The 143,162-nt window shown below is 46.2% G+C and overlaps 3 protein-coding genes and 1 long non-coding RNA gene across 10 annotated transcripts in view; 2 read left to right on the top strand and 2 right to left on the bottom strand.

The window, feature by feature from the left end:
* Positions 1–39,344: 39,344 nt before the first annotated feature.
* On the bottom strand, positions 39,345–63,368 carry LOC132529600 (uncharacterized). The gene is made up of 3 exons (XR_009543512.1): positions 63,079–63,368; positions 43,798–43,955; positions 39,345–40,068 (listed from the first exon to the last, which is right to left on the bottom strand). It is a non-coding gene; the product is annotated as an uncharacterized LOC132529600 (long non-coding RNA).
* A 1,577-nt stretch (positions 63,369–64,945) lies between these two features.
* VASH1 (vasohibin 1) lies at positions 64,946–86,034 on the top strand. 4 transcript variants are annotated; one of them, XM_060131900.1, is made up of 7 exons: positions 64,946–65,719; positions 66,142–66,528; positions 72,987–73,231; positions 75,910–75,984; positions 78,680–79,061; positions 80,832–80,944; positions 81,870–86,034. In XM_060131900.1, exons 2-7 carry the CDS (start codon positions 66,226–66,228, stop codon positions 81,940–81,942), a joined length of 1,191 nt encoding a protein of 396 aa, XP_059987883.1. In that variant the 5' UTR covers positions 64,946–65,719; positions 66,142–66,225; the 3' UTR covers positions 81,943–86,034. The 4 variants fall into 4 exon arrangements, with proteins under 4 accessions (XP_059987883.1, XP_059987939.1, XP_059987805.1 ...); XM_060131956.1 differs by adding an exon at positions 74,291–74,347 and having other exon boundaries at positions 64,946–66,528; positions 72,987–73,075; XM_060131822.1 differs by having other exon boundaries at positions 64,946–66,528.
* A 2,633-nt stretch (positions 86,035–88,667) lies between these two features.
* ANGEL1 (angel homolog 1) lies at positions 88,668–113,409 on the bottom strand. 4 transcript variants are annotated; one of them, XM_060131418.1, is made up of 10 exons: positions 113,270–113,409; positions 109,891–110,466; positions 108,748–108,974; positions 108,221–108,290; positions 107,185–107,618; positions 104,757–104,883; positions 104,338–104,448; positions 93,217–93,286; positions 92,528–92,691; positions 88,668–89,054 (listed from the first exon to the last, which is right to left on the bottom strand). In XM_060131418.1, the coding sequence occupies exons 1-10, from the start codon at positions 113,331–113,333 to the stop codon at positions 89,035–89,037; spliced, it is 1,863 nt and encodes a 620-aa protein (XP_059987401.1). In that variant the 5' UTR covers positions 113,334–113,409; the 3' UTR covers positions 88,668–89,034. The 4 variants fall into 4 exon arrangements, with proteins under 4 accessions (XP_059987401.1, XP_059987237.1, XP_059987482.1 ...); XM_060131254.1 differs by lacking the exon at positions 88,668–89,054 and adding an exon at positions 89,526–91,571; XM_060131499.1 differs by lacking the exon at positions 88,668–89,054 and adding an exon at positions 89,526–91,571 and having other exon boundaries at positions 110,411–110,466.
* A 15,754-nt stretch (positions 113,410–129,163) lies between these two features.
* LRRC74A (leucine rich repeat containing 74A) overlaps positions 129,164–143,162 on the top strand; it is a 44,239-nt gene continuing 30,240 nt past the window's right edge. Inside the window, exons 1-7 of the mRNA XM_060163680.1 lie at positions 129,164–129,200; positions 130,950–131,078; positions 133,853–134,025; positions 136,257–136,364; positions 137,378–137,474; positions 142,014–142,063; positions 142,414–142,495. Of these exons, the coding sequence (XP_060019663.1) occupies positions 129,164–129,200; positions 130,950–131,078; positions 133,853–134,025; positions 136,257–136,364; positions 137,378–137,474; positions 142,014–142,063; positions 142,414–142,495 (676 nt within the window). The remainder of the gene's footprint in view (positions 129,201–130,949; positions 131,079–133,852; positions 134,026–136,256; positions 136,365–137,377; positions 137,475–142,013; positions 142,064–142,413; positions 142,496–143,162) is intronic.

Here is a 143,162-nt window from a genome sequence, read left to right as displayed (position 1 = left end):
TTGATCATCCTGTCCCATACAGCGTCCCTTCACATTTTTCAGATCAGTTTCTAGAAACACAAAACCAGACCCCTCTTTCTGGATGTCTTTTCTGATAGCTTCAAATGTACTAAACATATCACAAATTCTGAAATGCCCATTGGGAAAGAAACACTTGAAACCTAAAAATCTTCTTTTTTCTGCCCCTCACTTTATGAGGGATCCTTTAAAAAGTTAGACTATGTTTTCTTTGCTTTAGTTTCCCCTCACTACTCACTAGAGACACAGAACCCTAGATTAGAACTACATCACAAGTTAGCTGTCACACAAGGCCAGTGGCCCAGGTGACTGAGCTCAGGGTTTGGAGATGACTCTGGAGGCTATTCACTTGAGCCCAGCCTGGTTCTGAGGACACAGAAGCCCTTATGGTTTCTCTGAGAATACCCAGGATGGGCAGATGGCTATTCTGCCTGCCTTTCCATAGGCTGAGGGTTCCAATTTCATGAGACACTCCAGGACCAGAGGGAGACCCAGATCTCAGCTCTAATCTTCACAGTTTGGAGAGTCTGAACCTTATGAAGGGTCATGGACCTCTTTGACAATTTGATTAAATCTTAGAATGCTCTCCCTAGAAAAAAATCTCACAGGTGTGTACATAGCTGCTGGCATGCTGTAAAGCCCGTCCATAGTCACCAGGCTATCCATAGTCACCAGTCACCGTGGTGTAGAGAGTGAACCTTCTGATTGGACTTGCTCCAGGAATAAATCAGACTTAAGGGTTAAGGAAAAAGTCACAGCTACACAGAAGTCACTTTATTTTTGAATCATCTCATGTGATTCGAAAGCTGATATCTTTGTTTGAAGGGAAGGGGTCTGAGAGAGAGTGAAGGGTGACATTTAAAAGACACCTGCATACAGTTCTCAACCAGCTACTTTATTTTCTTTACATCTGTCTCATGATATGGAGAATCTAACAGTATTTCCATTTCCTTGGTAATTTGGAAGTTCATTCTGAAACATAGATTCTCCAAACAATATTGGTCTTCAAACAGCAAGAAATGTCCCCTCTCTCCAATTATGGTCTTCCTTGCCTTTCAGCAAGCCCTGGGTTGCCCCTCCCATATATCTGGCAACCACATTTTCTGATCCACGTACACTGAGATAAACTATCCGAAATCAGAGGCAGCCAGAGGTGTTGGAAGTCCATGGGCAGGGTAGGCAGGGTATCCCACCCAGCACTGCAGTGCCAAGTTTTGGATATCACAGATTGAACTCTGGGAAATTTTACATTTTTCTATTGGATTGGTGGATCTTCCTCCTTTGGTGCTTCTGAAAATCTGATAAAGCTACACACCCCCTCATAACAAATATACAGTGTACACAGAAACAAACATTTGTAACCATTTTCAAGGGATGCACAACTTCCCTAAAGCTTATCCATGTATGCTCTAGAGCTGCACCATCCAAGATGGTAGCCACAAGCCCCATGTGGCTACTGAGCCCTTGAAGTGTGGCTAGTTGGAATTGAGATACACCAGAGTATAAAACGCATACTGATATTCAAAGACTTAGAATGAAAAAAAGAATGTAACTTATCTCATTAATAATTTTATATGATTGCAAATTGAAATGATGTTTTGATATATTAAGTTAAATAAAGTACATTATTAAAGTTAATTTCACCTGTTTCACAGCCTTAGGAGATTCTGGATTCCCAAATTACAGATATTTGCTTTAGCTTCTGCCCCACCATATTCCCTACTGCCCCGTTTCCTGATGTCGTCAAGGTGGCTGTGCTAGGCAGGGCTCCCTAGGCCATACCTCTACCCTTTCCCTTCCTCATCAACCTCGCCCAGGGCTGAAAGGAGGCTTGAGAACAGGTAGGGACCTTCCTAAGGGAGAAGGCCCCTGATCAGGCACTAGGAAGATGTCACAGCCTCTTGGCAGACACAGAGCACTGAGCCTCCAGATGTGGCCAGGGACCTTTCAGCATGAGAAATGTGCCAGGGCCAAAGTTTTGCGCTTCCTGCCAGTCCACCAGCCTCAGATGAAAATCCTGAAGCCTAGGTTCTAGAGGCCACAGCTCCTAAAGACCTGGGCCCAGCTGGCCATATAAATAATGATGTTCCCCAGTATACATGAAGACCATGCAGTGGTTTCCACCACAGCCTTTGGACGTATTCTAGTTCCGGGCAATGTCAGCTACTAAGACCCAGAAATGCCATCTAGTCCAACGCCTCATCTTACAGATGGAGAAACTAAGACTCAGATGGGTTGAGTGACTTGCCTAGCCACACCACTGCTCAGTAATATCTGCAGGGTCTAGCACAGAGCCTGGCTCAGTAAATACATGTACCATGAATGAGGAAAGAATTGCTCTGGGGAAGGAAACAGACGTTTTGCTACACAGGTCAGTGCACATTTTGTTACCCCACTGACATCCTACCCTCACCCCTCTTTGGAAAATAGAGAATTTGTTTACCCTGTTGGTGACCACAGGGGAAGTATGCAGGAGAAAAACATAAGAAGCTAAACAGGATTTGAAAGGAGAGATTTGACCTGTGAGCGATCGTTAGCTCCAATCATCCTTCCCTCCTCCACAGGGATTTTAGGGTCTCTGTAAACCCTAGGTACTCTCACCTCCAGACACCCCATCCCACTGCTTACCAAACATATTCAAATGCTCCCATAGCCTACTCAAAATTTATACCTGACTATCTGAGTTGATATGCAATTAGTTATTGACATATGTTATGATTTATAGACATTTAATTAAAACATTATTAACTTTGATATTTGGGTGTGTTGTCATTGTTGTTATTGTTAAGTCTCAAACATTTTCATAGGACTTCGCGAAACTCAGACCCCAAAGGCAGGGCAGCTATTCACCTGGTGACTCCAGTACAGCTGTACTGTTGTTTACCTCTGGTACACTTCTAATTGGCCAGTTCCCATACCTGCCAGATGTTAAGTCTTTGAGCATTACCTGTGCTCAAGGATAAAATAACCCTGTGTTCCATGAGCTTACTTTGTCACTGGATAAGCAATAAACTTAATCAACAGTCTCAGTTTGTTCTTTCGCAGAAGGAAAGAACAAGTCATACGGTCTTAAAGAGTAACAACCGATTCCCAAAATCAGAGGTCCACGTGGGCCCCACCCTCACTGAGGATGACTCGTCTGCCAGAAGCAGGATCCCACACATTGACCACACTAATGCTGACACTGCTCACTAAGAATGATAATCAACGAACACATACACAGCACTTCAGAGGTTGTAATTTCACATACATATTTTTGCTAATAGGGTGGTGGAGAACATGATGGTGCACATGCTCTCCCACCACTCAGAAACTGGAGTCCTAGTGCATCTGGGCCCCTCCTCAGCTGCCAGGAAGACCACATAATCCCACATCTGGTTCATCTGAGGCATGGGGCTGTGGAGGGGAGGCGTGCCCTGAGGCCATGTAGACCCCATTCCCAGCAGCATGGACATCTTCTGAAAGATCATTAGAAATGCAAAATCCCAGGCCCCACCCCAAATCTACTGAATCAGAATCTGAAGCCCAGGTGATTCATTCATACTTTAAAAATTTGAGAAACACCGCTCTGATAGATATAGTGGTGGGGTTGAGGTCTGGAGAGCTGGGTTTGCATCCCAGCTCAGCCACTTACTAGCTGCATCCCCTTGGAAAATTTACTTATATCTGAGCTTCAGCATCCTCAGCTAAACAACTAAAAACAATGATAATGCCCTTCTCCAGTCTCTTATGAGGAGTATTGGAGCATGTACGTAGAAGCGTTTTGTAATGTATTAGGTGCCAGATAAATGTAACATTCCATTTCTTTCCACGGTATGCATTTTTTCAAGTAACTCCAATGCTCTATGGGCCAAGAGGACAGCACCCTATTTCCCTTTTGACGTGAGGCTAGAGCACAGTCACGTTGAAATGATAGCAGCTGCACCCATAGCTGCTCCTCCTTGGACACAGTCCTTGTCACTGTTTTCCATGGTCCCACGTGGACTTACTAAGACTAGGCAGCCTCAATGTGAGGGGAAGCCAAGCTGTTCATACAATTCCTGGGAGATCTGCCAGATTAACATTTATTAAGCCATAAAGAGGGAATATTGCAAAGAATACGGGCTTCCGAGACTCACAGATATGGCTTTAAATCCTGATTCTGCCAGTTCCTAGCTGTGACCTTGAACAAGCCAGCTCAATTTCTGAGCCTCAATTTCTTCATTTGTACAATGAAAATAATAACACAGACTTTTTTTTTTGGGATAATGTACGTAAGGCATCTAATATAGCACCTGGCACATAGGTGCTCAATAAATGGTGCTGGTAGCAATAGTTACTGGTATAACCAATAAGAATTATTATAATGCTCGTTATAGAGGTCTGGTTTCCCAATGACCATGAGGAGCTTGTCCTAGGCAATCTTTTGGGCCTAGAATAGCTTAGGAGAAATATTCAGTAACTGACTCATTATTCAAGCACTTATTAAGCTCCAGCTGTATGCAAGGAAGATTTGTGTGGCAACAAGAGCATAGACTCTGCTGTCAGAAGAGCCGGGTTTGCATCTCCAAGGCTCCTTCCTGCTCTAGCATTCCAGAATGTGTCAACTTGTAGTGTAAGGAAGGAGAGAAGGGTACCCTAGAGCAGGAACAATTCTGAGTGTCATAAACCAGGTAGGATTGCTCCTTTGCTGAGGGGAAAAGATATGACGGGGGGCAACAGGGATGAAAGAGGAGGGCATAGCAGAGAGCCCCACTTCACAGGGAGTCAGAGATAATCCGACCTCCAGAACAGAGCCCATAGCGTAGTCCCCCAACCTAAACCAGAGTAATGTTTGATTTTTTATTCTTTGAGCAGCTTGGAACATACTGGAAGTTAATGCTGTAGAGCAGCAATTCTCAAACTTACATGTGCCTCAGTGTCACCCAGAGAGCTTGTTAAATATATAGACTAGTGGGCTATAGCCCCAGAAAATCTGATTCAGTAGGGCTTGGCATCCACACATTTAACAGATGTTTCTGATGCAGGTGAAAGAAATTCTGCCTTAGGGACTGAAACACACTTCTTCTGACTCTAAATTCTGTTCTTTTTCTATCATCCTAAGCTCCCCTGGAAGGATGGATAGACACATGGATGGATGGATGGACAGATGGACAAAGTGAATGACAGTTTCCCCCACATAGGTCCACAAGGCTGTGGGTGCATAACAGAAACTGGGGCCCTAAACTTGTTTGTCATTACTGTCTCCTTAGCATGGTTCTGGGAAGAACCACTGAGCTCTGGAGTGCTGGCCAGAGGATTCTGGGACACTGATCAAAGCCAACTTGTGTGATAGAAAGAGTGTGAGCTATGGAGTTAGAATACGTGTCCAAGTAAGTCTAAGCCCTTGTACTCCCTGGGTGTATGATCACATGGAATTCACACCTTTACTGAACCTTGATTTTCTCATTTATAAAAAGATGATAAAAGTGCCCAACCCACAAGAGTGTTAACTACTAAAGTATAATAAATGCTAGCTAATTTATCCAGCTAAGGACACAACTGCCAGTCTTCACTTCTTTTTCCTACCTGATCTGAAATCCTTAAGGGGGATCTAATTACCACTCACGTTTATGTACACACCACTTTCAGGTCCTATTTGAGTCCCGCAACAGCGTGTGGCTCTTGTGAGGTGGTTGGCGGTTATAATTCCCAACTGAGAGATTGTTGAGGCAATCAGAATGCAGAGAAGTCAAGCCACTTATCCAAGGTCACCCTGGCAACAGTTGGAGAACTACAGATCTCAAGCGCATCTTTGGGTTCGAAGTCCAGTGGCCTTTTAACTACTCCCCAGTGCCTCCTCCAGAAGAGGGTGCTCTCACATGAAACCTGAAAATCGCCTTTGACATGGCTTGGGAGTATGGCGGGGTCACAGCTAAAATTAAGTTGGTCCCTTACATTTATTACTAAATTATAATTGGAAGTATTTGAATATTCAACTCCTGTGTGTCTACATCTTGCTGTCTAAGACTGGTTGGGCTGGGAGAGTTCCTGGGAACTCTCTTGAAATCCTCTCTTCAAGTCTGTTTCGTGGACTCTTTGCCCCTCTGGCCTTCAGAAGGCATTTGCATCCTGGTTTCTGAGAGAGGAGGCTCTGTGAGGGGACAGAGTCTATTTATTCTAACTTGCTCTGTCGCCTCTAATGTACTGTCACACAAGTGACTTGCTGTGCAATGCTAGAAACAATAAAATGCACGATTAAGAGTGTGGCTAATGCCTCCCAGGGAGTCGGACTCTCTGGAGGTCACATTTCCCCGTGAATTCATCGTCCATGGACAGTTTCCCCACGGCCTTCAGAGGGGCTCTGCTGTGGGGTGCCTATCTTGCCCTTTTTTTCTCTTTTCCATATGGAGTTGGGGGTTAGGTGGAAAGTGGAGAGGGGAGAATAGAGAAGGTAAAGGGACCCACTCCACCCAGTGACCCTCTAGGTGAGAATGGACCTGTCTCACCCTTTCCGTGGGGTTGTCTCTCCTCATCCTGAGTTCAACCCTTGCTTCAAAGAGGCGAGCTCTGGCTTTTATGACTCAAATGACCTAGAACAAATAGATCCCACTGTGCTATGATTGCTCTGATCTTTTTAGTAAGTCCAAGTCTTCCTGGTTCTTTCCTTTTTTGGAGAGACTAAAGGATTCAGGTCTTCTTGGATTCTTTTAACAAACATAATTGACTTAACAAGAATGTCACTTCCCTCCAACTACACAGTCCCAGATATTAGGGCAATATTACCCCCCTATTGTCAACAGATGGGGGTGGCAGGGACCCAGGAGAAAACTACAGGAAGGGAACCAGCATGCATTGCATGTAATCACGTGCTGGGCATTTATATGGCTATCTCCAACCTCATCCAGCCAGATGGGTGGTGGAGCCCCGGTCCGGCTGACTCTAAAGCAGTTTTCTTTCCACTGTACCTGCCCTTGGATGACTCTAAGTGGCCTTCTCTGAGGAGACCCATCAGGTAAGAGAAAGTCCAACAGCACCACTGGCAATAGGAGCGTGGGACACAGCCCTGCTGGGGACTGTAATTGGGAAACTAGATCTTGCTCAAGAAGCTGCATCTAAGTACCTGCCCAGGTGCCCCTGACCTGACTCCTGGAGGAGCCCCTACACAGAATCCCAAGTCAAGGGCACATAAGGAAAAATCAGGTACTGGGTAAACTGTGAAGAGAAGGTTGGTTTTTAGTTCTTTTGTTCTCTCGAGGCTGGTTGTCTCATGCTCCCTCCTGCCTCACGTGTACCCTGTTGACACACCTGTCCTGATCCTCAGGACACCAGGTACTACATAGTCCATCTGATAAACTTACCTGAGGTCTCCTGGGGGTCAGCAGGAGAGCCAGGAAAGCAGCGTTAACTGAGGCCTTCTGGAGCTGAGGTCAGCGTCTGGCATGCACCCTCACTGACCCCTACTTGGGAACTTCAAGACAAGGGGAAACCAGCCCACAGGGAGAAGGGGCTCTTTGGCACCCTTCACATCACATCCTGGCAGCTCAGGGAATGCCACTTCCGGCTCCTGTGACTCCTACCTGTCGGCTTATGCCCTAAGGGATTCCCTTACTGTCTCTCGGCCTCTGACGCAGGCTCCTCTGAGGTTTGAACAGAGTGCTGGGGTCTCTATCTCCACCGACAGCCATGATTTTGAGCAAAGCCAAGCCCAGCCCACTTGCAGGATGAAAGAGGCTTGGATCTGGGCATAAAAAGAATTCCAGCCGAGCAGCTGCTCAGCCCTGGGCTGGAGAAGCGGTCAGAAGGAGGGGGCGGGGCTTCAGAACGGAGGCACAGTCCCCCTGGACGTTGCAGCTATCCCGTGCTTTCAGAGAGATCAATTAGGGGCTGTCTTACTCATAATAAAAAGAAACTGCACTTGATAAAAGAAAAAAAAGGAAAGAGTGACCACAGGGTTCTCTGAGGAGCGACTACCCGCACTCTTTCCAGACCCGCCTCCAGTGAAAGCAAACTCAAGTTTGGGGTCAGTTCTCTCGGCCTTGTTTCCAGGCCCACGCCTATGGCATTGGGGCACCCACACTGCTGGGGCTCCCAGGAATCCGAAGACACCCAGAAGGTTTCAGGGCAAACCAGGCTGGGTGGATTTCAAGACACGAGCTCTACGAAACAAACCCAGAAGGCGCTTTCCGGAGGTGACAGCAGAAATGCCACAATGCAAATTGTGAAAAATCAGACTAGCGAGTGTAAGACAAGGCACAGCGTATTATTCTCCCCTTTATGTGCTTAATTTTGGGGCATCTCAGTCAGCGCTGGGTGGGCTGGAGCGGAGCAGGGTTACGGGGAGATGGACTCATGGCTCAGAGCAGAAGGTAGAAAGGCCAGAGAAAGAAGCAGAAGAAACAGCCAGGGGGAAACACAAAAGCAGGGGGGACTCCGTGGGGCTTGCCGCTGCAGAGCCAAACTTGCAGCTCCTGCAAAGCTGACTTTAAGCCGACCTTCAGCAGCGCTTCTTAGCAATGTACACCCGGCAATCGCTGGTAAATCTTTATTAATTTTAATTGGCGGTACCCATTTATAAGAACCATTAAAAAGGATAAATTGAGCCCATCCGGCGTAATGTCTTTTGTTAATTAGTTTGTCAGCACTGTTTTAATAGCCCCTAATGACTTCATATTTCAGACCTGACATTAAAGGAGACGCTGTGAGAAAGGAAATGGTCTTATCACCGTGTACTGTAACGTTTTTCTTTTTTGAACAAAAAGTGTCCTTCCAAATGCTGACCAAGGTTAGATGTCATGTAATTCTCAAAGGTAGGTGCCCAAGGACTTCTGAGGCCCCCAAGTCCTGCCACCCAATCATTTCTCAACTTGCCTCTTTCCTCCAACCATCTCCCATAGGCATTCCCCAAACACCCATTCATTTCTTCCTTCCTCTCTTCATTTATTCAACAAACAGTTATTGAGCCCCTCAGAATCAAGGAAGTATTTGGGGATGAAGTCAAGTGAGACACAGATACTTTCTAGGAAAAAAGACTTAAACGCTTTGCATTCTCCATCCCACTGAAGGGCTTTACTCTCAAGTTCAAGTCCATCATTTTGGGGGGGCAAGAAACAAAATACGGGAGGGAAGAGAAAGAAAGACACATACTTCAGATGGGCCTTGACTCCTGGTTCCAAACAGTTTTGCTCTAAAATCAAAACTCACACACAGGTAATCTCCCAAGGAAGGAGCACGGGGAGAGAGAGAGAGAGAGAGAACTACGTTTGGGTCTTAGCACCTTTTGCCGTGGGGTTCAAAGGAGAGGGTATAGGATGAAGCACTGAAATGTTGGAAGCTTTTAGAATTATTTACACATTTCTAAAATCTAAACCAAAAAATAGGAAATTAAGCTTTGCTAATGTGTAGTGAAAGTTTCACACCTTCACTCTGCCTTGGTCTGCGTGTCCAAGGGCCCCTGTGACTCAGAGTAAGGGGTGAGGGAGGAAAGTCAGCAGCCGTGTCCACTCGGCTTTCTGCGTGTTGTCCGCTCAGTTTACCTTTGCCTCGTTCAGTGAAGTTACGGGAATATAATCCAGGTTTACCTGAATTACTCTCACAAAAACCACAATGAGAAACTGTAGCTTAAACTGCAAGTTGACATGAAAAATGACAGAGCTGAAACTTCTCCAGGTCCCGGTACAAGCTCTTTGTCAACCATATTATGAGGTAAAAATAATGTTGCCCTAATCACATTTGACAAGCAATTGGCCAAAAAAAAATGTGTGAAAAATTATCAGGAAGACTATTTGAAGTGTGGATTTACCTCCACTATTATTCACAGTAAACTTTGCCCTGGGCATATTCTGTGCCTTGAGATATTAACTAATTAGTCCCATAAATGGGACTAATTTATGCTTTATGGATAAATAAATAGACATCAGTGGAGGTGCATGCAAGTTCAAAAACATTCTTATTGGTAGGGTATGCAACCATAAAAGTCTGGAGACCACCCAAGTGTGGGACTCTCGGCAAGTACTTAACCTCCTGGATCCTCAGTTTTCTCATCTGTTTTCTCACCTTGTAGGTTGTTCTAATGACTAGAGATAAAGCATTTAAACTGCCCATCCCAGAGCCTGGCACTGGGTGGAGATTTCATCCTCATCCTCTTCATCACATCAACCAGCAATAAGTTACGATCCCTTCCAACAGAGTCTACAGCAATTATGGAATCACCGAAGATTAGAAACAAACAAACAAAACCAAAGTCTCCTTAAAAGAGACAATAAGAGTTTCTTGCAGGGCTTAAAGCTCTCTGGATGCACTTTCTCAGAACTTTCTCCTCTCTCCTACATTGTATGGATGCTGTAGGGCCAGGCCTCAGCGGCTCCAGCAGACAGGTCATGCACAGGGATGAAGAGGGCCTCAGGTGGACCACCTGTCTAGAGGAGTGGCTACTTCTCAGCGCCCTGCAGTAGTAGCCTTGTAGGCAGGTGGGAAGATCAGAAAGGCAGCTACCCTTAGGTGAAATCTTTCCATGTTTTAATCTTGTATCTGTCTGTTATAGTGCCTAAAATAGCACTTTGGAGGTGCATTTTTGGGGTTCTTGCAGGGTTTTCAACTTAAGGTGTCCCCTATTGAAAAACAAATATTCATGAGTGCATTTGGTCTCAACTAACATCTAAAAAGAGATTTACAAGTCAGTCTTTTGAGAGTGAAATCAAAGCCAAGAGGGGGAGTGGGGAGCAGGGATAGAGTGGGAGAGGAAGAGGAAAAAGGGCTAAAAGACAAAGTGGGGGACCCTGAGAGTGTTTAACATTACCCACACCCCCGCTTTGCTGAGGCTGACCCTTAGTCTTGGAGAGGGGATTATTTGCTTTTGCATATCTACACCTCCTTTTCCCCCCTATATCTTCTCACTTCCCAACCGTGTCCAATCTCCTCTCCTCCAAACACACACACACACACACACACACACACACACACACACACACACACCTCAAAGCTTCTAGACCTCCAAATTAAAAAAAGCAAAAAGCAAAAAAGAAAAGGTTATGATGTAATAAGCAAGATTTGAAAAACCACTAGATTCGAATACAGGACAAATTTGAAAGGAAAAACATTGTGTGTACATGTATGCATGTGATGTGTACTGTTTACAACTTTCAGCAACAACTAATCCTCTCATTCTCCAAAAACAAACCTCTATTAGCTCACACTATGAACTAGACCTCATGCTAAGTGCCAAAGGTACTATGACAAATAAATAATAATCCTTGTCCTCAAGGAGCTCACCATTTAGGTAGCAACGTCAACAAGCACATCATGACAGAAAAATCGTCACACATTTTAACAGAGGTAAATCTATAGGAACATAGATAAGAAGGGTCCCCACCTATTCCACTGGGGAAGTTGGTTTGGGGAAGGCCTCATAAGAGTGTCCCATAAAATTGATCATTCCTAAAACTTTTTTTTTACTGTGTGACGCATCATAGAGAAATGAATATAAATGATGCACATGTTCCTTTTAAAAATAATAAATGAACATCTGTGAACCCATGACCCAGCCTAAGAAATAGAACAGCTTCCATACCTTTGAAGTCCCTCTGCATGCCCCTTTCTGATATAATACTTATGTTTTATTAATCAGTCCTTTGTTTTTACTTATAATTTTACCACATATATATCTCACTAAACTATATACTTTTTTGGTTTGCTTGGTTTTGAATTTTATATAAATGAAGTGATGCAGTATTATGAGTTTTTTTATTCAACCTTTTGTGTGTTTTTTGAGAATTATCTACATTCATATATGTAGCTACAGTTAATTAGTTTTTATTGATGTATAGTAGTCTGCTGTATGAACAATACCCTAATTTATTGATCCATTTCACCATTAGTAACTGTTGATATTTGGTTGTTTCCAGTTTTTTGCTATTATAAACAAGGACACTATGAACATTCTTCTATAAGTCCCCGGTACATATGTCCTCTGCAAGAGGAACTATTACGTTGTCACTGGTATGTACGAATGCAGTTGGCTTAAACTTTGATTTTATATCCAATAACTTTGCTAGATGTTCTCATTAATTAGAGAATTTTACCTGTAAATTGTTTGGTATTTTTTTATAGACAACTAGATCATCTGAAAATGATGTTTGTTTCTTTCTTTCAAATCCTTATATATATTCTTTCTTATTTTACTACAATTGTTAAGACTTCTAATATGAACTTGTATGGAAGTGATGATAGCTGACATCTATGTCTAGCTCCTGATCTTAAAGAGAATGCTTTCAACATTTTACAATTAATTATGCTATTGTAGGTTTTAAAAAATACATTATTAAGATTCCTTTATTAGGTTAAAGAATATTTCTTCTATTCATAATTTGCTAAGAGGTTTTTTTTTTATCATGATTGAATTTTTAATTTGCCAAAAGTTCCTCTGCTTAAAAAAAAAGTTGTATGATTTTTTCACCTTGAATCCGTTAATTCCTTAAGGTGAATTACCTTATTCAGTTGTCTAACATTAAACCAACCTTGCATTCATAGGAAAAACCCAATAGTTATTATCTATGTTAATGTATGTAGCTACAATTAATCAGTTTTTATTAATGTAGAGTATAGTGAACTTAGTGCCTTTTAGTCCTAGCTGGCAGTGCTTTTGCCAATAAAACCCTCATAAAGATTTTGTGGGTTTCCAGTTTATTTGATTCTGGTTTGCTTCATGCCATAGAGCTACATTCACAATTCTTTTTTAGATAGGGCTCTCCCTATTTTTGGAAAATTAAAACCTTTTTGTCTAGCTGAGCAGGTCTAATAAAATCATCATAAACTTCAGAAGTCTTATCTAAGGGCCCTATAGCCACACTCTTGACTCAATCTTTACCCTGAGGCCATTACTTTGAAAATAATTTACTGGCTTCAGGGACTGGAATTAAGATGTAGTTTTGGTTCCCAGCCCATTAAGTCCTGGCTTCTCTATAGTCACTCTAAACTCTTCTTGCAAACTGAATAATTCTTTCTTCAGCTTATCTCCCTCTTCTCATACCTTATCATAGGCAACCAAAAGAAACTAATCAAGACTGTCCACATTCTGCCTGGAAATCATCTTATCAAAGTCCACTTTCTCTGCATCCTCACCAGCATTTGATATTGTCACTAATTTGTATTTCAGCTGTTCTGATACATGTGCAAAAGTTTCTCATTGTGGTTTTAATTTACAGTTTCTTGTGGTTAGTGCTATTGAATATCTTTTCATGTACTTATTTTCCATCTGTATATAATTATCAGTGGAACGTCTCTTTGTGTCTTTAGCCCATTTTCTAATTGAATTGTTGGCTTTTCTACTGTTGAGTTTTGAGCTATATATATATATATATATATTTTATCCTCATGAAGTCTAGCTTATTGACTATTTCTTTTATGGGTTATGCTTTTGGTGTCATATGTAAGAACCCTGACCAAGCCCTAGGTCCCAAAGATTTTCTCCCATGTTATCTTCTAAAAGTTTTGTGACTTTACATTAAAATATATGATCCATTTTGAATTAATTATGTAAGTTATGAAACAAGGTGAGCTTCATTTTTTGGCCTATGGATGTCCAATTGCTCCAGCATCATTTTTTTTTTAATGTTAAGAGACTCTGAATCTCGCACACTATTATATACAGAATGGATAAACAACAAGCTTCTACTGTATAGCACAGGGAACTATATTCAATATCCTGTAATAAGTCATAATGGAAAAGATATCAAAAAATATATACATGTACAACTGAATCACTTTGCTGTGCACCAGAAACTAACACTAACTAAACTAACATTAATATTGTAAATCAACTATACTTCAATAAAATAAATTTAAAGAGAAAAGAGAGTCTCTAAATCGTATTTAACTCCTCTGTTTTTGAAGACAGTGCTCCAGTGGGGAAAAAGGGGTACTACCTCAATACTGCCAGGTGTGAGTGGAAGTTTGGATTTCTCACTCTGCTTCCATTGACATCTGGGGGACCCTGGGAAACATAGCAGGAATCAGCCCCCAGTGTAAAGAGCAGAGTAATAGATCACAGAGCTTGCGGGCCCAAGATCAGTTCAAGAAAATACTTAGAAATATTAATACCTTGTACAAATGTTAGCTATGATGCAGGGATATGTGGTGTGAGGTGCATATTCACTACCCCTTAAGAGATCATCCATTCTAAAATCCCTGTTTTACAGATGAGCCCACTGAGGCTCAGAGAGAGACTCAAATGAATGCCAGATATACTCATAAAACCTCAAAAAAATTTAAAGTATGCAGTTATGACTAGAATTATTGCAGGGAGGAACAAGGTGTAATGGTAACTGAGCCAATCACCGGTGAACAGTGTGATTCTGAAACTGGGGTCTTAAAAGACATTGGGATTCCCTTCTTGTTTTCTCTCTCAGTTCACTCACTCTGAGAGAAACCAGCTACCATGTTGTGAAGATACATCAGGTGGCCGTGAGGAGAGGCCCACATGGCCAGGAACTGAAGTGTCCTACCAACAGCCAGCAAGGAACAGAGACTTCCAGTCAATGGCCCTGAGTGAACCATCTTGGAAGCAGCTCCTCCCTCCCCGTTCAGGCCTTCAGACAATACAGCCCCACTTGACATCTTGACCACAGCCTCATGAGACACCATAAGCCAAAACCACCCAGCTAAGTGGATGGTTCCTCCCCCACAGAATCTAAGGTAATAAATATTTGCTGTCTTCAATCACTAAGTTTTGGATACAATTTGTTATGCATCACTAGATAATAGCACAGTGAATTATTATCATAAGGCCTTTTAAAACCTGTTCCCATTTCCATTTCTTGCCACCCCAGCGATCATGGCTGCCCCAGTCCATCCCAACCCGTGTCAAAATCTCAAAGTAAAGAGGGCTGAGTCTTGATCCCTTCCTTTCCAACTTTGCCACGTCTCAGGCAGCAACTGCTAAGCTCCACCCACCAATGCATATATGGGAGTGGCAATAGGGTCCCACACCTGCACAGCTGGACCTCAGGAACTGACAGCTACCTTCCAGTAACAGAAGACTGCCTGCAAATTTTAGAGATCAGCTCTCCGATTTCAAAAACTAAAAAATTTTTTGGAAGAAGTGTTTCTATTAGGTCACACTTGTGAAAATGTTTCCATTGAACTACCCCCTCAGTAACAGAGCAGAAAGTTTTAACTGGCCCTTCTGAGAGATGACCAGTTTACACATCCACTGCTCCCCGACCCAACACACAGACACACAGAGGTAACAGGTAATGCACCACTCGCCACTGAATAATGGGGCGTCTGCCATGGGTATCTGATAGTTATTCTTGGGGGAAGCCAGGCTCACCTCCCACCATGGAAGCTGGAATGAGGACGTGCGACCTAATCTCTGGCCCGTGAGGATACAGAGAAGTCAGAACCATGGAGATCCTGCCTTGGTGGCAACATCCAGTTTCCAGGGCCAGCAGACGGCCGTGCCCACAGCCCCACACCCGTGTCTGGCAGTGAGGCCAGGCAAACGGGGCGCCCAGTGTTTAACAGTGGTGGTGACAGCTCTGTCATCACTGGGCTTGTCCATGGTGCTATCTCTGCACTTCTGGGTGCCTGGTCTCCATATATGCCCAAAATGACTGCCCAGCCTTCCCAGACAGCCAGCGGTTTCCCAACATCCCTTCCAAAAGAGCCACTTTCTGTAGCTTGCAACTAAAACCTCAGATGAGAATACATTTCTTCCCTAAATCAGACCAAGAAAACTTCGATGTAAATTCAGGGCTGAGTAAGTGAATTCATGAAAACCAAAAAACCTAAATTAACTGTCATCATCACCAATTAATAGTTGTTTTCCATGAACTGCGTATTGTTTTAGGCAATGCATTACCCTAGAAATGACTTTTTTTTTTAAGTGTAACCTTCTTTTTCAGAAGAAAAAAAAGGTACATGGGTGACGACTTGGGAAGACAAAATCCAGAAAACCAAAGCAAAAAATGACACATGATTTATGAACTTGAGTACATAAAAGGCACAGAAAAACAGTCTTCAAAGATAGTGCAAGAAAGAGGAGAATAAAGGAAAATGTTGCTTCTTTATTAGATGGGGACAGAGAGGAATGAGTAGCAGATGATAGGAAAAAAATATGAAATAATATTTTGATCTGGTATGAGCTTGATCCATATCAAAAAAAATGATAAGGTGCAGAAAAGCAGAGTTAACACAGGGACTTGGAGAAAGGAAGGACAAAGTTGCAGTCTTGAAGCTAGGTCAGAAGCTAAGAAAATTCATTTGAATGAGCTGAGACATGAATCTTAGGAAACTAAGTGAAGTCGTTGCCGGCAACTGCAAACTCAACAAGCATGTATGGATTACTACTATTATGTTTGCCGTGCTGGCAACTGCAGACATATTCCACTCACAACAATGTTTTCCAGTAAAAATTCTTATCCCTTAATCTGCAGGTAAAGAAACTGGGTCCAAAAGTCATGTGATAGGAGTGGTATGGTCCTAGTGCATCTTTCCCACAGCTGCCTTCCTAGGTGGGGAGATGAGGAAAGGGACAAAGACCCCAGAAGAACCAGCCTAGACCCTGGGCCAGGTTCAGGGTAGCAGGTATTGGAGGTAGGTAGTGTGCTAACTGTTGGCAGAGACAGAGAAACCAAAAGTGCCCTGGAAATCAGCTCTAGAGCCTGCCTACTAGCTGTGTGACCTCGGGAAAGTTAATCTCCTGTTCTGGGCCTCAGTTTCCTAGTGAAATGAGGAGAGGGGTCCGAGGGATCTTTGCCGTTGCTTCATATTCAAAGTCTATGATCCTGGCTAGGATTCGAAAATTCATAGAGGGATTCTAAGAAAGCTCGTGAAGCCTAAGAAAGACTATAGTTTTCCATTTACAGAGCACATATATATTTCTCTGGATTTCTGCTGCGTTACCAACACCGCTTGTGTCCTGAGTTTAGCACCCTGCTCCTACCCCCCTGTCTTTCCTTTGATGCGTTATTGTTCCCACATTCCATGGAATTCTGATGGGGCTGCCAATCACAGTACTGACCCTACCCCTGGCCTAAGTGATTGGCCCAAAGGTTGGGCACATGACTCAAGAAAACCAATCAGAATCTTTCCCTGAATGTTTATGGGTGGATACAGGGGGAAGAAATGAACTGACTCCTGGGGTTGTAGGACTGATAAATATATACTGGAAATATTCTCTCATCACCCTCATCCCTACTACCACCACCCTTCCATATAGATATTTCCTCAATTTTCCACCTCACTGAGGAGGTTTATCTAGGGTAGAAGAGAAGCAGAGGCAGGAGGTAATGGGAGGAAGGGAGAACAGGCACTGTGGGACCACATTGCATGAGGACCTTAAAGTCAGCTCCACTCAAGGCTTCTTAGCATGGGAATCCCCAAAGTCTACATATTTGGTGGTATCAGCTTCCTATGGCTGCTATAACAAATTACCACAAACTTAATGGTTTAAAACAACTGAAATTTATTCTCTCATAATTCAGTAGTCCCAAAGTTTGAAATCAGTATCACTGGACCAAAATCAGGCTGTCAACAGGGCAGTGCTCCCACCAGAGGCTCCAGGGGAGAGTCTGTTCCTTGCTGCTTCTAGCTTCTGATGGCTGCTGGCATTCCTTGGCTGGTGGTAACATCACTCCAATCTCAGCCTCTGTGCTCACATTGCCCCCTCTTCAGCCTGCATCAAATCTCCCCCTGCCTTCCTCTTAGAAGGCCACTTGTGATAACAATTAGAACCCACCTGGATAATCCAGGATAATCTCCCCATCACAAGATCCTTAATTCACTAGCACCTGCAAAGGCCCTTTTCCCAAATAAGTAATGTTTACAGGTTCTAGGGATCAGGACCTGATATCTTTGGGTGGCCATTATTCAGCCCATTATGGGGTGTTGTTAACCAGCTGGAATTCCATTTCTACTATTTGCTGCAGAAAGAGTTGTAACATAATGTTGATTGCGTAAAATTAGGGAAATAACAGATATAAAGAAGAAAATTAAATCCCACCCCATTTAATCATTCAACTATTAACGAATGCCTAATATAGAACAAGGTGCTGGTTAACAGGAACAAAAGTGGCCTGATTTCTAACCACTGGGGCCTCATAGTCTGATGAAAGAAAAAGAAACAAGTAAACAAGCAAATATAAACTGCTCTGATGGAAACTATGACAATGCTTTATTGCCTTCCATTATTTTCCTATGCACAATTTTCGCTATTGTTATATGCAGTTTTATTATCTCACTTTCTTCACTTGATTTTATATATGTAATTAGCATTGCCCATGTAATTAGGCATTCTCCTAAAGCAAAATTCTTATATTGAAATATTCCTTTAACTGAACATGCTGTGGTATGTTTAGTCATTCTCTAATATTGTTTTAAATTCTTTTTACTCTCACAAACAATATGATGAACATCTTCACTGGAATGACTAATTGCTTCCTTAGAAAACATTCTGAGAAATGGAGAGAGTTACTAGGCCGGAAACCATTTTTTAAATAGCTCTGGATGAATACTGCCAGGAGTCTCTCCAGAAAGAACAGCAGTTCACACTCCTACAAAATTGTTTCACAGCGTCTTTCTCTACATTTCATCTTTTATTTTTAAAAATTTATTTAGTTTATTTATTACTTTTGGCTGCGTTGGGACTTCGTTGCTGCGCGCGGGCTTTCTTTAGTTGTGGCAAGCGGGGCTACTCTTTGTTGCAGTGCGCAGGCTCCTCATTGTGATGGCTTCTCTTGTTGCAGAGCACGGGCTCTAGGCACTTGGGCTTCAGTAGTTGTGGCACGCAGGCTCAGTAGTTGTGGCTCACGGGCTCTAGAGCACAGGCTCAGTAGTTGTGGTGCATGGGCTTAGTTGCTCCGTGGCATGTGGGATCTTCCTGGACCAGGGCTCAAACCCGTGTCCCCTGAATTGGCAGGTGGATTCTTAACCACTGTGCTACCCAGGAAGCCTGTCTACACTGTATTTTAAATTTCTGTCAAGTTGATGGATAAAAATTGTCTTTTTTAAATATGTATTTTTCTGATTATTAGAGTGAATCTTTTTTTAATCTCAGCAATCAACTTTATTCCTTCTATGAATTTTTTTCATGTCCTTTGCCATTTTTGCCCTTAGGTTATTAGTTTTTTTTTTCATGAATTGGTAACCAAATTGTCATGTCTGTGGCAAATAGTTTTTTTCTGGTTTGCCATCTACCTTTTTATTCTGCTTGTGATACTGATTTCAGACTTGTGGCATCCAGAATTATGAGAGGCCACCAAGTTTGTGGTAATTTGTTACAAGGGTCACAGAAATGAATACCCCCCAAAGGGGGCCCCAAATGTGAACTTTTTAGCTGAAAGAGTTCTGGCTTTGCCTCTGGAGTTACCTGCATGCCTGACAGTGGGCTTACTGTGAGGAGAGGGTCAGCACTCCAGAGGTCTCGATTCAGCCTCACAAAACACAGAACTGAAACGTGACAATGTTCTTTTGGAGACAAAAATGCAAATTGCTCTTTGGACTGGCCTTCACCTTCATTTTACGATTTATCTGTTTTTGGTACACATATGGTTCATTCTCAAGATCTACAAGGTCTAAAAACCAGTTTTGTAAAAAAATTCCCATAAGTACAGTAAGTTCTCCTCTAAGTTGACACACTTCTGACAAACCTACCCCACATGGTGAGAAAGATCTTGCCAGTTGGAGTGCAAGGCCCAGCTGGGAGCATGCATAGATATAGGACAGTATGTCGCTACTCTCCATCCCCCCCCCGGAAGAGCATGAGGGTTTTGTCATCACTATTGCTGTTCATCTGCCTTTCTGTGTGTTTTGGAAATCATTTAATATGACACGTGCCTGAGTGTACAAAGACAGTCAAAGGGTACCCAACGGCACCCAAGCTGAGAGCCGGAGTTCAATTGCTCAGGATAAGAAAAAAGATTTGAGAGGCCATAAAAGCATCAAGAGAGAAAGAGAGGAAACAGGTGCCTGGCACCTGGAAGGAAACTGAAGAAGGAATGGAGATGTTTAAAAGGAGATTTCATGAGTTTTATCACGAGGAATGTGATGCAAGCCTTCTTCCTTCAGGGAAATATACACACCCCACAGGTGCACTTGGAATGGAGCCATCGGGTGAGAAGTGAAATGGTGAGAACAGCCTTGAACTGGATGCTGGTTGAGCACCAAGATGGAGGGAGAGGGCCAGCCAAGCCCGGATCACAGAGGCCCGGGGCACTCGCTGGCAGAGGGACGGTCACTCTCCGTGATGTGGTCCAGGGGAAGGCAGCACTCTGGCTCATCAGCTCACACTGGGCTGGTTGGCAGGATGACACTCTTTGTGCCTCTTTTGGCTACACTGACCAGAGTAAGCTCGTGCCTCCATCCCTTCCCACCCGGAAATTCCCAGCAGCCTCTCACCTGTCCCGCCCCCAGCCACCAGTGTGATCTCTCTAAGTCACAGGTCTGATGCATTTCTCCTGGATTATAACCTTTGATGACTCCCACTTGCCAGCCCTCTCCTGTGCACGCAAAGGCTGGAGACATCGTCCCGTCCAAGTTTCCATCCTCGTCCCCTCTTCCCTGTGCACAGAGCCTCTGTTTCACCATGCACGCACGCTCCAACCTCCACACTCTGACACGTGCCCGTCCCCACCTGAATGCCATCCGGACTCCTAGGTTGCTCTGACAGATTTATGCACCCCCTTCTCTGGGCTCTCAAAGCACATCAAACCTACATGGATTCTTGTAAAAAACAAGTTAATCCTCCGAGTACCTATTACACACCAGAACTTCTGCTAGTACTTTACTGTATTAGCTCACTGACCCTACAACCTTGTGAGCTCAGTCCTACGGTTAACTCATCTGAGGAAACTGAGGCCCAGAGAGGTTACATGCCTTGACCAAGGGTATATAGCTAGTGAGTAGCAGTTCTGACGTTTAAGCCCTGGCCTCTTAACCATCACTTTATATGGCTCGAAGCACTTCCCATATTGTATTTTAATTGTGTGTCTACAACAGGAACTCCCAACCCTGGCTAGCCTCAGGATAACTTACTCTTAGCCTAATGAATTGGAATGTCTTGGGGTAGGGCCCAGGAGTCTGTCATTTTTTAAAACCTGTCCAGGTGGAACAGGTGCTCAGCCAGGCTTAGGAGGAGAGTGACCAACCATCCTGATTTGTCTGGCACTAAGAAGCTTCCCAGGATGTGGGAAAGTCCTGGGCAAACTGGGACGAGTTGACCACCCACTCGGAAGGTAAGCTGTGCCCTTCAGTCTCCTCTCAAGGACTGTGGGCTCCCTGTGGCTGAGAACCACGTGTTACTCACCCTGTGTCACTTTGGCACCCAGCAGTGTCTGGCTCAGAGTAGGAGCTTGATAAATGGAGAGACATGTGTCGTGTGTCTAGAACTTATCAACAAGCCAGAACAATTAGCTTCAGGTTCAGCTGGAAAATCATCTTCAGGGGCCCTGAGCAGGGTGGGAGGTCAAGTCAGAGACGGTCACCTGGGTACAGCCCTCGTCTTGTTCATGCCACACTGCCCCACTTTACCTTCCCATGAGAAGCCACTCTGGCTTGGGGATAACCAGGTGGCAGGGGTCAAGTGGAAGACTAACCCCAGGAGACCTCAAAGGGATTCCTGCTTTTCCAAGCCATGTGTGAGCAACATGGGGCTCCCAGGAAGACTCAGAGAGTGAAGGCAGAGGCCTTGGTGAACACTGGCCCAACCCCCTGCGTCACAGATGAGGAAACTGAGTCCCATCCTAGTGGATTTGTGTGTGCTCTTTGTGAAAGAAGGAAACTAGCTCTTTGCCCACGATATATTTGCAAGTGTATTTCCTCAGTTTGCTCCTGGTCTTTGAGATATGTTTATGGTATTTTTTTCCCATAGTGATGTTTTTTAATTTTTATGTAATCATGTACTATTAATGTCTTTCCTTTATGGCTTTGGGGTTTTATGCCCTACTGAGAATGGCTCCCCTACTTCTTACTTTCTTCTAGAAGTTTTATAAAATATTTTGAGTGTGAAGACTGTTAGGGATACAGCATTTCCCCCCCAAATTAAACCCAGACAGGAGAAATAACTCTTTCAAAGTCACAAAGTGGGTCTGAGGTCTGCTGATTAGGGTGTCCCATTCTGAGCTCACCACACTGTCATTATCCCCAAATTGCATAGAGATCTTGTCTTTATCCCCAAATTGCATAGAGATCTTGTCTTTAACCACTCTTTCTGTGGTTAAAGAGAAGCCCAAAGAGAATAACTTTTCACAACTTGTTTTCATTGTATTCTGTCTTGAATTATAGTCATTTGTGAGTTTGGATTTCCTCATACTCATTTTGTAACTATATTCTGTTCATCTGTGGCTCCCACCAACCCTCAATACCTTGCCCAGTGCTTCGCATAAATAATTGGGAATTAAACTGAGTTGTATGCTGCAACTGGCTGTGTGAAGTGAAGGGCCCTTGGATCTCCTCAATGCAGAAACAAGGGAGTTGGTTGGGTCACTGACCTGTAGACCCTTCTATTCCTAAGGCTCCATGACCTTGGCAGGGGTTGCCAAAGAAAGAGATGCACCCAAGTGTGACCTCTGTCTTCCCTTCCCATTTGTCATGATTGGGAGCCTGCCTGCCAGAGGGCTCTGGAGAAGTTGCTGGGTTCACAGGATAAAGGGGCTTGATCTATGGGGAAACACAAAGAAGGGATTAGACAGGAAGAGAAACTGCAGCTCCTCTGCCTGATCTTGGGTCTTCTCTTGTCAGCCCACCTCTCAGAATGGCAGAAATTGAAGAAAAGTGAGAACTGAATAGGCAAGAGGGTGCTCTCTGTTTCTCGAGCCTTCAGAAGCTAGAATCTGCCCAGTGTCCTTTGTGGTCAGCATATCCCACAATTCAAGGCCAATAAAAGCATGTCCCAATTCTTTAGAATGCTCAAGGAATGCAGTGTCCTGACATGTTGCAGACCCTTATACGTAGCATGGCCACCATTACTGAAGGTGCCTTGTTCACTTACCCACTCAACAGTTACAGGATGCCTGCTGTGTGCCTGACTCCATGCGCTGTTCTAGGTGCTGGGAGACAGCAGTGAAAGAGAGAGAGAGTTGCCTGTTCTCATGGAACTTACTTTTCAGTAGAAGGAGACAGAGAGCAAACAAGTAGACCCAAAATGCACAAGAAAATATCAGATACTGATAAATGTTACTGGGAAATGCTATGCCAGGCAGTGTGTTAGTGGGGAGTCAGGAAAGGAGGGGTCATGTCACCTGAGGCCTGAGTGATGAGAAGGACCCACCCACCTTGTAAAGACAGAGAGGAAGAGTATTTCAGGCAAAGGCACAAGTGGAGATCCTGAGGCAGGACCTAGTGAACTGGAAGAAGGCCAGCTGGAGCATGGTGAGTGGGGAGGAGACGGGACAAAATCGAGAGTACTAGATAACAATAAAGTACACTTCGCGTGCACTGACAATGGCTGAACTTGTCAACAGTGATTCCGAAAGATCTTTATCATCTATGCCTAGAGGGACTTCCCATGTCACAGGTGACAGGGTCTTCAGCCAGCCTCTGGTCCAGTGTGTCTCAAACTCAGGAACTCTCTCTGACAAAGGAGAATAACAGCATATCCCCAGAGTTTCTAGAAGTTTTGCTTTTTGAAGATGTGTGTTCTAGCTTTGAAACAAAAGCAGATTTTGCATTCAATTCCCCGAGATATCCATATTTGCTTTCATGCTTAAAATGACGTTCCGAATAATCACATAAAATGAATGCTCCAAAAGGTTGGCCATTATGTGCTCTGTGGCCTTACGGATCCCCTGGCATGCCATCAGGTACCCCAGTTTGAGAAACACCAATCACCTGGCAGATGAGAGAACAAAAGCCCAGAAGGACAGGATGAGGTGATTTTCCCAAGTTCACCCAAGTTGTTGGAGAAACATAAAGTGCTGGTGTCTTGTGCTTTCTGAATATTAGGATTCTAATGGATAGCTGTTTCCTGCTCATTCGAATATATTTTGAGGGCTTGTTTTATTTCTTTTTTAATTTTAATTGGAGTACAGTTGATTTACAATGTTGTGTTAGCTTCAGGTGGACAGCAAGGTGGATCAGTTACACATATACCTATATTCACTCTTTTTTTAGATTCTTTTCCCATATAGGTCATTACAGAGTATTGAGTAGAGTTCCCTGTGCTATACAGTAGTTCCTTATTAGTTATCTATCTTAGATATAGTAGTTGTATATGTCAATCCCAAGCTTCCAATTTATCCTTCTTCCCTTTCCTCCCTGGTAACCATAAATTTGTTTTCTACATCTGTGACTCTATTTCTGTTTTGTAAATAAGTTCATTGGTACTATTTTTTTTTTGAGATTTTCTTTTCTTTTTTTAAAACTCTTTATTTTATATCGGAGCATAGTTGATTAACAGTGTTGTGTTAGTTTCAGGTGTACAGCAAAGTGATTCAGTTATACATATACATGTATCTATTCTTTTTCAAATTATTTTCCCATTTAGGTTATTACAGAATATTGAACAGAGTTCCTTGTGCTATACAGTAGGTCCTTGTTGGTTATCTATTTTAAATACAGTAGTGTGTACATGTCAATCCCAAACTCCCAATCTATGCCTCCCCCCAACCCTTCCCCCCATAACTTCATTCCCTAAGTCTGTGAGTCTGTTTTGTAAATAAGTTCATTTGTATCATTTTTTCAGATTCTGCTTATAAGCAATATCATATGATATTTGTCTTTCTCTGTCTGACTTACTTCACTTAGTATGATAATCTCCAGGTCCATCCATGTTGCTGCAAATGTCATTATTTCATTCTTTTTTAAGGCTGAGTAATATTCCATTGTATATATGTACCACATCTTCTTTATCCATTCCTCTGTTGAGGAGCATTTAGGTTGTTTCCATGTCTTGGTTATTGTAAACAGTGCTGCAATGAACATTGGGGTGCATATATCTTTTCGAATTAAGGTTTTCTCCAGATATGTGCCCAGGAGTGGGATTGCTGGATCGTATGGTAGCTTTATTTTTAGTTTTTTAAGGAACCTCCATACCATTCTCCACAGTGGCTGCACAAATTTACATTCCCACTAACAGTGTACAAGGATTCCCTTTTCTCCACTCCCTCTCCAGCAAGAGCTTGTGTTACACCCGGCTTGACAGGCTCCTCTCTGTTCCCAAGCTAGTCCTATTGGCTTCATCCTAGTCACTGCATTGTCCTTTCAGGCTGTGGGAGATGAAGGGCATGCCAGCCCTGAGAAGGGGATGCTGGGGGCCAGAGACACTCCTTGTGCAAAGCTGCCTTCCCAGGATCAGCTTCCCCCACGGACAAAAGGAAGCATCCTCAAAATTCTTCTGGGTCCCCACTCACGAGGTAAGAGAAGCCATCTCTCCAGCAAAGATGAAACTGTCTTCCCATGGCTTTAAAATCCTTGCACTGGCCACATGCAATGTATTGTGCCACTGTTTAGCATAAGACTTACAAAGAGGTTGACGTGAAGGGAGAAAAACTTATGTTTTAACGCTAGTTAAAGCAACAGGTGACAAAATTAAATATGCAGGGTAAACTCAACTAAACTTGCAGGGGAAAGCATAGGAAAAAGGAAAGACTAGAAAGAATTAGGCCGAAAGGTTAACAATAGTAGTCACAGGAAAATGAGATTGTGGAGAATGTGGGGATGTGGGATTTGGGCTATTTTTATGATTTTTACATTTTCCAAATTTTCTCTGTGTGTGATGGGGTGGAGAGGATTGAACAGAAGGTGTCTTTCTCAAATTCCCAGCTCAAGAAAATATCAATATGAACACAGAATATTTTTAAGTCTTGAAGGTGAGTATTCAATGTGTTTATAGAGAAAGCCGTGTGGAACTTACTGGGCTATTGTAGCTGCCAATTAATTAATGGTGATAAAATAGATACGAATAATTTATAATCAGCAAGTTGATTGTTCTGAAAAGAGTGCTTCTAAAATTCTGGAACTACTTTCAAATGGACTAAACATTTTCCATATAATCCTGTTCATATTCCTTACCATTGGGGAAATCCTTTGATAGTTTAAAAGGGAAAGCAGCTTAACCCTTACCTAAGTTATCACAAATTCATGGAACCCATGTACTACGATTCCAGGGCACATCTGGCTTGACCTGTCCACCCCAGCCTGTGGCAGAGGGGAGAGTGCCCTGGAGAAAATGGCCAGGAGGCTCTCACCCCTGCTGTCCCGGTTCCCTGGGACCTCGTAAGGGGTCAGCCCCCATCCGTCCCCCCCGGACTGAATTTCTTGACCTGTAAGATGAGGAGCATGGCCCAGGCATATCAAATGTCTCTCCAAGTTATTCATTTATTCACTTTTACTTATTGAGCACCCACAGAGGCCAGGCATGTCTCCAGGCACTGGGGACAGCATTGAATGAAGCAAAATCCCCATTTTCTTGGCATTTCACCTTCTTCCCAAACATGTGGAGCTCTGACCTTCTCTAACACCTGTTATAGACAGGGCTGCTTTCTGCACGTAACCACACACCGTCTGTCATGTGAGTTTAACTGACCTGCCAATGTAATATGGAAGAACCTTTTGTATTCTATTACAAGTTAATCACTAAAGGGATGTTGCCTATAAGCTTAAATTATACATAATGGCCCATCTCTGGAAACCCTGCCTTTCAGGCAATGAGCATTAAGCTAAAATACCTTTGTTCAGTTCACAGGAAACATCCAGACCAGGCTCACCTGTGAACGACTGCAGGGAGGAAGAAATTAATACATGGCCTCTGGAGGCTGACCGGAACTGGGAAATGTTTGACTTTACTCCCTTTCCTTTTAGTACAGAAGAAGCCTGGATTCTAACTCAGGCAAGATGGTCCTTTGGGGCACGAGTCCACCATCTTCTCAGGCTGCTGGCTTTCCGAATAAAGTCGCTACTCCTTGCCCCACCCACTCATCTCTCCATTTACTGGCCTGTCGTGAGGCGAGCAGTACGAAGCTCGGTAATGCCAACTCGATTATAAACCCCAGGGGAGCAGAGACCAGGATCTCTTTTACTGTGTTTCCACAGTCCTTAACACAACCCCAGCACCCTAATTTTTCAATTAGGAAAGCACAGTATCTGCACACTGTAAGGACTTGATAAATGTTTGTTGGGTGAATAATAAGAATCATACAACATGTTGGACATTTACAGACATTAGCTCCTACAGTCCTCATGAAAGCCCTAAAAGGTGCAATTTATGATGGGGAAAGAGAGGTTAAGTGACTTGTTAAGACACACAGTAGGTGGTGGATCCTGGATACAAGCCCAGGTCTCAACCTTCATAAAATAAAATGTAACACGAAACAAGACAGTTTCTGAAACATATCACATGCATAGTGGGAACAGTAAGTTCTTCAGAGAAGGGAAGGATTTGTGAGGCCAGAATGGGCAGGGAAGAAATTATGGCAGAAGTGGGGCTTTGGCTGGACTTTGAAGGATGGAGGAGGGGAGAAGGATGGCAAAAATGACAGTGCATGAATCCATGAGGTCCAGAGCACCCAGGCAAAGACCTGAGATTGGCCTCAGCTGACTCAGGGCACCTTAGCCAACTGAAGGGTCTGGTGCACATTTCTCTAACAGCTGGAAAGTGATGAGAAAATAATTGTTCAATATGTGCAAAAGATCACTAGCCTAACTAAGCATGTGGATGAGCTTGAAATGAAGCCAGACACCCTCCCCGCTGTGAACACCAGGCTGCAGAGCAGACCTGTTGCTGCTGCAGCACCTGAGCCTGACCCTGAGCAAAGCAGTGGGGGCTGGGAGCAGGTGCCCCTACAAGGCCTTCAGTGAGGTAATGGGGGCCCTTCATACACTGCTTGTTTCTGCAGAGCCTTGACCTCTGCCATATGCACTCTGACTCAGTGACCTCTCAGGAAGAGGTTATTTCACACCCACAAGAGGCACTCGCAGGCCTTCCAAAATGATGCAGGGAAAGCACCCTGGCCTTTGATCCTGGTGACCAGAGTTCGTGACCTAGCTCTGCCATTTCTGGGTATGTGACTTTGAACAATTCATGACAAGACTTGTGGTCTCTGAATAGTAGTATGGGACAGTACAGTGACTTCCTCACATCGTGTGGCACCCTCAAACCAGTTGAGATCAATATAGTGCATCAAGACCAGGACTTCTTAGAATGATATGAAATGGAATAGCATCAAAAACTCAACATGCCCAAAGATGACACGCAGGTGGACAATGGGCACATGAAAAGATGCTCAACAACGTTAATCATCAGGGAAATGCAAATCAAAATCACAATGAGATATCACCTCACACCTGTCAGAATGGCTGTCATCCAAAAGAACATAAATAACAAACGTTGGCAAGGATGTGGAAAAAGGGAACCCTCGTACACTGTTGGTGGAAATGCAAATGGATGCAGCCACTGTGGAAAACAGTATGGAGGTTTCTCAAAAAACTAAAAATAGAACTACCATATGACCCAGCAATTCCACTCCTGGGTATATAATTGAAAAAAACAAAAACACTAATTCGAAAAGATACATGCACCCCAATGTTCATAGTAGCATTACTACAATTGCCAAGATATGGAAGCAACCTAAGTGTCCATCAACAGATAAATGGATAAAGAAGACGTGGTGTATATATAAAATGGAATACTGCTCAACCATTAAAAAAAAATGAAATTTTACCATTTCCTTCAACATGGATGGACTTGGAGGGTATTACGCTAAGTGAAATGTCAGACAAAGACAAGTTCTGTATGATACCACTTATATGTGGAATCTAAAAATAAAACAAATGTCCCTATTGGCAATCTGTATGTTTTCTTTGCAGAAATGTCTATTTAGGTCTTCTGCCCATTTTTTGATTGGGTTGTTTGTTTATTTGTTATTGAATTATATGACCTGTTTGTATATTTTGGAAGTTAAGCCCTCATCAGTTGCATTGTTTGCAAATATTTTCTCCCAGTCCATAGGTTGTCTTTTTGTTCTGTTTATGGTTTCCTTTGCTGTGCAAAAGCTTATGTTTGATTAGGTCCCATTTGTTTATTTTTGCTTTTATTTCTATTGCCTTGAGAGACTGACCTAAGAATACGTTGGTATGATTTATGCCGGAGAACGTTTTGGCTATGTTTTCTTCTGGGAGTTTTATGGTGTCATGTTTTATATTTAAGAGTTTAAGCCTTTTTTAGTTTATTCTTGTGTATGGTGTGCATGTTCTAACTTCATTGATTTACATGTGGCTGTCCAGCTTTACCAACACCATTTGTTGAAGAACCTGTCTTTTCCCCATTATATATTCTTGTCTCCTTTGTTGAAAATTAATTGACCATAGGCATGTGGGTTTATTTCTGGGCTCACTATTCTGTTCCATTGATCCATATGTCTGTTTTTGTGCCAATACCACACTGTTTTGATTACTGTAACTCTGTAGTACTGTCTGAAGTCTGGGAGGTTATGCCTCCAGCTTTGTTCTTTTTCCTCAGGATTGCTTTGGCAATTCTGGGTCTTTTATGGTTCCATAGACATTTTAGGATTATTTGTTCCAGTTTTGTGAAAAATGTCATGGGTAATTTGATAGGGATAACATTAAATTTATAGATTGCTTTGGGTAGTATGGCCATTTTAACAATATTAATTCTTCCAATCCAAGAGCATTGGGATATCTTTCCATCTCCTTGAATCATCTACAATTTCCTTCTTTTTTTTTTTTTTTTGGTTTTTTTTTTTTGGCCTCACCACACGGCTTGTGGGATTTTAGTTCCCTGACCAGGGATTGAACCTGGGCCCTTGGCAGTGAGAGCATGGAGTCCTAACCACTGGACCACCAGGGAATTCCCTACAACTTCCTTTATCAATTTTTTATAGTTCTCAGCATACAAGTCTTTCACCTCCTTGGTCAGGTTTATTCCTAAATATTTTTTGGATGCTATTTTAAAAGGGATTGTTTTTTATTTTCCCTTTCTGATACTTCAGTGTTAGTGTAAAGAAGTGCAGGACTTCCCTGGTGGTCCAGTGGTTAAGACTCTGCACTTCCATTGCAGGGGGCACGGGTTCGATCCCTGGTCAGGGAAGTAAGATCCCACATGCTGTGCAGTGTGGCCAGAAAGAAAAATAATTGTAAATCAAGTACACTTCAATTAAAAAACAAAATGCCAAAAACAAAACAAAACTGATTTCTGCATGTTAATCTTGTATCCTGCTACCTTGCTGAATTTGTTTATCAGTTCTAGTAGTTTTTGTGCAGAGTCTTTAGGGTTTCCTATATATAGCATCATGTCATCTGCATATAATGACAATTTTACCTCTTCTCTTCCAATTTGGATACCTTTTATTTCTTTTTCTTGTCTGATTGCTGTGGCTAGTACTTCCAATATTATGTTGAATAGAAGTGGTGAGAGTGGGTATCCTTGTCTTGTTCCAGATTTTAGTGAGAAGGCTTTCAGCTTTTCACCATTGAGTATTATGTTGGCTGTGGGTTTGTCATAAATAGTTTTTATTACATTGAGATATGTTCCCTCTATACCCACTTTGGTAAAAGTTTTGATCATGAATGGATGTTGAATTTTATCAAATGCTTTTTCTGCATCTATTGAGATGATCATGGACATTACATCAAAAAAAAAGCATAATACACATTCTTTTCAGGTGCACATGGAATATTCTCTAGGATTAACCACATACTAGGACACAAAACAAGCCTCAACAAATTTAAGAGGATAGAAATTATTTCAAGCTTCTTTTCTGACCACAACAGCATAAAACTAGAAATCAACCACAGAAAGAGAAATGAGAAAAAAAACAATTATATGGAGCCTAAATAACTTGCTACTGTTGTACATCAACTACACTTTAATAATAAAAAAAATGTGCATCTCATGTTTGATGAAACTTATATTCATAGAAGGTGATCACCTTAAAATGATTCCCATTGTGCACCATGATCAGAAAAGTCTGAAAGCCCCTGGCCTAGTGGCTGAGGGTGAAGGGTGTGGAGTCAGATGGCCTCAGTTTGAATTGGGCTCTGCCACTTGCTAGCTGTGTGATTTGGGGGCAAGTTATTTCACCTCTCAGTTTCAACATCTATAAAATCTGGAAGATAATATTACTAACCTCATAATGTTGTTGAGAGAATTAAATCATTCAATCAATGAATCAATATATATAAAGTCCCTAGGACCACACCTGGCATTCAGTAAGGAATCTGCTGCTGCTGTTTCCATGTTGGTTGTTGAGGCAGCTGGACCAGAAACAACTGAAGTCCAGGAGGTCCCAAGACTAACTCAAGATCCCTTGGTTTTCGCTCAGTTCAAAGAGCCCAGTATCATTTTTCTGAAGCTTTAGCTTGGGTCCAGGCAGGCCTGGGGGCCAGTGACAAAGCAGGGCATGGAGAGGGTCCTGGTTCCCTCTGCCCAGGCCCTGAGATTCCCCCCGGAACTGTCCTTCACTCAGAGGCAAGAAGCACCAGAATGCTCTGACAGCAAGCATGTCTTGGAGCTCCAAAATGAACGCACCAAACTGCAACAGAAACTGCAAAGACACCCTTCACCCCCTTCACACACACCCCAGGGCCGGGAGAGCCAATGTCAGTAAGAGAGACAGCTGGCAAACTGGTTTTGCTTTTGCTTGTTTGTTCCTGCAAAGTAACTCACGATTTGACAGAAAAATAAGATAGAGGTCACAGTCTGTTAACGGTCTTAGAGCATGTGCTAAACATTGTTAAATTGTTCTCCTCAAGGATAACACTGAGTTACAATATGAACAGTTATATACATACATATAGTCAGCAAATACATGATACAACAATAATGTGTAAGTATTGTGAGTAAACCTATTTCCTCACAGCTTTCCAGCATTGGATTTTACTACTTTATATTTGCAAATTTAATAAGTATATAGGGACACCTATTCTAACTTACTTATCTTTAAATAATGAGGCTGACCTTTTTTTCCAGGTGTTCACTTCCTACATCATTTTTTCCTAACATGTAACCCCCGGTCTTTCAGTCAGCAATGTGTATTATGTAATTGCTAGGGGTTGAGTTTTACATTAGGTGGTAGAAAAGCAATGTTTATAAAAGCTGCAGATAAACTTCCTGTTCTCAAGGACATGGCTCCGGAATGGTCATGACAAGAACCAGCTTCACTATAACTGTATGTGACGGCGAATGTCACTTCTAACAAGGTCCAAGCCAGCCTACTGCCAAATGCAGTTTTATAACAATCACTTTGCCTATGATTCTTCCTGCTATCCAGAACTGAACATCTCTGTCTATAAGTCAAGCCTCTGGGTCATACATGCAACTTAAGAAGCCAGAGGTGACACCATCCCAGCCAAAATCAATGAGACCATTTTCTAACCATCCTTGTTCTGGGAAAACAACCTGCGGCCAGCAATGCCTTCATGATATGTGGTGTGCTGTCTATGACCAGGATGGTGTCCACCAAAACTGAAGAAATAGTCTAAGTATATGCCACCGAAACCCAAAAGGAACAGTACATCACCTCCAGTTCCAAAAGAAGTGGTGAAATGTGACCAACCTGCACTATGGTCCAACTGTCCAAAAACTGTACATGGGCAGTGATGGCTACTGGACCCACTACCATGTTGATTTTTATCATGTGTGAGGAAGACAACAGGAGGGTCAGGCCAGGCCAGAGGATAAAACCTTTGGGGCTGGAGATAGAAAAACTAGACACATTTGTATTTATTGGTTGGTTTGCTGCATGTGTGTTTGCTGTGTCTTCCTTACACAGGAGGCTTTCCTCAAATGTTTGGTGACCTTGGCTGTCTGTTCCCATTTAGGAGCAAGACATTAAAAGTCAGTTAGTACCCTGAAACCTAGAAACTCCACTCCACAGACCTGCACACAAACATGCACCAAAAGATACATACGAGAATGTCCATACCAATTCTACTTGCAATAGCCCGAAGTCTGAAACTACCCAGAAGTCCACCAAGAGTAGAAAGGATAAATAAGTTGTGGCATGTCAACATAATGGGATAAAATGCCTCAATGAGAATGAACAATCTATAACTATGTGCAAAAATATAGATGAATCTTACAAACATAATTCCAAGTTAAAAAAAAAACAGAAACCAAAAGGCTCACATGCTATATGGGTCCATTTATTTAAGAACAGAACAGGGAAAATTATTCATCTATGGTGTCAAAAGTAAAGATAGCAGTTACCCTTGGATGGGGATAGTGAATGTTCCTCCTATGTAAAGCAGAAAAGAAAAATGGAGAGAAGTACACTGTAGGGAGAATTTAACACACCATTCTCAGTATAAGACAGATCAAATGGACAAAAATTGAGCAAAGACATAGAAATCTAAACAACCTAATCAACAATGTAGGCCTTTAAAACCATTTCATCCTGATTTAAGCACACACATGTGCACACAAACACACACATATTGGCATTCTGATTAGAAGGGCATTAAACTTATATATTAATTTTAGAAGGAGCTGTATTTTTATAATAAGCTGTTTCATCTATGAGTATGGAGTGAATCTCTCCATTTGCTAATATAGAGAAAAGCTACGGATTTTTGTATATTTATCTTGTATATAGCCCCCTTTCAAAATTCTATTGGTAATTTTAATAGTTATTAATTTTAATCATTTGCTATGAGACTAGGTTTGCAATCTGGCCTGACAAAAAGATAATTTTCCCTTCTTTAATAATGTTCATATGGACTATTTCATTTCCTGTCTTATTTCATAAGTGAAAATCTCTAAAACTGTTCATCATTAGCAGTGATAACAGACAAACTTGTCCTGTTACTGATATTACATGGACGACTCTCTCAGGCACTGCTCAGAATCAGAAGGAGCCTGTGTCCTGTAGCCCCCTACCCAGGAGGTTACCAAGGTCCTGATGTAATAGAGAAGGACAAATCTGACTCCATATTGGATGTTTCTTTTACTTTAACCTTTGTATTCTATTGCTTTTGCTACAAGTTAAGAATGTTGCCTGCAGCCTGAAATATATAGGATAGCCATTCTCAAGACTCTGACCTATAAAAGTATAACACTTTTCCATTCACATAGAGATAAAAAGTTACAGAACAGAGAATAATAATTGTCTTGTTGGAGGTGTATAGGAACACTGTGACCAGACCTACATAGACAGCTGCAAGAACAAAGGATTCAGCACCAAGAAGCTTGCAACAATCAACCGCAACCCCTCCCCTTTTAGTATAAAAGAAGCTTGAATTCTTTTTTTTTTAACATCTTTATTGGAGTATAATTGCTTTACAATGGTGTGTTAGTTTCTGCTTTATAACAAAGTGAATCAGCTACACATATACATATATCCCCATATCTCCTCCCTCTTGTGTCTCCCTCCCACCCTTCCTATCCCTCCCCTCTAGGTGGTCACAAAGCACCGAGCTGATCTCCCTGTGCTATGCGGCTGCTTCCCACTAGCTATCTGTTTTACATTTGGTAGTGTATATATGTCCATGCCACTCTCTCACTTAGTGCCAGCTTACCCTTCCCCCTCCCCTTGTCCTCAAGTCCATTCTCTATGTCTGCGTCTTTATTCCTGTCCTGCCCCTAGGTTTTTCAGAACATTTTTTTTTTAGATTCCATATATATGTGTTAGCATATGGTATTTATTTTTCCTACAAACAACTCAATTTTGTTTCTTTTTTTTTTTTTTTTTTTTTTTTTTTGTTAACATCTTTATTGGAGTATAATTGCTTTACAATGGTATGTTAGCTTCAGCTTCACAACAAAATGAATCAGTTATATACATACATATATTCCCATATCTCTTCCCGCTTGCATCTCCCTCCCTCCCACCCTCCCTATCCCACCCCTCCAGGCGGTCACAAAGCACCGAGCTGATCTCCCTGTTCAATTTTGTTTCTTATTATGGCTGAGTAATATTCCATTGTATATATGTGCCACATCTTCTTTATCCATTCATAAAAAGCCTGAATTCTTAACTCAGGTAAGATGGTTCTTTGGGACAGTAGTCCTCCATCTTCTCAGTCTGCTGGCTTTCCAAATAAAGTCACTATTTCTTGCCCCGACAACTCGTCTGTCAATTTATTGGCCCATCAGGCAGCGAGCAGTACCAGCTTAGACTCAGTAACGCTGACCATCACAACCCTTCACTCCAGGAGCCTACAACAGCCCGGAGCTGCAGTCCCTGGGGAGGCCTCTCTCCACTCCTTTCTCTTCTATGTCCCTAGCTCAGGCCCCCATGACCTTGTTCCCAGGCTATTACAGTGGCCTCCCAATTGGCTTCCCTTCCTCTCCTCCTTCCCCTCCTGTGCCCTCCTGCAGTCTGTCCAGCACACTACAGCCAGCGTGAGCTTTCAAAATGCAAATCTGATCATGCCCTTCTTCTTCATCCCATTCTTCTGAGAATAAAGTGGTACAAGCCTGTGTGAGCACTGCACCCCCTCCAGCTTCATCTCCTTCACTCTCCCACCCTCTCAGGAAGAACCTACTGTCTTTCAGTTCCCTGAATGCACCCTGCCCCTTCCTGTGTCACCACCTTACACCTGCTTTTATTACTTCCTGTACCACACACACACACACACACACACACACACACACTCCCTAACTCACACATATCACCAGTGTCATCAACTCCATAGATGTATACATACATTTATCCATTCAATGTCTTCACCTCTAGACCATAAATTCCACCACAGTAGAGACTGTGCGTTTCTGCCACCCTTAACCCCAGGACCCAGTACAGGGCCTGGCCCCTAGGAAATGTCCAATAATTATTTTAAATTAATAATTTGTAGGCCAGTGGTTATTAGCCTTTCATATTTCATAACCCACCGATTCCTGTTTTATCCCCCTAAGAGATAGGTAGACATAAAAGCATCTTTTATCCTTATTTTAAAAAATAGTTTTTGGGAATTCCCTGGCGGTCCACTGGTTAGGACTTGGCGCTCTCACTGCCGTGGCCCGGGTTCAATCCCTGGTGGGGGAACTAAGATCCCACAAACCAGGCAGCGTGGCCAAAAAATAAATAAATTGGGGCCAGGCACATGATATTATATAGGCTGGTTTCTTTCGAGTCTCAAGGCTGGGTACCACAACTCCAGTTTCCCCTGCCGAACCTTGGTCATGCCGTGCAGTTTCTTTACCAACCAGGAATGGATTATCTGTTGAGATTTCATCCCTCTGTGATTCACCACAAGGCCCCGAGCAGGGACACATGAAGGAGGTATAACTCTCAAGAACCCACAGAATGCGTGTTTGTTCCACAGTCACTGCACACACTCACCTCCAGCACCCGGCCGCTTCTTCCACTGAAATCCAGCTCTCAGTGCTACTCCCCAGCTCAGACCTCTTCCATGCCCAGGGCCTCTGCCCAGAGTTTTGTTCTTTCTTATGTCGATGGGCAGGGGGAGAGCTCCGACAGTCCCACTTTTTTTTTTTTTTTTTTGCGGTACGCGGGCCTCTCACTGTTGTGGCCTCTCCCGTTGCGGAGCACAGGCTCCGGACGCGCAGGCTCAGTGGCCATGGCTCACAGGCCCAGCCGCTCCGCGGCATGTGGCATCCTCCCGGACCGGGGCACGAACCCGTGTCCCCTGCCTCGGCAGGCGGACAGTCCCACTTTTAAAGATATGCTGTAGGAAGGAACTCCAGCTGGCGTCCCTCCCTGGAAGCTGAAGCCTTGCGGCACAGACAGAATCTTACGGATACTTATAATTTCGGCTTCCTGTTGGTCTGCTGCAAGTGCACCCTGAGGGCGTGCCTGAGCCTGAAGGCAGAGTTTTGGAGCACGTAACTATGAACGCAAGAGACCTCCCCTCCCATGTGGTCAGCCAAACCGCAAGTGTATTCCCTTCACTCATTATAATGTAGCTAAGACAGTTAAGTATGGTGACTGTGGCACAATTAAAACTCATGTAATTAAGAAAAGTGGGGGTGAGAAAAAAAGGACTGGTTCTGAAAGCTCAGCCCAAGAGTTGCGAAAGAGACCAATATTTATTTTCACCACTAGATGGCAGGCTTCCTGCTTTATTCCCCAGCTAGTCCAATTAAATTGAGAAATGATCCCCAATCAGCCCTGCCACAAAACAATCCTCCAAAGTACCCTCATAGAGACTCATAGAATGTTACGGGCCGACAATTTGGTGAGTTTTTTTTAGCCAGACCTTACATTAACAGAAGAAGAGAGAGCCCAAGAGATCAGTAGATCCCAGGATTACAAATTCTCCCGGGCCACCCTGCCTCTTGGCAAAAGCCATCCAAAAACTGACTTAAAAAGAGATATGATATGGATATGCTCAGTTTCTGAAAAATTCGTAGAGCCGTGTTATGATTTGTGCACTTTTCTGTGTGTACGTAATACTGACAGAGAGAGAGAGAGAGTAACTCTTCCACAAATGGAGTGGGATGTTTGCCTAGATTTGGTCTTGTTTATTTGTGAGCTTGGCTAGCCCTTGGCTGGTGAGCAACTTGAAGTCTGGGATCCTTTATGCAGCTCTGTGCTCCCACAAGCCTTATGCAACAACTGACAAAAGGACAGATGAGGCATCTGAATTGTTTGGAATAAATTAAAGTGACTGCAACCAGCTGGGTGACTTCAGCCAAGGGACTTGCTCCTCGGGACCTCAATTTCAAAAATTCAGTGCTGAATTACACTATCATCTAATATCTGAGTACAGAATAAACCAGAGAAATACGTAGTAGAGTGCTGCAAATGTTATAAGACAGTGTTTCTCAAAGTGTGGTCCAAGGACCCCTAAGGGTTCCCCTTCCCTTTCCCAGCCCTTTAGGAAAAGGGCTGTTTGTAAGAATAGCAGTAACGCCAAGGAAAATGATAACTTTCCATCCTGGCTGTAGCTATTCAACCATGTAAACTTTTTTTTTTTCTTTCTCTTCAAAAGACATCCTTAAAGAATCCTAAGTATTTAGCTGGAATCTTTTGCTGGTGGCCAGTTTTCTCCCTGTGTGTGTTTGGGAGAATAAAAGGAAATGAACTGGTTTTCTTTCAACACTGTCCTCACAGATCCTCATGGATTTGTGCTGCTGGCGGTAGATAAAACAATCAGGGTGGGAGGATGGTTTTCTTCATATACTTCCATCAAAACAATATATCACAAGACATTCAATGCAGAAGTGGATATGAGAATGCATAAACTAAAATTAAAGAGATTTGCAAAAATGTAAAACAATGTCATTTTTATAAATTTCTTTAATTTGGAAAAATATATTGTTCATAAAATTTATGTAATTTATGTTAACATGCAATGGAGTCTTATTGTTATTTTAAAATATATTAATAAGTATTTAGATTTTTCTCAGTTATAATTTATAATAAAGTATGGGAAATATCAGAATATAGAAACAAAATCTGTTTGGGTTTCTCAATTGCTTTTAAGAGTATAAAGGGGCCCTGAGAACAAAAGATTTGAGAACTGCTGTTGTAGGAGCTTAATTAATCCCTTTATTAGCTCTCGGTTATTTATGTTTCATTCTTCAAAAACAGAAAGTTATATCTCACAATGTTAATTTCAGCATTATCAACACTAGCAAAGAAAAAGAAAAAAGACAAGCTGAATGTCTAATATGATAAAATATGCTCCACTAAGGCAACGGAATTATATCATATAGTATTGCATAATAAAATGATTATATGACATCATGTTAAGAGTGTCAAAACATAAATCGGTACTGCCACTTACTGTAAAAATATGAGATTGGAATCTGATATATAAAATGAAAACAGTAAACACCTATTATATTATGTTGGGATGTTGAGACTATAGGTGTTGTCTTTCTTTAATTAAACTATTGACTATTAGCATTTCAATGCATATTTTTTAAAACAGCATTTTTAAGTGAGCACTTTAAGACCTGGCTTCCCCAGGTCTCTCACACTAGGGCCAAAGAGGCCATCGCCTCTTTCCATTTAACAAGCCAAAAAGGTTCCTGATTTTGAAAAGCCAACTTCCTCCAGCGGACCCCCAACAAAAGTCCTTGTCTCGCAGGCCTCTGGGAACAACCTCTGACGAATGGCAAATCTGTACAAACACACAACTGCCCTGGCCGTAGCAACACTTGAAAAGAACCAGTACTGAATGGGAAGTGGTCTGGCGTTCAGCGGGTCAGCAAGCAAACAGGAGTCTTTGTGAAGGGAACAAAACTGCATCTGCCCCTCACCAAGAGGGTCTCCGGCACCCCTCCTCTCCTGCGCTGCCACCCCCACACACTCACAGTGTGCATTTATGTTTTGCTTCATAGGCATACTATAAACTCCCTCTTAAGCCAACTGCTTCTGAGGTTTTGAAGTGAAAAACATGGCCAGAAGGAGGATGCATGCTTCAAGGAACCCTTACCTCCAGTCCATTAACTGGGTGCTGTTCACATCTTTCCCAAGACCAGCTGGGGTTATTCCCCTTCTTAACTCCAAATGTGCTTATGGTTCTATTTCAGACTCCCAGGATGGGCAGCACAGTGTGAAAGAAATACACTGGATAATTAAAGAGATGATCTTATTCAGGCTCTAGCAAGAGGGAGGTCATTCATTAATGCAGAATATCTCCGAGAAAAGGCAGGAGGGGTTTTACAGAGGCAAGAGAGTGGGGAGGAGAGTGGGCAGCAGGTCTCATCTGAAGGCTGGAATGTATCTCATCTGTAGTGGGGTGGGTCTCATCTGAAGAGTGGGATGGGAATAAGCTGAATACGTGAGGGCACGGTTGTCCTTTGCAGTTTCTCCACTGTCCCAGCTCCCCGGCTCTCTGGGAGCACAGAGCTCAGATAAACTTCAACATGGTCAACAGATTACTAAAAATCTGGACTCGCTTGTAGCAGAGAGGGGAGGAGGTAAGTGGTGAGAGTGAGGTCCCAGATGCCTCCGGGGAGGTGGTGAGGGGAGAGAAGGAAGGGCGGGAGAAGCAGACACCCCTCTAGACAGTCTCTGGGCAGCTGAAATTTTGTTCCTCAAATTCAGAAAGCTTCTCCTTTTCCCCTCCTGTTCCTCTCTCCCTCTTTCTTTCTCAGGTGCCAGGTGAGTGAGGACAGTGTTGAAAGAAAACCAGTTCGTTTCCTTTTATTCTCCCAAGCACACACATGGAGACAATTGGCCACCAGCACAAGATTCCAGCTAAATACTTAGGGTTCCTCAAGGATGTCTTCTGAAGAAAAAAAAAAAGTTTACATGGTTGAATAGCTACAGCCACGATGGAAAGTTATCATTTTCCTTGGCGTTACTGCTATTCTTAACAAACAGCCCTTTTCCTAACATCTTTGATGAAAGCAAGCCCTACCCTGCTTCTTTGCCCTAAAGCCCCTCTTTTCAACCAATCCAGCCAGATGTGTGATTTTTTCCATTCACACAGCACAGGGTTTAAGGATGGAAGAAGGGATGAGCTGTTTCCCTCATTAGTGGCTCTTTCCACCCCTACAGAGACTGTTTGTGGAGGATTTGTGTTGCTGGCTGTAGATAAAACAATCAGGGTAGGGGCCGCTTTGGAAATAGGGGGAGGGATGGGGATTTTTCCATCTGGAATCACAAGGCTGTCGGTGGCAGGGCCAGATGGAACCACAGTCTGTCTGTGGAAACAAAGCTTCTCTATAAACTAGTCATGCAAACAAGAATATGAGGTTTTTGACAACACGATGGCCAAGAGATAGGAAACTGAGACTGGTTATGAAATGCCAAGGACAGATCCCTCCAACTTTGGTGAGTTAAGCCCTGGATGTAATTCAGCAAGGAGCTTCCTGGGGCTGATGAAAGCAAGGACTGTAAAGCTTTGAATTCAAACTGGGACACTAGAAGAACAACTCACGGTCAGCCAGTCTCCATCCTCTGAATTTAAGTCATCTTTCAGCTGGGAGCGAACATGCTTCCTTAACGTACCAGAACAATGTTGGGACTTAGATTACTGTAAAGAATTTTATAAATGCTGAGTGTCCCTGTCAGCACTATTAATGAACATCCTCTAAGCTGCACTTGAGCCAAATTCCAAGGTATAATTAGGGGTTCTAAGCAATGATAGAACATAGATGGCAAGTTTGAAGCTCCCAGCATCCAATTAGAGGGATGGAAGCAGATTTCCCAGAGCACAGGAGATGAAAACCACCTGTTTCAGCCTGCTTCCTAAGTCCTTCCTTCCAGGAGAGTTCTTTGTGTCACCTAATAATGCCAAAAGGAATGCTTCTTGGCTCTCAAACCCCGTCTTGCAACCAGAGGTCAATTAACAAGCTGTGTGCCCTAGAGCAGGTCACTTACCCCCTTCGAGCCTTAATTCTGTCTTCTACAAAAATGCAGCCGTTGGACAAGGATCCGTGTTTTCAAACTTTTTAAAGCAGTGGAACCTTTCGTTTTTCCCCTGAGGAAACCTTTATGGTGGAACTCAATTTGTAAATATCCTATGTCACTTGGAGGAACTATAGTCAATATGTCACAAATCAGAATGATGAAGGGAAATAGCTCAAGTCTTTGTAACTTAAATCTCCAGATAGACTATCAGTTCCAATGTATTCAATCACTCCTTGAAAATATTAAGTGCTTTATAAATATTGTGTAGGGAAAAAAATGTGCTTCAGTGGAAAACTATTCATCATTTAGAGCATGCACTTCCAGGTTACCTGAATGTGATGCTACAGGGACTCTTTCACTGTCTTTGAGCTATTTTACAACTCTGTAAATTGTAGATAAGCGATAGCAATGCAAATAATTCTTGTTTATAGACATACAAATAAATTCTGTCCTATGGAAATGCCATTGACTTCCCTCCCAATCCCCCAAGGGAAAAGCCAGTTTTCATCTATTTGTAAATGTATTTCAACATTCCTTTACTCCATATACATTTAGGCTTCTTTAACTTCTCATTTGAACTGGTTGTAACATCTCACTAGCTCTCATTAATAACGAGCTAAATAAAGATGTTAACATGTGTTCATTTATATTTGTATGAGTGTCATGATTTTTAGCTTTATTTGAAAATTACCATATTTTGAAAAATTTCTAATGTTATATCACAATTCTTACCAATCCTGATCAAATGTGTAACCTCCACATTGAAAGGGCCACCTAAAGCCAGTCTTCAAAGTCTCAGTAAATCCTCCAACTTGGCCCTCCCTCTATGGCTGTGGTTCTCCCCATCACCGTGAGCAATAAACTCAGCCTTTCCCTATCAACAGCTTGTTTCGGTGATTTTGGGGAGATGGCATTTGAGAGAAGGGAAAATATATGTGGAGGCAATTGTGCACTAAGCCTAAATCCCTCAGGAAGGTTTCTGCCCGGGTCAAGTTCAGTGGGATGGTGGCATTTTTTTCCCATGTGGATACAAAATCTAGAGTTTAGGGGGCTGGAAGGAATCCAGGGGATGATCTCATCCCTTCCTTCCTTCCTTTATGGATGAGGTCACTGGGACCCACAGAAATAGGTCAGCTAGGGGCTGGGATATGAATTCGACCCTGCAACTCCAGGCCAGGTGCCCTGCATTCATTTATTCTCTCACTCGTTCGTTTTTCAACAGCCATTTCCTGAAGGCTGGGCACTGTGCCATCTGATGAACGCTCGGAAGTGGGGTCCCATTTCTGAGATATCTGCCCCCGTGGCCCTCTGTCCCTTTTAGGCAAATCTTGGACTCCATGTTCTTTTTCTCAAGAAAGTAGTGAGAGGGGAGGAAGCTGAGAACTGCCTCTGTGAGAACATTCAGCTTCCAATCCCCGAAGTCTAAACACTTGGGAAGAACAGAGAAGCCTATAGGTAACGACTGAAAAGTCCAGTAAAGGTTTTCCCTGAGCTAGTATCAGAGGGGAGAAGAAAGGAGTGGCTGTGCCCTGGTCTGGGGCAAAGCCCCAGGGATGCCCACAGCAGAGCCGCAGGAGGGAGTGCCTGTGTGGACAGGGCCCTAAGGAGGGCTCCGAGTCTCTGCGACACAAAGCGGTGGAGAGCCCCACCCTCCCCAAGGCCATGCGGACAAGACTGAGGGACAGCTCAGGAGTGACCTGGGGAACCAATACCAGGACTGGATGACCTGGCACCATTAGGGTCTTGGCTCCATTAAGACTCTGAAATTTTTTTTAAAAAGGGGGGGAGGGGGAGTTGGTGCTGCAGACAGAGGGATGGGCGCTCAGAGCCAAGGAGGCTCCAGGATTTCTCCCCAGATCCGGGTCAAGAGGACAGTGTTTCCTCACTCTCCGCCCAGACTAATCAAACTCCCAACCAGCACTGGGGGTGGCCACTCCCGAAGTGGGGGCCACCCACCCTCCAACACACTCTGGTCATAGGAGAAAGAAAAAAATTCTTCCTGAGTTGAGGTTGTAAGGAACTCCTCAACAAAGAGAAATCCTGGGCAGAACGATGCTGGGATGGTGGACACTGTCGGTGCTTTTATGTCAGTGTTTGCTGACTGTTGCCGCAGCCAGGAACTGAGACCAGAGGGGATCAGGGGGGAGGCGCAAGGAAGCACACACAGCCTCACTTCCTCTCTTCCCACGCAGCAGCGGATGGGACCCCGGTGTGACCGCCCCGGTGCTCCCCTCTCCCCTGCTGGCCTCCAGCCAGATCCCAGATTCCAGTCCTTTCCAGTGCCCAAGAGGACCCAACTTTCAAAAGGGGGAAGGAAGGAAGGAAAGAAGGGGAGGGGAAGAAGGGCTCATAAGAGAATGGAGGGTTTAGGCGAGGAGGAAAGCAGGCATTGGTGGGGAAGGGGAAATCAGACAGGAGGAAACAAAATGAGTAACTAATTGTGAAATGGTGGCACCTGAGGCCTTGGGCTCTTTTGGTCAACTCTCGCCCAGGGTCCTATCACAGGGAGCTCAGGAGGGCTGTTTCCGGGGTCTCTCATTCATGTAGTAGCTCAAATTTAGATTTACAAAGACCTCCAAATGAAATACCGAGAAGCACAGACCTGCGTTTTAAGAAGATGCTGCTCAACCTTCAGCTTGAAGCTTGTCTTCCTCCTGGTCACCCCAGATGCCGTGTGCCGTGAGTCAGTACTGCTTACCGATACAATGGTCCTCCTGTCCAGTTTCACTGCAATGTTTTCTTTGTATTTAACGGACTAATCTGTTGAAGGCAAACATTTAAAATAAATCGCAAATTTTATAATGCTGTTAGGGTTCTGCTCTTTGTTTTTTAATTTACAGGGAGCCTTTAAAACCAGAAGTGATCCAAAGTCTCCCTCAGTCCCTGAGAGGCTGTGGTACCACCTCTCACAGGCTTAAGCCTCTATGGGGCCTGAGTTTCCCCTGGAGGACACCCACAAGAACAAGGAAAGCCCCTTCAAACGCTCAGGAAGGAAGCAGTCAGGGCACCATAACTGTTGAAGAAAAAATTATTCTGACACCTGTTAAATGGGAAGGAGTGTTTTATTTAGGACTATCATAGTAGGTGTCAAGACTATTGCAAGAGGGAAGAGCGATTGGGCTCAACTCCTAATACAACAAGAACAAGTGGGGATTTATAGCCAAGGAGCCGGGAGGGGGAGGGGGTATCAGTGGATGGAGAATTACTAAGAGGAGACATGGGGTGCTGATCAGGAGATATCAGGAATTCTTGCTAAACCAACTTAACCAGGATTCTTGCTCAAGGCAGCCAGGGTGATAGGCTCTCAAGGGTGGCGGTATTCTCTCTAAACTGACTTAGCAGGATCCTTTCTACTGCAGCTGGGCTCTGCAGGCCCAGCAAGGACAGGCTGAGGTCGAGGCATAGTTGTGAAGTGGGCTCAGAGGAGCCTGACTCAAGTTTGGTCAAGGAGTCTTTGTCAGTCACAGCCTCTTTATCCCAGAGGGTCCCACAGCTATTGTGACACCACGTGAATTAGTTCTTCATGAGAGACTAAGAGGAGGGGAGAAAAGACATTCTCTGGGATGCCAACTCAGGGAAGATTTGAGCCCTGGCAAAGTGCCCCCATTTGTTGGTGACCCACACAACAGCCTTTCCCTGACTCCCTCCTCTCATAGGAGGAGTTGCGAACACCAAAGACTCATTTTCCCAGCCTCCTTGGTAGCTAGAAGGAGCCTTGCAACCCAGTTCTGGGCAAAAAGGGAGAAGGGAAATTCTCCTGAGTGGCTTTTAGGAAATATTTTCCTCTCTGAATGAGGGAGTGGGAAGATAACACGCCTGGTGCTGGGGCAAGCATCCCCCATGGCGAGATGCAAGCCCAAGGATGTAGTGTCCTTGGAGCGTGCTGAAGATGGAGGGAAAAAGGAGCCTGGGTCCTTGGTGACATTGCTGAGCTGTTGCACCAACCCCTACTTGTCTATGCCCAGACTTCTAATTATGGGAGATTTAACTAAGCAGCTTTTTGATTTAAGCTACTCTTATGCTGGTGTTCTATAACTTGCAGCCAAAAGTACTGCCAACCCCCAGGGCTGTGCTAGGATTTGTAAAGGACACAGAGACATCCAAGCATCAGTCTCTTCCTTCTATTCTAGAAGTTTACGGTCAAGGTGGGGAAACTAGACATATGTACACATGTACCATGTCCTTAAAAATTAAACAATTTGAATATAATCAAGTTTTAAACTGAAGTCACAGCAATTCCACTCCCAGGAATTTTTCCCCCAAAGTATATTAAAAGATATCCACTGAACTTTAACATATAATAGAGAAAATATGGACATACCCTAAATGTTCAACAATAGAGGTTGAAATTACAGCCCATACATAATATCATTAAAGATGATGATGTTGATCTATACTTAATTATAGGCATTCTCCAAACAAAAATTGGGTAAAAAAAAAACCAGGTTATTAACTGTGCATTAAATAAATCCACTCTTGTGCAGAAAAACATCTCTGAGTCTAGGTTAAATGTGAAGCTGTCAGCAGTGCTTATTGTTATATAGTGCAATTATGATTGAGCTTTATTTTCTTTATGCCTTTCTGTACCTTTTGCTTTCGTTGCAATAAACACATATTTATTTTATAATAAGTCCACTCAGAATGTTTAGAAATGCAACTGATTAGTAAGTCTCTATATACTAATAGAACACCATGGAGAGCTTTACAAAATCTACCAACAATTTGCAGAACAATATGGTATATGAGGAGGGAGGTTTAGAATAACAAAGATGATTCACAGTCCCAGACACAGTTCATGGCTTTAAAGAACCAGGTCCCAACTTGGGGGCACTAAGGACTCAACCTTGGGTTCACTCACCCATATGCAGTAAAGACGATCTACTGACACCAGGTGGTGGTAAAGAAAAGTAGAGTATTTACTGCAGGGCTCCAAACAAGGAGAATGGGCAGCTCATGCTCAAAAGAGCAGAACTCCCCAGTGGCTTTCAGGGAAAGGATTTGAAAGGCAGTGTGAGGGAGGGGTTGCAGGGTGTGGGATCAGCTCATGAACAATTCTCTGACTGGTTGGTATCAATGTGGTTCCAAGTATCATCAACCTTCTGGCTTCAGCTGGTCTAGGGTCTATGTGCTTGCAGTCAGCAGTTTTCCTATGGTAGGGGTTGGCTTCCTGTAAAAACAACCTAGGAGTGTGGGTCAGGCCTGTATATCTATATCCTTCAGGGAACTGGGAGTTCAGTGATTCTGCTGTGTGGCAGATTTATAGTCTAAATACCAGTTTCCCAGCCCAGGAGCTATTCTTTGTTTCTACATCTTTACATTTCCTAATTATTAACTCTTGAGTCACCCTTTTGAGACTCATGGGAGGCCTGGGAGACTAAAGCCTTTTACTTCAAAAGACAGGGACATGGGATTGTATATGGTTTCAGACAGTTTCTGAAATGGTTCTGTCCAGTTCTATGAGCTGTAGAATATTCATCACACATCTCACCCTCCCCAATGATAGGATATATACTGAAGCAAAACACTGAGTGGTAACTATTTGACATTGTGGAAAATAACTCTAAACAAAACTTTTTGTATTGTACGTGGTATAGACAGAGTATTCAGGCATTGTGAATAACTTCTAGGAAATGCTTTCAGGCTCTTTTCCAGGCTTTTGCCTAGGAATTGTTTGAAAAGTCTGATTTAACATTCCGTCTATAATATAGAAACCTAGTTCACACCAAAACACTTTGTATTTCTTAGAGGCACAAATACATCAAAGGCTCTCTCGATATCTAAAATACTTTCAAATCATAAAAAGTGTTATCAGTTGAAACTCTGTGATATTCTGATTGGCTTATTGCTCACTTGGTGTGACTCTGATGCTGCCCGCGGCACAACTTAATTCCGGAGGTTGACCTTCTTTCCCTGTTTCCCAGTATATTCTAGCAAAATAGGTAGCATTCCATCACTCCTTAGACAGCGTTAAAATAATTGTGATTGCATTTAACATTTGAGTACAGAAAAAGATGGTGAAAGGTGGCAGAATGTGTCACCTCAAAATACGCCACATTGTGGCACAGTGGTTGAGAGTCTGCCTGCCGATGCAGGAGACGTGGGTTTGTGCCCTGGTCCAGGAGGATCCCACATGCCGCGAAACGGCTGGGCCCGTGAGCCTGCGCGTCCGGAGCCTGTGCTCCGCAACGGGAGAGGCCACAACAGTGAGAGGCCTGCGTACCGCAAAAAAAAAAAAAAAAAAAAAAATGCCACCTTGGCATAAGGGCTATTTTGAGCTAAAGAACAGCAGATGCAAGAATGTCATTCTGACCTCCCTTTTTTCCCTGAAGGCAGGAGTTAATACTGCCATGTGAAAGATGCCCTCCTGTAACAGAGAAGAATAAACCTGCCTCCATATTGGATCTATTCCTCTAGCTCTAACCTTTGTGCTCTGTTGCCTATGCTTAGTCATGCTGGCTCTGCAGCTTTTGTAAAAGAATGTTGCCTATAGACAGAAATACACAGGATATACACAGGATAGCCCATTCTCAAGCCTTTGACCTTTAAATGTATAACACTCTTCCATTCACAGAGAGATAAAAAGTTGCAGAACAGGGAATAATATTTGTCTTATTGGAGGTTTATAGGAACATTGTGACCAGACCTACATAGACAGCTGCAAGAAAGAAGGATTCAGCACCAAGAAGTTTGCAACAATCGGCCACACTCCTGCCCCTTTTAGTGTAAAAGAAGTCTGAATTCTAACTTGGGTAAGATAAATTGTTGGGACACTAGTCCACCATCTTCTCAGTCTGCTGGCTTTCTGAATAAAGTCACTATTCCTCGCCCCACCAACTCATCTCTCAATTTATTGGCCTGTCTTGCAGCAAGCAGTATGAGTTTGGACTTGGTAACACTCCCTATACCAGGAGGAAAGAAATATTATCATCACCAGAGATGGGGAATCAAAGCAGAGAGAAATCCATACAAACAGACCTTGTTAGGATTACTCTTATCTCCTTTTAGTATCCCCATATATTTTAGTAAACTTTTCCACGATTGCTACTCTTTGTTCAACCTAGTATATGAGCACTTGGGCCTATCAGCTTTTTTGGGTCTTCCTTTTCCTCTGGCGGCTCCCATGTACATGCAAAAATCTATATGCTTGTCTCCTCTTATTCTGTCTTACGTCAATTTAATTCTCAGGACCAGCAGAGACCCTAGAAGGGTAGAGATAAAGTTATGCCTCCCCTACAATGATCTACGTTTATTTACCAAACCGAGCCACCCAAGGTTTGGGTGACATTCATCCATCCCACGTTCTTGTGGTCACTCGCCTCTGGGATGCTTCAGCTGCGTTACTTGACTTTCGGAATAATCTGGCTGTCCTGTTCATATTGCCATTGCCCTGCATACCACTGACCCAGGCACTGGACTTGCTGGGACTCATAACAGGCTGCCCCAAGACATGCCACATTGATTATTTTGAGTTAAAGTTACTTAAGAAACAGCCCGTGGGAAAAATGATATAAAAACACACAATGACACCCCCTCTTTACCCTTGAAAGTAGGAAATAAATCTCCCATGTAAAAGTAACCTCCCTACATCAGGAGGGTAGAAAGTATCCTCACCACCCGAGTTAGGGAATTCAAGGCTGAGAAAACTGTATAAACAAACGTTGTTACTTCTTCATTAGTCTGCTATCCCAAGCACAAGGCCCTTTGTTAAATCTTCACACAAAAAATTGTTTCCGTGTCCAAAAATGATATAGAAACAGCCTGCTTTGGTCACTTCAAGGGTCCTATTTCTATGAGACCTCCATGCATACAAATTAAATTGGTTTTGTTCTCCTGTTAATCTGTCTTGTGTCCATTTAATTATATGACCAGGCCAAAGAACTGCAAGAGGGGTAAGGGAGAAATTTCCCCCTCCCACATACTCAAACTACTTTCCCAGTTTGGGGTGTGTGTGCGTGTGTTGAAGGCTCTACTAAAAATCAGTGCATGTGTCACATGTATAATTCCTTTTTCATTTTGATTTGTAGAATAGCTTTACAGTAGAAACACCAGCAAACAACTTTTAGACTATTCAAAGGCTTTCTTCCCTTCCTAAATGTTTTAATTGTGCCAAGAAGCTTTTTATGGACCTTGCAACTTTGTTGCTAGCTTCAGGTTGATTATTGTGATTGTATTGTTCACTGTGCGTAGAAATAGTATGAATACGATTTACATAGATTGTTCAGTTTTTAATATTAGCCATAGAACTGGTTAGTATCTCAGTAGTTCAATGAAACGTTTGCTGTATTCTCATGTATTTTGAGAAATTCTGTGGGGTTTTTTTTTAATTGTGTCTTATGGTTCAAGTTTGTAGATTTTAATAAGCAAAAATGTTTAAAGATGTGGTAATCTTCCAACTAATACTTATCTGTCTTTCATGACCGCACAAACTGCATCTTTAAATCCATAAATAAGTTTCCTTAAGTATCATACTTTTCTGGTCTTTCATGCTTAGTGATAAGGGGGAAGCACAAGAAAAAATTCAGTAGAATACAGTTTTTATTTTGTAAACACTAATGTATTAAACTTGCTATACATTGAAGCAAGTAATATCTATTTTTATTTGAATTGTATATATGAACTGGATGTTATAACTAGTTGATTTTTTTCATTGCGTTAGAGGTATTTTCACTGAGCAAGGTCAATTGGTTACCTCAGTATTACAACCAATATAGTCCAAGGGACCACTTCAAAATAAATAAATAAATAAATTAAAATAAATCAGTGCGTGGCCTCTTGCTTCCTCTTTCCTCCCACCCCCCAGATACAGGAAGTGGTTTGTCTCTCTTTTGTTGCTTACTGGCCAGGGCCTTCAACATCTCAACTTCTTTATTCAGTCAGTCAATAAATATTTATTGAAGGCCTGCTATGTGCCAGGCACTGTGCTAGGTGCTGGGGGAAAGGCAGTCACGTAGCTTAACTTCAGAGAGCTTACTGCCTCATGTCAAAGACAAACCTTATTCAAAGAATCACACAATCAAATATAGTTCCCTAAGTGCTTTTTTCTTAACTTCTTATTCTGAAATAATTTTAGATTCACCTAGAAATGCTATAGAATTCCTGTGTACCCTTTGCTCAGCTTGCTTCAATGACAGTACCCTATGTAATCACAGTACAATGATCAAAACCAAGAAATTAACATGGATACAATACTAAGCTACGGCCCTTATTGGATTTCTCTAAGGGCTTTTTATTACATTAATTCTTTAGTAATTATAACAATCTTGGGAAGTAAATATTGGGTTGGCCAAAAGGTTCATTTGGATTTTTCCCTAAGATGTTATGGAAAATCCTGAACTAACTTTTTGGCCAACCCAATACTACCATCACCCTCCATTTTATAGATGCAGAAACTGAGTTTCAGAACAATTACATAACTTGGGCAAGATTCCAGCTTGAAAGTGGCACAGTGAGGACTGCAGACCCAGGCAGCCTGGCTGTGAGGGGTCTGCTCCCCACCACTGAACTACACCTCCTCTTAACATCAGCCAAGTAAGTTTCCTTGTTCAAACTCAAAGAATCTTACTATCACAGCACTACAATAAACGGCTGGGGAGCTATTAGAACGAGTTGTAACTCTTGGATGCCATCTTTAAAGTCAAAATATTTGCTTCCAAAATCAAAGTTTGTTTCAATGGCAAAGGCTTCCCAAAGGAAATTACTATTTCAATCACTATAGATGAAACAATGTTCTTTGGGCTAACAAAGGCTGAGCTCTCAAACATTTCCCTCTGGTTGAAAATAACTTTAGTTGAAACATTTTGACTCACAAAAGGAAGTTTCTTTGTAAGAAACTGCAAGAAATCCAGGTGCAGTTAAGGCTCACCCCAAACCGAAGCCTTCGGAAAAGCCAGCTTCCTCTCAAAATCATACCGTTTCCAACTGTCTCACCCCTGCATAACTCAAAGCCAAAGGAAATCTGCAAGAATAGAGGTATGTTGATCTGCTTTGCATAGGAGAATATCAATCCCAAAATGCGAGCGAGGGGGAGATCAAAAAAAAACTGAACAAGGAAAAATACCTTTCTTGCTTAACTATGCATCTGTGGAATTTGTACTTGTTACCAAAATGCAGAAGTTACTTAAATGACCGCAGGGTTCCACTTCTCCCTTCTCCAGCGCTGAGATGCAGTACTACTGAGCATGTCCCAAAGGCAATTCAGTTACTATAAAGAGGAGTCTCTTTTTTAAGATATCGCTGTTAACAGTAACATCTCATGATTCCGTCTACAACAGATTATAGCTCGGGTTTGCTCTCCGCTATTTTGTCCTTCCTCTGATTTCGAGCCAGTCGCCAGGCCCTTTGGAATGGCTTACTTTCTGGATTTTGCAGAGCAGAAAGCAAGGAAGCTGCAAATCAATGACTCCTTTACATTTTTGGGAGGTGGGGGGTTGGGGAGGGGAGAGACAAGAGCTAAGGAAATGTAGTGAAGAGGTGTGTCCTCAGAGTGGAGTAAGAGTAGCAAGAGAGAATCTTCCAGCCTGCACTGGGGAGCCATGCATTGCTTTCCAGCAAGATCTGAAGGGATAGCCAGCTATCTGGTGCACCTAGGGGTGCTGAGCCCCAGACACCAAGGCTTCAAGTCTTCTCAAGAGTCCCTTGCCCCAAATGTGGCACAGACACAGCAAGGGCCTAAAGGAACATGCAACAGGGACATAGGGGTCCCAGAGTAGCCAGTGGGACTCAGGACAAGCAGAGTATTTCAGATGAGGCTTTAGAGCTTAAGGTTTCAAGGTCTTCGTGTAACCTGGAGAAGGTGGGACACTGTGGGGAAGACCCAGTTATCACTGAAACTTAACTTCCCACCAGTTCAACACGTGGGATAAACCCAAGATGACTTAATACAAAGAAGTTTAATATTTTTGAACATCTGAGTTTGTGAGCTGACATTCACACCAACTATACATTCATTTATACATCTATACATACATTCAACTATACATTTGTTCATCTGAAAAATACATCATACACTGAGATGGGACCTGAGGACATGGTGGTTCCCCAGGCTCCCCGTGACCAACAGTCAGACGTGTCCATCCTAAAGCAAGGAGAGGCTGCTACACGGTCACCAACGGTAAGATAAAGTCCTGGGGTGACTTACAGGTGTCATTATAACCTTCCAGGGACTTTAAAGCATCCCCATTGGACACAGCCTGGCATCCACAGCACTGCTGGTCTAGCCCAGCAGGATGGCTTCCTGCTATAACCAACCAACAAGACAGAACCTCTGGTTTTCAGAAAACGTCACTCTCCTGCTTACCAAAGAGAATGGGTCCACGCTCTGTCCTTCACCCACAAAGATGACACCACCAATGCACACTGGCTTTATTTCTCCAGAGGTGGAGGTGGTTAGCCATGTTCTAGCCACACTCTCTGACCCGGTCTGACAAGCATATAGGCAAAGAGGGCAGGCTTTGGTAACTCTGGAAAGGCACTAACCAGCACTTTTAGAGTTTCACTCGTGGCACCAACGTGTCATAAACTGGTGATGTTTGCCCAACTGTGAAGTTTGTCAAGAGGTTCGATTTTACAAAGTCAGCCTTTCAAGTATGGATTTTTAATTTATACATTCACGTATTTATTTCTGTGTTTGATATATATGGATTAAGCATCTCCTCAGTGCCAGGCACTGTTTTAGGAGCAGGAGACATGGTGGTGAACAAGACAGACACTGGCCCTGTTCTCATGTTGCTGGAAGGAGAGACACTGAACAAGGGTTCAGAGGGCTTTGAAGAGGGAGAAGCAATGGGTGCATTGTGTGTGTGACAAGGAGGCGGCACCCAGTCTAAGGAGGCAAGGATCCATGCTCCCCAAAGAGTCAGAGTTTAAACCCAAACATGGAAGGTAAGTAGGAGTGGGCCAAAAAGGGCGGGGGGTGGGGGGCGGATCAGGAGGAAGAAGAATGCATCAGGCAGAAGGATGTGCTAATGGCCAGAACCTAGGACTGCAGTCTGTGCGTAGCTAAGGAACTGAAGGCGTCCGAAAGGGTTGGTGAGTATGGACGAAAGTCAAGCTGGAAAGGCAGGCAGGGGCCAGAATGTGAAGGGTTATTTTAAGTCCAGTTAAGAAACTGAGGCTGTCCTTACTCCAATGGGAAACCATCACAGAGTTTTAAGCAAAGGGGTGCTTTGCTCCCAGGTAGAGAATGGATTGCCTGAATCTCCAGTAGTGGCCCTGAGTCATCAGTGATGGTTGTTGTGTAGCACAAACCCTATGGAAAGGCTTACTGCAGCCTGGTTTAGACAACTGAAAGGAAGCAGAAATGCCCACCGGGACTTCTATGCTTCCCACACTCCCCATCACAGCTTTCAGAACCATACAAACAAGGACATCTTAAAACAAAATGGAGTAGAGGCAGGAATACCACACTGTCCTAAGTACTACAGATTTATAATACCTCTTGATCCTGCTGGCATACATCTTCCAGCTTTTTTTTTTTTTTTTTTTTTTTGCTCCAGACGCGCAGGCTCAGCGTCCACAGCTCACGGGCCCAGCCGCTCCACATGTGGGATCTTCCCGGACCGGGGCACGAACCCGTGTCCCCTGCATCGGCAGGCGGACTCTCAACCACTGCGCCACCAGGGAAGCCCTCCAGCTTTCTTTTTCTTCTTCAAGATTATCTTTACTCTTCTTGGCCATTTGAATTTCCATATGAATTTTAGAATCAGCATGTCTATTTCCACAATGTAAAACCTGCTAGTATATCGATTGGGATTGCATTGAATCTAAAGATGAATTTGGAAAGAACTGACCTCTTTGAAGTATTAAGCCTTCCAATCTATGAACATGGCCTAGACCTCCATTTATTTAGGTTTTCTGTAATTTCTTTCAATAATGATATGATGTTTCCAGTGATGAGGTCTTGCATATGTTTTGTTAGATCTATTCCTAGATAGGCGATGTTTTAGGTGATTGTAATGGGCAAATATTAGAGATGCTAATTAAAGGAAGTAATGTCTGGGGAAAGTACTTTGCAAAATGTAAAACTTTATACAAATCCAAGATATTCTTTCTCACCAACACTACTGAGCACATCACTTTGGAAAGCCAGTCTACACACCCATAAGGCATCTTTCCCAGTAGCTATGGATTAACCAAGACGCTAAGGCTCTAGAACCAGGAACTGCCAAAAAGTGACATCAGAGGCCAGAGAAGAGAATTACTGGCCTGGAATAAACTCTTAGAAAAAAACAACTTCTCAGTCTGAGTCTGAATTTTACCCAACAGCCATCAGATGGCCTCAGGGGGGAAAAGAGCTCAGAAAGCACACCCTTCATTCAAAACTCAGGGACTTGATACAAGATCTTATTCAGTCTATGAGCTCCTGACACTGTTGCTGAAAATTAGCATAGACCAGCCCTCAGTGGGAGCTGAGGTCCTGCTTCAGCTTCTCATCTTAACAGGAATTCTGCGCAGAACCAACGAAGGGCAGATCTAGCTTCTTCCTGGGAACAGTCCCTGGCAATGCTGATGCTCTCACTTTCAGCTGCCTCTGAGACTGAACTAGTGACTCACAGCCGCTTCTCTGAGCCCAGCCTCACAGGCACCCTCCCCCTCCTGCCAAGCGCCGCCTGCCACAGACACAGCTCGGGTTCTCACCTCCTTCCTCCTTCCACCAGGCTGGAGGAGACAGTAGCCAAGCATGAAATCTTCAGGATATTAAGAGTACTTATAAAATACAAAAAGGAGACAGACTTTGCCGTTATTTACCCCCAAATCATTCCATTCCAGTTTCTCGGACTCCTCTCTCCATTCATCAGTGTAGCAATAATCATTATTCACTGAATCAACAAATATTTTTTGAGCATGTGCCACATGCCAGGCAGTATTTTAAGCACCTGAGATACAGCAGTGAACAGCACAACTAAAGTCCCTTCCTTCATGCAGCTTATACCACGGCGGGAAGGGGTGACCGCGTCCCCAGGGAAGGAGGAGGGGGCAGGGAACAGGGCCATCAGTTGCAAATCGAAAGGATTTTAGAAGCCCGAGGTCTTAGTTTGGGTTCCCCCCAAGGCAGACGCTAAGATAAGGATGTGAGAGCAGGTTGCTTATTGAGGGAGTGATCCCAGGAAGTATAGGTGAGCAAATGGGGAAGTGACAGGAAAGAAGGAAAGCCATAGTTTGTTAATGAGGGGGGTAAAGCTGTGGGCAACTGAGGCCCAGTCCTGGGTGTCCCTCATAGAGATGATATAAAATGTGCCTCAAAAGTATCCCTCTGCAGGACAAGGAAGCTCAGGGGTTTATCCACCAACTCCCACCCTTGATTAGTCGAGGGTCACTCCTAGGATCTTAACTCCCTGGCATCTCTGGCAGAGAGAGGCTGGAGGCCACGAGCATGTACAGGAGCTGTCTGCAGGTCACCTCTGAGATGCGCTCCGGGGATGTGGGTGGCACCGTTGGCATCCGCTACTCCCAGTCATCTTGTTCCATGACATGCCCAGCACTTAGTGTGGTTTCAGGTGCACGGCAGGCACTCAATAAATATATGTGGAGTAACTGGGTGTCTTATCACCTGAAGATGCCTTTAAAGCTGTCCCAGAGTCATCAGGAGAAAGGGCCCTGAACGTGAACTTGTCAACAGTGGGCTCCAGGCACATTAAGCTAATGATCTTGGGCAAGTCCCTCACCCTTTCCAATCTCAATCTTCACAGCCATAAAAAGGAGACTCTAGCGACTTCCTTGCCTGCCTCATTGGACTGTGATGAGACGCCAATAAAAGAAACGCACTGAAAGTGCTTTGGAACACCAGAACATGCTAGAACTATCTTTCTTGTGGAAAAAGCCTGGAATATGGAATGTGGTCTGAAAAAGTAGATTCTTGGTCAAGTCAATTGTGTGTGTGTTTCCTCAGTTATAAAACAGGCACAATGCTAATCAGGCCACGACACGTCTCAGAGTGCTGTGATGGGGCTCATGAGGCAAGATAATGGATGTAGCGTGCGCCACTTCCTTCTGAAACTCTACAAAAATGACAAAAAGGGATGTGGATTTTTAAAGGGGGGGGGGATCATAAACCCATGATGACACGGCAACAGGAGAGGAAACGATAGCAACAAAACTTGGGAAGCCGGAAAGTAAACGGCCAATTAGCAAATGGCTTAGCTAGCAGAGCAAATTAAATACTAAAATAGTGCTAGGCAATGAAGGAACGTAGCTTGCCCCAAACCTTAGGCACCAGACACCTCTGGCAGTGAGGGTGAAGGTGGGGCAAATAACAGGAAGATTGGCCGAAAGTCTTTTTAAGAAGTCAGAGCTTCAAACCCCTCCTCAACCCTGGCAGAAACTCTGGGGGTGGCCCCCAGCCAGCTGTTTCTACAAGCCCTCCAAATGATCGAGGGGCTCGCTGGAGATTATCTAATTCCACAAGGGTGCACATTTACAGTTGTCTTTCTATGGCCTTGGCTATTTTACAACCCTGTAAGGATAAAAGTTTAGTTGTAGAAAAACTGAGAGCAATGCAAATGTTTCTTGGCCATAGAAATGCAAATTAATTTTTCCAGTAGAGATACATTGGTTTTTAGAAAAAAAATAACCCCATTCCAGTTCATTGCCCTATAGAATATTAACTAGATTTACATCCATTGGCAAATTCGTTTCAGTATTACTGATTATATAGTTCTGTTCAAATTTTCCCCTTAACTGGTTTTAACAACTTCCTAGTTCTCTCATTAATTAAATAAATAAATCTTTAACACAAATTCATTTTACACATGTATGAGAGCTACTTTCAGCTTTTTGAAAAGTATACTTTAGCACAGTGATTCTCAGAGTGAAGTCCTGGACCACCGGGGCGTCACCTGGGAACTAGATGCAGATTCTCAGACCTCACCCAGACCTGCTGAATCAGAAACTCTGGGGGTGGGGGCCAGCCACTTGTGCTGTTAGGAGCCCTCAGGTTCTAATGCACACTCAAGTGTGAGAAGCACTGCTTTAGCACTTCCATCAAACGCTACCAAGATGCTACCTTAGTCCTGACTCAGTTGAAACCTTGGAACTTGACAGTCTACGTGGTCTCTAACATAGCTCTGCCTGTGACAGATGAGAACAGGCCAGGCCATCCTTCTCTCTCATCTCCAGGGATGCCTCAGCTGTCCCGTCACTCACTCCCTGTCTCCTTGCAGCACCAAGAGATGGAACAAGGGTCCTTCGTGCGCTGGACAGAACATAAAATTCAAGATTCCTTGAGAGGATTCGTTTAGGGCCCGTTGGCACCTGCTGGTCTGACTCTGTGGGACTAAAACCCTCAAGCTTCGGAACTAATGGCCCCAAAGGGACCATTACCCCAAAGAGAAGGGATGAGCATGAAGGAAAAAGCTACCTCAGAACCCAGCCCCAAATGTTGTGTTTATTTATTCTCTGCCTCCTGCAATAATAATAGAGTGTTATTTCGTTGCTGACAGATGCAAAATAACAAGCCCGTTGTGTGCTGATCTGGAGCACATATGCCACCCATTTGTCTTGCAGCCTGACCGGGCGCTCTGCCCTGTTCACAGGCAGCCCTCCCTGACAGCCAAATGCCATGCAAGCCCGATAATTGCCCTTCACTGGGGGGAGGATCCCCTTCATCTGCACAACTGATGCTAACGTGTAGCTGGGCTTGAGAACCATGGTTGTAATCTGGTCAGACCAGTGAAGTGAGCTGCTTGAGATAACCTGAAAACCTGAATCAGCATGGGTCTGACCTCCATTCTGGGCTTGTATGGGGAAGGGCATTCTAGCCACACCTCACTACCACAGCCCCAACTCTGCCACTTAGCAGAGGTGTGAACTTGGACACGTTTTTTTCCCCTCTTCTAGCCTCTGTTCCCCTGGTAGAATGCAAATAATAGAAACACCTTCCTCTAGGGGTGCTGTGAGGACTAAATGATCTGAGGATTATGATTATAACGCCCTTAACACAGAGCCACTCCCCAAATAAGTGTGGGTGTTTGTACTTGGTGGTGGGGTGTGATGATGAAATAGATTCCCTAACAGCCCCTTGGAAGGGGAGTAGGGGCCATAGGAAGAAAAACAGGCTGAACTAACTGAGGCCAGGAAGGAGCTGGTTCTAGAGGACCCGCTCCATCAATGAGAAGCCCCCAGCCTGCACTGAGGTCCCGTGGCAACTTCTTGTGACTGTCCTTTGCTTTGTATACGACAGAGTGAGCCGCAGGGCCAGTGGGAAGAGGGAAATCTGAGTGGACGCTCTTTGTCAAGCAGGAAAACACTCATTAAATGATTTTTTCCTCCTTTCTTCATTGCCAAAATACTTGTCTTAACAAGATCCTCCTAGGTCCAGGTGGAAGGCCACTGCTTACCTAAAACCAGTGGTTCCCAACTGGCAGTGATTGTCACCAGTGGGAACTTGCTACTAGCTTCTAGCGGGTAGAGGCCTTGGATGTTGCTAAACATCCTACAGTGCACAGGACAGCTCTTCACAATAAAGAATGGTGCGGCCCCAAGCGCCAACAGTGCCTAAAACCAAACATGGTTGCCCATATTAAGCGAATCTCTCCCTCCTCTATGCTCTTCAGACACCTCGTTTGAGCCTGTGCTGGGGCACTGGCCTGACTCTGCCAGGTGTGGTGGTTAGCTGGTGGCCTCCTGGAACAGCAGAAAGGGCAGAGGCTCTGAAACCTGGCTCAGCCACCCACTGGCTAGGACCCAGAAACAGTCATTTAGCTTCTCTGAGGCCATTTTCTCATCTGAAAATGGAACTTAGAATCCTAATTTGCAAGGTTATGGTCAAGATTAGATAAAATACTCTGTGTAGAGCACCTGGCACATGGTAAGTACTCAGTAAGTTATAAGGTCACATGTTCCTAGATACAAACCAGAGGGCCACAGTGATGTCTTGCGTATCTTTACATTGCCTACAGCATCTCAGGCTATGCCATGCACATAGTAGGTGCTCAGAAATTGTTGAACTAAAGTGAAGTCTTGCCTGGAAGCCAAGGCTCAAGAAATAAACCTAGCCCACCTCATGCACCTATAGTCCTGCCACTTGTAAATGGTTTTAATTCAGTCCTCAGGATGCACCCGTATCTCAGAACAGGATCTGTTTCTCCCTGTCACCAAGTCCTGGGTCCTTCCAGTGAGCAGGGAGGCTGAGCTTGGCCTTTGATTCTTTCAGGGACAGCCAGAGCCTTGGCCACTGCTTGGGAGCAACTACCACAGTCCAGCCATTCCCAGCTGACCAACTCGATAACCTGCCAGTAGCCAAATACCTGCCACAGTACCTGGAGAAATAAGTCAAAGGAAATGCCAGTTTCCTAACAAAGGAGGGGTGCAAGTCTGGATGAGTATGATTTGCTTGGAAAATGAGAGGGGCCATCACCCAGTCCTCCAGATTGAACAGAGCCTTCCTAAATACACACCCTGCCCACACCCACCCGCTGACACACACAGCTCGGCCAGAGCGCGAAGCAAATGTGAGAAGACCATCTCTATCCCTTTCCACTGAAAAGCTTTCAAGGGTTCATCTACCACCAGCTTCTCCCCTGCTAGAGAAGACATCAGGGAAGGCATATTGGACCAGAGGGGAGACCTGAATGCAGGTGTGATCCCTGCCAATAGCATGTTGTGTCATTTTGAACAAGTCCTGTCACCTCTCTGAGCCTCAGTTTCCCAACTATGTAATGAAACCTGGACAAGAAGGGCCCTTCCGGCTGTGATATCCTATGCTCTTTCTACGGCCAGTCGTGGCTTCGCTCCCACATAGACCTGCTGAATGCCACGCAGACAAACGCTGATCCATTCTGAGTCCAGCCCTTGCTGCTCTCCAAGGCCTGGATCTCCTATTACTTTACCAGGTGGCCCCCAGCGAATGGCAGGGGAGCCCTATCTCCCCCTCTGTTAGGGTTCTTTGGAATGGACACAATAGTCCTGCCCCTCCTCAGCACCCCACCCCCACCCCGGAGGCCAGGCCAGGCTGCCCAGGAAGTATCAGGCAGGGACTCAGATTGCAAAGATACACGGTGACACAGACACTCTGCCAACCTCCAGGAATCCTGGCCAAGAACAGGTAATGCTGACACCAAGCAGGCACCATAATTGCTAGGTGTCTAAGAGCTAACTGCTCCAGGCGTAACATCGCTCTAGGCTGCTTTCTCCAAATCCCTGGATAAAAGGAATCTAGGCACAACCATCAACAAAAATGAGAACTCCACTCCACATCCCCTCTCCTGTCCTATTCCTGAATCTTCTTCCCTCCAGGCCCCAGTACCCTCTCTGAGTACAGTGTCTGGGTCCCATTAGCTCAGGGGCTTCCCCTGACACACAAAGGACTGCATCTCACCTGCACAAAGCTTTCTTTCCTATGCGGACGCAGAGCAGTACACAACTGTCTGCCAGCTGCCCTGCACTCTTGGCTACGGGGGAGGCTCAGGGTGGGGAAGCGGAAAGGACACCAACTCCGGAGTGGGAATCCCAGCTGTGCCAAGTAGGACAATTTATAATCCTCAGTCTTTTTGCATCTTAGTTTGCAGATCTGTAAACTGATATTAGCAAAACCTACCTTACAAGAGTGTCCTGGGGATTAAATGAACTGACCTACCCTAGGTGCTCGGGAAAGGGCGCTATTTTTATAAGGGGTTTCACCAACTTGGCTGAGCGATACAGTTCCAGGCACAAAACACTCAAAACAATTTGTAAAAGAAGCATTTGAAAACCAGAGTTCTATTGGCACTTTATTGGAAGTGAATCGGATTCCCTTTGGACTAAGGAAGAGCAGACTTCTTCTTCTCTAAGAATTGTTCATTCAATTCAGACAGATGCCAAATGCATGGAGAACTTTGATTCTGTTGTAAGAAGCCCAGAATGGAGGTCATGGGACCCATGCTGATTCAGGTTTTCAGGTTATCTCAAGCAGCTCACTTCACTGGTCTGACCAGATTACAATGGTTCTCAAGCCCAGCTACACGTTAGCATCAGCCCGGGAGCTGTTCCAACCTATGGGTGTGCAAGCCCCATCCCAAAGCAATTTCACCAGAATCTCTGCCAGGTAGGGTGAGGTATCAGTACTTTAAAGAGCTCCCTGGATGCTTCTCATGTGAGATCCACTGGACCAAGAGATCTCCATGATCCCTCCCAGGCATCCTGGTGTGTACGATAACGTATGATTCAGAGTAGACATTTAGTATATGTTTATTGAATAAATGGATGAAGATTCTGACTCATCTTTTTTGCTATTTCCATATTCACCAAAAAAAAAGAAGAAAATAAAAAGAGCTGAATTCCAAGTAAGAATCCTAGAGCAGTACTGTCTAGTAGAAATTTCAGCAATGATGGAAATGTTCTATAATCTGTGCTGCTCAGTACAGTAGCCACAAACGGTATATGGCTACTGAGTACTTGAAATGTGGCTAGTGTGACTGAGGAACTGAATTTTAAATTTTATTTAATGCTGATTAAATTTAAATAGCCACATGACTTCTGGCTACCACACTGGACAGTGCAAACGAAGAGTATGTACCTTTCATGAACACATCTACAGCTGTGTGCTTCCACGTCCCTCTTTTACCAACAGCACCCCATTTTCATTTAGGGCAGCCCCCTGTCACCACCACCTGCAGTCTTTTGGGGACAGCTAATGAAGTTGCCCTGCCCTTCTCCAGCCAAGGGGTGAGCCCAGGACACAAGCTACATCAACCTCTCCAGAAATTTTACTCTAGCTTCAGTGTCACAAGAATAGTAAATGATGGGCTTCCCTGGTGGCGCAGTGGTTGAGAGTCCGCCTGCCGATGCAGGGGATACGGGTTCGTGCCCCGGTCTGGGAAGATCCCACATGCCGCAGAGCGGCTGGGCCCGTGAGCCATGGCCGCTGAGTCTGCGCGTCCGGAGCCTGTGCTCCACAATAGGAGAGGCCACAACAATGAGAGGCCCGCGTGCCGGAAAAAAAAAAAAGAATAGAAAATGAGTTGGAATAGATAAATACCAATGTTAGTAGTGGCATTAAGACACTGTGTATCGGTTTCCAGAACATTAGTCCAGAGTTTGACGATCACAACAGTGATATATGAGATGGGCTAGGCATTATCATCACCATCCTTGTCATCATCAAAGTCCCTGGTACCTAGAAGATCTGATGTGGCGCTTCTGAACTAAGCACTTAAGTTGCCTAGCTTCCCTGTGCATCATTTCTTCATCTGTAATTGGGAATTAACTCCTCCTAACCTCTTCCAGCGTTTTTGTGAAGACAGATCAGGTCCATAAGAGCTTTGAGCCAAATAAGGAGTTACCCAAGGTTTCCTTCTCTGGGCATTAGTGTGGGGGAATCATGAGAGGATTTGATGCAGGACACAGTATCTAGGCCCAGTTTACAAGCTGTGTGACACCAGGCAAGACACTTGTCCTTTCTGGGCTTTCAGTTAAAATGAGATTGAGTTAGACAACTCCCTTTCCAGTTTCTCCATTTTCTAACTTATTTGCATGCCCCTCCCACCTGGACTGACACCTATCCCTTCCCACTTCTAAGAACACCCCCCAGAAAACTCTCTAGCCAAGACCATGCTGGCCTTTTGGCCAACTCATTTCTTCTTTCCCCGACACCCACCTGACCAGAAAGTTGCCCGGGGTAAGCACTCCCGTACCTTCCTGTACTAAGCGTCTGGCAAGGCACTTTACTGGAAACATGTTTAAACATCTCCTCTACTAGTAGACCATAGCCCTACTAGGGCAAAGACCATGTCCCTCTTATTCACCACTGTATCCCCAGTGCCTAGTACAGGGTCAGGCACATAAAAGGTGCTCAGTAAGTACTTACTGTTTGAATGAATACCCCAAATCTATCTATCTTATTATTTATCATTGCAGGAAACCCACAGTATTCATTATCTAATGCTGTGTAACAAAGTATCTCAAAACCTACCGGCTTAAAAACAACAACAATCACTTCTTATCTCCCAATTTCTGTGGGAGAGAGATTCAGACAGGGTACGGTGGGGTTGGCTTGTCTCTGCTCCTTATCTGGAACGTTGGCTGAAAGACTCAAAGGCTGGGGGCCGGAATTGTCTCAGTTCACCACCTAGCTGGTGGTTGAGGCAGGCTGTTGCCTGAGAGCCTAGCTGGAGATATCGGCCAGACCACTTCATGTCACCTCTCCCATGTGGCTTGGGCTTCCTCACAACATGGTGGCTGCATTCCAAGGGTGGGTGTCCTGAGACAGTAAGAAAGAGACAGGAGGAATGTCTCCTTTTTATGACCTAGGTTTGAGAGGTACATCCTACCGCTTCCACCACCTTCTATTCATTAGAAGCCAGACAATAAGTCCAGCCCACATTAAAAAGGAAGGGGATTAGACTCCATCTTTTGAGAGAAGTGGTAAAGAACTTGCAAACATATTTTAAAACCATTACAACCATTTAGCGAGCACAAGAGGCAAAATGCATGGTGAAAGCTAAGTGTCTGAAGAAGCAGGAATTCAGGTCAAATTATTAGCTGTGTGAACGTGAGGAAATGACTCTCTGAGACTGGGTTTCCCTATCTAAACAATCAGTAGGTTGCAGTTATTGGTCCCTGGTGGTATTTACATGCTTGGAGTCTTCTTGCCTCAGTCATCTTAAAAGGATTCCCTCGTAACTTTCTTGACATCCACTGACCCTTCCCATCATTGATCACCCTTGGTTTCTGACAGTGGAGGCAGCAAGAGTTTGCTACTGGAGCGGGGGACCTAGGATTCAGACACCAGGGGCAACTTGAAGGAACAGATGTTGAACCATTGAGGACCTCGGGATTCTCCAAGGTCTTCTCAGTCCCAGCCCAGGAGAGGTGAGAAACGCAGCAGTCACAGACCTGAGGAATCTGACTCTGCCTGCCGGGGCCCAGGGATCTGCATTTACTTTTTCACACTAACTGCTGCTGGGGGGAGGGGAGGAGTCTTAAAGCACGTACCCCGGCTGTCTCATTTTAGTCAAGTTCCTTGCTTTTGCTCCCAGTTCGAGGCTTTTCCGCTCCACCACTCTGTGAAAGGGGGAAGGGGAGGGTGCCTTGAGTCTCCGCAGTCCTGGGCCCCGCATACAACAGTGAGCCGTACTTTCGCCTTTTTCTGGACCGGCTGACCCTCCCCAGCCATCGCCTCGCCTGGGTCATGGTCCTAAGACTCGGGCGGAGCATCCCCCTGCCGTGTGCAGGTTATGGGGTGGAAATGGGTGACTTTTAACCCTTTCATTTTCAAGGGGTAGTGACCCTGACCCCTTGATAGCCTCCTTTAAGGAACACGCGCGCCGGGAGATCTCTGTGCTCACCCAGTGTGAAGACCTCGGCTGACAGATGGGGAAACCGAGGCCCATAGAAGGCAGTGATCTGTTGCATGTCCCACACGATCTAGAACCCTGGATTTTCAAACCATAGTCTGGTTTCTACACCCTGAGGGAAATTCAGTCAGGCAGTCCCCTTAGGAAATTCCCGACCGCGGGCCTTCCGAGCCCGGAATCTCCGTGGAGTTTGAGCTCGGTTTGGCACGTTGCGAACTTCGCCTGCAGCTCTGCACCGGCTTCGCGGCGTCCTGAGAGAGGGGTGAGAGGGGAGCGCAAGCCCACCGGCATCCTAGAGGTGACTGGGGGCAGAGGAATGGCTGAGGGAGACGGAGGCCCCGGCGGGAACGCACTGGCCCTTTAAGGGGGGGACGGAGCGCATGCGCAGCGCGGGCCGGAGTCGCGCCGGGTGGGCGGCGGGCCGGCAGTGGACCCCGCCGGCAGCTGCTGGGTCCTGAGGAGGCGGGGGTGGCGGTGGCCTGATCTTCGCCGAGCCTCGGAGAAGCGACCTGCGCGTGGACCCCGCGCTCGGCGGGCTGCTCTCCGGGGACTAGCGCAGCCCGCGCTCGCCGAGGCTTTGTCACTCGCCTCTAGCTTCATCCGCGGCCGTGGCTGCGCGAGCCTCCGGGCTTGCTCTCCCCGCCCAGCTGTCCTGCCTCCAGCCCTTAGCTGGGGGCGTGGGGTACGCAGCTGGAGCCCGAGCTAACAGCCGCGGAGCATCCTTCGCCCGTCCCGGCCGCGCCACCGCCCATGCTGCAGCCAGTCCAGGGCGGCGACCCTGTGGCCGCAGCCCGCCGCTCGGTGACCCTGCGCCCCGCCCGAGCCTTCCCCGCTGAGCCCCGGGCCCGGGAGCGGGATCCGCGCCCCGTGATGGCTCGGCTGGCGCAGGTTGGCGCTGGGTGCCCGCCATCCGCCCGCTGAGACGCGCCCGGCTGGGTACCGACGGGGCCTTGGCGCTCCCCGCTTCTCTTCCCCGCCGCGCCCTTCCCCCTTCTGGGGGCTCCGCCGCTCCTTCCCGGGGGCGAGGGCACAGGGGGCCGAGACAAAGCCCACTTTGTGCGGGGAGTTGGCTGCGGGCGTGGAATGTGCGCGTTGGCGCGCGCCCCCTCCCCGCGCCCCGCCAGCTGCGAGTCTTGGCTCCCAGACTCCTCTCGTCGGAGAAATCGCGCCCCCTCACCGCCCTCCGGTCCGGGGGTCCCGGCTCGGAGCTGACGCGGCCTGGAGTCGGGTCGGTCCCCCACCCCGGAGCACGCGCAGGTGTGAGAGTACGATATTTTGTAGTGGAATTTGCTTGCCTTCAAAACTGGGAGCTGGGGTGCCCAGTCGGCGTGGGCACCCGTGCCTTGACCCTTTCGTGGCCGCAGATCTGAGCTGCCTGGCCTCAGTTTCCGTCTGACTTTCCTCTGCCAGCCCAGACTGTTGTCCGTTATTGTTCTCGCCGTCAAATGGGGGTGCTTTGTGAAAGCTGCCAAGTTGGGAAGTATTCTCTAGATCCCGTTTTTCATAAAGAACAAGGCCTCTAAGGCTCATCCGGGACAACCAACCCCCTCTGCCCCGCACTTCATGTTGAGGCACTGATTTTTTCCCCCCCCATCAAGTAGTATTTTATTGTACGGGAGCCACGCCCTGGTTTCTTAAAGGCGCCTTGCACTCTGTTTGGCCATGTGTTATCTCTGCAGCTGGTGTGTGGGAGGCCTCCTGTGAGCCACCTTTCTTACCCCTGTCCGCTGAGACATCCTCCCACCCCCGTCAAGGATTTGGGGATGCCAGGGGGGAAGAAGGTGGTCGGGGGCAGCAGCAGCGGTGCTGCCCCCACTGCCGCTGCTGTCCCCTCTGGGGCCAGGCGTTTGGAGACCAGCGAAGGAGCCTCAGCCCAGAGAGATGATGAGCCAGAAGAAGAAGGGGAAGAGGACCTGCGAGATGGAGGCATCCCCTTCTTTATCAACCGGGGTGGGCTGCCTGTGGACGAGGCCACCTGGGAGAGGATGTGGAAGCACGTGGCTAAGATCCACCCCGATGGAGAGAAGGTGGCTCAGCGGATCCGTGGGGCCATGGACCTGCCCAAGGTGAGGGGTTTGTGTGTGGGAGGGGAGCGGAGAGCTAAGATCTTAGTGACCTTGGGGCTTCCAGAGCAAAGGGACACTTTCTGTGTTGGGGTGGGGAACTACTGGCATGGTAATATGTTAAAAATATAGGTAGGTTGAACCTGTCCAGAAGAACTTTCTCTCAGTTGCCGTTGAGGTTGTTCTGTGAGGTCCACATGCCCTGTTTCCAGGAGGCCCTCCTCTGTCTCTTCTAAAAAGCCCATGTTTTGTGGGCAGAGCAGCAAATTAACTAACGAGTACACTAAAGTGGCCTGACATCTTATTTGCTAAGTCAGAGAACTGTGGGCAGAGAGAGAATGAATGACTAAGGAGGCTCCAGGGCTTAAGATGTTGAGAAAATATTTTCATGTGTTGTTTTGCTGAATTCTCCAACAGCCTTGTGCATTAAGTGCAGTTTGGGGACCCATTTTACAGACAAGAATGCTGAAAACTCAAGTAGGAACTAGGGGTCCCACAGCCAGTAAGTGGCAGAGCTTGGGTCTCACCCCCAGGTCTTCCGGTTCCAGGGCCTTTGCTTGGGGGGACACGAGGTTCAAGGGCAGTTAGAAGAGGGCCTGTGGAGAGGGGCAAAGTTCAGTCATTTATCTGTGTACGCCTGGAACTTCTCCATGGCAGCTCTCCTTCAGTTGTGTCACCGTGGAGGCTGAGGCTGTCTCATTCATCTTTGTCTTTCCAAGATCTCCTGTGTGCTTGGTACAGAACAGGCACTTGTAAGTGTTTGCTGAATGAAAGGGTTCTTGAGACTTTCTGTGCCCTATAGTGCTAGGTGGAAAAACGTGCCTGATTTTTTTTTTTCCCCCAACGTTATGGTTAAGACTAAGAAAGCACTCTCCCAAATGCAGAGTCCTGAAATCCCCCAAGAAAAGCCAATTGGACAGTGGTCAGAGCCCCAGGCTCAGGTCCTGCCTGCTCAGGTGAGAAGGAGGGAGCCAGGGAGAGCAACAGTTAATGTGGATTAGACATGGAGACAGGTGGCCTATTTTGTTTTCTTTTTACCAAGTTATTGGTAGAACCATCAGAGACTATCTTCTGGGACAGGCTGAATTCAGAGGTTGAAGGTTGAGGAACTGCCATATATTTCCAGGGGAAATCAAATGTGGTTTGATTTTGAAGGCTACCTAATCGCCTTCTGTACTAGTTTAGAATTTAGCTAATTCCCTGTGTCTGGACATTGTTTCCGATAATTTACTCTTAAAGTGAACACTGTGTTGCACATTCTAAAACATGAATTTGGGTGTTCATCTCTGATTATTTCCTTGGGATAAATGCCTGGAAAAGGAAGTGTGACGTCAAAGGATATGGACATCTGTTCTGATCACCCACCTAGCTATGAACTCAAGCAGGCCCCTTCAACCTGTTTGAGCCACAGTTTTCTCATCTGTAGAATGGAGTTGATTGTAGTGAAGCTTAAATGAGAGAATATGTTTTAAAGCATTTAAGAAACTGTAAAGCCTCAAACCAGTACTGGTTACTGGATGTTCATTACCTCTGTTCACATCCTTCATCAGGAGAGGAGGCTAGATCTCACTCAGCATTTGTTCCAGTGAAGCTAGAGCCACATGCTTCTCCCACGTGAGCAAGTTGGGGATTAGCAGATGGCTATCCAGCCATCCTGCTGATGTCTAAATCAGGCTACGAGAGAGTGTGAATGGACCCCTGCAGAACTGTCACAACTCCTGGGGGCTGAAAAAAAAAAATTGACAACCTCATTAGCAACTGGTTTGGTAATGTCATCTTGTCATCTTCAAGCTTCGTGCATAGGAAAGATACTGATGAAGGAATGAAGCTATTGTCTGTCGGGGGGTGTCATGACTGATAGGAGTGTGCAGGTCCTGAAGGAATTTTGTGAGAGGATTGGGAAAATTGAAACTTCTCCTCCTCAAACCACAGGGAAAGTGTTCCTCCTCCAAAGGAGGGTTCCTCCTCCACCTCGGCCCAGAGTAGGAAGGAGCCCCAGAGTCTGGGCAGGGTGGAGGAGGCCGGGAGGCAGCAGGGTCAGGTCCCAGAGTGCCAGCATTATGCACCCAGTGCTGGGCTGGCCCCTCCCTGAGTGGTCATGCCCTTGGAGTTGACACAGAGGCATTCACAGAAGAGATTACACTGTGGTGAGACTAAGAGTTTGGGGATGGCATAATGGTTTTTTTTTTTGGTTTTTTTGTGGTGTTGGTTTTTTTTTTTTTGGCTGCGTTGGGTCTTCATTGCTGCGCACTGGCTTTCTCTAGTTGCGGCGAGCAGGAGCTACTCTTTGTTGCAGTGTGCGGGCTTCTCATCGCAGTGGCTTCTCTTGTTGCAGAGCATGGGCTCTAGGAGCGCGGGCTTCAGTAGTTGTGGCACGCAGGCTCAGTAGTTGTGGCTCGCAGGCTCTAAAGTGCAGGCTCAGTAGTTGTGGTTCACGGGCTTAGTTGCCCCGTGGCATGTGGGATCTTCCCGGACCAGGGATCAAACCCGTGTTCCCTGCATTGGCAGGCGGATTCTCAACCACTGTGCCACCAGGGAAGCCCTGGCATAATGTTTTAAAAGGCCACTTGAGCCAAAATTTAAAATAGGGAGATTTCACATTCAAGGTCCAGATTTTTGGCATCCTTTCAGAAAATGAGAAGATCTGGAAACAGAGAATCTGACCCCACATGGCAGCAGGCAGCTGGAGGTGAGGGCTGGTTGCACTCCCCCAGGTGGCCACGGTCCCCACCACTCACTCTCAGCCTGCTTTCCCTGTGGTTACCTGTACGGTCCCTGCAGGTGGTTGAGTCTGGGGCCCCTGCAGTGTAGTGTGATAAAACGTCACATCCACCATGTTCAAATCCTGGTTCTTCCGTAACTACTTGTAGGTGGAAGGTATGCAAACTCCTTGTGCCTCAGTTTCCTCAGCTGTGAAATATAAAATGGGCATAATAGCAATACCCACTTTTGAGGGGTTATTGGGAGGAACTGATGAAGTAAAGCATGTGAAATGGGTGAGCATGTAATACGTACCCAGCAAATGGAGCAAGGAGGTGAGGGTGCAGCAGACCACCCCACAGGCGCTTTGGGGAAACGTCCTTTAAAAGGATGATGCCAGTATGTTAAAGGGCAGCAGTTTCTAAAAGGATCACAGATCCAGGAGCAGTTTGCGCCCCTTTGTATGAATGTCTCCTTGATGTTTCAAGCTGCCACTGCCTTTTTTTTTTAATAAATTTATTTATTTCATTTATTTATCTTTGGCTGCGTTGGGTCTTTATTGCCGCGTGTGGGCTTTCTGTGGTTGCGGTGAGCAGGGGCTACTCTTCATTGCGGTGCGCGGGCTTCTCATTGCTGTGGCTTCTCTTGTTGCGGAGCACGGGCTCTAGGCACACGGGCTTCAGGAGTCGTGGCTCACGGGCTCTAGAGCGCAGGCTCAGTAGTTGTGGCGCACGGGCTTAGTTGCTCCGCGGCATGTGGGATCTTCCCGGACCAGGACTCAAACCCGTGTCCCCTGCATTGGCAGCCTGATTCTTAACCACTGAGCCACCAGGGAAGCCCCTGCCACCACCTTTGTGAAAGCTCAGTGGCCACTGGTGGGGCTCTGGACACCGAGCTCCTGCAAAATGCGAATTTGGACATCTCCCCCAAAAAGCCAGCATTGCCAGGGTCCTCGTGGGCTGGCACCCACAGGAATAACAGTGATGGTGGGCAGGACCCGAGCCTCTGCTGTGTACAGAGGACTGTGTGCAGGGCCTTAGGCCCTGTCCTAAGGCCTGGACATGCAGTGTCTCATCTAGGCTCTGAGGTTGGTTCTGTTATGGAACCCACTAGGATCTTACTGCCAGGCAGTGAACGGCAGGCTTGGGATTTAGACAGAGATGGACCGGTTCCAGATCCAGCTCCATCAGCCTTTAGGCTATCGTACATCTTGTCCACACACTCAGCTGCAGGCTGCCCCACCTCCCCCAAGCCTCCTTTCTGTTCTAGTCTGAGATGGACTCCGCCGGGGGAGAATGTCTTAATAGAACTCAGCACTTTAGGGGGTTCCTGGAGCAAAGGTAACCCTTGGCCTTGGTAGTGGAGGAGGAGTCATCCCTGAATTGATCTGGGCCAATATCACTTACCTCCACTGTGACCCCACTTAACCCCACAGCTCAACAGTGAGGGCGCATTTCCTGGCTTCTGGTTTGGGGTTGGGGGCTGTGGGCAAACCCAGGCTGCCAGCCCTCCACTAGGCCCGATCATTTGGATGTACAGAATCTTGCCTGTTTGTTTTGAATGAATGAGTGTATGCTTGTGTGAACATTCAGAAGAAAGGTGCCGGCCTGTTGGCAATGGTTAACGTGAGTTAATGTGTCACTGAGCCGCTGGACAGCTCCCTCCAGCTAAGCCTCAGTGATGGTGGCCTTTAAGCCCCTGCTCATGGATCCCAGGTCTTTTTTAACTTTTTCGGAGCCGTTTAGTTTTTGCAGAGCCGCCAGTTCCTGGGTCCTCTGTCTGGGAAGCAGGGGATGCCCTCGTGGGTACCGCCCGGCCCTGGCCCAGGGCTGGCTCCTGTGAGCTTAGTCTAAGGACTCTTGGACCACAGTGCCCTCCTTGTTTGGAGTGTCTCCCGGGAGGGTGTACTTACAGTCCCTACCCAGGCTCCTCGAAGTCACCGGATGCCCTCACGGGAAGTGGGAACGACGTGCCTGGGATCGATCTTCCACCTGAAGAAGCCACGTGCCGTGCTGTTTATAGTAAATTGTGCAGTAATTCCTCTCCCACCCCATATCCTTGACACGGGGAGGCCAGCCAGGCCCTCAGAGAGTTCTGGAGCCCGTCTGGCACAGGGTGGTCAGGCAGGCAGGGGGAGAGCCCACCGTCCGGGGCTTTTACCCCCCGGCTGATTGTAAGTGGTGGCGACAGTTTGGGCAGCAGGGGGTGGTGTGAAAGGGAAAGTAGCTTCCTCCCGATGAGGTGGCAGTGGCTTGGGACTGCCCAGGCCGGAAGGAGGGGACGGGCAGGGAAGGGGAGGAAGTTCACGCAGAGCTGCCTCCTGGACCTGGCCTTCCCTCTGTGCCTCGGCCCCTTGGGGCAAGTAGGTGTCTGTTAGAGGCGGTGCTGTGTCCCCCTGCCATCTGTGATCACTGGTGTCACTTCCCTTCATGTCAGAGCCCCAGCCGCTGTAGCCGCGTTATTTAAAAGGCTGTGCCTTCACCACACCACGGGGAGCACCTCCCCCGGCCCAGCCCTACCTGTGGGCTCCTGCTTTGCCCTTTCCCTTCGCTACCTGTGCACACTGACACTCTCAGCAGCCCCTGCCTGCTGGGGGGCTGGGCAGAGGCCTGGGGGGAGGAGCGTGGGACCTTTTCGTGTGAGGAGCCTGAGGCCACCTCACAGCTGGCAGTGCTGGTAGCCGAGGGGGACCCCAGAGGGGTGGACCTTGGCCCTGGAAATCTGGTTCTTCTACCCAGTGAAGGCCGTTCTGTAACCCCGAGGACCCGGTTGATGCTTCCCTTGGCTTCTGAGGCCTCACTGACTTGTGGCAGCCAAACCGCCAGCCATCGGGCTCCCCTGGCCAGAGAGGGTGGCCTGGGGGTGCACACCTGGCGGTGGCCTCTTTCCTGGCAACGGCTTGGTTGCCGAGGGACAGCCCTGGGGGTCCACAGCTCCTAACCTGACTCCCAACATCCAGGCAGCCCAGGCTGGCGGTTCCCAGCCCTCAGGAGGCCCCTGCCCGACACCCCACCTCTCCCCTTCCTGGGTCTGGCTCTGGAAAGTCTCTTCTGGTGAGGAGGACTGTACTGTTCCCTGGTTACCTGGGCTGATTACAGGTGTGGAGCTGGTAGGACAGGGGGCTATTGAAGGGGAACCGGAGTTCCTGTGCTGCCGTGGAACCCCTTCAAAGTGGCTACTCCATGGCAAGACCTGTCCCAGACCACGTGCCCCCTGCACTTACTCCTGGACAGCTTAGCTTGGAGCTGGAAGGCCTGGTCGCTGTGCCTTGATATGGGGGGTGGTGCGTGACACCACCTGCCGAGGGTGTGTCCGCCTCTCACGGAGCGCTCCCCCAGCCCAGGACAGGGACACCTGATAAACCGATTTTGATCCGGCCCTTGAACCAGAGTGAACACCACCCCAATACTGACATTCCTGTTAAGCCTTGAAGTTAATGAAATTTAAAATTCAAACACCTGTGAGTCAGGTGAGTCAACCTGTGTTTTTCTGAAATCATTAAAGAAGCATAAAATTGGCACATGGACGTAAGCTCCAAATTAGAAATGCTGTCCAGTGCCAGGAGGGAGAGGAAGGGCTGTGGTGGGGGCCTGACGGGAGCCTCTGGAAGGGGCTGCCGAGGAGAGAGGCTCGGCCGAGGAGAGAACCGGGGTGGCCCTCTGTGGGATGTGGCTTCTCTGGGGGCTAATCTGAGTGTTGGGTGGGCTGGAAGCTCCACGGTGAGTGTCCCTCTGTGACCAGAGCTCTTTCTCCGTCCCCAGATTCCCATACCGAGTGTGCCTACGTTCCAGCCCTCTACTCCTGTCCCTGAGCGCCTGGAAGCCGTGCAGCGCTACATCAGGGAGCTGCAGTATCCTCCCTGGTCAGGGTCATGGCCACCGTCCGGCTGGTCCAAAGGCCAAGTGGGGCTTGTTTTCGGACAGGGCCAGAGAGGGCTCGGCAGAACAGCCTCACTCCACAACTCCAGGGGCGCCATTCCCGTGGCATCTCTGTGCCCCGGAGTCGTGTAAGCACAGCCTGTGTCCGCCCGGGTGTTGGAGGTAGTTTGATGAATGCCAGACGCACTCCAGCCTCTCTGCCACCTGCTTCCTCCTCTGTGTGATGGGGTAAATGTCTCCTGAGCGACCTGCTGGTGGAAGCCTAGTCCAGGTCCGCCAGGCCAGACCTCCTCTGCTGACCATGCAGCGCCAGCAGAGGGAGAGAGGGGAGTTTCCCTTGGGGGCTGCTTAAAAACTGGTCTAAAATGGGGATGTGGTGGGAGGGTGGCAGGTAGATGGAGAAAAAGGATTTTATGCTTCGGGAGGTAACTTCCCCATCTTGGAAGTTTCTCCCATTTCTTCACCTTTTTCTTCCCTGGCAGGAGGCCAGTTGCCCAGCATGGGAAGAGCCTCCCCTGAGCCCAGGATTCCCCAGTGTCCCTGAGTTGGGCCCCTCCACCCCTGTGCCCTGCCTAGAGCTATGCGACCTAGGCTCTCCCCCGCCCTCCTAGCTGCAGATTCGGTCAGAGATGGCAGGACCAGGCACCAGGCGCGGGTCCTGAGCAGAAGAAAAGCCAGGCTGGTGACTGAAAACTGGGTCCAGCCCTTCCTTTGCCGTGGGGGGTGGGGGGGGGCGTTGGGGCCCAAAGAGGGAGGCGGTTGGCTTGGGAGCGGCACTCAGCAACGCAGTCGTGCAGGAATCCCACCCCAGCCTTCTCCCAGTTCGCGCTGCTTCTCCCTGGTTGGACTATGAAGTACTGCAGAGAGCTGTCCAGGGCTCAGCCTCTTTCCCAGCCCTGGCTGCCTGCCCCATGGCTCCCTCCCTAGGAGAGCAAGGGTGACAGCAGAGGATGAGAGGGAAGGGCGCAGAGGGGCCCTGTGGGGCAAGGAGAAGCAGCGTGCTGCGTCCCCTTCTCCCTTCAGACAGTCAGGTCTTGAGCATCCTCCCAGGTGCCTTACAGAAGCATTTTGTGGGGTCCTTACCCAGCCTGCACCCCTGGGAGTGCTGGACCCCCAGGGTCTGGATGAGGGCAGAGGGACACACCTCTTCCAGGTCAAGCCAGGAAGCCCTTAACCGGCACCCACAGGTACAATCACACAGGGACGCAGTTCTTTGAAATTAAGAAGAGCAGACCTCTGACAGGGTAAGTGTGGGGAGTGCCTCGTCCCTCTGCACCAAGGTAACAGCGCCTGGTCCAGTTGGAGCCCCTTGGGCACCTGTGGGTGGAAGCTTATGAGGCAGGCAGGAACTCTTCCCAGGGGAGCCCGCCAGCAGGACAAGTACCACCGTGAGGCCCTCCTTAGGACATCCTAAAGAGGGGACTCTGGCCAAGACGGGCAGCCGGGGCTCCCTTGGGGATGAGGAACCCTGACATCCACGCTGAGCCAGGAGGGTGATGGCAGCCCCCCAGCTTGGTGATGACAGAGGGCAGTCCCAGGTAGATGTCTGGGTGTGAGCCTCGCTTCTTTTTAAGAGAGGTGGGCCTCGCAGGAGAGAGCCCTCCGCCTCTCTCCATTCCCTGGAGCTGCCTGTGCACCCCCCACGGCAGGGACCTGCATGTCACCCCAGTGGCCTTACTGGACTCTCTTCTGGTCATTTAATACAAGGCCCAGTTTCTGAGCAACAGGGACCCCACTGGAGAGAACACTGCATCTCTCACTTCCCATTCTATACCCCAGGTGTTGACCCCTGACTGGATCCACCCCGAAGAAACCCTTAGGGCAGATCAGAATGGAGACTGAATGCCACAGCTGGGTCTGGGGGCCCAGCCCAAAGCTGTCCAGGCGTCTAAAACCCTATGCTTTTAAAATTAATGTGAATTTTATGTCTTGCTCCACATATAATCTGTCCATGTTCACTGCCGTGTAAAAAATGCTTTAAATGACCTATTAGCTAATTACTTAATTACCCCCTTTCCAAGCCCCCGGGTGGAATGCAGCCTTGCTCACCCCAAAGCTTTGCTCTTGTTGTCCTGTGGCCGCTGTGTGTGTGGGCCCAGCTCCAGCCTCATGGGATGGAGGAGTCCAGCACCCTCCCCAGCAAAGCCAGTGGCCAGGCTGCATTCCGAGGCCCAGAGGGCAGCATTCGGTGAGGAGGGAGCAACCAGGCTTCAGGGATAGTCTGTGTTAAAGTGGCCTGAATTCCAAGTTCAAGAAGCAGGCAGGGGAGTCACTGGGCAGCTAACTTCCTGAGATCCCATGTCCAAGCCCCAGGCAGCTGGCCAGCTGCGGGGCAGCAGTTACAATCAATTACAAACTCTTCAGAGAAGTCAGAGTTGGGTCAGGGGTGTCCACTGTGCTGTGAAGAGACAAGATCAAGATCAAGGCCAATGTCTCCAGCATCCTTGGCATGCTTTCCCATGGGCCCCCCAAACACCACCTTCACAGAGGACCCCTAGCCCAGTGGCTGTCGAAGATCTGCCTACCACTGCATGCCCCCCATTCACCCTCCCCGCCAGAGGTCTTGGAGCAGAGCCTGAGGGGAGGGGGAAGAGGCCTCTTTCCTTAACTTCAGTGGTTGCCTCTTCTCCCATCCCCTTAGGCTCAGGAAGGATGTGAGGGGAAGGAGAGGGAGGTGCTGGGCCTGAGCTGAGGCACCTTGGAAGGGAGGGGAGTCTCTGTCCATCTAGCATCTCTAGTCCACCTCGTGATACTCCTTCACCGGAAGGAGCCTCTGTCCTTATGACTCTTGCCTCCCTTCCCCCAGGCTGATGGACCTGGCCAAGGAAATGACCAAAGAGGCTCTGCCAATCAAATGCCTGGAAGCCGTGATCCTGGGAATGTATCCTTCCTCTGAGAGGCCTGGGTGGGGGTAGGCACGTGCTCAGCACCTCTGGGCCAGCTTCGTCCTCTGGAAGGGGAGGGCTGAGTGAGCTCCAGGGCCCTCCCAGCTCCCTCTCCCAGCAGTCATGAACTTGGCCCAATGTGAACGAGCTTGAGGGGGACTCAGCCCCTTGCATCTCAGTTGCTAACTTCCGAGGCTTACTGGGCAGCTTTTTTTGAGTCGTGGACGCGGTGACCCTGTTCTCAGAACCACAGATCAGGGCACATTGTTTCATAAGGCTGTTGTGCTATTTCCCAGAACCAGAGTCTGGAAGAAGCAGGTTGGATGCCCAGATGTTGGCATTTCCAGGACATGTTAATTTGTGGAGATAATGGATGGGTTCTTTGATATAAAACTGCCTATTAAAAAAAAAGCAAACAGGGTTTCTCAGTCTCCCCCACCCAAAGGGTAGAACTGGGACCTATGGCTGGGTTACAAGAGTAGCTAAGTGGGACATATAAGCCCCCCAATATCCCCAGTTAGAGCAAAGTAAGGAGACAGGTGTTTATGGCCAGTCCTCTGTCATAAGTGGACCCTGCCTGAGCCCTACCCTGTTTTGTTTTTTTGCAGAAAATCTTAACCTTGTATAAGCATAGATTAATATAATGGAACCCATGTGCCCATCACTCAGTTGTACCAATTGAAGGCCAATCTCGATCCATCTCTGCCCACCACCCCTCACATCACCCTCTTTCCTGCACCTACCAAGGCTTTTAAATATTCTGTTTGCCACCCCTGGTGCAGGCACCTGGCTCTGTGCTGAGCAGGGCAAGGTGGCAGGTGCCTAATGGGACGGAGGAGTCCACTCTCTAGGGCAGGTCCCGGAGGAGAAGACGACGGTCAAAGGCCAGGAGCACAGCTTCTTTGAGGAGGACTGTGATCTGAGGGGGACACTCCCCACCCCCGTAGGCATACCTGCCTTAAACTATGTGAAGACACTGAAGGGTTGCCCCCCGGTCCCCCTGCCTGAGGGGTCCTCAGAGCTAAGCCTACTGTGGCAGTCCTCTATGGACCAAAGAGCCCCACGAGCATGGCCCTGTCCAAAGGGTTCTTTGCTGGGACGAGTGTGAAGCCAGCCCAAGAACTCCAGGCTGCTGCCAGCAACCCCTTCAGAGCCACACACCAAAGTGGAGGTTCCCACCCCATCGTAAGAGGGAGACTCAGCTCCCCTTCCCCTGAGCACACAGAGAAGCTGGTCCAGACGGGATCACGTGGTCCTGCAGGCTTTTCAGGGGTTACCTGCTGGCTCGTATGTAGGCGGGAAGAAAACAGGAGCAGCCCCCATCTGGGGGGACCCCTCCCCACTGTCCCCACAGGACCACCACGGGTCCCTCCTACACACGTGGTGAGCACTGTATTGGGTTTGTCCCTGGGCCTCATCCTCGCTGCACACTGAGCCTGCGCCTTGCTCGTCTGTGTCCCCAGTCACTCGCTTGCAAGGAGTCGGGCTCCGTAAGCATCGTGGTGACTGAGAGAACAGACTTCGGGGTCAGGCCAACCTGGACCTGAATCCTAGCTCTGCCGCATCCTCACTGTGTGACGCCGAACAAGTTCCTTAACATCTCTGAGCCTCGGAGTCCTCCTCTGCAGAAGGGGACGATGGCAATCCCATCCTGCAAGTTTGTTAGGACAGTTGAATGAGCGGGTGCGTGTAGGACGCTGGATGCAGTGTCTCCGTGGTCTCTCCTCCAAGCTTTTATCCTGTTTATCTCATTCTACCCGTTTGTTCAAGAAGAGTTTTGAGTGACTGTTACGTGCCCACCTCTGTGCTGGGCCCCAGAGATACAGCAAAGAACGTGACAGACAAGGTCCCCATTCTCAGAAGATTACATTCTAGTCGGGGAGACAAAAAATAAGCAAGTAAACCAAGAAGTAAGAAAAATAATTACAGATTGTGGTGATGTGCTGTGGGGAAAATACGTAGAGCAGACTTGCTTTAGAAAGGGAGGTCAGCGGTGCTGGCCAAGCCTGAGGCCTGAGGACGAGCTGGCAGCTGCAGCGGGGGGTGGAGGGGCAGCTAGAGGAAAGAGCTGGTGCAGAAGGTCCCCCGTGGAGGTTGCAGTGGGCCGCTGGACCAGGCTCTCGGCCTCCCAGGCCACGGGGGCAAGCTTGGTTTTATTTGAAGAGCAACAGACAGTATGTCTGTGCGTAGGGGGTGGAGAGAGAGAGAACAGGATTGTCAGTGCATCTGTGAGTAAGTGTGTGTGAGAGAAAGACGGTGTGAGAGGCAAGGTAGAGGTGAGGAGGGCTGTGTGACTGACAGGAGGAGAGAGGGAGACGGGGTGGTGGGCAGAGGGCCCTCTTACCCTTCCTTCAGCCCAGGACTCTGGAGGGCCCTGTGGTTTGGAGTGCCGGCCTCACTCTTAAGGTGTTATTTGGTGAGCCCTGCTTGAGGTCATAGCAGCAGCTGGTAATCACTGAGTGCCCTGACCCATAGAGGTTGAGTTTATTGAGCACCTACTTATGCCAGGCCCAACCCTGACGACAGGAAGTGGAGGTGAGCAAGACCTGTTGCCAGCACTCAGGAGCTGGGGTGCAGGGCCACTCACTTAGCCTCTCCCAGGTTGGGGTGGAGGCCGTCCCCGTCCCGCCCCTGCGCGCTGGCCCTCGGGCCTCTCCCTGGCTGTTTCCTTAGCTGGGGCGGCGCGGCCAGTTACCTCACCAACAGCATGCCTACCCTGGAACGCTTCCCCATCAGCTTCAAGACCTACTTCTCAGGGAACTACTTCCGCCACATCGTGCTGGGGGTGAACTTCGGCGGCCGCTACGGGGCGCTGGGCATGAGCCGGCGCGAGGACCTGATGTACAAGCCGCCGGCCTTCCGCACCCTCAGCGAGCTCGTGCTGGACTACGAGGCCGCCTACGGCCGCTGCTGGCACGTGTTAAAGAAGGTGAAGCTGGGCCAGTGCGTGTCCCACGACCCGCACAGCGTGGAGCAGATCGAGTGGAAGCACTCGGTCCTGGACGTGGAGAGGCTGGGCCGCGAGGACTTCCGCAAGGAGCTGGAGCGGCACGCCCGCGACATGCGGCTCAAGGTCCGTGTGAGCGGCCGCTCTGCCCGCGAGCGTCCAGGGGTGTGAGCATCCAGGGGCCGACAGGGGTGGAGACGGAAGGGCTTCCGCTTCCTAGGGGGTCGCTCTTCCAGGGAAGCCCCCTCCCTCCTCCCCTGTCCCCCGCCCCCGCCCCAGCAGAGGTGGTGCCAGGATTAAGGGAGATGAGGGGGAGAAGTTTCCGGGCTTTGCCCAAAGGTCGTCATCCATGAGACAGTCCCCTCCGGTGAGCAGGCCAGGGGAGGCTCTGGAGGGGGCAGCAGACGAGCCGGGTCTGAGCACGTGGAGGAGGGCAGGGGTGCCACAGGCCAGGTGGAGGGGGCTGTGCGTAAGGACTGGAGGGAAATCATAGCCTGTCTGGAGGGAATGGTCGTGTGGGGTGGGCAGCAGCTGTCCTCACCCCCGTGTATCCTGACTCTTGACCCCTAGCCCTAGTGAAGGGCTAGGAGGAAGTCAGAAAAAGGAGGAGGTTCAGACTGTGGGGACACAAGGCGGGGTGGTCCCTTCTCCCGCTTTCCCACACCCACTGAGCAGGGGTCTTGGAGGAGGGGGAGGGGCTGCTGGACCCAGAAGTAGTCGGGCTGAGCTGCTGAGGAGTTGGCCCCCAGAGCCTTACAGGTGAGCAAAATCTTGGCCTCTCCCTGGTTTCCCGTGGATGGGGGTGCCTCCTCTGGGGCCTGCCAGCCCCTCCCCATTGCCCAGTCATGCAGCCCTGTGCACTGCCCCTCCGGGTAGCCTGGGGCCGCAGCCATGACTGTGGCACTTTTGCATCCACTGCTGCTCCCCAAAACGCCGGGAGGGCAGCGGGCAGCGGTGGGTGCTCCCTTTTCAGGGTAAGGAAGTGAGGTGCGGGCAGCCCAGAGACTTGCTCGCGGGCTGTGGGAGGCAGATGGGACTGGGGCTCAGTGTCCGGATGGCGAACCCAGGCACATCACAGGTGCTTTCAGGTGTCCCAGCGGGGATGTGGCAGAGCTAAGGCAGCCCTGCCCCGCCAGCCAGCCCCTAGGCCAAGACCGAGGGGCAACAGTGCCTTCCCCAGGGCAGAAGCGGGCTGTAGTTGACCCTGCCGCTTTCAGGGGCTGCCCTCTTCCCCTGCAGAGCTCTGGGTGCCCAGCTGCTGGAGTGTTACTGCATCTTCAGGGGAGCAGGTTGGATCTAGAGTTGGAGGCACTATTACCTAGTTTTTTGTGCTGTGTTTCCCAATCTGTTTTTTGCTGTGCATTTCCCATGTTATTTGCCCCCTTCCAGTACCACTCCCGTATACCCCAAGTTTTGAAGATTCAGGTCAAACGGACAGTGCTGCATAAATTCACTTGCTTTTCTCATTTTTTTCCTTAATCAGAGATATAGCTGCTAGTCTGAACTTCTGATTGACTCGAGATAACCAGTGTCACCCTTGGGTCTGGTAGGATCCCAGCCCACAGCTCAGACATGGGCTGTTTCCCCAGCCGGCACATCTACCTGGCATGGGTAAATGGCCCTTTTCTCAAGGGCCACCATGAACCCTCAGTAACTTCCACCCACATCCTTGCTATTTCAGGGGCCAACAGAGATTAGGCAGCCCTGCTGTGGAACCACTGCCCTGGCAGTTGTAGTGCCTGGGAAACAGGTTTGGGAAGACCCTGGGACGGCAGAGCATGGCTCGAGGCTTCCTGGGCCCCGCCCAGGGCAGCTTTGGGGCTTGTGGCTCCTGCCGGGCAGGACGGGCTCTGGGGCAGTCCTGGAATGAGTGTTTGTTTCTTCCTCCCCACCAAGATTGGCAAAGGGACCGGCCCTCCCTCCCCCACCAAGGACCGCAAGAAGGATGTGTCCTCCCCACAGCGGGGCCAGTCTAGCCCCCACCGCAGGAACAGCCGCAGTGAAAGGCGGTGAGAAAAGGGTTTCGCCTTGGGTGGGGGGCTGGGGAGACAGCAAAAGGCGTTTTCCTTCCCTCTCATCTTCCAGATCCCTCTGTTCTTCCCCCCACCTCTTCTCTTTCTCACCTTTCTCTTTTTTGCCTCTGCTGGAGGGAACTTAGGATGGTGTGTTTGTTTGTGTGTTGATATGGAAGCAATGCGATCCCATTTCTCGAGAGAAGACATTGCTGGCCCACCGGTCATCCTATGCGGGGCCCAGATGCCAAGCCGGAGACCCACAGGGAAGGCTGGAGGCCAGCTGCAGAATGGGCTCTGTGGGAGGGAGGGTAGGAGGGGCGGGGCCCTGCCTACAGTGAATCCTTCCAGGAATATCACTGGAAAAGGTTTGACGTCAGATGGCAGCTGGTGGCTGGCTTTGAACGAAACTTTTGCCCCTGTGAGTCTGTCGTTTCTGCAGAAACATCCCGTTAAGACACCAGGCTGCCTCATCAGATTTGTCTCCTACACGTCGGCCTGGCTCTTGCTTTAAATGTCGTTGTCATTCTGGAAGCACCTCTCTGGTGTAAGGGCTGCCAAGCTGGCCTCCAATATCCAGCATCCTTCACTTAAGACCTAGGAGGTTTTCAGAGAGAACAGATCCCCCTCACAGAGACGGACGCATTACACTGTTACTTTCTTACTTAACTGCAGCCGGAATTGCTGGCCTCCGTGAAAAGCAGTACCCTGCAAGAGAGTGCAGGGACCACACTCAGGACAGCAAGGCGTGTGGGCGCTCCAGGAGCACACTTCCACAGGGGCTCTACCGATTCCTTTGGGACACCTTGGAGACTGGGGAGGTGGGGAGCCAGCAGGGGCAGCCACCCCTTGCTCCCTGCTCCCGCACCTCCCTGACGGGCCACTCACCCCTTCCCCCTCCTCTGCTCTCTCCTCCCTGCAGGCCTTCTGGTGAGAAGAAGCCTTCGGAGCCCAAAGCCATGCCAGACCTCAATGGGTACCAGATCCGGGTGTGAGGCAGGCGGCAGTGCCCCAGCCGCACCCACTTCTGGGGGCCGGCATCTACCTGCCAGAACCGGCCTCGCTCCTGGGGAAGTTGGGGCTGATGGTGGGCCAGGGTGAGGGGCAGCGGGAAGAGCGTGTCCCAGCTCAGCCACCCAAGATGCTGCCCCTCCCGCTGGGCCAAGCCCCCTCACTTTGGACCACGAGGCAGTGAAGAGTTTAATTCTGAGTTTTTAACTCAACAACTGAAATTTAAGGTATTTGGGAAAAAACTTAAAACTAATGGATCTGCCAGTGGCTGGAAGGCCAGTGCTTAGAGGATCTAAGCGCCACAGGGCTGGGTGAGGAGGGGTTGCTGGCTCTGCTGGTACCCCTGCCCCAAGGTCTCTCTGGGATTTGGGTCCATTCCATCTATGGGAAACCTCCCAGCTCTGCTAGGCCTGTGGCAGGATGGAGGGAGGGGTGTTTCTCCAGTCCTGTCTGCCCTGGCAGATCTTCACCCAGGGAAAGGAAAGCAGGGTAGGAACCACCCTGAGAAAGGGCTGTATGGCCCACATCAGGAGCTTAGCACAGGCCACATCTGCCCCGAGAGCCAGAGCCCGTGGCTCAGAGGGTCCTCGGGCCCTTGCAGCCCCATGGACAGTGTTTTGTGGGCTGACATTGCCTCGTGGCAGGGCCCGTGCTGGGATGGGCTGGACGAGAGCCCAGGAGAGAACCACTGGGGGAAGGGTTCCCGGACCCCTACCTGGCCTCCTTGCTCAGCCCAGCTCTGCCTGTTGCTGAAGCCGGGGCCTCCCTGCAGAGGGGCTGGGCTGTGCCAAGGGCCCAGATATGCACTGGGCTCAGCATGACTGTGGGGACTGAATAGACCTGGTGGGTCCAGGAACCGTGGCTGGGGATGGGGTGGGCCACTCAGGCCTAGGTCTGTCCCCCTGGTAGGTAGTCCCCAGGGACTGCTCCCCCTTCCTGTTACCTTAGCCCTTGCTGGGGAAATGAAGACCAGATCAGGCTGCCTGTGTCCCAGCCCTACCTCCCCTCATTCAGCAGCCTGGGTAGGTGTGGAGGGCCCAGTGATGATCAGGCCTGTTGTGTGAGGCAGCTCATCAGGGAAGAAGCTGAGCTGCTGGCGTCTGCACAGCCTGCCTGGCAGGTGTGAGATACCTGGCGGGCAGGTGAGAGGTTGTGGAGAGAGGTTGGAGGGCCTGCGGGAAGGTTCTGGAGGCCCAAGTAACAAAGAGGTGTAGGTCAAGGGGGCAGTGCGGCCACTGAGGAGAGGCAGGGCCCGAGAACTGGGGAATGTAAGTGAGAAAAGAATGTGGGGGAGAGTTTAGAATCAGGCGGCTTTGGGGAGTAGTGAGTTCCCTATTGCTGGAGGTATTCAAGCAAAGACTAGATGGCTGCTTGTCATCTTGAAAGCTATAGAAAGGATTTAGGTTACGGAAGGATAACTGGATGAGATGACCATTAAGGTTTCTTAATACTGAGAGGCTAGGATTCAGCCAGGGGCAGCTGGCAGTAAGGCTGCAGCGGGGCTGGGGGCCTGGAAGAGGGAGGACCAGAGCCAGAGTTGTAAACTCAAATGCCTGCGGGGCCAGGCAGATGACTAAAAGGAGGGCTGCAGGGCTGGGTGGGGATTGTGGCCAATTAATGAAGACATACCCCATTAAAGCAGCCGCTGTTGCTCAGCCATTCTGAGCGCAGGCCCTGCAGTATCAGATTGCCTGATTTTTTTTGTTGTTGAGAGGCCAGAACTCTGAATTTTTATGTGAAATATGCTGATTTTTAAATGTTGGCAGTCAGTTCAGAAAATTGTAAAGCCCAACGTGAAAAAGAATGCTGGTTTGTAATCTCTGAAGTAGAGAGGGCTTGGGCTGGGGAGAGGTCCACCAAGGTACTTTGAGGTGGAAAGCGTGAAAAGTTGTAGGCCTCTCAGAGCAGGCCGGGCCAGGGCAGCGTCCTCGCTGCTGACGCTGCTCAGAGTGGGCAGCTACCCCACGTTCATGTTCGCTCTCCCTGCAGACCAGAGACATACCAGGAACTCCCTGTGGTTGCTGAGACACCAGAGGGGGTGGAGTGGAATTGAAATAGTGCAATTCTCAGCCTGCCAGGGAGATGGATTGTGCCTGAGAAGCAAAGAAAGGGAGAGAGGGAGACAGGATGTGTTTGCTGACGCAAGTGCCCGCCAGGGAAGGCACCAGGCTGGCAGCTCTTAACACCAGCAGCTCTTGGCCCAGAGCCAGGCCCAACAGGGAAGCCGGCTGCTCAGTCCCCTGGGTTTCTCATGGGTCACTGGGCCCTGGGGAGGTGCCTAACCTGTCCCCCGGACTACACCCCAGCCAGACCAATCCGAGGGCCACTGTGAGCTCTAACTCACCATCCCATCCCATCCCAGTTTTCAGGGAGAGGGGTGGTGGGTCCCCACGTTCACACATTCGCCTGAGGCAGAGATGGATCCGTTTGGGAGGTGTGAGGCTGAAAGTGAGGACTTTTGTGGGTCTGGATGTGGGTGCCTCGTGCAGGCTGCTCATCGGCAGACACCCCAGATGCCCCTGTGGACCACAGGGCTTGAGGGTGAGATGTGAGGGAGCCGCTCCTGGTAAGGGAGCCCAGCAGGGTGCTCTGACCCTCTGGCTCCTTCCTGAGCCCTTTGGGGAGAAGGAAGCAGGACGAAGCCCCAACCCCTACTGCTGTCTTCCAGGGAGGGAGCCGACCACCCACAGCTGATAACCCCCTAGCACTCCCCCTTCCTCGCTCAGACCTCGGGCCTGTGGACACCCACAGGATACAGCGGTGCTTTTTAATTTAACTGTTTCACAGATGTAGCAACCCCTCCTCCCCTCCTGGGCGTGTTTACACAGGCTCTGCTCCCCAGGGCTGGCCTGGCTGCAGAGTTTCTGGGGAGGCAGAGGCAGGGACTTCAGGGCCTTAGTCACCATCCTCAGTATCACCTCATCTCAATTCCTGTGAGGGACCAGGCCTCGCTCCTCCCGACTCAGGACTGCCTTCCAGCTCTCAGCGTGGGTTCCTCAGGGGTAGGGGCTGCTGGCTGGGGAGGGGTCAAGGGAAGGGCAGAGAAAGCTGCTTGATGAAGGGGGCTCGGCAAGGGCGGGCAGTGATTGCTCCCCAAGGGCTGGCTGCTCGTGCTCTGTGCTGGGTGCCGGGTCAGAACACTGGGACACTGGGTTTCAAGCCTTCCCACCCACCTACCTGCCAGTCCTCTCCCTCCCGTGGCCTCAGTACGGTCATGGTCCCCTCGCCCATCTCGCCAGCCAACCCATCCTTCCTGGGCGTGGCCAAGTGGGGAGAGCGGCGCCCCCGGCCCCCAGGTGCCATGATGAAGCCTAGGGCCAAGGTTCTGAGCAGCAGAAAGAGCCTGGAGGTTGGCCGTATCTGGTTTCTGGCCCACTCTGTCATCTTATGCCCCCCGCTTATGCCCCCATCTTATGCCAACGCTGCCAGCTCGGACTGGACTTCCCGGCCCAGGGACGGGGTCTAATTCTGGCTGGTGGCACCCAGAGGCCTGTGTGCCTGTGCGTGCCCCGGTCTCCTGCCGGGGTGGTTCCCAGCTTAGCTACAGTGGCTTCCCCAGGCACCGCCCCCCGGCCTCTGAGTATAGGGAGGTGTGGGCTGGGCCCAGCGTGTCGACCGCGTTGTGCGCCAGAAGTGGGCTGTGTTGAAATCCCCACTTCCCTTGCCCCACTGAGAAACCAGTGGGGAGGGCAGGGAGATCCTCTGGGGGAGCTGGGGTGGGAGGTGAGGTCTGCCCCCAGCCAGGCAGGGCTGCTGCGGTGCTAGCTCCAAGTCCATCAGTATTGACCCGCTCGCCCCATCTTGGTGCTCCAGAGTCCCAAGTTCCCCTTTTTCTTCAAGTCTGATGAGAGAAGAAATCGGGTGCGCTTGGCCTGGGGCCTAGTGATGGTGCACGGCCCCTCCCTCGAGCTCTGTGTTGGCTGCCATGTTGTACTGGACTTTGTTCCCCCTCTTCTCATATCAGTGTTGGCCGTCCCCCTTTGACTTTTACACTTCGTCTCATTCCTGTTCTCACTTTTTCCTTGAAATGAATAAAGTCTCCCCAGCTCAGCTCTGTGGGCTGGGAGGAAGCCCCAGTTTGTAAACCTTGTCTTCTTCTCTCTGGGAGCTGAGGCTGGAGCTGCCCCACCCACCAGTGTCAGCCTCGGCAGCTCCGGAGAGAACCTTCCCCAGAGGTGAGGAGAGCCCCAAACAAGCCAACAGGACACCTCACAGCCCCTGCAGTCATGATAAAACTTCTGGGGTCCCAGGCTGTCACCCTCAGCCTGCTGAAGCCGCTCAGCTCTTGCTAATCCTAATCTGGGAGATCTTTCCTGCTGGCTGTAAATGAATGCATTCTCCCTCACACAGCCAGTTCAGCCCCCAGAGGCGCAGGATGCATTCCAGAGCCCTGCTCTTCCTGTCCTAGTCCCCAGCAGTCCATCAGGAACAGGAGAGGAAGGCTGTCCATCAGGAACAGCAGTCCATCAGGAACAGCAGTCCATCAGGAACAGGAGAGGAAGCCTCATCTCCTGGGAGATGAGGCTATTTCAGGAAACCATAGCAACAGGGATCTGTAGTCCCTTCTCATCACAGTTGCCAGTGCAGAATCTATGGTGGTTAAAGCCACAGCTTTGGAAAACACCGCTGGTTCCACCCTTCTTCCTCTACACTGTCCCTCCAGCTCTGGACCTCTTCCCAATGCTTTAAGGCAAGTCCAAACAATTACAACCAGACCTGCACAGAAATATCTTTTAGACCCCACAGCATTTTTCACCTTTAACCCTTCCTCCCTGTTTCTCTGGTCTCCTTTCATTCAGCTTGGGAGTAAAACCTAGACTTATAAGAGGAGGGAGTATATTTCCTACTTCTTATCGCAGCCAATCCCCATAAGGTCCTAACTAGAAGTGTTGTTTAGCACAGCAAGAGTCCCTCACTTTCAGTAGCGTGGTGGTGAGGCATGGCCACTGGGAAGAGGAGGGGTGGTCCAGTGGAATCCATGAACATCTTAGACTGTACGCCATTAAAAAGAGGCAGTTATGTTAATTACAGGTTCATTTAAATCCAGCTTAAACGATAACGAAAAAGAGCCTTTCAATAAACCAGAGTTTGTGAATAACTCGGATTATACACCTTTACACAAAGGCAGTCTTGAAATTTACACATTCAAGTCCAGCTAAAGTACCAAGTAAAGGGCCTTGTGGGTGGACTGCAATGAGATGGGCTCATACACAGTAGGCCCCTGGAGTGCTCTCGTGGAAGGAGGGCTGGGTTAAGTGCGGTGAGTCTGTATGAGTCAACCAGGCTCACCGTGGACACTGCCTGGCCACTTTCTTAGAATTGACGCTGAGGTAAGTGCCAATTGTGGACTCCCAAGAGGACCAGAACGCAGCTTGCTGGGGGCATTACCGCACTTCCTTCTGCTCCGTTTCTTTCAAGCTCACGGCATGTGCCTGCCTAGTTTAGGCACATGACTAGAGTGGGTCGGGCCTTTAAACGCAGGTGGCACTTCTCAGAGCCCTGGACGCGAAGAGATTGAAGCTCTGCACCCACATCTGCCAGGATCTGACATCTTGACCACGACTGTGGAGGGCAGTGGTGACAGGAAGTGCTGGTCATACGAAAGACCAAGCCGACTGGGCCACGTGCAGGCTGCCTGGTAACCCTTAAAGTGTTTGCCAAGGGGGTGAGGGGCCCGCTGAGGCCTGGCAGGTGGTTGGAGATGGGCCACCTCAGGTGGGCTGAGGGACAGCGCTCTGAGCAGCCCACATGGGAATGTGCACTCCCTCCAACCCCCAGCCAGAAAGGACCTGGTCACGGGAAAGACAGAACCTCCAAGAATGTTAAGTGTGGAGACTCCACTCTTCTTTCCGCAGCTGTGTGAGGCCTCTGGCCTTATGGGCACAGGAACTGACTAGGGATGGGGCAGAAGGCAGAGTTCCCAATTAAGGTCACGTTCTCCTAACCTGGGAGAGATCACCCTACCAGGTTCTCATCTGGCTGGCTGGCCCTTGCCTGGGATAGTTTTGTTTTGCTCTCTCTCCCCGGGGGGAAACTAGAGGAGGTGGGCCCCTGCTGCTCCCAGAAGACGGGAAGCCATGCTTTGCCTTATGTAACCAATCAGAAAACAATCCTCTAGTCCAGCAGCTACACCAGGGCAAGAACTGGGGAGAAAAACCAGGGTTTAAAAACAAGCCAGCAGAGGACTGGTTGGTCATTTCCCTTCTCCCAGCCCCAGCCCCATGTATCTGCCTTAGAAGACAACCTGTCTCCTCTACTCCCAGGAAAGGCTGTGTTCTGAGGAGTTGGGTGGCAAGAAATAAAGGAGGTTCTCAGTTTACCTCTTTGGGATCTCTGTTTCCTTGGATATAAAGGTAAGATATGCACACCTGAACTGCCACCTTGTAGTGCAACTGTCTACTGATCATGGAAGTGGAAGCACTCGAAACTGAATCAAAGTGCCGTGCAGATGCTACATGACTCACCTCAACCAGGGGGAAGCCCTCCAGGCCAGGAAAGGGGTCTCTGGGAACATACCTCAAAGCTTAGGAGCTATAAAATAATTCCAAGCCCCCAGGGCCAACTGTCCAGGCTGACTAGGGAGAACTACCCACCCTCAATTCCTATTGTAACCAGTAATTACCAATTATTGTAATTACCAATAATACTCTGGGATTTTTAGCATCCCTTCAAATAACGTAATTTCAGATCTGAAAATTCCTCACACGTGGAAAAGAATATTACTTTTAATTTTTCTTTCACCAAGATATGTGCAACATAGGGAGGGGTTAACTTACCCACAATCACCAAGTGACCAGGCCAAGATGACAAGTGGTGTTCCTAATCCCTGGCTAAATCCCAGCCCAGGCGGTTCAACTGGTACCCAGGTAGCTTTAAATAACCCAGCTTCTCAGGTACTGATTCAGAGGTGTGGGGTCTGGGATTCTGTTCAGGTAAGGCAGAAAACCACACCTGTCTCAGGGCTTCTTCCCACGGGCACAGGGGCTGGTGGACCTGCTGCACAGGAAGGCCGGAGGAAGAAGTCCCAGCACAGTAAGGCCCAGGAAAGATGAGAAACCTTGCCAGCAACAGGTGGCTCACAGCTCAGCCCTGGCTCCTGAACACAGAAGAGATGATCAAAAATAGAAGCGCGGCAAGAGGCATCTGCCACGTGCATCGTGCCTCACGCAGCTGCCATAGCTTTGACCAGGAAAACACTTCTCATCCTGCTTTCGCCACAGATCCTCCTCTGCTTGGACTAGGCGGAGGTATGGCAGGTACAGGGGCAGCAGATGGAATAAGAATGAGAGCAGCTGAAAGCAGTATTCTCCTCTAGCTTGGCGAGGATGGAGAAGAGAGCTGCACCCCACGAAAGTCCGGGCAGGAGGCTGCGCTCAAGCCGTTCCTCCCAGGCCTCAGAGTAGTGGGCATCTGCTCAGTTACCAGAGGGAGATGATAACCCTTTTCTCTGGTCTAGATCTCAGGTTTGAGGCCCCACCCCAGGATCAGTCTCTTCTTCTCTGCCCACCTCATTCCCCAGGCCTTCCCTCCCCCATGCCTTTCAGGATCCTAATAAAATAACCAACAGTAGGGGGGAAAGGTAAACCTTTATTTGGAAAAGAGAGTTCAAATGACCATTTAAAACCCCCTTTCATTTCCAAAACAGAAAATAAGAAAACAAGGAAAAGATCATCTATCAAGCTCCTGCCCTCTGCCATCTTTAGCCATTTTTAAACTACATTTCCTGGCAGAAAAAAACAGTGATGGGCCCTAGTCCTACAAACCAATAGGGCACTGTCTTGAGACCATCTCAGGAGATGCCCAGGGAGAGACAAACAGAGTGGATGGTGGAGTGTGGACAGATATGCCTGGGGCTCAGACAGGCACATGCCCAGTACCCAGGAAACAATGTTTAAAAATATACATGAATAGATAAATTCCCCAGAACCCAGGCATGGAAAGCTTATAACCATGAACGCAGCAGCAGAATTATTCAAGCTGGGTCTTCGGCTCTCAAAAAAAAAAAAGGAGAAAACATTAACCTCTAGCTAACTGTCCCGAACTCCAGCCTCTCAGCTATATCCTCCAGTCCCATTCTGGAGGCCAAGTGGGCCAACAGCAAGTCAAGTCTGCAGGGCCAGCAGCTACACCCAGCGATGCAGGATTCAGGCATGCAGGTGACTCATGTGGGCAAGGGAGCACCCCCTGGAGGCCCCAGGGTGCTCCTGCACCAGGAGAGGGAAAGCAGAGGCCATGAGCCGCCTTGCCAGAGGTGGGGCACCGCCACCTCCAGTTTGCCCAGGGCCACCTTTCTGCTGAGAAGGTCTGGCCTGAGCTAAATACCAGGCTTTTCTAGTGGAAAAAAGGAAGGGGATGGGGGAGGCAGCAAAGAGTAAAAAGCAGTGGGAGGAGAGGACCAGAGAGCTGCAGCTTAGCTGTGCAGAGGGAAGGGAACAAGTCCCTGAGGTCTTGCGTCCCAGCTGAGGCAGCTGCAGAACCTGCCGGCTCTCTCCCCCCTGGGACTCCCGCCCTCGCTGCAGTCCTCCAGTGAGATAGGAGCTCCCTGACAGTTCTTCCTCCTCATGCTTCAAGAGTTTGGCACCTCAGTCCACTACCCCTGCCCACCGACCCCACACAAGGGTTCAAACTTTGGCCTCCCACAGGGCAGCCTGGGGAAAGGGATGAGCCCTGGAGGAAGCATGCCAGGCCTGTGGGGAGCTCTGGGTCAAGGGCATCCCTGAATCCACTGCTCCAGCTCGTGGGGCCCACTTGTTACCAGAGCCCGGACGATGAGGATGCCCTGGTTGGCAGGATGGACACCTAACGAAACACAGATGATAAAAGGAGAGACGGGCCCACGCTCCTGCCGCTGGCAGCCAGGTGCCCATGTGCCTGGCAGCACACAGCTACCCGGTCACGCCCTCCACCTGCCCCTAGGCTGACAGCCCCAGTGTGGAAAGTGGGCTAGTCAGAGACAGGCATGACTACGCAGAGCAGTCCCACCCCGAGAGGATGCACACACAACACACATCTCACGCGTGTGTGTCTGGCAAGAGGGCTGGGCCCAGGGGTCTCAGGCAGGGAGAAGGTCAGGTCAGAAGGCACCCCACCAAGAAACGGCCTGAATACAAATAACCAATGAGATCAATAGCTCCCGCAACCCTGGTAATTAAAAATCAAGGGGGAGCGCTGGATACATGGAAGGAAGGGGAACCCCCCCTTCTGCCTCTCCCAGGGCCACCCAGTATGTGGCACAGGTTTAGGAAGAGGCTGGCGCGGGGCAGGGACCACAGGCAGAGAATGTGGACAGGCCTGGAGGAAATCTAGCCATGGGAGAAAGGGAACGAGGAGGGGAGGGGAGGGGAGGGGACGTAAGTTTCTTGGAGCTAAGTTTCCAGAAGCATGGGATATTTCCACAGTCTCTGATCCAGGTGGCTCTTCTGGAAGAGAAGCTCTCTTCCCCTGGGAGACCGTCATAGGGCGGTGACTTCCATCTCGAAGCTGGCCAGTAGGCAGAGGTGGTCTGAAGAGCAGAAGGGGTTGGGTAAGCCATTGGCAGCCCAGAGGATCTCTTCAGAGAGGAGCGAGAGCCGGCCCAGGAGCTTGAGAGTTCCATCGTGACAAAGCCTGCGATCTGGAGCACAAAGCGGAGGCCGGTGGGTAAGGCAGCCGCAGCCAAGCTGCATGGGGTGGGGGGCCCCGTGGGAGCCACACCTCAGGAGGCTGCGTCTCCTAGGCGGCCCTATCCTCCCTCACCTCCTGCCGCCTCTGGCGGAGGGCTCATTTTCTCAGATATGCCATGATATGTCAATGAAAGAAGCCAGGTGGCTTCGGTGGGACTGCAGCAAACTAGAGTGCACGTCCAAGCCCAGCATTACAAGATCTTCTGATTTTCCAAGAGAAGCCGAAGTCCAGATTTGCTATGTAAAATTTGATTTCTCAACAGAAAATCCAAACATTTTAAAAGACATGCTTTAAACAAAACAGGCATGGGGCTGATAGACTGCTATACTGTGACTATTGTGAGAGGTGAGAAGACAGGAAATAGGGTTTCTAACCTAACCAAGTCCCTTACTAACCAGCTGCCACTGAACAAATCCAATAGAGCACTTCCTGGTGCTCTATTTTCATCTTTAAAACGGAGGGACGGGCCTTCCCTGGTGGCGCAGTGGTTGAGAGTCTGCCTGCCGATGCAGGGGACATGGGTTCGTGCCCCGGTCCGGGAAGATCCCACATGCCGCGGAGCGGCTAGGCCCATGAGCCATGGCCGCTGAGCCTGCGCTCCGCAACGGGAGAGGCCACAACAGTGAGAGGCCCGCGTACCGCAAAAAACAAAAAACAAAAAACAAAAAACGGAGGGATGGCTTGTTCTGCCCACATCTCTCTAATGCTACAAGGATAAAAGAGAAGGCGGGCAAATGGCCTAAGGGAAGTATGATGAGGATGACCAGTGTCAGGTAGGTATGAGATCTGCTCCTTTGCTGGTCAGGTCCCAGCAGCCCAAGCCATGTGATCAAATGCCTGACCTACCATCAGTTCCCAGGGACTCTTGGGGGTGGCTTCTAGGAATCCAGGATCCACCAAGCTTACCAGTTCTGTTCCCATTCTTGCAGGACTCAGCTGAGAAGAAGATGTAATCTACTGTCATTCCAAGACCCAAGGGCATTGTGGTGACCTCTGGGCGGCCATGCTGGGGCAGGAAATGAGTATATACCGAGGTCAGGTGGAGGCAGTGCTGGATGGTGCCTACAGTCCTTCGGGGATGGAGGGGAAGATGTCAGTCAACAAACATTACTGAACTTTTCCCAAGGTCACTTCTCTGTGGGTTTTATCAAGTTTTTTAAGGGATGATCCCAAATAACTCAACCTCAGCAAATGCCTTCCCATGCTAATTAAGAGGCTGAGAGTCTTAGCTAAAATTAGCCTAGAAACAGACACATTTATATACAGTCCTGCTGACATTTCTCACCCCCCACTCTCCTCTTGCTACCTGGTGAAGTATACCTAATGTACCCTTGTCCATGGGTCAGCAAGCTCTTCTGTGAGGCCTTACTCCCAAAGGAAAAGGGCAGGGGCTTTTCATCTGCAAGAACCTAGGTGGGTCACCTCTGGCCTCTGCACACCAGTATGTTCCTCCATAAACTTAGCACACACAAGGGGAAGAGAGAGCTCAGCAAAATGTGTTCGCCCAAATCAGCCCCAGGAAAGCCAATAGGAATCTCTCTAATATACCTCGATGGGGCTGGAATGCAAGCAGAAGGGAACTGGAAGAAGATTACCTGGGGAAGTCAGGCTCAGGCTCAGATATGTCTTCCTCAATGACAGGCTCGGCCCAGCCAGCAGGTCGCTCTGTAGAAGACCGGAGACAAAGGGTTTTATCAATCACAGACAGTGAAGCAGGGTTAGAACCTTGCACCCTGAAATCCCACTCAGATCCTTGACTGGATTGTTCCAGAAGGGAAAAGGGAAAGAGAAAAGGTGAGGAGAGGAAGAAAACAATGGACCAAAGTCAAGAACCTCAGGAAGCAGACAGACAGAGGTCTCTAACACAGACATCTCTTCCCTGGCTCAGCAACTTCTTAAAAAATTTAAATTCATTCTTTAGGTAACACAGTCACATGGTACAAAAATCAAAATGTAGAGAAAAATATCAGTGAAAAGGCTCCCTCCCACTCTGGGACCTTGCCACTCAATTCCTCTCTCCGGAGGCAACCAATGTTAACAAATTCCTGGTGTATTCCTCCAGAGATTTTCTATCACCCACCATCCATTGTGTGCATATATGTATCTGTGTATGTATGCGTATACATATGTAAGCACACACACGTATCCATACTTATACACACCTATACATGTACACACACATACACAAAGAAAAAAGACACACATTACCAATATCAGGAGAGAAAGAGGGAATATTATTACAGGTCTTACTGACATTAATAGGTATTATGAACTGAATGTTTGTCTCTCCCCAAAATATGTTGAAATCTTAACCCCCAGTGTGATGGCATTAGGAGGTGAGGCCTTTAGGAGGTAATTTGGCCTTGAGGGTGAAGCCCTCATGAACAGGATTAATGCCCTTATAAAAGGGATCCCAGAGAGCTGTCCTTTCTGCCATGTATGGATGCAACAGTAAGCTGGCAATCAGCAACCCAGAGGAGGGTCCTCACTGAAAATGCACCATGCTGGCACCCTGACCTTGAACTTCCAGCCTCCAGAACTGTGAGAAATAAATTTCTGTTGTTTATAAACTACTCAGGCTGTAGTGTTTTGGTATAACAATCCAAACTAAGAAAAGGATAACAAGGATCAACAAAATTGACAAACCCTTAGCTAGACTGACCAAGAAAAAAAGAGAAAACTCAAATTACTAAAACCAGGAGTGAAAGAGGGGGCCATCACAACCAACCTTAAGAAAGAAAAAAATTATAGGGATACAATAAACAATTGTATACCAACAAATTAGATGACTTAGGTAAAATGGACAAATTCCTAAAAAGACAAAAACTACACAAACTGACTCAAGAAAAAGAAGAAAATCTGAATAGTTCTATAACAATTAAAGAGACTGAATTAGCAATTTAAAAATTCTCACAAAAAGTCCAGGCTCAGATAGCTTTACTAGTGAATTCTGCTAAGCATTAAAAAAGTAATATGAATCCTTCACAAATACTTCCAAAATATAAAAGAGGGAATACTTCCCAACTCATGCTATGAGGTATTATTCTGATATCAAAACTAGACAAAAACATCACAAAGAATGAAAACTATAGACTAATATCGCCTATGAATGTAGATGCAAAATGCCTCAACAATTACAGTTCTGTGATTTATAAGAAATGTATATTTGGTCATTCAGATGACCAAATATATATTTCTCATATATAGTCAGTCTTCATATACAGTCTTAGTCCACAGTTGCTGGTTCAAAGCTCCCCAAACCCTTAGAATTTCCTCAGTGTTGAGAGTGAGCAAGGTGCCTTTTGTTATGTTCATGAGGCAATTTTGGAAAATACCTAAGGTTGGGGGCTGGTTGCCAATGGAACCAACCATGTGATCAGAGGAACTTTCAGTCCCACCCTATGACCTCTAGGGAGCGGAGAGAGGTTGGAGGTGGAATCAATCACCAATGACTAAGGATTTAATAAATCATGCCCATGTAATGAAGCCTTCATAAAACCCAAAAAGGACAGGGTTTGGAAAGCTTCCAGGTTGGTGAACTTATGGAGATTCGAGGGAGAATGGTGCACCCAGAGAGGGCGTGGAAGCTCCACATCCCTTCCTACATACCTTGCCCTATGCATCTCTTCTGTACAGCTGTTCCTGAGTTATATCCTTTTATAATAAACCGATGATCTAGCAAGTGAAATGTTTCTCTAAGTTCTGTGAACCACTCTAGCAAATTAATCTAACCCAAGGAAGGAGGGGATAGTGGGAACCTCTGATTTATAGCCAGTCGGTCAGAAGAAGCACAGGGAACAACCTGGTCTTTTGACAGGCACCTGAAGTGTTGGAGGGGTGGGTCTTGTAGAACTGAGCCCTTAAGCTGTGGAATCTGATGCTATCGCTGGGGAGACAGTGTCAGAATTGAGTTGAATTATTTGTTGGCGTTGGGGGAAACTCCTCCTCTCCCATGTTGGAAAACGAGTCTCAGAACAATATACTGGCAAACTAAATCCAGCAAAATAGAAAAATGACTATATACTATGACCAAATACGATTATCCTAAAAATGTAAGGTTGGTTTAACATCTGAAAATCAATTAATATAATACATCATATTAACAGAATACTGAAGAACAAAAACCACGTGATTATCTGAATAGTCACAGAAAAAATATCTGACAAAATCCACTCCTTTATGACCAAAAAACAAACCCACAACACTTAAAAAACTAGGAATAAAAGAGAACTTCCTCAATCTGGTGAAGGGAATCCACAAAACACAAACAAATAAAAAGCAAACAAAAAAACCTCATGGCTAACATCATACTCAATGCTGAAAGACTGAAAACTTTACCCCTAAGATCAGGAATAAGACAAGAATATTCGCTGTCACCACTCAACACTGTAATGAGAGTTCTAGCCAGGACAATTATGGAAGAAATAAAATGCATCCAAATTGGAATGGAAAAAAGTAATACTATTTCTATTTGCAAGGTGACATGATCTTATATATAGAAAATCCTAAGAAATGCACTAAAAAACTATTAGAACTAATAAATGAGTTTGAGGGACTTCCCTGGTGGTGCAGTGGTTAAGAATCTGCCTGCCAATGCAGGGGACATGGGTTCGAGCCCTGGTCGGGGAAGATCCCACATGCTGCGAAGCAACTAAGCCCATGTGCCACAACTACTGAGCCTGCGCTCCACAGCCCGAGAGCTGCAACTATGGAGCCCACGTGCCACAACTACTGAGCCCACGTGCCACAAGTACTGAGCCCACGAGCCACAACTACTGAAGCCCGTGCGCCTAGAGCCCCTGCTCCACACAAGAGAAGCCACCGCAATGAAAAGCCTGTGCACCACAACGAAGAGTAATCCCTGCTCATCGCAACTAGAGAAAGCCCACGTGCAGCAATGGAGACCCAACGCAGCCAAAAATAAATAAATTTATTCATTTTAAAAAAATTGAGTTTGAAAGATTGCAAGATACAAGACTGATATACAAAAATTGCATCTCTATACACTAGCAATGAACAATCCAAAAATGAAATTCAGAAAATATTTCCATTTATAAAAGTAACAAAAGGAATTTTAAGTAGTTACAAATAAATTTTACAAAAGAAGTATAAGACACACTGAAAGCTATAAAACATGGAAAGAAATTAAAGATCTAAATAAATGGGAAAACTTCCATGTTCACTGATCGTAAGATAATACTGTTAAAATGGCAACACTTCCCAAACTGATCTACAGATCTGTAAATCCCTACCAAAATCCCAACTAACTTTTTTGCACAAATTGACGTGGTGATCCTAAAATCCACATAGAAATGTATAAGAGACCCAGAATAGCCAAAATAATCTTGAAAAACAATGAAGTTACAAGATTTACACTTCTCTATTTCAAACTTATACAAAGCTAAAATAATCAAGGCAGAGTGGTACCGGCATAAGGCTAGGCATATAGATGAATGGAGTAGAACTGAGAGTCCAGAAACCCATAGGTCCACTGTTGATTTTTTACAAGGGGAGGGGTAAAGGGAAAATAACTGCTAATGAATATGGGATTCCTTTTGGGGGTGATGAAAATGTTGTAAAATTATATTGTGATGATGGTTCCACAACTCTGAATATACTAAAAGCCACTGATTTGCACACTTTAAATGGGTGAATTTTATGGTATGTGAATTCCACCTCAATAAAGTTATTTTTAAAAAAAGGTAAGAGAATGTTACGGACAACTTCATGCCAATAAATTTGTTAATTTATATGAAATGAAATATTCCTACATTTTCCCTGTTAAATTGTTTTCTTTTTGTTGCTATTATAAATAGGGTCTTCTTAAAATTACATCTTATAACAAATATATCATTATTTTATTATATGAATACTATTGATTTCTGTATATTAATATTCTGCCCAGATACTTTCCAGAATTAATGCTAATAATAGTTGTTAGGTGATTCTCTTGGATAACCAGTTATATAACCATATTAACAGCAAGTAACAGTTTACCCTCTCCTTTCCATTGTTTACTTCTATTTTCTTGTCTATATTTCTATGTTCTATTTCTAATTCTGTGGCTGGTGTCTCTCACAGTTGAATGACAGTAGTCATCCCTATCTTGTTCCCCACTTTGACAGGAATGCTACTAGACTGTCTTCTTTAAGCAAGATGCTCATTTTTGGATTGAGATGAATACTTTTGTTTTTTTTTCTTTTTCAGGCATCTGGTGGCTCCACGCCCCTTCCTCCATGGTGCACCAAAGCGCTGACTGACCAAGATAAATGTATTTTAAGGGTATAAGGAATTATCTATTTTTTCCTTAAGAAGGTTCTTTTTAAAAGAATCCGGAATAGATGTTGAATTTTGACAAACGTCTCTGACATCTACAGGATGACATGCATTTCTATTTTTTAATAGATTTCATATATTTATTAGCATGATAAATACATTAATAGATTTCCCAATACTGAACTACCTTCATATTTCTGATATACTCTATTTGGGCATAGTATATTGCTCTTGAAATGTGATGTTAGATTCTGTTTCCTGATCTTCTATGTACATTTTTTGCATCAATATTCATAAGTGGAGAATATTAAGGTCTGTAGTTTTCTTTTCCTGTGTAACTGTTGTCAGGTGTTGGTGTCAAATACTTCTTTTGTAAAAATAACTTGGCCCCCTTCTGCTGTGCTCTTTAACAATTTAAACAGTAATGGAATTACAAGTTCTTTAAAGGTTTGATGATGTTCTCCTATCAACATGAACATGGTGTTTTTGTGGGACTGTATCTCTGAGAACTTTCACTATTTTTTCACCCTGTGGTAATCTATTTATGTTATGTCTCTCTTTCACAATCAGTTTTAGTAAATTACATTTTCTAAAATTAACATAGGCCATCTAAGTTTCCAATTTCTTTTGCACTCAGTTGAGAAAAGAACCCCCTTATAATCCTCTAAATTCTTCTGCATCTGAATACTTTTACTTGCTCCTCCCCTGCCCCCTTAAATAGGTTAGCTAATCTGACAGCTGTTTTTCACCCAAAAAACCGATTTTTAGAGCTTATTAGTCCTACTGTTTTTCTGTTCTCTAAATTATTTTCATTTTCATCTTCTGCTTTCTTTCAGCTTGTTCTCTTTTCTAACTTGGGGGATACTTAATTTACTTACTTTAATTTTTTTCTTACCAATATAATTCTCTGATTCAAGATATTCTATATAATTCTATGAATTTTTCACTGAACGCTATTTTAGCTATATACCACAAATATATGGTATTTTCATTATTGTTATTTTCTACACACTCTGCAGTTTGTTTAAATTTCATCTTTGACCCAAAAGTTGTTTGAAATTTTTTAAAGGTCCAGATGATAGCATTCTTTTAACTTCTATATTTAATGCATGTGTGATCACGGAAAGTTGGCTATACTATTTCTACTGTTTGAAATTTACTGATTTTTTTTGTGGTAGTCTAATATATGGCCAATTCTCAGGAATTTCCTGTGGATATTTTAAAAGATGTCTTTGCTCTGCTTTCAGTGCTCAGAGTTTGATATGTATCCATCAGATTTACCATACAACATGTTATTTAAGTCTTCTATATTCTCAGTTATTTTTTATCTACTTTAACTATTGTGAACTGAGAAAGATGACTTAAAATCTTCAACCATTAGTTATTTTCTGACTATTATTCCTGTTAAATACTGCAGTTTCACTTTGTGATGACTGATGTGATGTTATTTGGAACATAAATGTTCCTAACACTAATATCTTCATTTTGAATCAGAAAAATCACAGTGACCAGCAGGATATTGAAAATGGTTTTCTCTTCAGCAAGAGGCAAGCTAATTTAGGCTTCTGAATCATGTAAGAGGTCAGGAATCAGAGGTACCATTACTCCAGAAAAGAGGTGGGAGGTGAAAATCAAAACTGGCACAATGAACTCACCAGTCAGTTAGAACCATCCCTTACACAGAGCCATTACGTTCTCATGTCTCATTCCTAAATGTGAATGGACACCTGATGGAATCTTTGGGAACAAACAGTGGGGTAGGAAGAAACTAACTCTTAATTAAAAGAACCTTGGGGGAAAAAAAAAAAAAAGAACCTTGGAAGGAACAGATGGAATATTAAAAATTATCATCCTCAGTAGTAGAAAGGCAATATTGCATTCATTAAAAAAAAAAAAAAAAAAAAAAAACAATGGTATAAAAAAAGAAGGAACTTTTAAAAGGAGATTTGGAAATTAAAAATATAATGGCAGGGCTTCCCTGGTGGCACAGTGGTTGAGAATCTGCCTGCCAATGCAGGGGACACGGGTTCGAGCCCTGGTCTGGGAAGGTCCCACATGCCACGGAGCAACTAGGCCCCTGAGCCACACTACTGAGCCTGCGCGTCTGGAGCTTGTGCTCTGCAACGAGAGGCCGCAACAGTGAGAGGCCCGCGCACCGCGATGAAGAGTGGCCCCCGCTCGCCGCAACTAGAGAAAGCCCTCGCACAGAAAGGAAGACCCAACACAGCCAAAAATAAATATATATATATATATAAAATGGCAGAAATTTAAAATCACTAGAAGGAATGAACAAGCTGAGAGCATCTCACAGATGGTAGATTCTAATATCCAATTAACAGTAATTCCAAAAAGAGAAAGCAGAAGATAGGAAATTATTGAAGAAATATTACCAGCAAAATTATGTGATTCGAAATAAATTAGTTTCCATTTGAAAGGGCCGTGGAGTATACAAAATAATGAATGAAACCAACACCCTGAGTAGGGTAAACCATCATGAGATTTCAGAAATCAAGGGATTAGAGATAAGAACCAGAAAGTCTCAGAGAGGCAACATACGTGATATACAAAGAAAGGATCAAGAATCAAAATGGCAGCAGACTTCTCATTAGCAATGCTGGAACCTGCAAGACAATGGACTGATTTCCAAACTAGACATTTACACTTGGCAAATTTTCATATTAGTGTGAGGATAAAAAAAAAATCAAGTCTTTTTTTAGTACATGAAAAGAAAAACAAAAAAGAAAGAAAGAAAACTGCTTCTCTCAACACCAGGTTCTACCCATGCAGCACTATGTACAAACGGCACTGCTCCAGCAGTTACATGGGACTCAAGGCCTCTGCCTGTCCCACCAGGCCACATGAGCACATGGGCCACAACTGCCTCTACCTGAGCTGCAACATCTTCCTGGACCATTCAGCACTGGCAGCAGCCAAGCAAGTAAGTTCTTCTGCAAGTGTACTTGGGAAGAGGATAATAAGTTGTGCAGGGATGGGCCAGTGGAGGAGCTGGATTCAGAACTTTCCTGGTTCAAAAACTGATCAGACAGCCTTTCCTCTGTGGCCATCTGGTCAGTTTGTTAATAATAGTTTATGGAAGTCATTTATTAGCAACTGTTTTTTCCTAGAATGCACTTAATTGGGCACATGGTTTATTTTTACATGTTAAAAGACCTGAAGCTCTGGAGATAAATGGAAATGTGCAAGTGCTCATGAAAAAGAAAACAGAGTAACCCCTTTCAGTGTCTTTAAGAACCATACTGGAAAGAATAAACCACTAATAATTAAAAATATTTACAAGAGGGGGACTTAAAATTTAGATTCCCATCTTATGAATTATTCCTTCACAAAGGGAGTTGGGGAGAGTGAGAATCACAATTTTTTTTTATTATACAACTTGTGTGATGTAGAACACTCCAGCACAATGCAACGTCAACTTGTTGGAAAGTTAGACCATCACTCCCCAGCACTGTAGCTACTTTGGCAATTCAGATGCTTCCCATTAAAGTCAGTGTCACAGTCAACTTGGCAAGTTTGAATGTCTACAGTTGAGTTGGATGACTCTGGTATTGGACTGGAAATATTATTTGTTAGCACATCTAAACAAATCCTCTAGAAAAAAAGATCACACACTATGATCTCCTTGTACTGCATCTGAAGTCTTTCTACTCATGGTCTAAAACTGGTGGTAGGTTTTTAGATTTGGAGTCCTTAAAAGAGATTCATCAGGACCCTATTCGGCCCTGGGTGGGGATACTAAACAAACGGAAGGGTACGTTCACAGTATGTGGAGGATGGGTGTGTTTACCCAAATTTAATCTCAATTTTGAAAATACTGCTATTATTGGGTACTGTTAGTGAACTGGATATTTTCCCCCATATAATGATTCTACTTACAAAGTGATTGTCAGTGTATTTTAAAGGTTCTTATTTTGTTATTAAATTGAAATGCTTATTTTATGTTTCAAGTACAGTACTGATTTTTTTTAAATAACCTATTCTTAACATGGAATTACCTATGTGGGATCCTACTACTGTTTAACTTTAGGATTTTGTATTCTTTTTTTTTTTTTGGCGGTACGTGGGCCTGTCACTGTTGTGGCCTCTCCTGTTGCGGGACGTGCAGGCTCAGCGGCCATGGCTCACGGGCCCAGCCGCTCCGCAGCATGTGAGATCTTCCCAGACCAGGGCACGAACCCATGTCCCCTGCATCAGCAGGCGGACTCTCAACCACTGTGCCACCAGGGAAGCCCAGGATTTTGTATTCTTAAAACATTGAGCTACTGCTTCCCTGCCTGAGCCCAAGTGATCCAAGCACTTATCCCAGTTCCTAGCACACGCCAGTCGCTCTATGCATGGTGGCCACCACTATTATTATTGCTATCACCACAGTTGTAATAATACACTAGCTTTGCAATTAAAAAAAAACAACAAAAAAAAACCAAGCCATTGAAATGTTCACTGCTCTTTGCAAAATGCCAATTCAAGTTAAATTCCTTCAAGAAAAAAATGAATTCATTGCTTACCACCAGTCCTTTTACTATAGTTTTTTCAGTCATTGCTTGGTTGTCTTAAGTTTCTTGGTTGTCTAGCAGTTTCTTCATGAAAGGCTTTGGGTTGAGTATAAAATTTTTGACCATACCGTCTTTCTTTGAAACCTTGCTCTCCTGTGTTCCAGAGTCGAACGTTAATGTTAAGAAATCTGAAGCCTACCTGATTATTTTTACCTTTAAAAATAGCCCAATTTTTTTGGTTCTGCCCAAACGATTCTTTTATCTTTGACTTCTGTTAACTTCACTAAGATGTCTTACTGTTGACTCTCCTATGTCATTTTTTACTGAGACATGGTATATCCTTCTCAATGTGGAGTCAGATCTCTTGATTTTGGGAAAATCTTCCCTGAACCATACCTTTAAATATTCCCTTTGTGCTATTATACTGGATTTCTTCTTTGTGAACTCGAACTATGTGTATGTTGAATCTCTTTAACTTCCACTACTGTTATTTTCTTTCTAGTGCTTTTTATCCCTCCTGGCCTCTGCCTCTTGCCTTGTTTTCAGCAGTGCCTATTCTCTCTTGGACTGCTTCTAATTTTGTATTCATTATGTGATTCTTAAATTTTTTATTCCACTTTTTTCCTGAGCTCTGCAGTTTACATTTCATTCACTGATGTCTTGCCATGTGCTTGAACTTATTTTATAAAAGCAATTATTTTATTTTTGCACTCTTATGTTATAAAGACAATTGCTTAATTTTTTTTATTCATGGGAAAATAATCATAATGTTTATATGCTCCATGGCAACAATTTTTATCTTCGAAGTATTCTTTATCTGCCTTTTACTTTTCCTGCTCTTCCACCTCTTTTTCTTATAGTATTTTAGTACAGATCTCACGCTGGCTCCTTTTGGGCAGCCCAGCTTGGAATTAGTTGAGGTTTTTATGTACAAGCTATTGGTACAAAGCTTATACAAGCGAAGACCTGGGTACGCATTCCAAGTAACAGGCATCTTTCCTTATGACGCAGGGTTGTGTGTGAGTCCTGTTCATCTTTACTTCCCCCTAGCCAAAAGAAATATGCAGTTTAAGTGTTACACCTCCCCCCACCACTTAAACAGACTGCTTCGTGCAAATTTGGCTTGATTCCTTGATCAGTCTTTCCTCTACTGCCTCTTTGGACCAAAAGAGGTTCAGACAATATCCTTTCACAACCTGTGCATCTTATTCTTGTTGATGAAACAAGGGATTTTGACTTCGTGCCTCGGGGTATGCTCCTCACCTTGGAGAAAGGCACACTGCTGGTTCTTTTGGAGATCCATATGGCCCCACAGACCAGTCTCTCCATACCTGCTCCAGCACCCCTGCATGACCTCCAGTGCTTCTTGCAACCATTCCACCTGTGCTGTGGTTCATGATTTCAAATATCTTCAGGTCTCCTAGCTTTCTCAAAGATGGAGTTTGCATTTCTCTTTTTCATTCTCCTTGTTGCTTTGGAGTGTTTTCAGAGACAAGAAGGGGAGAACATCAAGCATACTCTGCTACTTACAATCTGGAAGTTCTCAGTAGGAGTAACTTGTTATCACACCCAGGAGTACTGTCACCTTATGATTTTCAAAGCCATCAAGTGTATTTTCGCTCTTAAACATGCTGTATACATGCTAGTTATTAGAAACTTAATACTAAAAAGCTTGTGGCTTACTCAAGGTCTCAGAGCTAGTTAGAACCCAGGTCTCTTGATTCCTGGTCCATGTTCTGAACACATTGCACATGGCTGGTGAACTCCATTGACCTTCCTCCTAAGCATACTTATTACCAGAAGCTGATCTCTAAGAATTATACCTAGAAAAGACTAAGAAACCACATAACTGACAAATATCAGAGGTGCAGAGGAAAGAGGACCAAGCTTAGTTGGAACAAGTTAGGGAACAAGCTTAGTTCCCATTACCTGGCTTAGTATCTGTCACTCCTTCCATAAGAACCAGTCCTACAGGTCGCTGACAGGCGATGCTGCAGAAGCGGAAACGTAGCAGGAAGTCTCGGCTATACTTACGTTTCTCTGTAAACCAGGAAAAGCCATACAGTGAAAGACAGGAAGAGGAGCCACATGCTGAGACTTCCTTAATACCAAGAAGCTTACAAGTAGGGACACAGAAGAAGTCTGGCTCTGAAGACAAGGAGATTTTCCAATGGCTATGATTTAAAGTTGTCCATTTCACTGGGTGACCATGAGGAGGACAATGAAAAAAACAAAGGAACGTGCTAAGAGAATTGAGGGAATTACACTTTCTCTTGTCACTGAGGTGCCAGCTTTCTCCCAAAATGGGCATGGAGGGACAACCAACCAAGAATGTGGCATGTGCTCACCTGATCTCTTGGGGTGACAGGAGGTGACATACTGACAGCAATCAGTGATGCCCAGGGAGCTGGGCCATAGTGGGGCCTGCAGCTTCCTCTGATAAAGCTGATGGGAGAAGTCTTCCTGTCCAGATACCTACAAGGAAAGAGCAGATGGGAATAAGGAATCTGAGATGGAAAAAGGAAATAGCCCATGTTTTGGGACATGCAGACAAACATACACACACACACACACACACACACACACACAGTCACATACTAGGTACGTAACACAAGCAAAACACATAAGTCTCAGGGGAAAGTTAAAAATAAGAAGCTATTTAAAACCATTATTTTATTTTTTTTACTAGAAACACTGAAATATCTATGAGACAGGAATAAGGGGTTAAGAGAGTGAGGTATGTGAGTCAAAGAGAACAGAACTATATGAACATATGGTCCCCTAAATTTCAGCTCAGAAAAATCTACACTACTCTGCCCAGGGAATGTCAACTTTCAGGGGCTTTAATTTGCAGTGGGAAAAGGTTTATCCTGATCTTTGGATCTTCTGGATCAAAGTCTAGCATCTTAAGCCTATTAGTGGGAAACCACGGGGTCAAACCAAATGGGAAATTCACCAAAGCACTTTACCGTATCTACGTCACCATCCTCGGTCAAAGCCAATGAGCAGCCTGGGAACGGACAGAACGTAGTAGGGGAAACATTCGGCAACATCAGTCATCTGCGTATCTCCAACGTGTGTAGCAAAACCCCCTTTATTTCATTTAACAACAACAAATATTTGAATGCCAACTATGTGCAAAACACTAGCTAAGTGCTGGGGAGAGAGCAGTGACAGACACAATCTCTCTGCCCCTCGAGGACACACATTTTCAGAATGCCATCAGAAGTAAAACACACCTTCAATTTAATGGCCATTTACTAACTGTGTGACTTTGGGCAAGTTAGTTAACTCTCTTGGGTTCAACATGCTCTACTATTGAATGGGATAATAATACCACATACAATTAAGAATCCTGGTAACCATAACTACTACCAGTTACTGACTGCTTCCTTTGAAGCAGAAACTGGAAAACACTGTGTGCATTATTTTATGTAATCCACCAAAGAAAACCCTCTGAAGTAGGTCCCATTATATCCCCAGTGTATGACGAGGCAAATGGGGCTTACGGAAGTGAAGTAACTTGCCCAAGGTGGCAGAGCAGGCATCTGAACGCAGGACTATCTGGCTTCAAGATGGTGCTCTTAATCACTATGCTTAACGGCAGCTGTCACGTGGTAGGCACTTAGTAAATTCTTCTTCCCATTCCCTGAGCCCCTTGATAACAGCAGCTTCCTGGCAGGATAATGCCTTTCTCTGCGCATGTAGCAACCAGGACATCGCTGGCACTTGAGTAACCTCATTAAAATAAAAGCCCAAAGTGCTCAACAATAATTCAGTCATTTTATGTCTTTTCTCTCCTGTGCCTTGCCAAAAGTTAAGCAACAAATTGGATCAGCAGGGGCAAAAGAGAGGAACAAGGAGATTAAGTGACATGTAAAGAAATCAGCACAAGCTGAATGCTCCTCAGTAGGGCTAAATAAACTACAATAAAACTATAAGATACCTAGGTTATAAACATTCAGCAGTTAAAAGGAATGAGACAGACACATATGTACATTGTTGAGTGAAAAAAAACAAGCTACAAAATGAAATATACATAATATATCCCATTTATAAACACACACAGTACATTATATACCAGCTGTTAGAAGCAATCACAGCATAGTATTGGAGGGCAAGAGCTCTGGGGCCAGACTACCTGGTTACAAATCCTGGCTCCACCACTCACTACCTGCAAAAACTAGAGTAAGCAAATTGCCTAACTTCTCTACACCTTAGCTTTTTCATTTATAAAATGGAAGGAATGATAGAAATTGTGAAAATTAATGAGTTAACACATGTAAAGTGCTTAAAATAGCACCTGGCACACAGTAAGTGCTTAATAAATGTAGATTATAATTACATCATCACAACAGCTTAGATACTACTGCAAATGCATAGAAAATGACCTGGAGGAACACCACCAAACATTGAACAGTTATTACTTGACTCTAAGTGGAGACGTGGGAAATGTAGATAATAAAAGGGGCTTTGGTCTTATTTTAAAATGTCTGAATCCTTAAAGGGATGCACTTGTGTACTTACATGCACTTACATATATACTTATGTACTTGTAAATTAAACATAATGATAAAAACTGAAAGGATTCCAATATACCAAAGGCACTCACGAGCTCCTAACTTCCAGGCTTGGGTACCAGATATCAATAGAACAAGAAAAAGCCAGAGGAAGCCAGAACAGGTGTAACTGAGGTCCCTGCCACAGAAGCAACACCAGATGCCAACACCAAAATCTCTCCCTAAGCCAACCCCACAGCGGCCTCTCCCATTTCACCTTCCAGGCCGGCATCCCATGGTACTGGAGTTCTCCATCCCTGATGAAGTTGTAAAGAGGTGAATCAGGGACAGAATTCAGGTCCCCACACAAGATGATGGGGCAGTGGCTGCCATCTGACAACCTGGCCACCTTGTCCACTTCAGCCAAGAAAATGGCCATCTGGGCTAGCTTGACATCGCCCCGACGTGGGTTGTACAGGACGTGAGTATTTGCCACACATAAGGGGGCCACTGAGACTTGCCCCAGGCCTTCTGGGACTAGTGGCTGCAGCAGCAACACTAAGCCCACATTGTCCCGATTGAGGAGCTCCAAGCCAGGCCGAAAGTACTCCACAGGGCTGGCGCAGAGCAGACGGAATCGCGTGGGCTTGTAGCAGACAGCACAGCCATCTGTCTTACACCCGGTCCTCCTCTTGTAGAAACAGGTAAAGCCTGCAAGGAACACCCCACCAAGGAGATGGGTCAGAGTCCTTGAAGATGGGTTAGGGTCCCTCTACCCAGTGGCAGTAGCCCAGGCATGGGTGCCTAATGCACTGCTCCTGCAGTTCAATAAGGGGAGTCCTTGCCCTTGCCAATTCCTTGGTTCTGCAGAGGCTCCCTTACAGTTGTAACCACATGACTGAGTGGCTAGAAGGGGAAGAAGGGACAGAAGGGTATGAAGCAATAACCTGACAGGAAAAGCATGGACTCTAGGGTCAGACAAGCTGGAGTCCAGGCTCCACAACCTATGAGCTTCATATTTATAGCTTTGTGACCTTGAGCTAGTCACACAGATTTTCTGAACCTCAGTTTCCGCACTGTAAAATGGGGATAATGATATTCAGCCTCACAGGGTTGGTTACTTCAAGGATTAAATGGAAATATATGTCAGAATTGCTTTAAAACTTCAGGACTCTCCTCACCCACACAAAGAAGCTAGCTCACAGATGAGACTGAGGGTTTACTGAGATGAAAGAAAGATACAGTGCATTCAGGAGAGAGCAGACAGGGCTGCAGGAAGAAAGACTGGCAAACGTGCCAGGGAGCGGCATTACCCATCATTCTCAGAGAGGGCTCCAACTGCTGCCAGTAATGGTCTTCCTGGACTTCCTGGAGACACAAGATCTGGGAAATGACAAGGAATCCAATCACTCCAGAGTAATGGAGGGCCCTGGAGTACGACTCCCACCCCAGGAGCAGGCACTGAAGCCACATGGGAAGCTGCTGTGGGTCTCAGGCTGGGTCACACTGAAACTTCCCCTGGTGCTGACTCTTCCCTGATAGCCACTACCAGCAACAACAGGCCCAGAGTTAAGCTGAGATCAGATACATGCGCTGGATCTTCCTGCTCCTTGAATCCCTCACGTCTCCCTGCCTGCACAAAGGTGCTAGAAAGTGTGCACCCACGGACAGTCTTCTTAGCATCTGCCCCAAACTCATTACACCAGGCAGGCAAGCACCAGTCCTAGGCAGGAGGCCAATCATATGAACAGCTGTGGGGTTCAATTCATTTTCTAAGAGCATCGGGACAGCCAGGGTCCAGGGCAAATGCAGGATGGCACATCTCCCCATCTTCACTCACATCGGGGTCCCAGTGCTGGAATTCCTGCATGAGATTCGCAAAGCGGTAGTTCCAACTGAGGATGTCTGGATGGCAATGCAGATAGAGCTCTGAGCTCTGCTGCATCAGGTCCTGAGCCAGGATGTTATAGGACATCAGAGTGAACTGGAACTGAGGGCCATCCCCCGCCTCCAGGCCCTGAGCATCTGGCTGAGTGGAGAAATCCTCCCATTCTCGCCACAAGATTTCTGCAAAGGTGTCGGGAAGAAGAGGTCCATGGTAAGTCCATGTTATTCACAGGGCCCACCATCTCCACTCCTGACTCCATGATACTGCGACGAGTTCCTTTTTTCATTTTCCCTGTCATTCATCCCTTTCTGTGGTGATTTGAACAACACTCTAAGGACATTCTCAGACGAGACAATAAACTCCACAAAGCCTAAGATAATCTTGGCCTGTTCACCACTGTATCCCTAGTACCTAGCATAGTACCTGGCACCTAGTACAAGTTCACTAAATATGGCCAACAATTTCTCACTTCTGATAAATCCATGGGTCTCTGGGGAATCACTCAGATGAATGTGCTTAACAGTCATCTGAGATTAAAGACATTTCTAGAGTAATCTCAGCCTTGGGTGTTTTCTGACCTCTAAACCTGAAAATGCCTACAGAGCCAGAAACCATAATGTGTCTCCCATGTGCCCTCGAGCAGGGAGCTGCAGAGTGGAGTTCAAACCTATGTGAGCCACAGCACTCGCTCTACAAAGTCTAATGGAAGCCTGACATATAACACAGATAAAAATGGAGTCATCCTGGTCGAGGCAGAGAGTGGAGCCCTAAGCACTCTCCACTGCTACCCCAGGTCACCTCCAGAGAACCAATAATGTAGAGAATCAGAGCTATGGTCTGCTTTCAGTTCTGCCACTACCTAGCTATGTGACTTTAGGCATGTCCTGCTACCTCTCTGTGCCGTGATCACTTCATCTGAAAGGCCACGGGGCTGGATGAAATGCTCTCTAAGGCCCCTCTGGATCTTCCACTGCAGGAGTCTCAGAAAAACAGAATGCAGCAGCAGAGCTCCACACAAGAGAACTTTAGCAGTGACTGTGTGCACATCCGAGACAACCTGCTGCCCCGGCTCACCCAGCCGGTTGTCAGACTCACCATGATATGGGATTTCCACTGGGGGAGGCTGCAACTGCCCCAGGCCCTCAAAGGACCAGATGGGAGCCTCTTCCTGGGGCACAGGCTCCGGTGCTATGCTCCAGGCCACAACTGCGGGGTCCTCCTCCCACTGCTCTGCAGCCAGGGCACCCACTGGGAGGACAGCACAGTCTGCATACTGGGGGCCAGTCTGCACCGGGACTTCTGCCCACATTGGGCCCTCGACCTCTGGCAGTGGCTCCTCTCCTAGCACCTCAGGGAAAGACTCCTCCAGGTTCTCTGCTGCCCACAGGTCACTCAGCTGCCTGCTGGACCACTTGTCTTCTGAAGCAGCATCCTGTTCTCCAGGATTATCCATCAGGTGCGCCAGGCTGCTCTCGGCTACTCCCTTATCTACAAGCAGACCCTCGCTCACAGTTGAGAGTGCCTGGCTTGACCCTTCTTCTTGCCACTGCTCCAGCAGGCCCTCACACTCCTCCTGGTCGGGGCCCCGAGGGGCCATGGCAAAGTCGCCGTCTACCTGGGGGGACGAGCTCTTCGCCAGGAAGGCATTTTTTCGACATGTGAAGAAAGCATCTAAGAAGAAAGCCAAGATACCATGTTATAAGATGACAGCATCACCCAACCCATGCTCTTCTCCCAACTTCTAGTAAGTCTCATACAAGCAAGAATCATGTCCACCTTGCTCATCACTGTACCACCACTGAGCCTGCCCATTTTAGTGCCTGGAACATCCTCATCATCAGAGCAAAGTGCTTACTATGTGCCAGGCACTGTTCTAAATGCTCTACAAGTATCAACTAATTCATATAGTAGGGATCTGATAAATATTCATGTGTGAATGAAAGAATGGCTATCCCGCATAATCTAGGACAGAGATGGTCACATACAACCACACTCCTTTTATCTGGAGGTTAAGATTCCTATTAACGTCAACTCTCTGGTTCTAAGAGCCGCATTACACTGGAACCAGCACTTGACCATGAGTCAGAACTGTGGGTTATGGCCTAGCACTGAAATTAACAAAGCTATGTGACCTTGGACAATGGCCCTAGTGAGATGGACTCACTCTTGACTGTAAAATGAGGACAAGGGAAGTTTGAACTAGATAATCCCCAAGAGCTTTTCTAGTTCTATAAATCCACTAATCTATGAATGCATTCTAAAAGAAAAAGGCCTAAAGTAGACAAAAAGCGTGTCTCAAAATCTGTACAATCTCTCTCTTAGCAAAGGCCCTGGGTCCTCTTCTCAAATCTATTTATTCTACTCATAAATCTTCACAGACTTCATTATCATCTTTCCCATTCCATAGTACTCTAGCGGCTGTAAATGGGAAGGTGCCAACAACTGACAGCAAGAGACAGCTGCCGCCTCTCTGCTACGGCAGCCACCGTGACAGCCAACAGGCAAAAAGCAGGTGGGAAAAACTATAAAACTGGAGCCCCCAAAATCCAAGCACAGTATTTTGGTGCAAACAAAACCTCCGCCCACCAACACACACTAAGTCACTTATTTTTAGCATAGGACAAGTGACATGTATGATGATGACCCTCAATCACCAGAGATTTATTTTATCAGCTCTTTTTTTTAAAAGGCAAGAAAAACTTCAAAATGGTTCAAACGTTGAAAGACACTATCTTATTTAGGGTCTATGTGGATTTACGTCCCTCAAACCCGTGGTTTTTCAACCAGGGGTGATTTTGCCCTCAGGGAACATTTCTGCATTGTCTGGAGACAGTGGTCATCACAACTGTGGGGATGCTACACTGGCATCTAGTGGTTATAGGATGAAGATACTGCGGAATATCCTACAGTGCAAGAGACACCTCCACAACGAACTACCCAGGCCCAGACGTCAACAGTACTGAGATTGGGAAACCCTGCTCTAAACCCATGGGCTGGGTTGCTGGCCTTAGTCTCAGGAACTTATTAATTCCCTGCCCTTTGAAACATCCTCTATGTGTATCGCATGGCAGAAGTTCTTTGATTTATATGTGTGAGGTTATTAGTTTTCAAACTCAGCAGGTTTTGGTTGGTGGTGGTGGTTTGTTTTTCAGCAGCAGAATTCTTTTATTAAAAGAAAATCTGTAGAAACCAAATGCACAAATACAAATGGGACTACTTTAATAGGTGTGTGCAAGTGGGTGGGGGGAGGTGGCCCTTCCTCTGACATACCTAAAACTCTGACTACTGGTCTAGAAACTTCTGGACTAGTATATGTCACTACGGCTGCCATTATGGACACTGGCAGAGCTCCAGAAATGACAGCAACATGGTTAGAAGAATATGCATTAGTTCTCTGAAAACAATGACTTCTGTGGAGTTCCTCATTTCTGAGAAGTATGTACACACAGGACATTCCCGAACTGAGTGCCTACTGCATTCTGGGCAGTATGCTAGCACTAGATACAGTGAGCAAAACAGACATGGCCCTGCCCTCCTGGAGCCCGCATTCTAGTGGCAGATACAAACATACACATACATACATTAAATGTTTTATATGAAATATACAGGAACAGAAATTACAAACACACACACACACATATTGTGTAAAGTTCCAGAAAGGAAAAGCACAGAATGCACACAGTTGGACATCTTATTTCTAAAAGTCCTTCTTGGTCTGTCCTGCCCCCTAAAATGCCAGAGAAAAGTCTGGGGGTTCTGTGGGATCTCCCAGAGGAACTGATGGTCTCATAAGAGCCCAGGAGTGGGGAGCGCAGGCAGATCACGGCAAAGTTAAACAATAACTCTTTTCTAAGTACCCGCTGGGCACTGCCTCCACCCCACCACATCTCTAAACGCACGGGACATTGCTTCAAAGCTGAAGTTTCAATGTGTCTCTGGATTCTGGGCATCCGTTTTTTCAACCAGACTCCGCTGAGAGGCGGCTGGGAAAGGTGAGTGTGGAGTTGACCCACAGGAAAAACAGGTACGTCTAGGTCTTCAGTCCACAGATCCGCCCCCAGGGCCGACTGGCCCCTGTCCACAGAGAATTCGGACATTAGCCTAGGCCCTGAGCGGCCAACCCTCCCCGACCCCCAGGGCAGTGACTCAGCGGGACCGGAAGCTCTCCGCAACCCCGGGGCCAGAGAAGGGCAGCTCTGGCCCCTCCCCAAGCCGCCTCACGTTAACTGTGGCCCGACACCTCCAGGTCACAGGGGTGAGGAGGGGCCCGCCTACGACGCTCGCCGGCCAGGCCCGGGCCTCGTTTAGTCCAGGACAGGTACGGCGGGGCCGAGGGCCGCCTCCCCACACCTTGGCACTGCCGGGGGAAAGTGGTCGTGAGGCCGTCCGCGACGCACGCCGCCCCAGGCCCCGCGGGGCCCCGCCGAGGCACGCCCGGGCCTGGCACCCGCCCGTCAGGACACAGGGCCGGTACCTGAGAGGGCGCGGAAAAGGCGCGCGGCCGGCAGCAGCAGGTAACACAAGCACGACGCGATCATGGCCGGCCGCCTGCGCCCGCTCCCGCGCCCGCGCCCGCTCCAGTGCCCGCCTCCCTTCCTCGCCGCCGCCCGCCAGGTCGCCCTCCGTTCGGCCCCGCCCCCGCCTCCGGCTCGCCCCACCCCCGGCTCCGCCCCCGGGACGGCTCACATGGTACCACTGCGCTTCAACAACAACTTTATTAGGAGCTCAGGGCCAAGCGGGCGCCCGCTGGGCGGGGAAGCCAGTTCCCAAGGCAACGGAGCATAGCGGGCCGGGCCTGGCTCTCAGCTGCGGCAGAAGCGCCGGGATTTGAAATTAAACCCCTCCTGGAGGCACCATAGTATTATTTAAAGTCCACAGTTTTATTCCCGCTTCTGCCGCCTCACTACGGCTCCACCTTGGGTCCACCACGTAACCTCTCCGCCCCTCAGTTCCCTCATCTGTAAAATGAGGTGCTGGACCTTGTCTAAGGCCTCACCCAGCTCTGACTTCTATGATCTTGACCGGCTTAGCCCAGACTGGAGAGAGCCAGCTCTTTCCCATTTTTCTCCTTTTCCTAACTCTCTTCCCCAGCTCAGATTTAGGTCAAACATTGAGTCCACACCTTGCTTCAGCACATAAGATTTTATCTCCTCATCCTGTTCCAAATGGGCCCTTTTTCCCCTAATCTGGAAAAAAGGGGTGTCCCATTGATAAGGGGGCCAAAAAGGGGAGGGGGTGAACCCTCCACAAGGGCAACGGGACCAAGTCTGGTTGGTTGGTTGGTTTTCCTTGAGGTATCTCTTCTCTCCAGTGTCTATGACAGTGTCAGGCACATAGTAGGGACCAAATAAACCTTTGTTGACTGAACAAAATATATGTCACTGAAAGAAGGCCAGTTCTTCCATCAACTCTGTGCTACCCAGACCTCTTTAATTCTCTCCTTCCCTTTCCCACTCTCAATCTTCTGCCGCTGTAAAGAAGGAGGGACCACTTAATACTCCCAGTTTCAGTACCCAGTGTATGAGCTGTGTGATTTCCAATTTGTGGCTGGAGCCTCGGTTGTTCGGGGAAGCCCTCTGCGGAGTCACCAGATCTGGGACCATCTGGATACATCATAACACTGAAAGGCGGAAAGGAGGAAGAAGGAGAGAGTCAGTATTGTGGCCTTCCCACTCTGTACCCTTAGCTCTAGAGGCAGTGTATGCCTTCAGGCAACAGCGCTCTTGCCCTTGCCAGAGATGAGGCAGAGGCTCCAGGGGCAATCTGAAGGCTGGGAAGCCTCTTAGAAACTAGCACACAAATGTTAACTCTACCTAAGGAGGCTCCAAAGTCAGATCACTTCCTTGATATGGCTTAAATAAACCTTCCTTGTATGCCCTTCCATGTTGTCCCAGTAAGTACCCAGAAGTCCAAGTTCCAAATCAGATCCTAAATCAAGGCACTTATCTAGAGACTAGGTTTTGTAAAATGATGGTTCCCTTAACACTTGCAAATGTTTTTACTTATTTTTTTAATTTATTTTTTTATACAACAAATTCATATTAGTCATCCATTTTATACACATCAGTGTATACATGTCAATCCCAATTGCCCAATTCATCACACCACCACCACCACCCACCGCCACTTTCCCCACTCGGTGTCCATACGTTTGTTCTCTACATCTGTGTCTCACTTTCTGCCCTGCAAACCGATTCATCTGTACCATTTTTCTATGTTCCACATATATGTGTTAATATACGATATTTTTCTCTTTCTGACTTACTTCACTCTGTACAACAGTCCATAGATCCATCCACGTCTCCACAAATGACCCAATTTTGTTCCTTCTTGTGGCTGAGTAATAGTCCATTCTTTATATGTACCACATCTTCTTTATCTATTCATCTGTCGATGGGCATTTAGGTTGCTTCTGTAACCTGGCTATTGTAAATAGTGCTGCAATGGACATTGGGGTGCATGTGTCTTTTTGAATTATGGTTTTCTCTGGGTATATGCCCAGTAGTGGGATTGCTGGATCATATGGTAATTCTATTTTTAGTTTTTTAACGAACCTCCATACTGTTCTCCATAGTGGCTGTATCAATTTACATTCCCACCAACAGTGCAAGAGGGTTCCCTTTTCTCCACACCCTCTCCAGCATTTGTTGTTTGTAGATTTTCTGATGATGCCCATTCTAACTGGTGTGAGTTTTGATTTGCTTTTCTCTAATAATTGATTGTAGTTTTGATTTGCTTTTCTCATTGTAGTTTTGATTTGCTTTTCTCTAATAATTAGTGATGTTGAGCAGCTTTTGTAGTTTTGATTTGCTTTTCTCTAATAATTAGTGATGTTGAGCAGCTTTTCATGTGCTTCTTGGCCATCTGTATGTCTTCTTCGGAGAAATGTCTATTTAGGTCTTCTGCCCATATTTGGATTGGGTTGTTTGTTTTTTTGATATTGAGCTGCATGTACTGTTTATATATTTTGGAGATTAATCCTTTGTCCGTTGATTTGTTTGCAAATATTTTCCCCCATTCTGAGGGTTGTCTTTTCATCTTGTTTATGGTTTCCTTTGCTGTGCAAAAGCTTTTAAGTTTCATTAGGTCCCATTTGTTTATTTTTGTTTTTATTTCCATTATTCTAGGAGATGGATCAAAAAAGATCTTGCTGTGATTTATGTCAAAGAGTGTTCTTCCTATGTTTTCCCCTAACAGTTTTATAGTGTCCGGTCTTACATTTAGGTCTCTAATCCATTTTGAGTTTATTTTTGTGTATGGTGTTAGGGACTGTTCTAATTTCATTCTTTTACATGTAGCTGTCCAGTTTTCCCAGCACCACCTATTGAAGAGACTGTCTTTTCTCCATTGTATATATCCTTGCCTCCTTTGTCATAGGTTAGTTGACCATAGGTGCATGGGTTTATCTCTGGGCTTTCTATCTTGTTCCATTGATCTATATTTCTGTTTTTGTGCCAGTACCATATTGTCTTGATTACTGTAGCTTTGTAGTATAGTCTGAAGTCAGGGAGCCTGATTCCTCCACCTCCGTATTTTTCCATCAAGACTGCTTTGGCTATTCGGGGTCTTTTGTGTCTCCATACCAATTTTAAGATTTTTTTGTTCTAGTTCTGTAAAAAAGGCCATTGGTAATTTGATAGGGATTGCATTGGATCTGTAAATTGCTTTGGGTAGTATAGTCATTTTCACAATATTGATTCTTCCAATCCAAGAACATGGTATATCTCTCCATCTGTTGGTATCATCTTTAATTTCTCTCATCAGTGTCTTATAGTTTTCTGCATACAGGTCTTTTGTCTCCCTAGGTAGGTTTATTCCTAGGTATTTTATTCTTTTTGTTGCAGTGGTAAATGGGAGTGTTTCTTTAATTTCTCTTTCAGATTTTTCATCATTAGGGTATAGGAATGCAAGAGATTTCTGTGCATTAATTTTGTATCCTGCAACTTTACCAAATTCATTGATTAGCTCTAGTAGTTTTCTGGTGGCATCTTTAGGATTCTCTATGTATAGTATCATGTCATCTGCAAACAGTGACAGTTTTACTTCTTCTTTTCCAATTTGTATTCCTTTTATTTCTTTTTCTTCTCTGATTGCCATGGCTAGGACTTCCAAAACTGTGTTGAATAATAGTGGTGAGAGTGGACATCCTTGTCTTGTTCCTGATATTAGAGGAAATGCTTTCAGTTTTTCACCATTGAGAATGATGTTTGCTGTGGGTTTGTCGTATATGGCCCTTATTATGTTGAGATAGGTTCCTTCTGTGCCCACTTTCTGGAGAGTTTTTATCATAAATGGGTGTTGAATTTTGGCAAAAGCTTTTTCTGCATCTATTGAGATGATCATGTGGTTTTTATTCTTCAATTTGTTAATATGGTGTATCATATTGATTTGTGTATATTGAAAAATACTTGCATCCCTGGCATAAATCCCACTTGATCATGGTGTGTGATCCTTTTAATGTGTTGTTGGATTCTGTCTGCTAGTATTTTGTTGAGGATTTTTGCATCTATATTCATTGGTGGTACTGGTCTGCAATTTTCTTTTTTTTGTAGTATCTTTGTCTGGTTTTGGTATCAACGTGATGGTTGCCTCATAGAATGAGTTTGGGAGCATTCCTTCATCTGCAATTTTTTGGAAGAGTTTGAGGAGGATGGGTGTTAGCTCTGCTCTAAATGTTTGATAGAATTTGCCTGTGAAACCATCTGTCCTGGGCTTTTGTTTGTTGGAAGATTTTTTTTTTTTTTTGAAGAAGATGTTGGGGGTAGGAGTTTATTAATTAATTAATTTATTTTTGCTGTGTTGGGTCTTCGTTTCTGTGTGAGGGCTTTCTCTAGTTGTGGCAAGTGGGGGCCACTCTTCATCGCGGTGCGCGGGCCTCTCACTATCGCGGCCTCTCTTGTTGTGTAGCACAGGCTCCAGACGCGCAGGCTCAGTAGCTGTGGCTCACGGGCCTAGTTGCTCCACGGCATGTGGGATCCTCCCAGACCAGGGCTCAAACCTGTGTCCCCTGCATTAGCAGGCAGATTCTCAACCACTGTGCCACCAGGGAAGCCCTGTTGGAAGATTTTTAATCACAGTTTCAATTTCATTACTTGTGACTGGTCTGTTCATATTTTCTATTTCTTCCTGGTTCAGTCTTGGAAGGTTATACCTTTCTAAGAATTTGTCCATTTCTTCCATGTTGTCCATTTTATTGGCATAGAGTTGCTTGTAGTAGTCTCTTAGGATGCTATGTATTTCTGTGGTGTCTGTTGTAACTTTTCATTTCTAATTTTATTGAAAATAAAGAGAATCCTCTCCCTCTTTTTCTTGATGAGCCTGGCTAATGGTTTATCAATTTTGTTTATCTTCTCAAAGAACCAGCTTTTAGTTTTATTGATCTTTGCTATTGTTTTCTTTCTTTCTATTTCATTTATTTCTGCTCTGATCTTTATGATTTCTTTCCTTCTGCTAACTTTGGGTTTTGTTTGTTCTTCTTTGTCTAGTTTCTTTAGGTGTAAGTTAGATTGTTTATTTGAGATTTTTCTTGTTTCTTGATGTAGGCTTGTATAGCTATAAACTTCCCTCTTAGAACTGCTTTTGCTGCATCCCATAGGTTTTGGATCGTCGTGTTTTCATTGTCATTTTTCTCTAGGTAATTTTTGATTTCCTCTTTGATTTCTTCAGTGATCTCTTGGTTATTTAGTATCATATTGTTTAGCCACCATGTGTTTGTGTTTTTTCCTTTTTTTTCCCTGTAATTGATTTCTAATCTCATAGTGTTGTGGTCAGAAAAGATGCTTGATACGATCTCAATTTTCTTAAATTTGCTGAGGCTTGATTTATGACCCAAGATGTGATCTATCCTGGAGAATGTTCCGTGCACACTTGAGAAGGAAGTGTAATCTGCTGTTTTTGGATGGAATGTCCTATAAATATCAATTTAATCTATCTGGTCTATTGTGTCATTTAAAGCTTGTGTTTCCTTATTAATTTTCTGTTTGGATGATCTGTCCATTGGTGTAAGTGAGGTGTTAAATTCCCCCACTATTATTGTGTTACTGTCGATTTCCTCTTTTATAGCTGTTAGCAGTTGCCTTATGTATTGAGGTGGTCCTGTGTTGGGTGCATATATATTTATAATTGTTATATCTTCTTCTTGGATTGATCCCTTGATCATTATGCAGTGTCCTTCTTTGTCTCTTGTAATAGTCTTTGTTTTAAAGTTTATTTTGTCTGATATGAGTATTGCTACTCCAGCTTTCTTTTGATTTCCATTTGCATGGAACATCTTTTTCCATCCCCTCACTTTCAGTCTGTATGCGTCCCTAGGTCTGAAGTGGGTCTCTTGTAGACAGCATATATATGGGTCTTGCTTTTGTATCCATTCAGCCAACCTATGTCTTTTGGTTGGAAGACTTAATCCATTTACATTTAAGGTGATTATTGATATGTATGTTCCTATTACCATTTTGTTAATTGTTCTGGGTTTGTTTTTGTAGGTCCTTTTCTTCTCTTGTGTTTCCCACTTAGAGAAGTTCCTTTAGCATTTGTTGTAGAGCTGGTTTGGTGGTGCTGAATTCTCTTAGCTTTTGCTTGTCTGTAAAGCTTTTGATTTCTCCATCGAATCTGAATGAGATCCTTGCCGGGTAGAGTAATCTTGGTTGTATGTTCTTCCCTTTCATCACTTTAAGTATATCATGCCAATCTCTTCTGGCTTGTAGAGTTTCTGCTGAGAAATCAGCTGTTAACCTTATGGGAGTTTCCTTGTATGTTATTTGTCGTTTTTCCCTTGCTGCTTTCAATAATTTTTCTTTGTCTTTAATTTTTGCCAATTTGATTACTATGTGTCTCAGCATGTTTCTCCTTGGGTTTATCCTATATGGGACTCTCTGCGCTTCCTGAACTTGGGTGGCTATTTCCTTTCCCATGTTAGGGAAGTTTTCGACTATAATCTCTTCAAATATTTTCTCGGGTCCTTTCTCTCTCTCTTCTCCTTCCGGCACCCCTATAATGCGAATGTTGTTGCGTTTAATGTTGTCCCAGAGGTCTCTTAGGCCGTCTTCATTTCTTTTCATTCTTTTTTCTTTATTCTGTTCTACAGCAGTGAATTCCACCATTCTGTCTTCCAGGTCACTTATCTGTTCTTCTGCCTCAGTTATTCTGCTATTGATTCCTCCTAGTGTATTTTTCATTTCAGTTATTGTATTGTTCATCTCTGTTTGTTCTTTAATTCTTCTAGGTCTTTGTTAAACATTTCTTGCATCTTCTCAATCTTTGCCTCCATTCTTTTTCTGAGGTCCTGGATCATCTTCACTATCATTATTCTGAATTCTTTTTCTGGAAGTTTGCCTGTCTCCACTTCATTTAGTTGTTTTTCTGTTTTGTTTTTGTTTGTTTGTTTGGCTATATTAGGTCTTCGTTGCTGCGTGTGGGCTTTCTCTAGTTGTGGCGAGCAGGGGCTACTCTTCATTGCAGTGTGCGGGCTTCTCACTGCGGGGGCTTCTCTTGTTGCGGAGCATGGGCTCTAGGAGCGTGGGTTTCAGTAGTTGTAGCATGCAGGTTCAGGAGTTGTGGCTCGTGAGCTCTAGAGCGCAGGCTCAGTAGTTGGGGCACACGGCCTTAGTTGCTCCGCAGCATGTGGGATCTTCCCGGACCAGGGCCCGGACCCATGTCCCCTGCATTGGCAGGTGGATTCTTAACCACTGTGCCAGCAGGGAAGCCCATTTTTCTGGGGTTTTATCTTGTTCCTTCATCTGGTTCATAGCCCTCTGCCTTTTCATCTTGTCTATCTTTCTGTGAATGTGGTTTTTGTTCCACAGGCTGCAGGACTGTAGTTCTTCTTGCTTCTGCTGTCTGCCCTCTGCTGCCAATGTTTTTAAAATACAGCTTCCTAGGCATTGTCCCAGGGTTCTGATTTAACAGGTCAGGGATGGGGCCCTTAAACACTCACCAAGTTATCCTGATATACAGTCCTCTACTAAAGGACCTACCCTCAGCTGGGCTGTTCAATGAACATGTGGGCAAAATGTGTCAGGCCAACTGATGCCATGTTCTTTCAGAGCCTTTTCCTGAGGCCAGTTAAGCAAGGCTGGCTTCTTTTTGTTTCCTGATCCATTATCAGCTATGCTGGAAAGGATCACAAGCTTTGGAGTTAGACCACCTGGGTTCAGATCCTGATGCTGCCACTTCCTAGCTTAGGAATTACCTAACCTCTTGGAGCTTCAGTTTCCTCACCTTGTCCAACACAGGGTAAGCTCTCAGTGTTTACTATGACATTTTTTTAATTTAGGCCCAAAACAACTCTGGCTACTGCTAATGTAGGGTCATCTTCCACAATTCTGGGCAGAAATAAGGGCCTTCCAAACTGTAATGTGGCACTGCTAAGCAAGCCATAACAGCAGATCCAAGGAAACTTGTTCAGGAGAAGTGCAGCCTCATGAATCCCCAGTCAAAGGAAAATTATGAGTATAATCTGCACCATCTGCAGCCTCATCATGTCAGAAATATTCCGAGAAGAGGGACCACATGAGCCCCTCAATTCATCCCAACTGTGACCACAGCGCAGGCAATGATAAACATCTGCCTCCACCACTGAGTGTTTTCAAGGAGCCAGAACCTACCTAATGGGGCAGGTGGGAGGTTTTTCAATACTTTCAGGGGTTTAAAATGATCTTTTAGAGGGAAATTTCCTGTATATAGGATAAGCCCTCAACTATTCATATTTTGCTTATGCTAACAGATATGTATGGAAGTTCAACATGGTGGCTGCTTTTATTAATTTATTGGTTGAACTGTGCAATATACAGGATGGCATAACGCTTCCTTCAGGATTGCAGAGGCTACTGACCAAACCCTAGAGCAGTGCTGCCCAAGACAATTATCATCTCAACCACATATGTGCTTTAACATTTTCCAATAGCCTCATATAAAAGGTTGGAAAAAAAGCAGGTGAAATTAATTTTAATAACATTTTATTTAATCACACTTAAAACATTTAGCATTTTCACGTCATCAATATTTTAAACTTTTCTTTTTTTATTTTTTTTTATTTATTTTTTTTATTTTTGCGGTACACAGGCCTCTCACTGTTGTGGCCTCTCCCATTGCAGAGCACAGGCTCCGGACGCACAGGCTCAGTGGCCATGGCTCACGGGCCCAGCTGCCCTGCTGCATGTGGGATCTTCCCGGACCGGGGCACGAACCCGTGTCCCCTGCATCGGCAGGCGGACTCTCAACCACTGCGCCACCAGGGAAGCCCCAATATTTTAAAATGAGATATTTTGTGGGTTTTTTCCTTTTTTTTTCTACTAAGTCTTTGAAGTCCAGTGTGTGTTTCATGTGGACAGCCCATCTCAATTCATACTAGCCACATTTCAAGGGCTCAGTAGCTATAAGATGGTAGTGGCTACTGTACTGAATCCATGCAGGTGTAAAGGCCTCAAACAGCCTGTCAGATAGGATAGGCTGAAAAGAATTGCCTATGCTCAACTATTATGATAATCTGAGACCCATACACTCCTAGTAATTGGTTACTAGTAACCATACACTCCTAGTAACATTCTTCTGGGAAGAATGTGACAGATTGGTATGAGTTGATGCATTCATTCTTTCACTCTTTCCAACTCATGCATTCATGTATTGATTAGAGATTTATCAACCACTCATCAGTATTTACCCCAGCTTCACCCTGGTCTTATCTTGACCTCAGGTCCGCTCCTCCCCTTTCACTGAAGACTCTAGCCCTGGACTCCCAGTCTTCCCTACCTCAAGTCCTCGCATCATTATTGTGGATAAGCCATCCCAAATCCTAGAAGCTCATTGTCACCACCTCCTCATGACCTAATTCCCACTGTACTTCAGACACCCTTGCTGTGTCATTACAGGGTACTGCTCCATCTCTAGAATCATAAAGTCACAGCCCCACTCTAATGGATCCCCTCATGGCTTTCTGCCTCTCTCACTTTCACTCCTGCATCGTCTGTTCTTTAACTCCATTGAACCCATGAGCCATTTTTTAAATTACTCTCTTCCTAATATCGACTCTCTTGCCCACTGTTCTTTGACGACATCTGCCTAGGTTAGTAAAAGCCATTCTTCTTCTTGGCTCTTACATCTGGGCTGCTGAGCACCAGTGAAACAATTAGTAGCCACACAGATTGGAGCTATTAGTGTGCTGGTCTGCAACCTCACTTTAGCCCTCAACCTTCCCCAGCCATCCTATGTTCTTAGCTCTCTCTCCTATTTCCACAATGACCATTCTTTTCAAACTTGCTGCTCTGTTGCCTCCCTTCCTGCTCTGAAGATCAACTTTAGAGAAAAAATAGAACCACCCAGTGCAAACTCTCTGCTCCCCGTTGCCACACCAACACGATGGCCAGCATCAGTAACCACCTTTTCCTCTTTCCCTCCCAACACAGTGGCTGACCGCTCCGCCAGGCTTGGGATCTCCCACTCTTTCCTCCTCAGGAACTGTGCCCCTTCTGCTCACCCCTCTCCTTTTCTTCCCTGACTCCTTCCCATCAACAGTTAATCATGCTCAAATCACTCCTATACTATGAGAGTCAGGCGATGTCCCCCTCCAGCCATTCCTCCATCTCCCCACATCTTCAGAGCCAAGCTTCTTGAAAGACTTGTCTGCTCCTCTGTCTCCTTTCTCACCCCTCATTCATCTTCATTCCACTGAGGTACAGCTTCCACCCTCATCACTCCACTGACTCCCCACCAAAGTTCCCAACGCCTTCCTTGTGGATAAATTCAATAGACACTCTCCAAGCTTTATTATTTCTTGAATATTCTGTAAATTTGCATAACTCTCCCTTCTTAGAAGATTCTCTTCCCTCAAGTTCTGTGACTTTCTCGTTTTCCTTCCAACTCTGTGGACATTTTGTCCTAGTACCTTTTATTTCTGTTCCATCCTTTCAATGATGGTATTTCTAGGATTTCATCCTTGGCCTCTCTCCTCTTCTTTAAAGTGCCTCTCTGTGAAACTTTCACCACTCCAATGGCTTCAAATAGCACCCATATACAGATAACTCACACATCTACATTTTTAACCCTTTTCTTGGGCCATAGACTCGTAAATCCTTCTGCCCATAGATTTCTCCAGCAGATGTCCCAGAAGCACCTCAAAGACCCAACACACAAAGTTGCACTCATTTCCTTCCCCCACTATCCACTAAAAATCCACTACCCCACCTTCTCAGTCCTCTTCTTTGTGAGTGGCACAATCATCTATCAAGTTATCCTGGCTTCCTGCTTTTTCCCCATCTTTTACTTTCATATCTGATCTATCCCCAAGCCCAGGTGGTTTGGCCTTCTTTATATTTATTTAGTCAGTCCACTTCCTCCCCGCAGCCACTCCTAACTTGTGTTGATCGTCCTCCTACCATCCATCCACTTTCCACACCGCGGCCAGAACAATCTTTCTACCATGCAAATCGCGTCGGGTCATACTGCTGGTTAAAAACCTCTTTGCAAACGCTCACTATCTTCAAAATTCAGTGAAACTCCATAGCATAGCATTGAAGGGCCTTCATTATTGCCCTCTGCTCACCTCCCATCTCATCTGTTAGCTCTTCCTTCCTATCACAACTCTCCCTGGAGGCGAGAATCACACTGCTCAACTGCCTGAGACTCCAACATGCTGTCGGGACTTTTATATGCTTTTTTCTCAGCCTCAGATACCTCTCCTTCCCCACCAGGTCTACCCCATCCCTCTGCCTTCACCCAATTACTGTCTAACAGGCTTTCAAGTCTCAGCCTAGACATTCCTTCCTCAAGGAAGCTTTCCCAGATCTCCTACACCCACCCACCCACAGACACACCACTGCCCACACCCCCAGTCTGGGCCAGAAGCCTCCTCCTATTTGCTTCTGAAACATCCTCGCTTACTTTGGGCTCAACACTGTCACTATCTGTTTACTCATCAGTATCTCAGGAAGTTGTATACTTCATGAGGTTCACCACTCTAATGCCGTCACCCAGCCCAGTGCCCGGGCATTCAACACATTCATTCATTCATTAGTAATTAATTAATGAAAAATCCTTCTTTCTGAAGAGCTTTGGTTTCATAAGGAAACCAAGCATAATAACATCCAGACTTGCAAAGGCGGACACACAATGGGAACTTCTCTGCATTTTCCAAAGATTTTTTTGCTTTACAGAATAATTCTGAAAGTGCTTTTCTTTCAAAGTCCCCCGCATATTTGAAATCTGACTTGATTTACAGTTATCATTTAAAGAAAAACAGCCCTTGCATAAAACTGGATATTATTACACCTAATAATGAGGCATCTGTTTCCTTCTGTGGCTGTGCTCCCTCACCCTGCCTCCTCCCATGGCTCCTGCCAGCCTTCTTTCTTTGATTCTTTTCTCTCCATTCCTTCCCTTGGAGTACTAGGGCCTTGCGTAATTATCCCATGCTAATGGCCGTCAAATACAACAGCAAATTTTCTCCCAAAGGACCAGATAGAAAATGTTTTTGGCTTTGCAGGCCATGGGTCTCTGGAGCGACTGCTTGACTTTGCCATTGTAGCATGAAAGCAGCCACAGAAATACCTAAATGAGTGATCCTGGCTGTGTTTCAACAAAACTTTATTACAGAAACAAGCAATGGACCCGACTTGGTCCTCAGGCTGTAGTTTGCCAACTGCCGAAATACATAACCTGAGCACAGACCCTTTTGAACCATGAACAACAGTTGCCCTGAGTGGGGAACAACCTTGTCATGTTCAAGGAATAGCAAGGGGGTCAATGTGGAAAAGCTGCAGCCAGACCGACTTCACTTATATCGCAGATCTACCACTTTCTCACTGTTTGACCTTGGGCCAGTAACTTAACCTCTCTGTGCTCAGTTTTCTCCTCTATAAAATGGGAATAAAAATAGCGTCTCATAATAGTTGTTAGACAATTTAAATGTGTTAATACATGTAATGACCATCGAACAATGCCTGCACTTAGAAGTGCTCTATAAAAGGTTATAGGATAGTAAAGGGTCCCTCTTCCATGATCCCCACTAAAAGATAGATTGTAACAAGAATATTGGCAATAAAGAAGAACACGGTCATTCTCTTAGTATTTGGCCATACCTTGCTCTGGGTGACATTCTCTTGGACTCATTTACAGTCAAAATCACAGCTCCCACCTCCCCTGAGACTGTCTCTTTTGCCCTGCTCTGTGGATAGCCTGTAGTCAGTCCACCTCCCACCTCTAAATGCCTTAGGCCCACCTCCCAGCACCACGGGGGCTTATCTCACAAACTAGTGGTTTAAAGTACATTTTGATTAGGTGGTCCATCGCATGCTGGTTATGTGGTTTTGGAAATACTAGCCCTGCAAAAAGATGCATATTTTTGACAGTGGTGAAAAGATAATACATGGAGAAAGGACAGTCTTTTCAACAAATGGTGCTGGGTCGTGTGAACATCCACGTGCATATATAGGTATATTGTATACTTCACACCTTATCCAAAAATTAACTCCAAATGGATCGTAGAAAAAGTTCTGGAAATGGATAGTGGTGATGGTTGTGCAACATTGTGAATATAATTAATGCCATTGGATTGCACACTTAAAAGGGTTAAAATGATAAATTTTATGTTAGCATATTTTATTATGACAAAAAAGATAATGCATCATAGACCTAAATATAAAAGCTAAAATGGTAAAACTTCTAGCATAAAACAGGAGAAAATCTACATGACCTTGGGTTAGGCAGAGAGTTTCGATATGACACAAAAACATGATTCATAAAAGAAAAAAATTGATAAAATTTGACTTCATCAAAATTAAAAGTTGTACTCTGTGAAAGACATTGTTAAGAGTAAGAAGCTAAACCATAGACTGAGAGAACATATTTGCAAATCACATTTCTAACAAAGGACTTATATCCAGAACACGTTAAGAACTCTCAAAACTCAGCAGGAAAATAAACAATCCAATTTTTAAATGGGCAGAAGATCTGAACAAACAACAAAGAAGATATAGGAATGGCCAATAAACATATGAAAGGATGCTCAACATCATTAGTCATTAGGGAAATTCAAATTAAAACCACCACGAAATACCACTACACACTTATTAGGCTGGCAAAACCAAACCAAAACTGTCAATATCAAGGATTGGTGAGAATGTGAAGCACTGATGCTCTCATATATTCCTAGTGGGAATTCAGAATGGTACAGCTGCTTTGAATAACAACTTGGCACATTCCCAGAAATGCCTCTTCCCCACACCTTACTTGTCCAGAGCCCACAAATAATAGGGACTCCTGGATGTCTATTTTATTCTTTGGGTTACAGTACGATACCACTGTTTATTTTGCTGTTCAAGTTCCAACCCTGGCTGTGGGAGCTCATTCAGGTTGGCTCCTGGGCCTTTTCAACATGCCCCCTCTTTTTTATTTTTGTTCTTGATCCCTTCCTTTTCTGGCACCACAGGAATTAACCACCTTTCCAAGGAAAATGGAAACCTAGACCTGGGCACTGGCATGCTCATCACCACTGGGTTGTCACTGCTTCTGGTCCCTTTCAGTGGATAAAGCTAGGAAATATATGTATGTATAACAACCCATGCATAGCCCATATATAACCCATAACTCATATATATTTATTTCTATACCCATCTAACTGTGTATGTATATTAAGCAAAACCCAAACCCATGAATCTACACGGAAAGCTCTGACTCCAATCCAGCGTCACTCTTTGTGAGCCCATGAATGCTCCCCAGCATGACCCTTATCAATTTCCGGTACTGCCCTTAGACCCAGGCAAGCAGTGTCGCTGCCCAGTGGCTATTTGCAGTGCCTTCCTCCAAATTTTCTAATTTGCCCTTGGTACCTGAGACCACAGAGCACCAGGCAGAGCACCCCAAACTTAGACCAGGATCTACATACTCTCCGGTCACCATTTTTCTCCTTTAAGTACACTTTCTTATCCTCTGCACCAGCATGGGGTTGACCAGATATCCCAAGGGTCTCCAGGACTTGGGCCTACCGAGTCATCCTAGGAGTTGATCACTCTCTCTGGCTTGTTCAGTATTTCTTTCACAGAACCACATGAGATTGGACCACTAGAATGATGCTGTCATGCTGATTTAGGATGACTCAAATTGTTTATTTGAACAGGAGCTCTGCCAAAGGTATTTATTTGCCCAGGACTCTCACAACCTAGGAGTGGCCCTGTCAATTTCTTGTTTTATACATATGTTGAAAGGTCCAAGTCTTCACCATATCTGCATTCCCCTCCCCACGATGGTGCCTATCTTAGTGCCTTGAATGTAATGGATGCTCCATAAATATTTTTCAGAATGAATGTCTGGAGGAATGAGTAATATCTCAGATTTACATATTTCTTTTGATCCAAGGTTCTAACTATGTTTTTCGTACACAAATTCCCAGATCTTCATCATTCTTCTGAGTGGTAAAGAGGGATTTTCATGTCCCCAAGCCCTCCAGTCACTGACCTGCCCGTTGATGTGCTGACAGTTTATCAAGAAGGAACAAACACGCCTCCAGGTTCTCTTGACAGTAAACTGCAAGTGAACTTCAACTCCAAGACACGTGAAAACAGCCAAGGGTGGGAATGATGGTTGAGTGGTTTCAAGTTAGGCAGCCTGGTAGTTTGAACAATGCTTTGGCTGTAACAAATTGTAGTGATAGAACATATGTTTGTCGTGCTTTGCTTTTGATCTTCTGCTCCAAGGTTGAGGATACTCTCCCAAGGGGTAAAGAAAAAAGCAAGATGAACTGGGAAGAAGAAAACTGACCTCACCCATCACTGAAATATTTCGTACCTGAAGCACCTTGAGAGAAGAACATGGTGGCAGCTCAAAGCAGTCACCTGATTAAGGGGCTTGGGTTTGGTCCTGACTCAGAGGGAAATACAACTCCACCTAGAGGCCCCCGCACAGCACCTGCACACTCACAGCCAAGCCTGGGCTTGGCCCCAGCAGATATAAGAGAAAAGATGACTACCAGAGCCACCAGGAGGCTGGGAGGCTTGCTGTTGCCAGGTCCACCCACGTGGATCACAATGACCGCATGAGGTCATGGAATGTTGAAGATGAAATTAAAGTGGGTCCTAAGTCATAAAGTTGCAGGTAGGTGGGCATCCTTTCAACAGGGCTCCCAGGAATAGAGCTGTACCTCTCTCCTTGATGATCCCGGGAAGTAGCTACCTCTCCCAGACAGAGTTGGGGTCAAATCCAGACATGTCCCACCAAAACCCACTCTCCCCAGGGCTTGCTGGAATAGAAGGATAACTATCTGTCTAGGTGAGGGCAGGGTACGCAAAGTTTGAGACAGAGGTGAACCGACAGGTAGCTTCTTAGGGAAGCAGCAGAAAGGTGGCAAGAAGCTGGCAGCAGCCCCTGAGAGGGCCCCGGCACCATGGACAATGGCGACCCTCTTGAGCCTGAGACAAAAGGTGACAATGCATCCCATTTCTCACCACTCAGGCCCTTCTGGCTGCCTCAGTGTAATGCCTAGTGACCACATAGACCCGGAAGCGCCCTTCCCTCCTCTCCTGGGACCCTCTAGAATTGGGGTGATGTGTGACATTGACTTGACTTCGGGGCTTGCCAAACAGGGAGTGAGAGAGTTGGTTGCAACGCTGTGCTGGAACTGGCTCACACCAGCTCTGGCTGACTTTAACTTTCATTCTGTGAGCTGGCCCATGTCATGTTGGTAGTTGGAAATCAGCCATGTTAGGAATATTTACACCACCTGAATTGGCTAACATTACAAAGCAGGATTTTTTTTTTTTTTTCTGGAGAGCCAGTTAAACAGTTACCAACATTCCACTGGTTGGATGGAATTCTAAAATTGTTTATCTAATGAGGAAATTAAGAAATCATCCCTTTTTGAGGGCTACGTCTGATGGCTAAGCTGCTGTATGTCTTCTAAATGTCTGACTGCTACTTCCACCCCTTGTCACACAGACCTTGTCTTATAGGCTGGGAAATAAATGTTGGAGCTTGGGTCTATGGACAAGGGCTGAGAAGGACACAAACCTGCATGGAATCATTAGGAGCTCCACTATCTTAGAAACTGGGGGGTCAAAACTTGCGACCCATGCCATGAATGCTCAGCCCACCCGAAGAGAGAAGGTCGGTTGAGTTTTGACAGGCCATCCAGGGGTGCAGCCTGGCTTCCTGAAACCACTGCAACCTGCTGACGTGGGAGGACTAGCCCTGGACTTTGTGTGGCTTTCAGGAGCCCAGGGCTGTTTCCAGATCAGTGGCCCAATGGCAGAAAAATCACATCTAGCAAGTGCAGGGGACTAGTGTGAGGGAAGCCCAGGACACTTGTATTTAATCATAGCAATTAGTTTCAATCCCAGGGAGATTTGCAAGCCCTTCCTTCTGCGTGGTCATAAATTTGGACTGGAAGGAAGAGAAGCTAGGTCAGGTCCTTAGGAATCAAGTTATCCCTCTCACTCTCTGGAACTGCTTCTGTTCCGCTTTATTTTACACTTGACCCAAGTCACCTGCCCTTCCCCTTGCCCTCCCAGCATCATCTGTGCCTGCCAATGAGGAATTCTAGGCATTAGCACACGTCCTTCCCTGAAAGAGTAAAGCAAACCCTGAACACCACCCAAGCTAATAAGAAGGAAAAGAAGGAGCAAGCAGGGCTTCCCTGGTGGCGCAGTGGTTGAGAGTCCACCTGCCGATGCAGGGGACGCGGGTTCGTGCCCCGGTCCGGGAAGATCCCACATGCCGCGGAGCGGCTGGGCCCGTGAGCCATGGCCGCTGAGCCTTTGCGTCCGGAGCCTGTGCTCCGCAGCGGGAGAGGCCACAACAGTGAGAGGCCCGAGTACCGCAAAAAAAAAAAAGAAGGAGCAAGCAGCCAACGTCCAAGGCTGGCCCAACACAGGGGGTGGGACAGGAGCGAGGCCTCCAGAGAACACGACGGGCGTTTAGCACAGACGATTCAGCCAGGAGGCAGCTCTGTGTCAGGGAAACAGGGCTCATAGAGGGGAGCCCCCCTGGCAGGGCTGAAGGAAGGCTGTAGTCCCTTGGCACCTTGAGCCACGCGAGGCTGAGGGACAAAGGCTGCAGCCAGGACTCGAGTTGCAGATGAGAGAAACAGAGGCCCAGGGCGGCCAGTGGTGGGCTCCACCTGAAAGGCCAGCGGGTTTCGTTTCCAGAATCAAGGAGATGAGTTTTTCTTCCAGATGAGAGTGACACCATGTTGGCACGGCAGAGCAGTGACGAAACACTCTACTGTGAGGCAGAAGCCCCCATGGCTGTCGAAAAAGAGAAACCAGCCCGGGAGAGCTCAGAAACAGACCTTGAGATCGAAGGTGAGCGAGCGGGGGCCTTTGGTGGGTGAGGGGTGGCTTGCCTCCTTCCTCAGAAGCTGGAGAAATCAGTTTCCCAGTTGGCCAAGGCTCTGCCCGGTGGGATGTGCTGCAGAGGGAACGGGGCAGAAACACCGGTGCTCAGTTTTATGCCACGACCTCCCCGAGGCTGGCCCGGGGGCAGCAGTCTCTGCTGCCCCATGCTCGTGGCTGGACTCATGAGCAGAGGGGTCCCATCAACTTGCTGAAAGCTGGAGCAATAAGTGAACAGGGGCTTCTGGTTTTCTGAACGTTTCCACATGGCATCTTACGTCACCTTTGCAATAGTCCCGGGAGGTAGGCGTTATTACCTGCCCTTTACAGAGGGGGGAAACTGAGGTTTAGAAGGATTGTGTGAGTTGCCCAAGGCCACCGAGAGTTTGCCGATGTCTGCCGACCCCATGTTCCCCCCACCTTGTAGATCTACCTTCCCTATTCCATATTCCAGGGGCCCCTGGAGGATTTACGGCCCATCTTGCATCCTGACGACGTTCCTCTACTCACATTAGAGCTCTTGTTTCCCCAGCTTGAGAGCCCCGTGTTTTCCTTCCCTGTGTTTTTTCCCTCCAACAAATCCAAGCGTGTCTAGGTATGGGGAGGGGTGCAAGCTGAGTTGGAGCAAAGACTCTGTTACTGCAAACAACACCTCCACCCTCTTCTCCTTTCCAGTTTCCCCAAGGAAGGAAGTGCAAAAAAGGGCACTTGGGAAGCAGGGCCAGAACGGTACTGGCTCCACCTGATGGGCCGGCCCCCAACTTCCCGGGCTGAGGCCAGCTGGCCCAGTGGCCCTTTCCCTCCTGTGTCCCGGCGCTAGGTGGTAGGCTGTGATCAGTGGCAGCAGAGATGCAGGGGAAGCTGCTCTGCTCGTCTCCATGGTCACCGCCCCCCCCACCAGGGTCCACATACAACTTCATCCTCAACACAGACCTCCTCCCTGCCACCGCCCGGGGAGCTTGTTGTTGCCCTCCTAACTTCTTTTCTGCTTCGAGGCTGCTGGTGATATTGCTTGCGACACTGAATTTTACCTGGTTGGCAGGGTGGCAGATGGAAACACTGGATGTTTTGTCCCAGACTCCAGCTTTCTAGCTCATTGCCCCTCCCCACCGCCCCTCCCGGCAAGTGATAACATTGTTGCAAGCTGCCTCTAAAACGTAACCTAGGGAATACAGCTAGAAGGCGTCCGCAGAATCAAACGGAGCAGAGTGAGTGCCAAGGACAAAGCTGGGGGTTACCTACTCTGCTTTAGCAAACAGGAGCCTCTAACGACTGAACCTGGCACCAACTATTCTGTGTCGGACGGACACCCAGGGCTCAGCTCCTCCAGCTTCTGGTGCCTCTGTAGCTGGTGCTGAGATGCTGGGAATGGGGCAGGAAGGGCTTCCTGGGATGAACTCAGACATGAGCCAGGTGGGAATAGCAAGCTGGTGGTGAGGCTACGGAAGAGGGGAAGTTGCTCGGCCACCACGTGCTGCTCTTCCTATACGACAGGCGATTTTGTACCCCAGGGGACACTTGGCAAACTGGGGATGGGGTGAGGGGTGGGGGGATGCTACTAGAATCTCATGGGCAGAGGCTAAGAATCCTGCCAAATATCTTACACTGCACGGAACAGCCCCTCACAGCAGAGAATCATCCAACTCAAAATGTCCTTAGTGCCGAGGCTGAAAAATCCTGGTCTGCAACCACCGGGAAAAGAAGCCCAGTTTGTAGCCACGCCTGCAAAATCAACTTCCTTGCAAAGACCCTGTCCTTTCACCAACAAAGCTTTCATTGTCCGTCTTAGAAATGTCTGGGGTGGGTTGGCCAAAGACTCTGAGATCTGAAGGAAAAAAAACAGATGCCGGCTTAGACCCCCGCTGACCATGGAAAGCCCTGTGTCAACAGAGCTTGCTTCATGAGGACAGGGCTGTGGGGCATCCAGAACCCAGGGAGGCCCTCTGCCCACCGACCACGAGTCAGGATGGTCTAAAGCCCAAGGAACAAAAGCCCCCAAGAGGTTAGAATGGAGAAGAGAAGCCCCCATTCTGTTCGCTGGTTCAAGTACTTATCAGCTGTGTGTGATTTGGGGCTAGCTCTGTTCATTGGTAAAGTAGGAATGACAGTCGTTTTTGTGAGGAAAAATGACATGCAAGTCTTTGAAAGAAGCAAACCCACTCAAATGCAAGTTTGTTTCCGACGGATTTGGGGGTCTCTCCATCTTGCACTGATCTGCCACCTTCAGAAGCCCACTGTGTCCTACTTGGGCTTTTTCTAGTTGGTACTTCTCTACATCTTTAGTAAAACTGTTTGTGGCTCACATTTTTACAGTGGTAGTGAAACTAAAACTGCAATGGAGACTCCCTCAGCCATCACCAATCACCAGCTTTTTGTCTGGTTGGCCTTTCAAAGCTGTCCTGAGGTGGGCAAGGATGCGCTCACACACCCTTGTGCTCAGTCACTAGATGCAGTCAACCTGGGAAGGTGGGGACGGAGCATATTGTTTCTCCTAGGTAGCGTGGAGCCTAAAACCAGGGGCCTTCTCTCTTACCCAAAGGGAGATGTCCACATGGGGCTTTCTGGATTTAGGGTCTCCCACCACTGGCTGACTTTCCAGTTGGAGCTGGAACATACACCCATAGGGACAGAGCCTCAGACAAGAGGGGACACCAGTCAGAATCGAATGTGGTCTGGGTTAACAGGGAGATAAGGCAAAGGTAGAAGAGAAACTCTGCTTCATCCACTTGCATCTTTTTCTGCAGATACGGAGAAATTTTTCACCACCAGACAAAAGGAGCTGTACCTGGAGGCCTGCAGACTTGTGGGCGTAGTGCCCGTCTCCTACTTCATCCGGAACATGGAGGAGTCCTATGTGAACCTCAACCACCGTGGGCTGGGCCCCAGGGGTACCAAGGCTATTGCTATAGCCCTGGTGGTGAGCATACCAGTGCGGGCACGTGAAGGCTGGCAGAAGTGGGGACTTGACAGGGTGGTAGGCCCAGGAGTCAGAGAGCCCCACCTTGGGACCCTGCATTGCAACCTCTATGCCCACCTTGCCCTAGACTCTGCATGACTACCAGTTGCTTTCCCCAACAGGCATGGATGCCCATTAGCTCCTGGGAAGGAGGCTGCTAGAGACCTGGGCCTTGGAAGTCTATGCTGTTTCCTTAGAAAGCAAAGGCACCAGGCTGTGGGCCCTGGAGAAGCAACTGGTCTGGGCTTGGGCCCAAACGCTAATGTGAGAACACAATGCAAAATGTCAACCAGATCTCAATTCCAAAGCTCACCTTTGCCATAAATGAGTTCACTACTGAGCCATTCCATTTGATGTCTGCCTTTTGCAGTATGTTAGGTAAATCTTCAAGACCACACTGTAGAGTGGATCATGTTTTCCCACAGGAAGAATGTTCTCTCCAGCTTGGCTTGAATGATAAGACTTGTCCTTGAACTCATCATAGCTTTCTATAATTGATTATATACAAAACTGACTCCATCCCAGGAAAACAGAAAATGTAACAGGTGTATGTCAGCACAACACTGTTCACTTAGGACAGTAAAGAAGAATTTCGATATTTAAAAAAAGCACCCATTTTTGGAACCATAACTGCATTTGCACTTAGCGCAGGCCCATTAAGAAGTCACATGACGTGAGATTGTGCTGCTCTCTGGGGAGGGGGAGGGAAGGGAGGGAAGGGCAGAGAAAGAACAAAGCCATCTTGAAATTTATGGAGCGTTGAAAGACTGATTAATGAAGTGTTAGGAATTCACCATTACCTCATGAGCTTCATGGAAATAATAATAAAATCCACTCAGAACTTGGGCCACTTGTCTCTCAGTAACAGCAGTTTCTGTTTAAGGGGAGTTTTTCTTCTCTGATTCTTTGTATCATCCATTTGACAATCATTGTGGCATTCCAATGGACTGAACTTTTATTTATCTTTGGTACTGTTTAACTTCTCACATGTTGTGTTTCCCTGGCTTAGAGGAAGAGTATTCCGATAGGAGGGATCATTTTCATACTTCTTTGGGTCTGTCCCTCCTCCACCTATCTCCATGCCGTTGGACTTGGTGGACTATGAGCCCCTCGAGAGGAGGAATGGTCTCTGTTCATCCCTGTTTCCTCGGCAGTTAGCACAGAGGGTGACAGATACTCACTCGTGTGAAATGAATGTGAATGGATTTGGTGATCAGGCCACCTGCTACACCACATACTGTGCTGGTCCCCGGGATGACTCTGAAAGTGGTCCTTCAGCCCCCATTTCTGCTAAATGACACCTAGACTGGGGGGCCCCCTGAGCCATCTCGCTTGCCTTTGAGCACGACTGAATTTTCCCACCCCTGCAAGAGAGCGGAGGCCCGAAGACACTTCATGAAGGCCCTGGGGGGCCATTCTGCCTTGCAGTAATTCACACTATCACACTTTCCCTTTGCCTGAAACGAGAGCTACTTCTCTCACTGCTTTGTGTGCTCTGAAAACCGCTCAAATTCAAAGACATGTCTGTTCTCTGTGCCTTTCTGCACGGGGAACGGTGGGGAAGGGAAGGACAAAAGTTCTGGTTAGAGCTAACCCCAGTCCCTCATGCTGCAATGCCAGTCATTTCCACCTGTCTTGCTCCCTGTGGGAATGCAGACTAACTTGGATGTAGATATTTATTTAAGATTTAAGTTCCAGCTCCTTCTAAACAGCCTTGAGGCAACAACCCTTAAGCCTGAACTAGAAGAAAGGCCTCTGAAGGAATCAGGCACAGTAAAGGCGTTATGCTTAAATACGCTTCTTAAATAGCACATTCTCCTTAAACTTGGAGTAGGTCACAGGCCTCTCTCCTTAAAGCTAAACAGTTAAAATCTGTTCAGCTCACCCTTGTGCCTCATCTTTTTCAGGACTTTATTTTAATGTCCCTTTTCTAAATCCCCCTTGGTACCCCTTTTGGGGAGGGAGGTGCCCAGAATAAGCATGTCATCCTAGCAAAACTCACTGGGATGGCTTGTCCCCTGCGCTATTCTCCTGTTCCTAGCCACTCCTCCAGAATCGCTAGCCTGCCTCTCTGTACCCTCTGACGTGGCTGGGATATTCGAGAGGGGTGATGGGCTCTGGGCAAGGGCAGGGAACTGACTAGGTCACCAACCACCTCTGTCTCTCTCCCCCTCCCCTTGTGGTGGCTGAAGTCCAACACGTCTGTTCTCACGCTGGAGCTGGCAGACAATAGTATCACGGAGGAGGGCATCTTGAGCCTGGTGGAGATGCTACAGGAGAACTACTACCTGCAGGAGATGGTACTGTGCCCTGTTCTACCAGTTCCTACAACCATGCTTAGAGTCTCAGAACCCACTTCAGAGAAGCCAGCGTCCCCTGCCCGAGGCCAGGCCAGCCTCCAGGCTTTCTGCAATCAGTCTGGGGCCTCCCCTCCCCTGGAAGCAACTTCTCAGAGGAGGTTCCACACATAAGAGCCTGGCCAGGGGCACTGTGTTCCCTGTGGCCGTAGGAAACCCTGAGAAACCATTTCCATCTGGATCTCATAAGCCCCTAAATGAACAAACTTACTTTAGAGTTGCCTTAATGTAAACTTTCTTAAAGAAAATAAAGCCATGAAATAATTCTATAAAATACAGTGTTGCCTGGAGACAGATGTTGATGATGGCTGCACAGCAATGTGAACGTACTTCAGCCCATTGAATTGTACACTTAAAAATTGTTAGGATGGTAAATGTTGCGTTACGTCTATTTTACCACAATTTTAAAAATTAAAGAAAGAAGGGGAAAGACAATTAAGATGCTAATGGCTGGCTTATGTAAAGTCCCTCCCACTCACCTGAAAGGACCATGTCCGTTTATACCCCTACGACTTCTGAGCACAGTGATTCATGCTCGTGAACCAATGAAGGGAATTACAATGATTGCTTACTCTAAATTCATTTTTCAATTGTTTCATGCCAAACCCTCCAAATAAAGTTGTCTTAGGTTTCAAAAATAATAATAATACAATGTGCTTATCTGAAATACCAGGGCTAAATTGGGGAGGTGGGGAGTCACTGAGGTCAACGTCAGAGAACTGAGATCAGCCTGAGAGCTTCACAGTGAAGCATCAGAAAAGCCAGGGGTTCCTCTCCTCCTCCTCTTCCACTTTGCACCACCCTAACCCTTCCCATCCTTTCACCCCAGCCCTGCTCTCCCCACCCCACCCCTACTCCCTCAGGGTAGGCCTCAAGTAAGCCCCCACCCCCATCATTTGTTAATGAGGGCCCTTTGGTGGGATTGTCGCATACTTAAGTGTTCTCTTGCCTTTTAGAATATTTCCGACAATGATCTTGGTTTGGAGGGGGCCAGAATCCTCTGTGAGTTCCTCCAGAATAACACCTCTTCGCTCTTTAGTCTTCAGCTTTCAGGTGAGCCTATGAAGGAGGGTGGGGAGGACACTGGGAATGTAATGGAGAGAAGGGTCAGAGCAGAGAGATCCAGGGTCTAACTGAGCCAGACCAGGTCCTGCTGATGTCAGAGACCAGAACACAGTGTCTACACCCTGCTAGATTCTTCCAACCATTCTCGTCCCCTCTCCACAACCACACTGGCTTCACGGCTGTCCTGGACAAGCGACTTCTGATTCACTTTGCAATATTCCCACCTCTGCTGGAAAGTCTCTACCCCAGATACCTGCACAGCTCCCGCTCCCCCTTCATTCCTGCCTCTGCTCACAGGTCATCTCCTTAAGGGGACTTCTCTGACCTATCAAAGCAGCACCTCCCCGTCACCATCACTCTCTAACCTGTTTCTCTTCCTGGTTTTCCTAACAGCACTTATTACTACCTGACCCCCTGTAGTATAACTAATTTTTAATTAGTTTATTATCAGTCTCGCTCACAGAAAAAAAAGTCACTTGAGAACTCTATTACCCACAGACCTGCCCTCACTCAGGTTTATGGTTTGCATTTATACTATCTTCAGGGTGCTGGAATCCCTATGGCAGGAAATGAACATGCAAAGTGGTCCTATGTTGGTAATACCTTGGGGCACCCAACAGAAACAAACATAAACCTCTGACAGGCTCCAGGCTGCTGGGGATTCCCACAGATAAAGCTCCGCTAAAGATGGGCTCACAGTCCAAAACTGCAAAACAAGGAAACACCATGAGAGCTGTCAGACCCACCAAGTAATAGCATGGGACCCTCGAGAACTTCAGGAAATAACGTTATCCTATATAGACTGTAAATTGAGTGACCATAAAATTTATCCATCAAACTGCACAAGAGCACTATCAATTAACTGAAACTTCTAATAAATAGATATCTTGCACCCAACTCTAAATCAAGTTTGATATGATTAAGAACATAAAACATACAAGAACAAATCACTATTTTTTAATAGATCCCCCCCAAAATAAAACTTCTACAAATGAAAAATATATAATTATTGAAATTAGAGACTCAATGGATAAATTCAACAGCAAATTAGATACAGTGAATAAAATTAGTGACCTGGAAAATAGATAAAAGGATACTTTATCTATCTTTGCAGTATAGAAAGATAAAGATATAGAGAATATAAAAGATAAAAATATAAAGGAATGAATAGACTCAATATAGCTAATAGGCGGTCCAGAAGAAGCGAACAACAATATATGAGCAAATAATAGCTAACGTGTTTCCTGAACTGATGAATTCTCAGATACAGGAATCCTGGTGAGTCCTAAGTACAGTAAAGGAAAAAGAAATCCACACCTGAGTATATCATAGTAAAAGCACCTAAGATAAAAAGATCTTAAAAGTATCCAGAGAGAAAATACAGAAACAGAGGTTATGTATTTTTTAATATGAATTTTACTACATATTATTCTCCAATTTTCCTTTTTTCCCCTCTAAATATATCTTGGATTTCTTTCTATGGCAGAAACGATAGATTTGTCTCATTGTTTTGAACTCCTGGGTAGTTTTTCATGGTATGATTATAGCATAATTTATCTAATATCCCCCTTTTTGAAGGGGAGTGCATTTAGGTCATTTCTAGTTTTTCAATCTTCCAGATAATTTTTAAAGTATTTTCTTATCCATGCATCTTTTGAGCACATGTTCTAGTATTTCTACAGACACCCCAGAGCAGAATTATTCAATATAAGGTATACCCGTTTTAGTGAAGTTAAAAATTAATTTCCAAATTTCCCTTAAGAAGACTATACCAGGTTATAATTCCACCAGTGGAATGTCTGTTTCCCCTATATCTCCACCAGAAGGGTTATTACCAAGCTGTTTGTGAACCAGACAGTTAAGTGTGTTGAAGTCACAGTACTTGGGTTCAGATTCCAGCTTTGACACTAGGCAATTTATTTAACCCTTCTGTGACTCACTTTTCTCATTTATAAACTAGGGACAATTATATTACCTGTCTCAGGCAGTGATTGTGAGGATGACGTTAATTAAAATCTGAATCACCTAGAACAGTACATAGGACGCAAGTATTCAATAACTGTTCACCACTATTATTATCTTTATTACAGTCCCACATTACTATTGAAATAGAACATCTTTTCAGATGCTTATTTTCATTTTAATTTCTTCTTCTAAGAAATGGCCAATTGTTATATGGGGTTGTTTGTATTCTTAAGTGTTAGGCACTCTTTATATACTACAGATACTCATACTTGAATGTTACATATGGCTTTCTTCATGGTGTTTTCTTACATGAAAGTTTGTATACTTACTGTTGTCAAGTTCATCAGTCTTTTCTTTTATGGATTTAATTTCTGTAGGCTTGCTTAAAAAATGGTTTCCTACTTCAGATTTAAAAATATTTTTCTTTACTTTCTTCAAATATTTTTGTAATTTTGTTTTTTTCCACGTAGACCTTCAATATACCTAGAACTTATTTTTGTTCATGGCATTAGGTAGGAGTCAAACATTCTATTTCCAAAACTAACAGCCAGGTGCCCCAGCATCATTAGTTGAATAATCTACCATTAACTAATTTGAATGTCATCATCTATTAAATTCCCATATAAATATAAGTTCCTTTCTAGAGTCTCTATCCCACCTCATTAATCTATTTCTATGCCAACACTGTACTGTTTTAGTATGCTTAGAATGTTAAAATTATAATATGCTACATAATATAATAATTAGTTGTAATTAAAATGATATATCAAGTATGTAATATTCAATATATTAGTTTTATAATTATATGATATGCTATAATATATTTTATGTTTGAGTGGACAAAGTCTGACCTTTTTCAAAGTAATCTTGGCTTTCTTGTGTGGTTTCTCCTCCAGTTGAATTTTAGAATCATTTTGTCAAGTTCCATTAAAAAGAAAACTTACTGGGATTTTGGTTGGGGTTATATTTAATATTCTAGGTAAATTCAGGAAAGAATTGACATATTTAAAGTATTGGATATCTTCATTTAAGAACATGCTTTCTTCAGGTCTTTTTTATGTTCTTCAATAAATTTTATAGTTTTACTTCATTATAAGTCATGCATATTTCATATTAGCTTTATGTTTAGGTCTTTTATCATTTTATTCTTATGAGAATAGAATGTTTTTCTATCACGTTTTCTAATTATCAATACTTATTATTGGTATGTGTGAGAGCTATTAATTTTTGTACACTGAGCCTATTACCAGCCACTTGATTGAATTATCTTACTAGTTCTAACATTTTGTTAATTTTCTTGGATTATTTAGGTAGGTGACCATGTCTGCAAACGATGGAAGTTTTTGTCTCTTCTTTCCAATATTTATAGCTCCTAGAGAGGTTTCTGACTGTATTGGCTAAGACCTCTAATATAATATTAATACAGAAAGCTCTTTGCAAAACTACAAATTTCCCAGCCCTATCCCAGGCTGCTGAATCAGAATCTTTAGGGAGAGGGATCTAAGAATCTGTGTTTTATCAAGCTTCCCAAATGATTTCTTACAGCCAATGCACTGTTGGTAACCAATGGTATAAACACAACAATTTGAATATAGATTGCCTAATTTTATACATTGACTAGATTATTATCTCATTTTATTGCCCTGGTACCAGAAACAGCCAAAGAAGTACTTGTGTTTCAGTGGGTTCATTCATTTTTTCATTCATTCAGTAAGGATTTACTGAGCACCTGTTATGTGCCAAGCACTTTTTAGGTGCTAGAGGCATAGAGCTTATTAAGGTTTCAAAGGAGAAATTTGGGTGTAAGGGTTTGTGTCATTTATTCTCTGGAAATCACCAATGTTTTAGATCGCTTAGCAATCTAGGGCTAGGGTAAGATAAGGGAGGCACTCACCTCAGCCACAAAACTTAAGGGGCAACAAAAAAACTCAGTAACCAAGTAAATAATATCATAATGCAACATTTTTGAAAGTGAAGATTAATGCGAAAACAAATCCATGATGAAAAAAAAATCAGCACTTTAAATAAAAAACAGGGTCCAACAGGGACAGATCGGGGTGAGGCGAGTGAGGCCTGGCCATGCAAGTACAGGGTCAGATTCTGCCTTTATTTAAAATTTGGTTCATCATAGATGTTTTTGCATTGATTTGGATTTTAAAATATTAAGATATTACCCATCGTGATTACTGAGATTTTCAAGTGCCTCATTCATCCCTCTAGTCCCAACCCTGCTGCTCAGACTTGGATTAGCGTTTTTATAATGTTACACATTTTCGGCGTTAGGCTAGGGGTGGATGCTGTCAATGCACAGGGTATGGTGTACCAACCCCTGGAACTCCCTGGACAGTCATGGCAGAGAGAGGAGGGAAGGACTGTTAAAGAGATGGTAACTGGTTGCCTTTTTTCCCCTGTGTTCGCCTATGCCCAAACATTTGCTTTAAGTACTTGCCACCTTTTCTACGTCTGATTGTTTCAAAGGCAAGAGGCTAGCAGGGCTAGGAGAGTAAGGGAGTAAGGGAGCCTTAGTCTGGAGAACATTGCTAATGCCCCCCTTCACTACAGGAAATAACTTCAAGGAAGAAGCCGCAGAGCTGTTTTGCCAAGCCCTATCGGTAAGAAGCAAGAGACGGGTGCAGCCAGTCATGTGAGAGATGCCCCGGGAGATGGGTGGCTCTGAGCACAGGGAGGTGAGGCTACTTGCCTGATTTAGGGAGCTGGAGAGTATTTAGACTCCGTCAATCCTATCAAAAACCTCAGCAAGTGGTAGGACTGTTTGGATGGTGCTAAATTCTCGCAGCAGTCATCAACAGTTCAGCAGGAAATGAACAAGAAATTGTCCTCAGTCTAAGAACACTAGTCTACTTAATTTTGGGCATATGGGGGCCCACACTGTTCTAAGAGAGGTATTTGCAGTCACAAAGAAGACAAAAATTACCTCTCTCTGCACTGTTTCTTTCTCTAGACCAATTACAGAATTAAGTCGCTGGATCTCAGTCACAACCAGTTCTCTGATAAGGCAGGAGAGTACCTGGGGCAGATGCTGGGTGAGTCTTCCGTGGAGGGAGGAACCAGCAAAGGAGAGGGACGTGGGGTATGATAGCTTGTCAGAGCTGCAGCTCCAGTTTCTTATTGTTATTGAACGTTCTGATTATAAAAAGTGATGTAAACCACACCGAAGTACACTTTGAATGGAGCAGACACCTGAATGTGGGAAGTAAACTTTAAAATGATTAGAAGAACGTAGAGAGAAGTAACTTGCTGACTTCAGGGAGACTACGGATTATTAAACAGAAATGGGCAGAAACTGTAACAGAATAGTGGCAGAAACTGTAACAGAAACGATTCATATATTTGACAACGGTAAGTTTAAAACTTGCTTGTGATAAAAGACATTGTGGGGCAATGATAGAAAACAAGCAATAGTTAAGGAGTAGAAATGTGCAGCATTTGTATCATATAGAAGATTACTCTTCAGAATATTGATAAAAGCTCCTATAGCTCCATTAGGCAGTGATAAAGACTCCCAATGAAACAATGGTCAAAGCATATGGACAGTGACAAAAGAAAGCCAAGTGCCCATGTTTAGAAACATGAAAAATAAAACAACAAAAAGATCTCCCTTGTCATCTAGCAGAGCTGTAAAAATTTCCCGTCAGAGAACATCAGGGGCTAATACAAGCAAGAAATAGGAACACTCACAAGTCTACTAGG

The sequence above is a fragment of the Lagenorhynchus albirostris genome, chromosome 1 (assembly GCF_949774975.1).
Source record: "Lagenorhynchus albirostris chromosome 1, mLagAlb1.1, whole genome shotgun sequence".
Classification (NCBI taxonomy): domain Eukaryota; kingdom Metazoa; phylum Chordata; class Mammalia; order Artiodactyla; family Delphinidae; genus Lagenorhynchus; species Lagenorhynchus albirostris.
This window is presented reverse-complemented; position numbering and strand designations above follow the sequence as displayed.

Excerpts from the sequence above, each read along its gene's own strand:
- VASH1 (XM_060131900.1), top strand. The coding sequence starts at position 66,226 with ATGCCAGGGGGGAAGAAGGTGGTCGGGGGCAGCAGCAGCGGTGCTGCC. Across the intron at positions 75,985-78,679 it reads GAAGCCGTGATCCTGGGAAT|TTACCTCACCAACAGCATGC; the intron begins GTATCCTTCCTC and ends CGGCGCGGCCAG. Across the intron at positions 79,062-80,831 it reads CCCGCGACATGCGGCTCAAG|ATTGGCAAAGGGACCGGCCC; the intron begins GTCCGTGTGAGC and ends CTCCCCACCAAG.
- ANGEL1 (XM_060131254.1), bottom strand. The coding sequence starts at position 113,333 with ATGATCGCGTCGTGCTTGTGTTACCTGCTGCTGCCGGCCGCGCGCCTT. Across the intron at positions 92,692-93,216 it reads CCTGAGCCTGACTTCCCCAG|GACTGTAGGCACCATCCAGC; the intron begins GTAATCTTCTTC and ends CCATCCCCGAAG. Across the intron at positions 91,572-92,527 it reads CAAGAATGGGAACAGAACTG|ATCGCAGGCTTTGTCACGAT; the intron begins GTAAGCTTGGTG and ends TTTGTGCTCCAG.